Source organism: Odocoileus virginianus, chromosome 2, assembly GCF_023699985.2.
Source record: "Odocoileus virginianus isolate 20LAN1187 ecotype Illinois chromosome 2, Ovbor_1.2, whole genome shotgun sequence".
Lineage (NCBI taxonomy): Eukaryota > Metazoa > Chordata > Mammalia > Artiodactyla > Cervidae > Odocoileus > Odocoileus virginianus.
In genome coordinates this window covers 33,719,919-33,864,097 of record NC_069675.1, presented here as the reverse complement: position 1 = coordinate 33,864,097, position 144,179 = coordinate 33,719,919, and the positions used below count along the sequence as shown (strand labels likewise).

The 144,179-nt window shown below is 37.8% G+C and overlaps 1 pseudogene; it reads left to right on the top strand.

Annotated features, from left to right (window-relative positions):
* The first annotated feature begins 52,592 nt into the window (after window positions 1-52,592).
* LOC110141919 (transcription initiation factor TFIID subunit 9-like) lies at window positions 52,593-53,673 on the top strand (annotated as a pseudogene).
* Window positions 53,674-144,179: the final 90,506 nt, after the last annotated feature.

The following is a 144,179-nucleotide window of genomic DNA, read 5'->3' as shown; positions in this document are numbered from 1 at the left end:
TGCTTAGACTTAAAAAAATAGCAAATTAATACATTTTTTGATCTCCTTGAAAAAGGGAATCCTCTATAACTATGAAGTAGCTATTAAAGAAATGCCGATGATTTGGGTTTGGTGAATGTAAATCTTAGTTCATGAATTGAGGGGTAGAAGATCTGGATTCATGGGTGAAACCCTGTCTTTTCCATCAGAGCTGTCCAGCCTCAGGTTTAAAAGCCCAAATCGTAACATTTGAGAAAAACTACAAACAGCAGAAATTGTTAGTTTTTCATTTTTTTTTTTAACCCTGAAACTGAAAATAATCAAAATGACACTAACACAGTTCTGTTTATCAATAGCAATATCCCTGGGAGTCACAGAAATACCACCTTTGGATATCTGACAGGGATAAATAACTTCCAAATTTTCTAACTCTAGCATGTTAAAAAAAAAAAAAAAAAAAGCAAAACTACACAAAAGCAAACTACACAAAAGATTTGAGGCTATAGAGAATGTTAACATACACGTAGTACAAAATCCAGCCCAACTTCTTCAAAATGCCTCAATAACCTTCCATTGTGTTTGACACTTTGGACTCCAATTACCGCTTCACATCTGCAGAGGATAAGTGTCCATTTACTTGAAAGGTATGCTCCTTTACATTGCCCACATAATGCTATCCTTTCAGCGTGCTATAGGATGGCTCGCTGAAAATAGCTTTAAGGAAAAAAAAAAAAAAGAGAAATTTTCTTTCATTTTCCCACCTTGCAGTTAGCTATTAGACTAAGGAGGAAGATTCCAGCTTCATCTTAGCCATTTACTGTTATCAAAACTGTAGAGTTACAGCCCTCTGTTGCTGGAGTGGGAATGATCATTATAATAGAAAATCCAAATATGATCCCATGGCTCCTCTAGAAAAGATACCCTTCACTTCCTGGACTGAACTATCCCATGCTACTCATTTATCTTATATCTTTCTATATTTCACAATCAAAGAACCTCCATGTACTTAAGTAGAGTTAAATTAAGCATCTTCCCAAGACATTTGAGACTTTCAACACAACCTGTATACATGTGACAAAATGAGCATGAAGACCTCATTAGTAGCATCTGTCTAAGTCCTGTTCAAGACCAATTAGGACATCCAACAGCAGTAATGTGCTCCACTTGAAAAGATTTCTTGAAAGACATAGAACTTAAGAAACAGCTCTAATAGAGACCTTCATGTAACTTCTCTAATTGTAAATATAACCAACAAATATTGGCTTGTATACATACATACATATATATATATATATATATATATATAATAAGTGATAAGGCCAATATACCTCTGTCTTCATGTCATCACCCTGAGAAGAGCTGAAACAGCTACCTTTTAAAATAACACAATTAAGCTCTTTCACAGACACAAATTGGGTCTTTTGAGAAGGGCTAACAGAAACAAAATCACTGCAGAGAAAAATGTGAACGTGGTTCTCAGGACACATCTGTCATTTATGGCAGCCCCAAATCTTCTAATATCCCTGCCCCATTCTGGTGCTTTTCCAATATCATGAAGCTAGCCTTCCCTTGGTAGAAGCACTAAATGAGCATTCCAAGGCTTCCTTAACATGAGGGGTAGACATTTGACCAGCTTTCATCAAGCAGACTCATTTTCAGGAAAATAAAGTCAAAAATAAACAGTTTGTGACTAAAGAGTTCTGGCAAACAGGGCCTCATGAAATTGTTGGGTTTGCTGAACCATCTATAGGAAAGGGTTAGGTTCTGATTCCTGTGTTTATAGATTCAACTAACTACTGGAAAGAAGCAAGGATGTTTCTACTGAAACAGTTTTGTGGTAGGATAGGCATTTCTCCTGCTTTAAGATACATAGCATCTAAGCTTGGTATCTGGTTCTCATAGATATTCTGTAAAATATCAAATTCCTTATAATAAATCTATTTTATACTCTATCTAGAATAAATTATCTTGTCTGAAACAAAACGCTGACTGATAAATTGTTTGGTTTAGAAAAGGTTAATGTGTGTCTAGGATTCCTGGATGAAAAGCCCAGACTAACCTTTAGATGTACCTGGCTAATTGAAGCAGCTCTGCCTATAGAGGTCATTTACTATTTCAGAACCTATGGGTTTGACAAAGCAGTTTTGCTGTTGTCAATCTTATTTTGATGTCTGTTTGAATTCCCAATTGTGAGGAGGCATTTCCTCATCATAAAATAGTATATTAACATAAATATGTTTAAAAATTATAATGTGATTTTGCATAGACCAACTCAGTTTCCCCAGAAGTGTACTACCTTTAGATAATTTGACTACTATTATTTTATGTTCAAAGATTTTCAAAGAATTCATTTCTACAGTGATTTTACTATACTTCTGAAGTTCCTATATCCTGAGTCTATGAGAGTAGTTCCTGAGGATTTAATTTCTAACACCACACTACCACAAAAGGAGATTAGGAGTATTTCAAGTGATAGTCCTATCAGTAGCCCTAAATGCTTAAAAGGAAAAAAAAAATCTTTGGGGAAACACCAGACATGCCCAGATTACCTGCTATACTGTTACACTGCTTCTGATACTCTATGAACTGCTATTTATTATGTTGAATGTTTATTGTCTGCTATGCAAGTACTGAAGAGGGTATGGCAACCCATTCCAGTATTCCTGCCTGAAGAATCCCATGGAGAGAGGAGGCTGGCAGCTACAGTCCATAGGGTTACACAGAGCTGGACATGACTGAAGTGGCTTAGCATGCACATATAGAAGTGCTATGAGGGCAAGAGTCTTCATTTTATTTAGTGATGTAGCCTAAGCCCCTAGAACAATATTGGTATAACTTTGAATTAATATTTATTCAACGAAACAAGTTGGCTACATTTAGCCTCCAAATAAGGGGAGAGACACTCTCTCTGTGACTTACTTCCACTTCATAATTCTCCATATGGTAAGTCTTATTCATCACTGATCTCTGGTATATATTTTAGGGACAGTGCTGAGTCTTCTCCTTTTCTTACCAAATAAACTTTGACTTCCTAAAGGATGAAAATGGTAGTTAATATGAACCATCTTTTTAAATATTTATTTTCATTTTTTTCTTGTATCCCCCCAAATTTAATTCAATTTAACATGGGAAAAGCATAATAAAAAAGGAAATAAATATCCATAATTGACAAGAATTTTTGGATATTTTATCCTTTTAATGGAAGTTTAAATTGGAAACTTTTTCCTGCCTAGTATAGCTAAGTTTTTCTATCTAGTCGGATATACTATAAATATAGATTGGTTTATTTTGCAGCCTGTCAAGGCAAAATGTGGCAGAGACAAGAGAACTAGATTTGATTTTAAGCACAGAAATTCTTCCAACTTCTGGTAAAATATTACTTTTAAAAATGTGAACATCATAAACTTAAAAAAAAAAGTTAGTGTCCCATATCATGCACCTGTATATGCATTAGCTTATTAAGTGCTTACAACAACCCATAAGAATGGATATGATAAGTCACACTTTTAGAGATACAAATGGTACTCTACTCTTTACTTTTACATTGCTTTTTAACACATGCTCTGCAAAGTAAGATGTATTTTATTTACTCCAAATTTGAAGCAACTTTATCATATAAGACAGGTTGGACTTGTGATCATATAGAAAGTCCATAGGGAATTTCACTGGCAGCTGGCTTCATCAGGGCAAGCAAAGTAAAAGGGCCAGAGAGAATCCTAGCAAGACAAATTTCAGACTTTTGCAACCTCATTTTGTGACATTCTATTACTTTTACAATATTTTATACATTAGATGCAATCATGAAGCCCAGCCCACAATCAAGAGAAGATTACACAGTATGACTACCAAGAGGTGGGAGTTATTGGGTCTTGGAAAGACTTGTCAAGTAGTATTTCAGATGTGGGTTTCTATTTTCACAGACCTGCCTCAACTTTCTTCCTCTAAAGGGATAATTTAAGAGGTGATCACAAACCTGAGACTTCCCGTCACAGGTCCTATTAGATCTTCATGATACGGCACCAATATGACCTGTTGCTCATATTCACTCTGGTTCTGGTTGCTACACATCTTCCTGATTTCATAGTTATTGTGAGTAGATGGACTTTTGTGTGCTCCACTCTCTATCTGCCTCAGGTCACTTCTCATCCTCCAGTCACAACAAAGGTGCATGTTCTACCATCCACTGAGGGTTTTTTGTATGCCATGTGCTTAGGAGGTATTACTTAATTAAATACCTACAACCTCATGAACAGTATGAAAAGACAAAAAGATATGACACTGAAAGATGACTTCCCAAGTTGGAAGGTGCCCAATTACCCTACTGAAGAAGAGCAGAGAAACAGCTCCAGAAGGAATGAAGAGGCTGAGGCAAAGTGGAAACACCCAGGTGTGGATATGTCTGGCAGTAAAAGTAACATCTGAGGTTGTAAAGAACAATATTGCATAGGAACCTGAAGTGTAAGACTCAAGAATTAAGGTAAATTGGAAGTGATCAAACAGGAGATGGCAAGCGTGAACATCAACATCTTGGGATCTGTGAACTAAAATGGAGCAGAACGGGCAAATTTAATTCAGATGACCATTATATCAACTACTATGGGCAATAATCCCTTAGAATAAATGGAGTAGTCCAAAATGCAGTACTTGGGTGCAGTCTCAAAAACAACAGAATGATCTCTGTTCATTTCCAAGGCAAAATATTTAATATCACAGCAATCCAAGTATATGCCACAACCACTATGCTGAAGAGCTGAAGTTGAATGGTTCTATGAAGACCTACAAGAACGTCTAGAACTAATACCAAAAAAGGATGTCATTTTCACCATAGGGGATGGAATGCAAAAGTGGGAAGTCAAGAGATACCTGGAATAACAGGCAAATTTAGCCTTGGAGTACAAAATGAAACAGGGCAAAGGCTAACAAAGTTTTGCCAAGAGAATGCACTAGTCATAGCAAACACCCTCTTGCAATAACACAAGAGATGACTCTACATATGGACACCACCAGATGGTCAATACCAAAATCAGACTGATTATATTCTTTGCAGCCTAAGATGGAGAAGCTTTATACAGTCAGCAAAATCAAATTCCGGAGCTGATTGTGGCTCAGATCATGAACCCCTTATTGCAAAATTCAGTCTTAAACTGAAGAAAGTAGGGGAAATCACTAGACCATTTAGGTATGACCTAAATGAAATCCCTTATGATTATACAGTGGAAGTGATAAATAGATTCAAGGGATTAAATCTTATAGACAGAGTGCCTGAAGAACTATGGACGGAGGTTCGTAACATTGTACAGGAGGTGGTGATCAAACCCATCCCCAAGAAAAAGATGCAAAAAGGCAAAATGGTTGTCTGAGGTGGCTTTATCTGAGAAAAGCAGAGAAGCAAAAGGCAAAGGAGAAAAGGAATGATATACCCATCTGAATGCAGAGTACCAAAGAATAATAAGGAGATATAAAAAAAAGCTTCCTAAGTGATTCAGTGCAAAGAAATAGAGGAAAACAAGAGAATGGGAAAGGCTAGAGCTCTCTTCTAGAAAATTAGAGATACCAAGATAACATTTCATGCAAAGATGGACACAATAAAGAACAGAAACATTATGGACCTAACAGAAGGAGAAGATATTAATAAAAGGTGGCATGGATACACAGGAGAACTATACAAAAGATCTTAATGACCCAGATAACCACGATTGTGTGAACACTCACTCAGAGCCAGATATCCTGGAGTGCAAAGTCAAGTGGGCCTTAAAAGCATCAGTACAAACAAAGCTAGTGGAGGTGATGGATTCCAGATGAGCTATTTCAAATCCTAAAAGATGATGCTATTTTAAAGTGCTGCACTCAATATGCCAGCAAATTGGAAAAACTCAGTAGTGGCCACAGGACTAGAAAAGGGCGGTTTTCAACCCAATCCCTAAGAAAGGCAATGCCAGAAAATGTTCAAACTACTGCACAATTGCACTCATCTCACACGCTAGCAAAGTAATGCTCAAAATTCTTCAATCTAGGCTTCAACAGTACGTGAACCAAAAGCTTCCAAGATGTTCAAGCTTGATTTAGAAAAGGCAGAGGAACCAGAGATCAAATTGCAAGCATCTACTGGATCATAGAAAAGGCAAGAGAATTCCAGAAAAACCTACTTCTTCATTGACTATGCTAAAGCATTTGACTGTGTGGATCATAATAAATGGTAGAAAATTCTTCAAAAGATGGAAATATCAGACCACATTACCTGCCTCCTGATAAACCTGTATGCAGGTCAAAAAGCAAGAGTTAGAACAAGACATGGGACAATAGACTGGTTCAAAATTGGGAAAGGAGTATCTCAAGGCCGTATATTGTCATACTGCTTATTTAACTTATATGCAGAGTACATCACGAGAAATGCTGGGTTAGATGAAACACAAGCCAGAATCAAGACTGCCAAGAAAAATATCCATAACGTCAGATATACAGATGACACCACCCTTATGGCAGTAAGTGAAGAGGAACTAAAGAGCCTCTTGATGAAACTGAAAGAGGAGGGTGGAAAAGCTGGCTTAAAACTCAACATTCAATAAACCAAGATCATGGCATCAGAGCTAATCACTTCATGGCAAATAGATGGGGAAATGATGTAACAGTGACAGACTTTATTTTCTTGAGCTCAAAAATCACTGCAGATGGTGACTACAGTCATGAAATTAAAAGACACTTGCTCCTTGGAAGAAAAGCTATGACAAACCTAGACAGCATATTAAAGAGCAGAGACATTACTTTGCCAACAAAGGTCCATATAGTCCAAGCTATGGTTTTTCCAATAGTCATGTTTGAGTCATGTTTGGATGTGAGAGTTGGACCATAAAGAAGGCTGAGAGCCCAAGAACTGATGCTTTTGAACTGTGGTGTTGGAGAAGACTCTTGAGAATCCCTTGGACTACAGGGAGATCAAGACAGTCAATCCTAAAGGACATCAATCTTGAATATTCATTGGAAAGACTGATACTGAAGCTGAAGCTCCAATACTTTGGCTACCTGATGCAAAGAACTGACTCATTAGAAAAGATTCTGATGCTGGGAAAGATTGAAGGCAGGAGGAAAAGGGGATGATAGTGGATGAGAAGGTTGGATGCATCCTTTATTCAATGGACATGAGTTTGAGCAAACTCTGGGTGATAGTGAAACAGGGAGGCCTGGCTTGCTACAGTCCATAGGGTGTCAAAGCATCAGACATACTGAGTGACTGAACAACAATACCTACAACCACTGATAGGATAGGGATCACTTCAATTTTATAGGTAAGAAAACTAAGGCTTATAAATGGTATATATCAACATCATGAAGCTAATGAGGGATAGTTAGGGAATTTGAGAATGTCATGGACACACTGCTATAGTCAAAATGGACAACCAACGAGGACCTATTGTATAGCACATAGAACTCTACTCAATGTTATGTATCAGCCTGGGTGGGAGTGGGTTTTGGAGAAGAATGGATACATGTACATTTATGACTGAGTTCCTTTGCTCTTCATCTGAAACTACCACAACATTGTTTATTGGGTATACCCCAATACAAAATAAAAAGTTAATAATTCAAACAAAATAAGGTTAGGTATATGTCAACATCATGTAGCTAATGAGTGAAAAACTTGGATTCAATCACAGATCTTCTGAAACACAGAACTCAGGTCTATAACCTCTGCTTTCTTCCCCTAAATCTCATCCTTGATATAATTTTATATGCTGTTATTACATCTTACATACTGGCAAATAGGACTCACTTCTCTGTATTAAAAACAATTTCACTTATTAATAATGTCATGTGCTTATAATTAACTTTAATGGTAGTGATAACTGCACAGAGCTTAGAGTAAGCCTCTATTTCTGACCCTTTGTGTTATATTAGGTTTTATAAAAGTCATCACTTACAAATGACACAGAGGGGAAAATGACACAGAGGGGATAAATAATTTGCCCATTTTCACACAGTTATTATGAAGTAAACAGCTGTGCCTCACTTTAATTCACTTGCTCTTTGCACTGTTATGTGCTGTGTTTTGATCATGTTTCCTTCTTGTCTGTGAAATGTCAGTATGATTAAATGACATATGATAACTCTGGCAACTTCAACTTGCCACCTTCCAATCTGCCCTTTTGCCAAGCATTCACGTATTTGTACTTATGGTGTGGAACATAATCCATGCCAACTTCTCTCCTTGGGGCTGATGTGACCTCAGTGCCTAATACAGCCTTCATCTGTTCCATTTCACCCAATATTCTCGAATCAAAAACCTCTTTCTTCAGTTATTACTGGCTGACCCCAGTCCCCCGGCACAACCCACCCAGCATAAGCAAGGATTTTCAGTTGCCCACAAAGTCAGGGTTTGAAATACATTTCCATTACTGTCCCTCCCCCCTACACTCCACCACAGCATCACCAACTCCCTGCTTGTCAGACACCTTCTTCTTATCTGTAAGATGTGAGTATCATGGGGAGAGGGCAAAACCTCTTCATTCTACTTAGCCCTCTGGAGGCCCAGTTCCCAGTCATTAAAAACCTCAACTTCATCTATTGAATCTATTAGGCATAAGGCACTGTGGGAGTCTTGAGAGAACACCTCACATTGACTCATTTGCTCCCCAGGCAGCCAGAGAACCAGGACAAAGTTATATTTTGTCATGGCATTTATTGAACCTGATTCTGTCCTTGGTTTGCAGAAGAATATCATTTATGGTTAAGAATACCCCAAAGTTGCCATTTATCTTACCCTTTCTCTAAAAACTGTCATTGTTTCTGCTTGAGCTTTGTGGAATTGTTACCCTCTTTAAAAATTATTCTCTATCTCATCTTTTTATTCCCTTGTCCACTTTCTACCTACTATTCACTGGTTGAAACCATACCCAGCACAATCAGGGCATCTAAAGCACCCAGTCAATACTGGGCATTTCAAAGGAAATGCCTTTTCCTTCAGTTACCAGTACAAGCTCGAAAGTCAGATTTATTGTCCTCTTATTTCTCTGGTCTCCAAACATGTAGCTTCATATTTTAATAACATTGACTGTATCTGTTCAGGTTAAAGCTTGTGTGGGTAGTTCTTTGTTGTTGTTGTTTTTAAAAGAACAGCTATTTTTTAAAAAGCTGCAGCCCAGCATTGCTATTCCCAGGACCATAAGCAGAGAATATATACTTTTCTCATGTTAAAGGGTTCAATTTACCTCTGTAAAGGAGACTACAATGTAGTCATCATTTTTATTTAGCAAATCAAACTGCAATGTCTTTCTTAGGGGCAGCGTTGTATAATTTGAGAGGAGGAGAAGTTTTGGTCTCTTGCAAGGGATAATCTGCTCCCATCACTACCACTTAATTTTACTGAGTTTACCAACTGGATTTGTTTCATTTCCTCTTGATTTATTGTCTTCTCATTGAGAAATGACACTAATGAGTACAGATCAATACAGTCTCCTAGACAGAAGGGCACATAAGCTAAAATTGCCTGGGCTTCTGGAATGGAATCTCCTGGTCTCTGCTGGGGGCCATGTGCAAGTTGAATAGCTTGTCTGAGCCTCAGCTGGGTCACATAAAAGGGAATAACAGTACTTTCTTCACATTGTTGTTGTGAGGATTAAATGAACTAAATTAAATAAAGTGTTAAGTACAATCCCTACCACAAGTAAGTGCCCCAAATATGTGACAGCTCTTGCTAAGGAGAAAGAGAGGGCCAGTGGGCATCTCCTTATTCCCTTAAAATCTCTAGCTGGGGTGGATTATATTCTCTGGGGAAATACTGACAGCCTCCCAGTCTGTACTGGCCTATGTATCCCGTATCAGCAAAGGTTAATCAAGGCCTGTGTCCCTCCAGGCCTGCACTGTGAATCAAGGAGTTGATCATGGGAGCTGCAAGCAGGTACCCCCTCCTAGTTTTCATCAGGGAAAAGGAACACCTCCCCAGTATGTTCTAATCTTATCTAATCTTATCAAATCATTCTAACTGTTTATATCATTGCCTTTCTTCCAGCAGAATAACAGGAAAATGCAGCATTTTAAATAACTCTAGGAGTAGGCATGCCTAACCTCTTGATCAAACCCAGACACATACGATTCTCTATCTAGTAAAGTGTGCTGGCTGGGCTTCATGAACTCATTTGCACTGAGGCCTATATATTCCCTTGACATCCAGAGGCGATCATTACCTGCTAAGATCCCATCTGAAAACAGCCCAAGAAACAGGAGCTATAGGTCACCAGGGGCTTCTTGAACTGAAATGAGAGACAGCAGGACAGAATGAAAAGCACTGAGCCAGGGCTCAGCTTTACCATTAATCACCTGCATGACCTTGACCAGTCATAAGGCTCCGACCTTCCACTCACTTTAGCTGTAACATGAGAGAACTGGATGAGATCAGCATTTTTCACAGTGTGTTTCATGGAATATCAGCCCAAGGGGATGGGCCATGAAAAGAGAGCTCTGTGATTAATTTAGTTTGGAAATGCTACATATCAAGTAAGTTTGGAAAAGCTGTTTTGGGAAATCTATGATGTTTATCAGGGCACAGTTTTTTAAGGTGTTTAAGCTTGTTTCAGCCAGCGTCTTGACCACTGTTTCCGTTTGTTTTTCCTCCTATGTGCTATTGTTAAATTCCCCATACCGGGTACCCATAGACAATTCTGTGAGAGACATAGTCATCTATAGAGTACCATTTAATCATGACTCCAAGCTAGTCTCTGCTTTATGAGATTTCTGATTTAAACTAATCTCCAGGCAAAAAGACAGGCCACAGAGGCAGGCACAGTCGGTGCTCTGGCATTCCTTTATACCTGCTCGAAAGCTCTTTGGAACCATTTCTGAAAGTTCAGGCTGAAGGAATTTTTCAATAGGAGCAGACCCACCGGCACAGAGCAAGCCAGAAGTGGCGGAGTTAATACACCTGGAATCAACTCAGGACAAATGACAGAAAGGGATTTAGTGGATAAATGCTCCAGCTTCATCATCCTCAGGTGAGATAACTATGTTCCACACTGACTCCCAGAATACCCCAGTAGGATTAAATTTGAGTTGTCCTCAGCAGGAACTTTGTGGTTAAAGAAAGATGTCATCTTAGGTTGCTTCACTTATCCCCCCTCACTGGGACCCTGTGATTACCTTCCAAGTGAACTATTGTATTAGAATCCTTGTCAGAATATATGCTACTGGGAAAACCCAAGGTAAGTCAACCACCCTCCATACTGAATGATGGCCCTAGTTTGTAGCACTCCACTAGTAAAAGTATGCAAAACAAGTCTTCAGGAGACTGAAATTGTAAACTAAGTTCAAAAATTGTGTTCTGGAAGCAACTAATACAATGAGCAGTACACCAAATAGAAGTTAGTAATTAGAAAAGATCCCAGGCAGATTTTTAAGCATCCTATTATTTTGACGGTTCCCAAGAGAGAATGCAACAGGGTCCATGGGACTACAGTGCACTTGTTTGACATTTCTCCTTCTCATAAGGGTATATAGATATTGGAGAGAGGGTTGTTGGAATGAATTACAAGGGAAGCTTTAGTTATATAGGGCATTCTAACAAGAGCTGAAATTAAAAAGATTAGGAAGTAATAAAACAAAAATGAGAATGACAACTGTCCCAATATTTTCAAACATATTTAACCTCATTGAAGAAAAGCTTTAAAATCAATCCTATCCCATTGATGTTAAAATAATTTAATATCATGAAGAATTGTTCTTATATATGAATAATTATCATAAGTAATTATGTATCAATAATTCTCTGTAAGATAGAAGGCACATAATAGTTTCCTGGGTCATTAAAGATTACTTGGCCATTAAGGTAACAATATTGAAACACAGTATCAGAGTGGAAAAGGTCTAACCAAACCTTCCAGAGGAGGACCTAACTTTTCCAAAGCACCCTCAGAGAACATCTGTAGTGATGACTGTTTTACCATTTCACTAAAACAACCCATTTCCTTGCTGAGTGGCTGCTTCTTCATATTGAGCTAAAATCTGACTCTCTCTACCTGTTGGTTCTTATTTTACCCTATATTTAGAAATACAATTTGCCTTCTCTTATTTGACAGCTCTCCTTTATATAGGAAAAATCATTTTTCTATTTTAATCATCAGCTGCAAATTATAATTATAGAGCTAGGAAGTTTAGCTCTATTTTTATAATGAAAATACTATTCCTCCTTTCTCCTCAATGGTACTATTTCATGGATGTTGTCTATTGTAACCATGACTGATGATATTATCATTCTAAAATTATATAGTGACTTGCAACTAACTTTAAAAAATTCTGAGTAATGGCAAAGATATTTTACAACTTCACTTAGTGACAGAGTCTTGAGCCCAACTTGCGATGGTGGTCTAACTTATCTCTAATTACCTAATTTGATGCTTTAAAACTTGAGATTTTGAATACCACTAAGATCTTCATAGAAATTGAACCTGCAGAGATTTAACCAGGCATTTTAAACAGATGAGCTGACACTCTACAAGTTGGATACTTAATTATGAATTTGATCCTTTAAGCTCTATCATATTAGGATATTTTGGAATCAAATTCCTGTTTGATAGTGTGGTGCCTCCATGATAGATGATAGCCTGTATTACTGCCAGCAGGGTAATGGAAAGCTTACAAAACTGGCGGGGAAGTTACAGGAGGAGTCAAAGTTTCTGAATGATGAATTTGAGTCAATGTTATATGATGGGAACAAATAGAACTTAAAGATAGACATTGAGTTATAATATATACCCTTCAAATATATGTGATCTTGTTGGGGGGGGGCGGAAATGTGTGTGTCTGTTTCCAGATCTATAAAATAAAAATAATTTAAAATTTTGTCCTCATTATTGCAAAGTGATTTTTAATGTTTAAATCAAATGCTTCTATTAAAAACTTGCATTATGAAGTACCATGCAAATATATATTGTTTTTTTAATTTAAGCCTTTACTATTCTATGCCTCCATATGATTTGTCTTTCCTTAAAGAGAGAAAACTAATCTGATCCTAGACAAGAACTGTTTATATATCTGAAAATCATTAGTTTTATATTATCAAAATTTGAATCTCTTCTATCATCTGTCCTGACCAATATCATTCACCAATCTGTGTTCACAGCAGCACCCTAGTGTGGTGCGGCTGGACTTGGAGATCAGGATGCATTATGGTACCTTAAGGGCAAAACTGCAAGTGGATTAAAGAGACAGGGTTTCCTCTTGGGCTCATAATGTCTAAGAGTGCCTTAAGGAGAAATTAAAAATGAAGAGCTCTAGACTCCTTGCTGAACAATTAAATTTGGTAACATATAAAATAATACTGACTTCTCTATCTGCTCATGTTTTATTTGACAGTAAAATACCACGTAAGTCACCTTGCTCTAATATCTTCAAGTAACTCTATTTGTACTGAGCCCAACAAACTAATCATGTGTGTAGGGAGCCAACAGATTACAGTCACCAAAACTTGTTTCAAAAATGATATTTTAAGGTGGACAAAGTAAAGGCTAGGATCTTGAACATTTTTCCTTGGTAGGTTTGGAATTTTGTCTGGGCAGCTGTTTTTTGTTGTTTTTTTTTTAAGTCCTCTATATGATCCTAATGAACATAAAAGTTTAAGAATCCTTGCTTTGGGTTAGCTACCACTGTTTGTTTTGTTTCATTTTTATAGCCAAGTCTACTTATCCCTGTGATTCAGATGCTTTACAACAAACTCTTCACTGCTTCTCTTTATGAACTAAAAGAGCAAGTTTTTGCAGAGTTGAGATAGGCCACATTTCATCTGCCCTTTTAAACTCTATTAAATGAGAACAGACCATAGCACAGGGACAGACATGCTATAACAATGGTGTAGAAAGTGAGAAAAAAGCTCTTAATGATAGAAATTTCAACATATTTGATACTAAAAATCAAAAGGGAGAAAGCTAACTACTAAAGGAGGTAGAGTAAAATGGAGCCTAGACAGCATCAAGAGTAAGATTCACTCAGTGAGAGAGACAGCCGGGCTGCTAAGACCACAGAGATCATAGACATTCATAAGTGTAAGGTACTAAGGTAGGCTGGAGTGAGAATTGAAAGTGAAGACAGGACTGCTATTAATTTCAGTTCAGTTTAGTTCAGTCACTCAGTCATGTCCGACTCTTTGCAACCCCATGAATCACAGCACACCAGGCTTCCCTGTCCATCACCAACTCCCGGAGTCTACCCAAACTCAAGCCCATCGAGTTGGTGATGCCATCCAGCCTTTTCATCCTCTGTTGCCCCCTTTTCTTCCTGCACCCAATCCTTCCCAGCATTAGAGTCTTTTCCAGTGAGTCAGCTCTTCGCATGAGGTGGCCAAAATACTGGAGTTTCAGCTTCAGCATCTGTCCTTCCAATGAACACCCAGGACTGATCTCCTTTAGGATGGACTGGTTGGATCTCCTTGCAGTCCAAGGGACTCTCAAGAGTCTTCTCCAATACCACAGTTCAAAAGCATCAATTCTTCGGCGCTCAGCTTTATTCACCGTCCAACTCTCACATCCATACTATGACTACTGGAAAAACCAGTAGTTGACTAGATGGACCTTTGTTGGCAAAGCAGTGTCTCTGCTTTTTAATACGCTATCCAGGTTGGTCATTACTTTCCTTCCAAGGAATTTAAACATAGTTAAAGAGTTCAATCCTCCAGACATGATTTCTCACAGGTGTTTTCTCCCAAGGCAAAAACAAAAACCACAACAAAAAGTGAAACACAAAAAACCCTCTAATAAATGTAAATCAGTCCTATAGAGATAAGACAGACCATAACCTAGCATTATAAGATTCCCCCAATCATGAATAAATAGCCTTTTGCCTCTAGGTGTGTGTTTACATATGCTGTCATATCAGTTGTGTCCTACTCTGAGTAAACCTGTAGCCTGCAGCCTACTAGGCTGTTCTGTCCATGGGATTCTCCAGGCAAGAATACTGAAGTGGGTTGCCATGGCCTCTCCAGAGGGTCTTCCCTACCCAGGGATCAAGCCCACATCTCTTATGTCTCCTGCGTCAGCAGATGGGTTCTTTATCACTAGTGCCCCCTGCAAAGCCTTTTGCCTATACACTGTGAGGCAAACCCATCAATGTATAAGCCCTGCAAATGCATACAGATCCTCCAGTCAGCTTCTTTTTTGTCTCCTTCCTAAATGCAAACAGATAACAAGTATCCCACAATGTATGATAAAAGCCCACACATTAAAAAAGATTGAAGATGAATAAACAAGAAAACATGATGCATAAAATGGAGATAGATCAAGGAATATAGAGGACTTAAGCATTAAAATATTCAGTGCAAAGCAGAGTGAGCCAAGGATACATTTTATCTGTATATTAAGATCATGGTGCCATGTGAAATAAACAACAGGAAAACACAAACTGTTTCTGAGAAAGTAAAGACAAGTACCAGTGGACAAATCCATCAGAACTGAAAATAAATTCAAGATAATTAGCTAAAGAGTATGGGGAAGGAGATTTCAATAAAGGCATAGAGAAGCACTCTAAGAGTTACAACTTTTAGTGGGCATTCCAGAAAAGGAGTTCAGAGAAATAGGGAAAATTGCATCACAGAAATTATGAAGGAGAGCATTCTTCTCCAGGTTCGATTACACCAAGTGTCAAAACAATTAATAAATATACTTACATGTGCAACTATTATTAAATTTCAGGATATCCAAGAGTTGATTCTCTTACTCTTGGAGGTAGAGAAGTATAAAGGCTGGGAGGTAATTTCTCAAAAATAGAAAATTAAAATGGAGGCAGTAATACTGCATGCTAGAAAACAACGGGACTATTTATTCAAAGTATAAGGGAAAATTTTTTTCAAGCTAGAATTCTCAAGTCAGTGAAATCCTTACTCAGCTGTAGTGTTATGAGATTGCAGAGTCAATGGACTCAGTGTGGAAGATGAGGGAGGGAAGGCCCAGGGGAAAGTTGCACAGCAGAGCTAGAGAGGAACAAAGCCAGACTGAAGCAGGAAGCTTGATGGTCCTGGGACAGAGGCTCCAGAATAAACAGAGAGGGAAGACTCAACAAAATACCAGATATAATAGAGTGCATGAGGGAAACAACTGAAGATGAAAGAAAAATACAGAAAAAGAAAACAAAAAGTTGTACAAAAAAAGAAAAGGGATTCCTGGCATAAGACTTACCTCTAAAGTGGACCACTTACATAGTAATTGTAATGTAGAAAAAATAGTATTCTAATTATTGTCTATCAGTTTAATTAAACAAGGATATAATTTTACCAGAACACAAAGGAGAATATATAAGAGCTTGTGTAAAAAGCTGAAACTAATGTGTGTTATCATGGTAAGAAGCCAAGAGATCTTGTCTAAAACCATTAAGAAGTACTGTAAAAAGACACATACTGTATTGAGGGGTAAGAAGGGACTCCCTATAGTAAATGCTGAAGAATTTTAAATAATTGCATCTGGAGAGGAAATCTGGAAAAGCTTAGAAAAGGCAACTTTTCATAAAAACTTCAATAATTATTAATTTATTTTAACCATGGGAATTTTAGCCACAGTTTGAAGAGAACACTTTGAAATTATTAAGTGCTTATGACAACTCTGAAAGAGTGGAGGTGGTAAAGGCTTCCAAAAACTACTGCAGGCATTGGAGGGAGGAATAGCTTCTTGGTATTAACACATGACAGATTTTAAGCATTATTCAGATATTATTTCCAAAAAAAAAAAAAATTAGATATGTTTGCTTCAGTTCTGTGATACAAAAACTTGTGTGTTTTTTAATGAAGTTTTATCTTACTCTTTCCCTTTTAACTTACATTTATAAAGGATTTCAGATTTACAGAAAAGTCACAAAAATAGTGCAGAGTTTCAAAATACACTTCACTCAGCTTCTCTTACTGTTAATATATTATGTAACCACCAACACAAGGACACTAACTAAGGCTGATTGACTAAATCTAACCTACAAATCTTATTTGAATCTCAGCAGTTCTTCCACTAGTAGCTCTTTTTCTGTTTCAGCATCCACCCAATTTCCCACATTCTGTTTAGTTGTCATAGCTCCGTGGTCTTTGCTTCTGTCTGGCAGTTCCTCAATCTTCCTTTGTGTTTTATGATCCTAATGCTATTGGAGAGCCAGCTACTCTGCAGAATGCCCCTCAAATTGGATTTGTCTGATGTATTCTCACAACCAGATTAAGGTGATGCATTTTTGGCAAGAATATTACAAAAGTTATATGTACCCTTGTCACTTTATCATATTGGAAGGAATATCATGTCCAAGGATTTCCTTACTTGGTTAGAATGGTGTCTGCTAGACTTTTCACAGTAAAATGGAATGATTATTCTTTATGTAATTCTTATTCTTTATGTAATTACATCCTTTATGTAATTCATTCTTTATGTAATTCACAGTGATGGGTCCTTAGTCTTTCTAACTAAAGTTTTATCTAAGTCATTAAATGTTCAATACATACAAAATGCTATTTAACTGTTATTATTTGAAGCTTTAAAACTTTTCCTTAAACCATATTCATTTCTTCATTCAATAAGCATCTTTTTAATTATTTAGGACATGCTCCATAAAACCCTATGTTCAGGCTGGTGGTTATTTATGTTGTTGACTATGATCTTATTCAGACTAATACAAATTTGACTCTACCCTGCATAATATCTATAAACAGGAATTGTTATCCTAAACAGGTCTTTTGGCATTGCCTATGATATGGAGCTATAGTGGAGTTTCTCCCTTCTTAGCAGTGACTGTTGTGGGGTGGGGTTGTTGGTGGTGGGCAGTGTTGGGGGGGGTGTGCCTTCTGAATGAGTTCCACATTATGAAATCTATACACAATGGAGCAGATCAGAGATACACAAAGTCTCTTTAGACAGAACATTCTCAGATCAGCCTTCCTTGACTGTAAATTGATTGAATGCATTAACAAACTTAAAGAATGTGTTCCATCCAAATGGGATGAGTCAGGCAATGAAACACAGAAGAGTCAATCTGCAAACATGAGCAGCATTTCCCCACACAGGGTCCACAGGAGAGTTTCCATCCCCTCCAGAACAACTACATCCAGGCCTACTGTAATCAGACCTCCAAGTGCTGCAACCAGAGCCTCTTGTTTTGAGCCCAGCAGACAAAGCACGAGTTTAAGACACCAACACAGCAAAGTCATTAAAAAAAATTATGTTTTTTGTAAATTAGTTTTGAAAGAATATAATATTTGAGATTTTGATGAAACTATAGAAGTATTTATCATGGGGAAAGTCAAAACTTTGTTAGACTTTGCACATTTTTTTTGTGGCTTTATAGTGTTTATTTTTTGAATAACATAACAGAAATGGGGAGGCACACTAAAATGTTTATGACCTCAAAAGATCTTAATCTTGCCCTGTTCTGATCCTGTGCCCACCAAGCAATCTCAATGTTATAATTTAGCTTCAGTGTAGGAGTTGTTACATGGTTTCCTGGAAGAGAAAGTTGATATTAGCATTCCAGTCATGTAAGAGCTATTTTTCTCATTGTAAATCAATAAATAGGCATTCTGGTTTTATGCATTGGTCTGTGAGCTTGTTTAATTTGAGTCTGCCCCTGAGATTCGAGGTACTCTCAGTGAATGACAACATCAGGTCTCCAGGTCTGTCAATCTAAAACCCAGAGTTGGGTCAATGTAACCAAATGCAAACAAAAGGAAACCTTTTGTGAAAGTGTCCTCTAGTTCCTCCTGGAGACAACTTTTTAATTACATTTTTTATTTTTAAAAATCCATCCATGTTTGAGGATTAACTCTTTAGAATAAAAGCTCTTTATCAAGAAAGCACCATATGTTCGTGTTCAATGAAATAAAAAAAAAAAATATTAATGGCCAGCAAGAAAAACAAAGTTCATTCCAAGTCTATACCTGCATGGATGGAAAAGTCTTAACTAACCTCTTAGGAGCAAGCTTAATTAGGAAAATAGACTTAGTAATAAACAGCATAATGATGGAAGTTAAGAGGCAAAGAGAATCATTCCCTGAATACCAGTATGTGGTGGTTTAACTGGACTTGATAATTGCTTGTTCTTCTTCTAAAGAGTAAAATCTAGAGAAATAAGACAACAATACATGCAAAACTCTAGGGCAGAGATACTTCCAAATCTATGATGAAATATATGCTGGGGGAGCTACTTTCAATAAAAGACATCTCTCAAGAAGAACACAGATGTAGAGTCAAGTTTTTAAAAGAAAGGTCAATCAAGAAAGATGGTCTGGGAGATTCAGAAAATGATACTGGGCCAACTGGCAACAGTGAGATGTGATTTCATCTCTCTAGGCTTTATTTTCTTGATCTATAAACTTAGAGGTTTATTTAAAAGTCCTAGAATTCTACTATCAAAGGAGTTCTCAGATAAGTAGGGGTTCAGAGAAGAAAGGAAAGTGTGGGCTGGGATAGTTAGACACAGCTTTAAGGGTTAGAGTCCTTAAGAATAGGTAGAGTAAAATTGGGGGAAATCAGGAAGACAGAAAAGCTTTCATGAGAACTCAGGAAAATAATTTTTCTTCTTTTAAAGGAAAACTGCAATAGCTTATTAGATATCCTATATCTACCTTGATGCAAGTGTTCTTTTCAATACCCTTTTAAAAATAAACATATATTTACCATGAGAACAGACCCTGATGCTGGGGAAGACTAAAGGCAAAGGGGGAGGGGGGCAGTAGAAGATGAGATGGTTGTATAGCATCACTGACTCCATGGACATGAGTTTGAGCAAACTCCAGGAGATAGGGGAGGACAGAGGAGCCTGGGGTGCTGCGGTCCATGGCATTGCAAAGAGTCAGACACCACTGAGTGACTGAACAACAGCAAATATCTAGTATCTATTTCTCAAAACCAGACAGGTCATCAGCATCCCTCTGTGAAGTTTCTCTAGCCTCCTGCCCACTGTTTCCCTGACTTCTCCTGCCCCTGCAGTTCAACACTGCTCACTCTGCCTTGATCCCAAGATGTTCCCTCTTGCATTCACGAGCTCATCTTCTGTGCTCCACACGACTCTCTACTTCACCCCGCTTCTCTGGCAAACACCTTCCAAATCATCCTCAAGGGCCCAGCAGAGCACACCTCCTCTGTGAAGGCTTCTCCTTCCTGCCCCACCTCCTTTGAAAAACTGATGACTTCTTTCTTTGGCCATCACGTCTGGTGCACATAGTGAACGCTGGGTTATGCTGCACCTTGGTTGCTTGCTTATGTGACAGCCTCCCTGTGCATTCTCTTAGGTGTGATATGTTTCATTTGGCATTGTCACCTCAGTAGCTAGCAAAATAGGCAGTATATAATAGATGCTCACTGAGGTAAACACACACTCACCAGTGAAAATGTTGGGTAAGTTAAGTAAACTTGAGGTGACCTTACTCATCTCCCTCTTTATTGCCTTAAAAAATTAGACCCCTTGACTCATGTAGAGAATAGATTAGAGACAAAGTATCACTATTCTCTTCTTGCCATACTTAACTGTCCTGGTACTATGAGTGTTTGCCTTCAAAAAAAAGGTTTCAATAATAGATTGTTAACTAGGCATAAATGAAAGCCAAAAGAAAGACATTTTATGAATCATTGCCATCTTAAGCTTCTATCCTAGTATTTTTTCCTAAGGGCTCTCAGTCACTAATGACTTGGGGGGAAAAAAAAACCTGCAAAAAGAAAGTTATCAGATCTATCAATTGTGCTTACCACTAAAGCTATTGTCACTTTTCCCTGAAAATGTTAAATAAAGGCCAAGTCAGATTATAATTTAGCTAACATTTTTTTTTTCTTTTCAGAATAAGGAAAATAAAGATGCCAAGTGGAGTAGAAAGTATTGCTTTTTTCCTTCTCTAATGGACTGATGACTGCCTGGGAGGGACTAGAGCTTTTTGGAATCCACAACTTTCTCACTGCCCAGGACACATCAGGCTTGGTGCTGTTCCTGCCATTTGAAGATAGTGAACCATCATCCTTTGTCACAAATAAGAACTTACTTAATTAATAGTAAAGCTAGCAATCTTAAGCAAGAAAAACTGCTTACTAACATTTCACACCATTAAAACATACCCAACTGGCTTCATTTTTGTTCTTTTGTTACATTCTTGCTATTTTTCTAGGGCTCTTTCCTGATGCTTAATTCAGTAAGAGTTTCTTCTTTTGATTACCCTCATCATGCTCTTCCTTATTTTGTTTACATTCTTTTAAATTACACTTTCCCAAACCTTGTAAAGTCCACTGAACACACAGGGTGTTCTAAACATTTGACTAAGGAATATTTTAGTCTCCTTTCTCTGGGTTTTCTATCCAGTGATCTTAAAACTACCCTGAAAATAGTATTTTTAAATTGTTCTACACAGACCTTGCTTCAAACTAAAAAAAAAAAAAAAAAAAGTATAACTTCAGTATTCAGATATTACAATGAAATTCTTTCTTATCTAATTTAAAACTATTTTCATATTTCATTTAAAGAGTACTGACACATTTTATCAGGGCCTCTCACTTCAATTTTAAACAAAAACAATCTGGTGGGGGGGGGGGAGGAAAAAAGGAAAAAGTAGTTACATAAGGAAACAAAAAAGAAGAAATAGGTACATAAGAGCTTAAATGCTTTAAATTGCCAACTTTTGGTACTATATTATGTCTTTTTTTTTTTTCACATGATCCAGAAAGGTTCATTGAGACCATTTTTAAAGTGCTAGATGAGCAATGTACTGGAGTGCTTCTGGAATACCAGCAGAACTGAGATTGAATCTCCATTCACTATTTCCTTAGAAGACTCTCTAGGGTTTGGTTTCTTATCAAAGGTAAAGTGCAAAATTTGAACACAGGTGGTCAGGGATTAACTCACGGCCCTAACATGCACTGACTTCTTTCTATACTTCAAGTTCATACTCTATACAATGGAGATTATAACTGTATCTATGCCATAAGGTTGTTGTGAAATGAGATAATACATTTATAGGACTTAGGGCTTGGCACATGATGAACATGTTATAAGCTCATCATGCTAATCACACTATTATTATCTGTATAAAGATTATATTAATTATTATCACATGCAATTGTCATATGGCATAAATTAAATTACTACTATTTTTGTGATGATTTGCAGTTTGAGCATTTTTCACATGTCCAGAGATATATTTAACATGTTCATATCCTTCACAAATAAAGTTTTGTGTTAATATATGCATTAAAAAATAGCTGTTTCAGCCCTTATAAAGAATCATCTATAAAAACCTGTGCACTATAAAAAGAAAATAAATGATATTATTTAAATAAATGCTGGAGACAGCATGGAGAAAAGGGAACCTAGCTGCTGGGAATGTACTGGGTTGGCTAAAAAGTTCATTCAAGTTTTTCCATAACAGCTTACAGAAAATCCCGAATGAAATTTCCAACATCCTGATAAATTGATATAGCCATTATGGAGAACAGTATGGAGGTTTCTTAAAAAGCTAAAGATAGAACTACCATATGACCCAGCAATCCCACTACTGGGCATATATCCAGAGAAAACCATTAGTGAAAAGACACATGCACCCCAATGTTCACTGAAGCCCTATTTACAATAGCCAGGACATGGAGGCAATGCAAACGTCCATCAACAGAAGAATAGATAAAGACGACATAGTACATGCATACAACGGAATATTACTCAGTCATAAAAGGGATGAAATTGGGTCATTTGCAGAGATGTGGATAGACCTAGAGACTCATACAGAGTAAAGTGAGTCAGAAAGAGAAAAGCATATCATTATATTAATGCAAATATGTAGAATATAGAAAAGTAGTAAAGACTATATTGTTTGCAAAGCAGAAATAGAGACACAGACTTAAAGCACAAACATATGTATACCAAGCTGGGAAGCTGGGATGGAATGAATTGGGAAATTGGGATTGCCATATATACACTTTTATGTATAAAATAGATCACTAATGAGAACCTACTGTATAACACATGGAACTCTACTCAGTGCTCTATGGTGACCTAATGGGAAGAAATCCAAAAAAGAGGGGATGTATGTGTACCTATGGCTGACTCACCTTGCTGTGCATGAGAAACTGACACAACAGTGTAATGCAACTATACTCCCATTAAAAAAAAAAAAAAAAAGGATAGGGTACATATGCACCATGGAATACTACTCAGCTATAAAAAAGAATGAAATAATGCCATTTGCAGCAACATGGATGCAACCAGAGATTATTATACTAAGTGAAGTAAGTCTGAAAGAGAAAGACAAATACCACTTTATCAGTTATGATATCACTTATATGTGGGATCTAAAATATGACACAAATGAGCCTATCTGTAAAACAGAAACAAACTCACAGACATAGAGAACAGACTTGCGGTTACCAAAGGGGAGGGCAGGTTAGGAGAGGGAGAGGGATGGACTGGGAGCTTGGGGTTGGTCTGGTCACGTCAGTTCAGCTGAGTTGCTCAGTCGTGTTTGACTTCTTTGCAACACGCCAGGCTTCCCTGTCCATCACCAACAGCCAGAGCTTGCTCAAACTCATGTCCATCAAGTTGGTGATGCCATCCAACCATCTCATCTTCTGTCTTCCCTTTCTCTCCTGCCTTCAGTCTTTTCCAGCATCAGGATCTTTTCCAATGAGTCAGTTCTTCACATCAGGTGGCCAGAGTATTGGAGTTTCAACTTCAGTATCAGTCCTTCTAATGAATATTCAGGACTGATATCCTTTACGATTGACTGGTTGGATCTCCTTGCAGTCCAAGGGACTCTCAAGAGTCTTTTCCAACATCACAGTTCAAAAGCATCAGTTCTTTGGCACTCAGCTTTCTTTATAGTCCAACGCTCACATCCATACATGACTACTGGAAAAACCGTAGCTTTGACTAGATGGACCTTTGTCAGCAAAGTAATGTCTTTGCTTTTAATATACTGTCTAGGCTGGTCACAGTTTTTATTCCAAGGAGCTAGCGTCTTTAAATTTCATGGCTGCAGTCACCATCTGCTGTGATTTTGGAGCCCTCCAAAAATATAGTCTCTCACTGTTTCCATTGTTTCCCCATCTATTTGCCATGAAGTGATGGGACTGGATGCCATGATCTTAGTTTTCTGAATGTTGATTTTTAAGCCAGGTTTTCACTCTCCTCTTTTACTTTCATTAAGAGGCTCTTTAGTTCTTCTTTGCTTTCTGCCATAAGGGTGGTGTCATCTGTGTATCTAAGGTTATTGATATTTTTCCTGGCAGTCTTGATTCCAGCCTGTGTGTCATCCAGCCTGGCATTTCATATGATGCACTCTACACATAGGTCAAAGAAGCAGCGTGACAACATACATACTTAACATACTCCTTTCCCAATTTGGAAAGGTCTGTCTAGTCAAAGCTATGGTTTTTCCAGTAGTCATATATGGATGCAAGAGTTGTACTATAAAGAAAGCTGAGTACCAAAGAATTGATGCTTTTGAACTGTGGTGTTGGAGAAGAGTCTTGAGAGTCCCTTGGACTGAAAGGAGTACATCAAGGCTGTATGTTGTCACCCTGCTTGTTTGACTTATATGCAGAATACATCATGGGAAATGCCAGGCTGGATGAAGCACAGGCTGGAATCAAGATTGGGTTGGTAGATACAAACTATTACATTTAGAATGGATAAACAACAAGGTCCTAATATATAGCACAAGAAACTATTAGTATATTCAATATCCTATGATAAATCATAATGGGAAAGAATATTTTAAAAAGAATGTATTAAGAAAAAGAAGATAAATAATATTGTTTAAAATATATTGCAAAATAATCAGGCTCCTCTATCCATGGGATTCCCCAGGCAAGAAAACTGGAGTGGGCTGCCATGCTCTCTTCCAGGGGATCTTCCCAACCCAGGGATCAAACCTACATCTCCAGCATTGCAGGCAGATTCTTTACCATCTGAGCCACCAGGGAAGCCCAATCATGATAATATGTAACATTTATTGCATAGTGTCTATGTATATACAACATGGTAAGTGCTCTATTTGCATTTCCACATCTAAGCATCAAACAAACCTGAGAAAGGTATGTGAATTAAATTCAATTAAATTAGAAAGCTACATGAATAGCTCAAGATTATGTATATGTAGTCCGTTAGCTATAGATAAGGCTTTGAACCCAGGCATTCTGACTCTAATTCTTATATTACAAATAACTGATTCACTCTTCAGAGGCCATATGGTACCTTTAAGACAAATCAGATAAATAACTAAAACTGTGTGGTAGAATGATAATTACTTACCATTGAATCAATCATTGCTACCTCTTGTTTCTGTTATCTTTGGTTTTCAGGCTAACTTTAAGATAATATTCTTTGTGCTTAATTTTAGGTAGTTCTAAATGATGATATAATGAGGTATGAACTTCTTTTTTTAAAAATTTTGATTAGAAATCTTTGGACCTCATTAAGCCATGGGTTGCTGTTTTTCACTTTTTTTTTCTAGAAAATTTTCAGCCATGGTGACGTTAAGTAATACCTCTATCCTATACCCCTGAGCAGCAAAGTTCTAGGTAACTTCTGATCTACCTTTTTTGTACACTAATTCATTTTTCTGCAGTTTTTAATTTGGTGTTAAACACACCTATTGAGCTCCTAATGTGGGTTAGTTTTTGTTTTAGTTTCAGAATTTCTACTTGGTTACTTTTCAAGCCTACTATTTTACTTTTTATAATTTCCTGCAGATATTTAATAAATGCATGTCTTTCATTTCTTAAAAGATAATAAATTTGTTGTTAATATTTGTTCAGTTATTCCAATCTGTTTATCTTTTATCTGCTGCTTTACTTTTTTGTTTGCTTATTTCTGTATATGCTCAGTAATGTTTGCATTCTAAAACGTATTTGTAGAAACAACTTGAGGCTTAAATAACAACTTCGTTCTAACTGAGAAGATTGTTATTTACTTCTGTAATCTCTCTGGGGCCCCCTACCAGTCTGAGAACATTTTCCAGATCATCCAGAGTACAAGCATCTTGGCTGCAAGTTCACCTAAGACAAGATTTATTTCCGGTTCAAGTTTTCCCTGACAGTAGAGACATTCAGAAACTTGGTATATCAGATGAACTCTCCACCTGGGTGAGACACTGTGTTTTAAGTTTTGTCCTGTTAGTCTCATAAGACCACCATAATGAAAGGTGATTTTCTTAGCCTTTTGTTTTCAAATAAGAAAATGTCCTTAGGAAAAAGTTCACATTTAAGATTTGACCCTACATTTCTGATTTCCCATTTATTCCAGCATTTTGGCCTGATAATTCCTTGCTTTAAACAACAACAAATAAACACCTCTTTGGTGCATTTTAAGTTTGTCCCGAATAGAACAGTTGCTCTAAATTTCCTAGCCTGCAATTAGTAGAAGCAGATGTTTCAGCTCCATACACTTATCGATTATTATATTTATTTTGAAGTTCAAAGTTGTCTTTCCCTTGGACTGATATCACATATTCCTTAAATAAACATCAATTACTGGTACTAACACCCACCCCAAGCAACTTATTAGAAATCACGGTGAGAATCCAGCTCTTGGCTTTGCAGTCTGAAGTAGCAAACACCTATCAAACATTTCAGTGTCTTGGCCCTTTTCTAGCTGTACTGTTCCCAGGAAGCTCCAGTAACCCCTCCAAACTGGACATCTAAGGAGAGGTAGCCACTTTTAGGAGAAAGGAGATAGAGGTCACATGGTCTTTAAAATACCTTGGATGAATACTAACACTTTAGGTTAACAGATAAGAATAATCGGTGTGACTATATGTATCAGGCCATTTCCTGGTTCCCAGTGGCACTGACTCTGGATTAAGATGATCTGATCTCTATCTCAGTGTACTGTTTAGATGTTTTCCTCACTTCTCATCAACATGTTTCTTATATCTTAGGCTAAAGGAGAGTTATTATTAATCACAGAAATTTTGATATCAAAGAGTAATTTTTATGGTAAACCTAGCAAACACCAGTTTTTGGCTCTGCCAGTCCCTGGAACACAAGAACACTAGAAGTTTATTTTCATTTGCTTATCTCACCAAAATGTTAGCCATTTCATCAGGAGTCCATCTCCTATCAGTCAACTTAATTCCCACTGGCATGGTTTTAAAAGAACGTTTATTTATTTTTTTTGTCTACCAACTTACTAAGACTTTTATTAATCCATGCTTTCCCAGGCCTATTGCTTGATTTGCTTTTTAAATGAAGCAGAAAACATAGGGTTGCTACCTCCATCTTCGTTCTAATGATAATATGTCTTTTAAAATTTCATTTAGGAACTGTTCATATTTACAGAAACTTACATATGACATTATATAATTAACAGTGCTATCATCAGTTATCTGTTGATGAGCCCCAAATTGTATGCGTACCAAGCCAAAAGGAAGAATTCAGTATTTGAGAAGTTTTAAGAGTAATAGAAAAGGATTCATTAATTAGTCAAAAACACACTTTTAACCTGCAAGCACACTCAATACCATTTAATAAGGATTTACTGAACCATAACTTTTGCTCAGAATGCCAGGAATGAATAAAAGTATAAAATATGACCCCTGTCTTTAAATGATAAAATGTTTTTCGTACTATTGGAAGAACAAGATATATATGAAGTAAATGAGAAGGGGTGAGAGGTGGCAGAGGTAGGGAGCCACAGGAGGGAAAACATATTGGGAAAAATACATGAAGCATGAATATATTAAAAGCTTCTGCTGGAGCAGGTGGAACAAAAGCCTGGATAAAAAGTTTTGATGTTACTAAGGACCTAAGATTGTTAGCTCTGGAAATCATTAATTGTCATCTACCATGGAGCCCTTCTTAATTTTCTGGACAAGAAAATGAAGGATGAGTAAGAGTTTATGGTCATTAGACATTTTCTCACTATGTCTAATAGAAATTAAAGAGTGAGTTTGTGTTTGGTAAATCTAGGAGGAGAAAAATGTAGAGAACACCTTAATAATCAAGTGCTTGAAATGGCCCAAAGATGTTTTCAGATCACCAGCTTACACCTCTGGATATTAAGATTTAGTAAGTCTGATAGAGTACCTGGGAATCATATAAACAAGTTTAGAAATCACTAGCTGTGAGAGAAAATAAATGCTAGTCTAAGATAATAATGGTAGAAAAGGAGAAGAAATTTATTGAAGAGTTTCCCAAGAGGAGGCTCAGTAGTCTTTGGATTCCAGACATGAAAGGCGAAAGAAAGAGATACTTTGTATCAAAGATGATTCTGAAATTGTCACCTGCTGCGATTCAATACCATTAACATTTTAAAGTTAGATTTCATAAGAATAACTGAAGGAAGAATTGAAGGAACGCAAACCATTAGTCCTTAAACATACAGAGAAAATGGTAAAGAGCAAAATTAAAGCAGAATACTAAACCCCTAACCTCCCCTGAGTTGACTTGTAATTCAATTACACTGGCAAATCAACTACATAGGAAAAAAAAAAAAAGCATATAATCAGGGAGGAATTGATCCCATTTAATTTCCCTAGATGCATAGCTCAAGAAAGCGGAAATACTTTGACATTATCAAATAGAAATTATACCTAGCATGAATTTTGGGGGAATTATTTTCTCTCTAAAGGCAGCTTTCATTTGTGTTAATCCTTAAAATGGGTCAGTCTGGAAGCAAAGAAGATAAAGAGAAAAATCAATTTCTAGTGCATGACCACAAGTCAGGACACTCAATCTTTTTTTATTAACTCCTAATGAGTGAACTACTTTTTGGAATGAAGGGGGGATGTACTAACAATCTCAATGGATTACCTCAAGCAAGTCTCTTTTTCTCCCTCTGCTTATCTCTTAACCTTGAAAGACAGGGAATTGGACTAAATAGTCTCTGAAGCTTTTCTGGTTCTAAGTAGCTTCTGCGGTATCAGCTGAATGGTTGATGTTCTTAAATTACCAAATATACTATTTAAATTAGAATTAAAGAAATGTGAGAGGTTCATAAAAAGCCAAGGAAAAAGGGTAATAGGATAATATATATTAAAATTATGATCCAATTCTTTACTTTTTATGAATTAATATTTATTAATTATTATTGGAAAAGAGGGAAAGGATGTTATTATCATCACTTTTTTTTAAAAGTGGGAAAGTTCAGCATTTGTCATTATTATTTTTTTATTGCCACTATGTAAATTGCATTAACACAAACAAACATTCAATTTCTTTAGGGATTCCCCAGATGTAAATTAAAGTTTTCCTATAGGATAGCCAGCTTATCATTTATTATAGCCATTAAAATAAGTAAATTTATTTTTGAGAGGGAGAAAGACAAAAATAATAATTAACATATCATTCTAGTTTAATTTATTAATTATTTATTTAATAATATTTTAAATATTATTTAAATATATTTATATATTTATATTATAATATATAATTTATATTTATATATAATATGATATAAATATAATATATAATTTATATTTATATATAAGTTATACTATATTATAATGTTTATATTGTATATATTTAAAAATTTTAAAATTAAATTAAATTTATTAATTAAATTAATAAATTAACATTCTATTAATTTCAGTGAACTGTATAAGCACATACTTTCATGGCACATAAACATGCCTTTGTCTTGCATTGTACATTTAGTGTTTCTGTTACAGAACTAAACACAGTGGTGTCTCTACTAATAGAAAGGGATGGGAACAGATTTTCCACAGTTTCTGGTAGCTGCTGCTTCTCAGATTTACCATTTCTTTCTCATTAGTCCTCCTCAGGGTCTTCCCTTCCAATGGTCACATCTGTTTCGCTCTGACTATCCATTAGAGTGGGGTGCTTACTGCTAACTTCCTTCCTTCTCTCTTTAGGCTGCATGAACGCACCAACTATGTTTGGCCATGGGACCACTGGCTCTAGCCTTTTTGTTTGGCCATGTTGGATACCACAGAAAATATGCAGATGTATGCTATGAGTTTGCTATGTAAGCAAATTCATGGAGCATGCTATTGTTGCTTTATTTCTACATGGAGCACATTACCTTTACTTCATTTCTACAAGCTATTTGAGTTGGGCCAAAGGTGGGATTATTAAGTGGAGTTAGGCAACTACTTAAAAATATATTGTGTAGTATGGGCAGACTAATTCCCTAATTGCTAGGCTCTTCAGGCTATTTCCTAATATTGTGAAATATTAAGGGATACTGAAACTGACATCAGGGTCCTAGGAGATCAGTTGGAAAGACTCTGAGCATGGTTCTTAAGTGTTTTTCAAAGATGTACTGAGTAGTTTGGACTAAAAGATGCCCAAGGACACTGGGCTAAAAGAAAATATACATTCCTTGGACTGAAGTGAAGGGGAAAAAATGTGGTGGAGTGGCCCAGACAGATCATCAGTGCATAGCTACTCAGAGGGAAGAGGGGAAGTTTCAAGTACATTATGGACTAAAATCAACTTGCTGTTAGTATGTGGTCTCTGGGAAGAAGAGCCCTTGTAATAGAGAACTGTGTCACTAGGATTCAACAGCTAAGCTATCAGAATGCTCTTAGAAAGAACTGGTCAAGAGATGCTCACTCCTAGGAAACTGAGTAAAGAGACTGAGGTTAGGAGTTTAGGAAAGGAGGCAGGGATGGGCTGAGGCAATAGGCTTGGGCTCAGAAAGTGGAACCCCACAAAGAGTCTGACTACTATCCTCCACCCTGAAAGAACCGACTTTACATTCACACATGCCACTGACTCTCTATATTCTCTACCGCAGAACTCATTGGGAAATATTGACCTTGCTGGTATATGGAGTAGGGGACTTGAAACATTGACATGGAGTATTGTGACCTACTTGTACATACCAACAGGTCTTAGTCAAGGCGTATTGGTCATGCATATTCTATAAACAGCTTGGTCACAGTATTAAAAGCTAAAATTCTGGAGATTTTATAATGTTCTTGGTATTTTCTAAGTGTTTAACATGGATAATATAATGTAATACTTATTATTATTAGTGCTCACACTTCTGTGTAGTTGGGGTTGTTCACATTTTATAGGTAAGGACACAGAAATACAGAGATGTTAAGTAACTTGCCTGAGATCACACAGCTGCTAAAGGTAGATATGGGATATGAAACTGGACATCCTAAATCTAAGGATCATTTATAATACATTACTTCTTTGACAGTCTCGAAGTGAGAAGAGAAATGAGAATTGTTTCTATAAGATTATGACATTTGTCTATACAATTGTGTGTGTATATGTATTTATATATATACATATATGTATGTGTGCATGTGTATACATATACACACACACTCATTTTGTTTTCCAAATTCTTTTCCTCACTGCCTCTATTAGGTATGCTTTTCCAAAGTAAAATTAATGCCATGGCCTACTGCATAATGTAAAGAGCTCAAGCAACCAGTTCATTGGTGGAAAAAACAAATAGACTATTATCTGATAAGAGAATTAAAGTTGTCCATATTTATAGAGCTCCCTATTTGCCCAATGCCCATAGCTATCCCAAGACATCTAGCAGATATCTTTCATTCACAGACTGCTCTCTTAATGCCTTCTACAGGAGCTCTCAGAGCCATGCAAGATAATTGCTTCTGTTTGAAGTAGTGTCCTTCTCTTCAAATAGCAGTTAATTTAGGAAGCAGTATGCTAGACACCTTTATTACACAATACTCCTTAGTACACAGACTCCTTGGCACACTTGCTCTGGTCACTGTTGCTTTCACTGCAAAGTACAGAGTGGAGCCCAGGACTCTATGCAGCCTAAAAAATGACAGAATCTCAAAACAAAGTTCTCTGTGACACCGTTTACCCAAGGGCAAGACTCATGTCCCATTCACCATATACAGTGGATGGTGAGGCCATCTGTAGCCTTCTTCAATACTGTTGGGACTTCCCTGGTAGCTCAATTGGTAAAGAATCTGCCTGCAATGCCGGAGATCCTGTTTTGATTGCTGGATCAGAAAGTTCCCCTGGAGAAGGGATAGGCTACCCACTCCAGTATTCTTGGGCTTTCCTGGTGCCTTAGTTGGTAAAGAATTTGCCTGAACTGTGGGAGACCTGGGTTGGGAAGATTCCCTGGATGAGGGCATGGCAACCCACTACAGTATTCTTGCCTTGGGAATCCCCATGAACAGAGGAGCCTAGCGGGCTACAGTCCCTGGGGTCACAAAGAGTTGGACATGACTGAGCGACTAAGCACACAGACATCACTACTGTTGGGTAGCTAGGCTCCTCTGAACTCTTGAAGAAGAAAAAGAAGAGAAACTTCTACATTTTGCACCATATTTAAATCTTATTGACAAAAGAAATTAAGGAATGCTTAAGTAGAACAGGTAAGGGAATAAAATCAAACCATTCTACAGCTGTTACAATTCTACCTCTGTTTCTCTTAACTAGCACTAATATCTGTGTCTTGTATGAATTCTTAATTAAGGTAAATTATTGAATTAGAGCTCTATGTACCTAAAAATCTCTCACTCCATGGGCCTATAAGCTATATCTTTAATGAAAATACCGAGTTCCCTTTTTACTTCTAGAGGGAAAAATCATATTGTCAGTTTGCAGTTCAGAACTGGTTTTGCTGTTGTCTGCTGCCATATTCATGACTGGCACTGATGTATTGGAGAGAAGTTACTGAAGCCTTGTTGCAGGCACTTTTGCATCCTTAGAATGTGAACAGAATATATGAGTCAGGAAAAATCTCTTCAACACAGGATAATAAAAAGTGCAATTTAGTATTGTTTCACTTATGTTCAGGCAAGGCAATAAGACTTGTATTACCTTCCTCCAGATCCTGTGTTAACTATTCCAAGTGTGTGTGTTTTAGGCGGTGGCCTTTAGGTAAAAGGCTATTTTTGTGTTTTCTATTGAAATGAACAGCTCCAAGCAAGGGATGAAATAGATGTTTACCCCAAGGGGGGAGCTTTAAGTACAGTGGTGTTACTATAATCACTAGAAATGCAAATTGTGTACTCGAGGGACCAAAAGGCACAATTCTCAACTTCAGAGGTTTTCAAGTGAAGAAACAGTGCTGTTCATTTCCTAAGGTTTTCAGATAGTTCTATGGCAAATTTGGAGTGGCCTGTGATAGCCCCAGATCAAGAAAGATGTAAACTTGTGAATTATAACAAAGAATATGGAATATTGGTTTGATTTTTAATATAAAGTGCTTCTGTCCTGGAGGGGGAGATAGAATTCAATACTACTCATGACAATACATCCTGCATTTCTTACTAATTTCATTCACAATATTTCATAATATTTTGCTAGTGCTGTTTCCTTCTCTGTCTTTATTCTCCCTTAAAGAATTAATTTGAAGTTAATTGGTACCATGAGGCAATAGAAACCTTTTTAATGAATGTGGTTTAGATATTGCATTTATTGCATGTGGTACAAGAGATTCTATATTTGATACAGGGCATATGCAGAATGCCAGGTACTGTTCCAAGAGCCTTACAGACATTTAATTTTCACAGCCCTGCTAGGCAGATGCTATTGCATTCCCTTTTATTGATTAGAAAACTGAGGCATAGAAAAGCTAGATTACATTTCACACAGGCAGAAAATAAAAGAATGTGGATTTGCATCTACAAAAACCAGTTTCAGAGACTGTGTTTTTAACTAGGCTAGCTATGTAATCATTTAACATACACTCTGAGATAATTTTGAGAGTTGAAAGGGACCCTGCTAATAATTAAACTGGGAACATAAATGTAAATTAAGATGATTCCAAGCAAACAATGGAGAAGGAAATGGCAACCCACTCCAGTATTCTTGCCTGGATATTTCCATGGACAGAGGAGCCCGGTGAGCTATAGTCCCTGGGGTTGCAAAGAGTCGGACACGACTGAGCGACTAACACACAACAGACAAAGCAAACAATGGTATATGGTCTCCCTACTGTTAGGGGAAGTGCGTTGACTGAAGCTGCCCACCCTGGCCAGGCTCCATAGTAACCATTTGCATGGTTGCTTCACGACAGGAGGTCCTGCTAAGGGAACACAGAACTAATAAGCCTCCACCAACCAGAAGAGTTTGGGAAAGTTCAAAAGGAGACACCATACGTCCGACCACCTTCCAGAATCCATCTCTCCGGCATCCATCTTGGCTGAACAAGGCGTGCACCTCCAGGAAGGACTCTCAGTCAGAATGATTGGCTAAGGACAACCTGGAAACTAATCCCATCACCATAAAACCCGAGACTGCAAGCCATGTGACAGAGCAGTTCTCCTGGCTTCCCCTACCCTACTGCTCTGCACCCGGGTGCTCTGTCCCAATAAAGTCTCTTGGTTTGTCAGCAGATGTGTCTCCTCAGACATTTCGTTTCCGAGTGTTAGACAAGAGCCCAGTTTCGGGCCCTGGAAGGGGTTCCCTTTCCTACAACACTACTTTTAATCTCCATTCTATGCTGCCCCAAGTTTTATCCTACACTTACTATGTCATCAAACAGAAGTAGGGTAATTGTAGCCATATGGTAAATATAGGCCTTTTATCATTTATAGAAGTATTGTTCTGGGAAACAAACTCACTTAGAAGGACAATGCAGATAGTGGAGTGCAGTTTATTACACCAGCGAGCCTAAGGCAGAGTCTCCTCTTAGCCAAGGATCCTGACCAGTTTTTGTGAAAACTTTATATACCGTAAGTGTATGTGCCCAAACCCTCTTCCCCAAATTCCCTGAAATGAGTCTGAACAAAAGAAAAGACAGACACAATGAAAGTTAACCTTTGATTCATATGCCTTAAGCCTAGGTAGTTAACAGTGGACAATTATCAATAGGCCTGTGCTTATACCCCAATAAGCATAATTGAATGTATGATTCTATTTGGTTACACAGATAATGAGGGTATTCTTTTAGGTGAAGGAGAGCCCTGAGGCTCTTCCTTCCGGGGGCCTGGTTTTCCAGTTGGTATGTCATTTCCATAGATGCTGGGCTTATAGCTCCAAGTCCCCAGTCCGGCCCAAGATGGAGTCCTGCTTTTAAGACAGAACCTGTTCTGTTTCCTCCTTCAGAAGGATGATGAAGTCTTTCATCAGTAATGAATCCATTTCTCAGTTTCTACTACAATATAGAATATATGCTACTATTAAGAGTGCCGCCTTAATTATATATTTTCAAGTGTCCCCCAGCTTCTCTGTCAGAGGAAATTACCTACATCCCACATACTTAAAAAAAGAGTTACTGCTATGAGAATAAAGTCCAACTGTAAAATTCCCATGGCATAGTCACTCATCATGAAATAAAACTAATGGTGACAAGTCAAAAAAAATTAAGCAACATCAGTTTTGTTAGTTTTCTGCTATAACAATATTATTTCTAGAATACAGATCAGGCTAAATTATCAAGGTAAGATCACAATACTGTGTTTAATGAAAATACAAAATGAAAGTACATTTTAAATTTATTTCTAACTCATTGAATAGAGTTATGTGCTAAGAGACTGATGGAGTCTTTCCTAAGGACAATGAGGATTTAGCTGGAAAAATCTCATTTGCAGAGAATAACTAAATCTCAGTAGATGCCCCTGGAATTCAACTACTCAGAGTCAGAGCATTTCCCACACATGAGAAATTTTCTTTAAAGGAAAGATATGAAGCAGCCATAAGTCAAATGCAGGGTCATTATGTGCACAAATTTGTTCTTATAATAAATGGGATTAAAGACTCTGAGCTTTAAGCAAGCCACTGGAATAAATGGGCATATGAAGGAACTTTAACCAGAAGGTAGTTTCTACTTTCCGTTTACAGAAATATCTCTATAAAAGCCTGTGTATCAACAAAGGAAACTGTAAGCAAGGTGAAAAGACAGCCCTCAGATTGGGAGAAAATAATAGCAAACGAAGCAACAGACAAAGGATTAATCTCAAAAATATACAAGCAACTCCTGCAGCTTAATTCCAGAGAAATAAATGAACCAATCAAAAAATGGGCCAAAGAACTAAACAGACATTTCTCCAAAGAAGACATACAGATGGCTAACAAACACATGAAAAATGCTCAACATCACTTATCATCAGAGAAATGCAAATCAAAACCATAATGAGGTACCATTACATGCCAGTCAGGTTGGCTGCTATCCAAAAGTCTACAAGCAACAAATGCTGGAGAGGGTGTGGAGAAAAGGGAACCCTCTTACACTGTTGGTGGGAATGCAAACTAGTATAGCTGCTATGGAGAACAGTGTGGAGATTTCTTAAAAAACTGAAAATAGAACTGCCATATGACCCAGCAATCCCACTGCTGGGTATACATCCTGAGGAAACCAGATCTGAAAGAGACACGTGCACCCCAATGTTCATCGCAGCACTGTTTATAATAGCCAGGACATGGAAGCAACCTAGATGCCCATCAGCAGATGAATGGATAAGGAAGCTGTGGTACATATACACTATGGAATATTACTCAGCCATTAAAAAGAATTCATTTGAATCAGTTCTAATGAGATGGATGAAACTGGAGCCCATTATACAGAGCGAAGTAAGCCAGAAAGATAAAGACCATTACAGTATACTAACACATATATACGGACTTTAGAAAGATGGTAATGATAACCCTATATGCAAAACAGAAAAAGAGACTCAGATGTATGGAACAGACTTGTGGACTCTGGGAGAAGGCGAGGGTGGGATGTTTCAGGAGAACAGCATTGAAACATGTGTATTATCTAGGGTGAAACGGATAACCAGCTCAGGTTGGGTACATGAGACAAGTGCTCGGGCCTGGTGCACTGGGAAGACCCAGAGGGATCGGGTGGAGAGGGAGGTGGGAGGGGGGACTGGGATGGGGAATACATGTAAATCCATGGATAATTCATATCAATGTATAACAAAAACTACTGTAATGATGTAAAGTAATTAGCCTCCAACTAATAAAAATTAAAAAAAAAAAAAAAAAAAAGAAATTCTCCAGACAAACCAGAAAAAAAAAAAAAAAAAAAAAAAAGAAATTCTCCAAAAAAAAAAAAAAAAAAAAAAAAAAAGAAATAGTCATTCCAGTGATTTTGTCATTCATTGGGGGTTGGGGAGGAAAGAGAAATTTGCTATTTGCCTAAGCAATTATGTGGCACAATCATTTACTTAAAGGTTAAAATAGTGAATGTTAGAGAATATCAGCAAGAATGGTGGGGTAAAGATCTCTGAAAACCTGCTTCCCATAAAATCAATGAAAATAATAGAATTATCTAGAAATTTAGATGCCCATAAGGTGCATTAAAAAACTTTTGATAAATACTTAGGAATCTAGAAGTCCTTGCACATATGGGCTGTGTATATATATGCCCTGGAAAGACCAAGGAAGGGACTAAACTCTCAAATAGACTAACCTTGAGGCTCTGTGCAAATAGGAAGTGAAAGCTAAGGAAGCTATCACCTTCCTGCTGGAGTTTTGAAGGCATACTTGCACAGTCATACCAAACTCCTATACAGCTCTGATCTCTCTTTCCTTTATACTGCTATTGTCACAAATTACATTTTTATAAATTGTGTGTTTATCAACAGAGACTGTTACCAATTGTTATTGCTTTATGTAGTTGCCTTCTAAATCAGACAGGGGGAAAGATTATAAACAAAAAATAGATATATTGTCTTTTTTAGTGTACTTTATCATATCTTAAGTATTAATCATAGTCTTTTGAGTAATCACAAATTTTTAAAAAATACTATAGCAATGCAAAACAGAGCAGTTAAAATGATGCACTAAAATCATCTCTTTAGTACAAATCAAGGCATTAATAGAGGAGTATGAAAACAACAATTCATAACACATGTAAACAACAAATAGCAAAATGAAAGATGTTAAATCATAATTATCAATAATTAATTTAAATGGAAACAAATTAAAATGCTCCAATTAAGAGGCAGAGATTAGAAAAATGAATTAAAAATGATCTAACTGTAAATGAATAGATATATGCCAAATAAACAATAAACAGAGATTTGGAGTGGCCATGCTCATTTTGGACAATATGGGGTTTAAGAAAAAAACTGCTTGTAGAGAAAAAGAAAAATATTTTCTAATGATAAAAGTGTCACTCTATCAAGAAGACCTAACAGTAGTAAACATATATGGACCTAACACCAGAGCTTCAAAATACAAGGGGCAATATATAACAGAATTTTAAAGAAAAGAGAATACAGCACTGGTAGCTGGTAATGTTAGTATTTCATTTTCAATAATGATTAGAATACCTACCCAGAGGATCAACAACTTGAACAACACTATAACCTGACTAGACTCAATAGACATCTATACAACACTCCATACAGTAGCAAAACATATACTCTCAAATGCACATGAAACATTTTCAAAGAAGACCTTATACAATCTCATGAAACAAGTGTGAATATATTTAAAAGGACTGATGTACAAAGTATGCTCTCTGACCAAAATGTAAAAAAAAATTAGAAATCAAAAGCAAAGGGAAATGTGGACAGGTTACACATACATGAAAATTAAACATTACACTCCTAAATAACTAGTGGATCAAAGAGAAAATCACTAGGAAAATTAGAAAATATTTTGAGATGAATGAAAATAGACAACTTACCATACGTATGAAGCACAGTGAAATGATTCCTGCCCACATGGAGCTTTTCGGTAGAGACAAGCAATAGATACAATAAATTTTCCTGTAAGTAGTGTTGATAACTATTGTGTAAAATAATTCCTATCTGTGTCACAGTCTGTTTCTCATCACAGTTCAGCACACAGTCCATTCTGTTACATGGCATGTTTGGAGGAATAGAATTTTTTGGAAAGGAAAAACTAACAAGATTCTGTTAGTAAAACAAAAGCACACTGGTTCTGCATCTTTCCTCCTTCCCAGAGAGGCAAGCTGGGGCCAAGGTACCCCATCTAGCTGGATATGCTAGATGCACCTATAAGCCAGAAGAGGGATTCTTCTTTTTTCATAGGCAAGTGTGAAAAAGCATTATTTTTAGAGGAGGAATACTCAGAACACTTTGGTCCAAGACAGTCTGGCTTTTTATGTCACCTGCTTAGAGCTACTGTCTGGGAAGCTGCAACTGGCACCTGGAACCTTCTCCCAGTGCTAATCTGTATTTTCAAACAATAAGGACTTACAGTCTCCCATTTTCCATTCCTCCATGTACTAACTGAGGGAAGGAGCCCATAAAACTTTGGAAGCTGACATGGGTACAAGGTCCAGACCTGGACCCTGCTAGCTCATTGTTCAGGCAAAATTGAAAGTAATTATGTATCTCTATCCCAGACTTGGCTCAAAGGATTTTGACTATTAACTGAATCAATATTCTCAAATTCATATGCTTTTTTAGCATATTTGAAAAATACTGATTATCACATTTTAAAATTAAAAAAAAAATGTAGATGAGTAAACCATGGACTAATGAAACCTCCCTTCCGTCTTGAAATGAAGGGATTGCCCATGATGACGACCACATACTGACAGACTAAAGAGATTTCAGCCTCAGACTCTCACTCTCTCTGGAAACACTATTGTCATGGTACATTTAGCAAATGCTTTATCATAATTGAACTTCTATGGAACTACATATTATGCAAATAAATTATTATCATTTGTAGAATTACAATGGCTAGTAAATCAATTCATAATTATATGACTCTTCAAATAAATAGAATAACACTCTTTAAATTTCCCTGATGAAGAGCTAATGCATAATATGCTCAAATAACAAAGCAATAAAACAGTGAAAGGCAAAGCAACATTGTATGCTGAATCACAAAGCAACATTGTATGCTGAATTGTTTGTTTATAATATCAAAATAGTATTAAATAGTATTAAATATTAAGTAATATTAAATAGTAGTAATATATTAAATATTTAATATTTATCAAATAATATTAAAATAGTAGTAATTATCAACTGCCAGATACAATAAACTTTTGAGTAGAAATTTTGCTGATCAGATGTCATGTCTGCTGATTCATTTCATAAGTTTAGAAGCACCCAATGAGCAACTGTTTTTTAACATTTTTAATATTTTTGAAACACTTAGAAGTAAAAGGGATCTGAATATATCTAAAATATAATAGAAATGATCTGTCTTCAGGCTAGGTAAGGAAATAAAACTCCATCTCTGCAGGGTGCCTAGAAGCAATTGTAGCAGGTACTGAGCATAAAGTGAAGCCACAGTGACGGCAAATTTTGCTCTCCATCCCTTTACCTCCGAACACACCAAATATCCAGAAGAACTGCCCATCAATAGATCCAATATGCTTTTATCTTCATAATCAGTAGCTGACATCTGACTTCAGAACAGATTATTTTTTGACTCAACCATCTTAATTTCTGTCATTTTCTAATCTGGAATATTGATCTCAAGAAGCCTCCTGTATTAAGAGGAGATTGCTTAAACAAGAATGATTTTGCCAAACAAGAATGATTGATGAAGTAAAATTTTAAAAGATAAAGAGAAAACTCACCCTCTCATTGCACTTGCAAAAACACACAGGTTGGACAAAATGCTGCTAGTGGTATTCTTTTTGGCATCTGAATGGAGAAAGCCTCTCTAGAAATCGAGATAAAATCCAGTTGTGAAGACAGACATCAGATGAATCTGGGACTCTAGAGAGACAGTGAGAACAAAGCATCAGTAAGAAACCATTCCTTATTTTGTGTTTATTTTCTTGTAGAAGTCTGAGGATCCTGCCATCCAAACAATGTCTGTAATCCAAATATCCAGGGAAGCATTTGATTTATCCCAGAGGCTGCATACATTTAAAGGCCTTCACTAGGTAAGCAGCCAAGTTGGCTTATTTTATTTTATTGCTACAATAGAAACTGCATATGTACATATACACTAAGAGCCATACTCTGAAAAGCAAATGGAATGTATAATGAGATATGGCTTGACATGCTTGGTTGGCAATGTTTTCTCCATTCCATAGTAAATCACAAGAATGGCAGCAACATGCTGTCAGAATATAAAATAAATAATCATTTTCCTAAGTCCCAGGCACTTTCAACTTCTAGATGAGAATAAAAACCAATTTAGAAGCAGGTTTATTTTTGTGGAATGTAGTCACAAGAGCCCAGTTCTAACAACAGGGGTCCTGGGCTCTCTAAAATACTTATCTGTGGCCTTGGAAATTCATTTCAATCTCCAAGTTCTAAAATCTGTGAAATGTGAAGATTTGAAACCTTACCAATTCACCTGTGATGCAATGCTGTAAGCTTGAGATCAAATAATATTAAAATAGTAGTGATTATCAATTGCCAGATTCAATGAAATTGTGAGGAGAAATTTTGCTGATCAGATGTCATGTCTACTGATTCATTTCATAAGTTTAGAAGCATCCAATGAACAGCTATTTCTAGCACTTTTAATATTTGTGTAACACTTAGAAGTAAAAGGGATCTGAATATATCTAAAATATAGCAGAAACGACCTATCTTCAGGCTAGATAAGGGAATAAAACTCCATCTCTGCAGCGTGCCTAGAAGCAATTGTAGTGGGAATTAGTAGAATCCAGGAAAGTGGAAGTGGTAGGCTAGCAGGGCTGAGTAAAAACTTGGCTGGATATGTAAAATCTGGTAGATAAAAAATAACTAGCTGTGTATGCATGCATGTGTGTGTGTCTGTATATGTGTGTGTGTGCATTCTCTTCTACTGAGTGACCCTAATTGCACTGGGGCCACTATCACAGTTAGGTGAAGGAGTCCCTTAACAATTTAGGCCCCGGGGAAGCTTCAATTACAAAACTGAAGCTCAGGGTATGGGACCCAGAGTGCTTCTAAACTGCAGGAAGTCTCATGCTGACCTATTGCACTGAAAGACACTGAGAGTTTGGTATTTCTCAACACATTCCAGAAACCAAAACTGAGCTGAAGATACTCCTTGATTTTGCTAAAATTATTGAGCCCCCTCTTCCCTCTCTTTAGGGAAAAAGAAGAGAGATTCTGACAGAGAAAATCACTTGAACACAGACACAAACAAAAAATACCATACAATTGGCTTTAGTGACTCTACTTCCTATGTTAGGTTTTTGCAGAATTTACTCATTCCCTCGTTCTGTGTAAAGTCAAGGTTTGAAGCGATAACTATAAGAGGTATTTTACTAAAACCTCTGTAGGTGATTGGGCCCAAAGTTGTTTAACATAAAAACTTAAGGAAGGCATTCTCTACAGAAAAGCCAGCATGATCTTTACAAAAGCTAAACCTAAGCATATTCCTGCCATGCTGAAAATCTCCAGACTATTGCCTCCCACTTCTCTTAGAATAACAGCCTAAGTCTTTACTGCAGCCCAGATGTGCCTCCTTGCATGTAGCACATTTTCTGCCTGCCTCCTCATTTGTTTTTCGTACCCCATCTCCCCGGATCACTACACCTGAGGGCACGGATTCCTTCTGTTTCCCAGACACGCCAGGCACCTTTAAACCTTTAAGACTCTGCACTTAACTGCTTCAGCTTGAAAACCATTTCCTTTAGCTAATTCTTATCCTTCTGATCTCATGTTAAATGGCTCTTCCTCTGCCAGGCCTTTTCACTGACCTTAACTAAAGTTTTTTGCTCTGCTTGCTGCTCTGTTAGCTTTTACAGTCAATAACTAACTTATATAATATGTATTCATAAGTTTGTCCTTATCTCTCCCCCCACCAACTCCCACCAGAATGTCACCTCTGTGAGATCAGCGATCTCATCCTTTTATGTACCACTATATGGGCAATGCCTAGAACAAAGTTTTATACACAGTACAGACTCAGTTTGTTAGGTGAAGGCAGTTGCCCTAAACTGCAATGTTTTTAGTACTGAAATCAATTCAACTAGACAGCCATGCATATTACATATTACAGAATATTCGAGATAGAAAACATTTGAGAACTAGCTGCCCTTTCTTATTTTCCTAGAGATGAAATGAGACTTCCCATGGACAAAAGTTTTGACTAGGGTTGCCTACCTAAGAGTTACATAGTTACCCCAGGCCTGTAGTCCTACTACAACCATATTACGGAGGAAAATAAGTCCCCAGGAGGGAGAAAAGGAACAGGCTGAGCTGACTCCATCTTGAAAAAGAAGGAAACTCCATCTTGCACTTTCAGTGAGCTTTGGACTACATGCCCGGGGATAACATACCTATAGCCAAATTGGCCTCCCAGACTGATAAACACCAGATTCCATAACAAGATTTCCTGTCACCAAAAAGAATGTAATCATCCTCGACGTAGTCAGTCACCATTGTAATCTTTATGGCACCCATTGGTGAGGCTACAATGCAGAACCAGCTGACCCTTCTGATTATGAATCATGGCTGTAACCTGATTGTATCTCCCTTTAACACTTTCCAGGCTAGGTTGAAGGAATTTGGGGATGTGAGCTTAAGAAGTGCATTTAAAGCATATAAGGTTTTCACAAAAGTCAGTCGGGGTCCGTGGCTAAAGAGGAAACTCTGTCTCGGACCCACTGGTGTAATAAACTGCCCTTCACTATCCACACTGTCCTTCTGAGTGAGTTTGTTTCCTGGAGCCTTTGGCTGTCACATTTGGTGCATTGGCCAGGAAACTCCTCACTTTGAGGAGACAAGTCTCACTTGGGGCTACTCTGAGGCCTCACAGGTTGGATCTCTTAGATGGGAGAAGGTGCCTCGCCCTTCTGGAAAGATTCCATTCCTTAATGCCCAGATCTTTCATGTTAGTGAGTAGTGGACGGCAGCAGGGGAGTTGAGCACTCAGGTAAGGAGGTTTCCACGCAGCAGGGTGGAAGGGGGTCTGGTCAACCCCCTGGGAGGGAATGGGGAACATACTGACTATGAATGTTACAAAGGAGGTGATGTCTGTGTCCTCTTGAGGTAAATTGTGAGAGGCGATTGTGAGACGGATTTGGGGGGAAGAAACTTGGTCTTTGTGTGCTTGTATTCTGCCCTCCCTGAGGAGGTATCCCATTTGCTGTGAAATTCTTGACCCTCTCAGAACTGTCAGGCTAGAAGGAGGGGGATACATAAGTGAGTACAAACTGGTTTTTCCAGAGATAGCCTGGGATGTGGGATATTTAACCCATCTGTGTTTTCATCCACACCCGATCAAGCCCAGCAAGGCAGAATGGACTTTAAAAGTTAAGGAAGAAACAGTCATGGACCACGTGGTGTTCTGGTTTGGCCATGCTGACCAGTAGGTGAAGACACGCCAGTCCCCCTTCTCCTTCTGGGATCTGTCAGGTAAGGAAGGCTCTTCTCACCCTAATTAGGAAGGAGGCAGAATGGCAATTTAAGTGTTTCATTGAGTGGAAATATCAGAAGTACGTAAGGTACAAAGAACTTCACAGACAGAACAAAGAGTAGAAGAAGGTCTGAGAAGGTAAGCAAGATGGGAGGAAATGAATCTAAGGCAACTATATTGGAGTGCATGATGAAAAATTTTAAGAAGGGATTTGGAGGAGAATATGGGGTGAAGATGATGCCTAACCACTTCCACATACCCTGTGAGGTCAAAAGGCCCCCAAAGGGAGTAGGATAGACACCAGAGGACACCATGAACTTAAAAATAGTGGAAACAGTCTATGCAGTAATCACAGGAGAGCCAGGACACCCGGATCAATATCCGTATATTGACTCAGGGCTAGGGTTAGCTTAAGACCCTCCTCCTTGGATGAGGTTCTGTATCCAGAAGGGAAAAAGAAAAATACTAATGGCATAAAAATTGACTGATGATAAAAAAGATTCTATAGGATTTGGACGGGGATGACCTGCCCCCTCCCCCATACTGTATGATGATGCACCCATGCTCCACTGGAGCCACGCTAATGCCCTATCCAGGGCCAGGTGGCGTTCCTGCGGCAGCCGCTGCTCCTCTGCCAGCTCTCCTGGAGACGGTAGAGCCGCCATTTTGGCAGGCTCCGATCCCAGCGATGGAGGCCTTTGGTCAATGCCACCAGGATTCCACCTCAGCTGGACCTCCTACAGTGTATCCACCGCTCCCGGTGAGTACTGATGGGAAGGGGGAAGAAAACACAGGAATTGGACAGAGGCTGTGCTCCGCCAAGGAACAGGGGGAAAGAACCCCACTATAGATGCCCCTCAGAGAGCTAATACAGGACATGTTCAGGGCACATGTGGGCACTACCATCAGCCCCCTGTAGCCTATTATTACCAGCCATTTTCCTCCACGGATATATTATACTGGCAGAGACACACTCCACCATACTCTGGGGAGGCCACAATCCATGATTAGGCTAATGGAGACTCTTTTTCGAACCCACCGCCCTACGTGGGATGACATAATCCAACTACTAGTCTCCCTTTTCAGCACTGAGGGAAGACACAGGATCCTAACTGAGGCCAGAGAAGGGTTAAGAGGAATGGCTCCTGGGGGTACTACAAACCCGCAGTGGTGGGCAGAACCAGCCACCCCCGATGAGAGGCTCAATTTTGGACTATAACACAGGGGAAGGGAGAGGCCACTGGGAGAGATACCCAGTGGTTATTTACAAGGCCTCAAGAGGGGGCCTGAAAAGCTATGAATATGGCAAAACCCTCCGAAGTGATTCAAAGGGAAACCAAGTCACCCTCTGAGTTCTACGAAAGACTGTGCAAGGCCTATAGACTTTATATGCCAATAGGTCCAGAGGCCATTGGATCTCAGACGGTGATAAATGTAGCATTTGTGTCTCAAGCCTACCCTGAAAATGTCAGATGGGGGGACACCAAGTGACTCATGAATTTTTATACACCCCTGAATGCCCAGTACCTTTGTTGGGAGAGACTTGCTGTCTAAACTGGGGCCACAAGTGACCTTTCCCCCCCACAAAAGACCCACTCTTTGAGTGAGCTCAACTACCTATTTACTCTCCCTTTCGATAAACCCTCAAGATGAATGGAGGTTGCACAATCTCCCAGAAGGAAACCAGACAGGTTAAAAGTCGAGAGAGAGAGTTAATTCAACAATTCCCCGAGGTCTGGGCAGAAGACAACCCCCCCCACCCCAGGGGGTGGGGGGAGCTTGCAAAGCAACAAGTCCTAGTGGTAATAGAATTCAAACCCGGTACAATTATGTCAGTGCTCACCTTGGGCCTGCCAGACCTTGCTAAGCCATTTACTCTTCACATGACTGAAAAGGACAAGATGGCTATGGGAGTGTTGTCCCAGGATATGGGGACATGGAACAGACCCATGGCTTATCTCTCAAAACGGCTAGACAATGTTGCCACAGGGTGACTGTGATGCTTATGGGCAGTTACCTTACTGGTTCAGGAGGCTACCAACCTGACTTTGGGACAAGATTTGATCTTAAAAGTCCTGCATGAGCTCAACACTCTGCCTGCGAGGGGACCCCCATAAATGGCTGTCGACATCCCGGGTTACTCAATACCAGGGACTGTTATGTGAGAACCCCCATGTTACTATTGAGCCTTGTCAGGTTCTGAATCTGGCCACACTCCTTCCTGTGGGAGAAGGTGGGTCCTCACATGATTGCAAGGAAATCCTAGAAGAAGTTTATGCCAGCAGACCTGACTTGAGAGACCAGCCAATCCCGGACCCAGATTGGGTCCTGTACACCAATGGCACCAGCCTGGTTAGACAAGGACAACGACTGTCGGTAGTCACAGAAAAAACCATCACTGAAGCTAGCTCTCTGTCATCACACTGGCCTGCTCAGTGGGCCAAACTATATGCTCTAATCCGGGCCCTCCAGCTGTCAAAATGTAAGAAGACAAACATTTACACAGACTCCAGGTATGCTTTTGCTACTTTACACGTACATGGGACTTTAGATAAAGAGACAGGTCTTCTGACAGCCAACAGAAAGGACATTAAAAACAAAGAAGAAATCTTGACTCTATTAGATGCTGTATGGGAACCCGAAAAGGTAGCAGTGATGCACTGTCAGGGTCACCAAAAGGAAGACACCCCACAAGCACGGGGAAACCGACTAGCAGATAAAGCTGCAAAGCATGCGGCTGAGAAATTTGGGGCTGCTGGTGGAGGCTCTATCAGAACATTTGCACTCTCAAAAATGCCTGAGTTAACTTTGACTCTCCCACAGTATACCCTGGCCCAAGACCAGCTGGCTGAATCAGAAAGGGCCACCCAAAATGAAAAATGTTGGTGGGAACTTCCAGATGGCAGGTTACTTTTACCCGAGGCATTAGACCCCATACTGGTACCTCAGGTTCACCAGGCAACACCAGGCACCAGTCAATTAATGCAAGAATTAATTCGAGAATATTTCTTAATTCCACGACTTTCCTCCTTATGTAGAATGGAATCCTGGAACTGTTATGCTTATTCACAGGTCAGCGCTGCCCCTGGACATAAACAAAAACCTCCAGGAATATAGTTAAAAGGCACTCTACCCTTTAATCTTTTAGAAGTTGGACTTTACTGAGATAAAACCCTGCCGACAGTATCATTATTTACTGGTCATGGTATGTACCTTCTCAGGATGGGTGGAGGCCTTTCCCACCCAGACTGAAAAAGCAAATGAAGTGGCTCACTGTTTGCTTTGAGAAATAATTCTCAGATTCGGGTTCCCAGCTAGTATAGGTTCAGACAATGGCCCTGCCTTTGTAGCCGACTTAATTCAACAGGTATGTAAAGCTCTAAACATCAAGTGGAAATTACATATGGCATATAGGCCCCAGAGTTCTGGGATAGTGAAACGAACCAACTGGACACTTAAAGAGACATTCTCCAAGTGGAATCATAGAGACTGACTGCTCCTGGGTGGACTTGCTTCCGACGGCTCTGCTCAGACTCAGGATGACCCCATGGTCCCATGGCCATTCTCCATACAAAATTGTGTTTGGGAGGCCCCCTCCCATAATAAAACAGGTGTCAACAAATTTGTTTCAGGTAAGTGGGGATGAGATTTCACAGCAGATGGAACAACTTGGTAAGGTAATAAATCAGGTAACTAAGTTTGTACAAAAAATGGTGCTGTTCCCCCTTGGGGAACAGATTCACGAATTTGTGCCCGGAGATCAGGTGTGGGTCAAGGACTGGAAACACGACTCCTTGGCTCCACGTTGGAAGGGTCCGTATACTGTTGTTCTAACCACCCCTACGGCAGTTAAAGTTGCAGGTGTCACTCCCTGGATCCACCACACGAGGGTGAAGAGAACATACCATGCAGACCTGGAGGACGGCAAGTGGACTACACCAAAGGACTCCACTGATCCCCTTGAACCCAAGGCCATCTTAAAGAAGAAGAAGAGATGAAGCTCTACAATCAGCAGCTGCTACAAGGACTTGCTGGTATCATCTTGAGACTAACCATAGTTTCAGCACAAGGTGGGACCTGTGCAATAATTAAAGTTGAATGTTGTCTATATATTCCTGATTTATCTGGCAATATGTCAGCTGCCCTAGATGACATGAAAGGTCAGATAAAAGCTATGTCTGATGATAATCTTCCTTTTTGGACTTCTATTCTATCATGAGTAAAGGGTGATTGGTGGAAAACTATTATATTAACCATTGTTATAGTTGTTTTGTTGATTCTGTTATGTGGACCTTGTATTCTCCAATGTGTTGTTAACTTTATGTCACAGAAGCTGACTTCATTTACCCAAATACATACAAGGAAACCTAAAATGCAGTACATCCCAATGAGTGATGCTCATACTGGAAGTCGAGAACATCAAGAGGGGGGGATGAAGGAGGAAAGGAAAAGGCTGAGCTGACTCCATTTTGAAAAAGAAGGAAACTCCATCTTGCACTTTCAGTGAGCTTTGGACTATGCACCTGGTAGCAATGGAGAAAACACACCTATGGCCGAACTGGCCTCCTGGACTGATAAACACCAGATTCCATAACAAGATTTCCCGTCACCAAAAAGAATGTAACAGTCCCCTATGCAGTCAATCACCTTTGTAATCTTTATGGCACCTATTGCTCTAGGCTACAATGTATAACCAGCTGACCCTTCTGATGATGATTCATGGCTGTAACCTGACTGTATCTCCCTTTAACACTTTCCAGGTTAGGTTTAAGGAATTTGGGGATGTGGGCTTTGAGTAGTGCACATAAGGTATATAACGTTTTCACAAAAGTCGGTCGGGGTCCCTGGCTAAAGAGGAAACTCTATCTCAGACCCACTGGTGTAATGAACTGCAGGGTGAGTTTGTTTCCTGGAGCATTTGGTTATAACACCCATAGAATTCTACTGATAGGCATAAATCAATCTGGTCAGTGTGTATGTTTTGGTGGCTTAATACTAGGTATGTATGAGGGTGACACATTTTAGCCAATTTACACCTGGATGGAAAATTAGCCTTGAGCCTATTGCTTCCCAGAAATAGAAGAATGTTCCCAACTGGTATCAGCAATTAAAGACATCACACATCTTTTCTTGTGATTCTTAGAAAAATTGTTCAAGAAACAACCACAGATCACCACAGCAACTCTAAAACATCAAAACAACTAGCTTTTTAAATAGGGTGTAGGTTTCCACAGTCTTCTATAAATGTCTCTATGTTTCTTGTGTAGAACAGGGAGTATAGGTTGTGTGTGTAAAAAGCTGTAATTTGAAGTGAAGGGATAGAGGATGAAGTTGCTATCACCCAGATATAATTACAGTTGCCATAAACACTCAAAGCTGGCCATATTTACTTTCTGAGGATCTAAGATTAGAACTCAGTTAAATGACTCTTTTTTCTTAGGAATCTTTTTTTATCCTTATTGTATTTCTTTTTTCTCTTTTCTAAATTGAAGTTATACTCGATTTAGTATGTTGTGTTAGGTTCAGGTATACAGCAAAGTGTTTCAGTTATACATATAAATATATTTCCCTTATAGGTTATTATAAAATATTGAGTATTGTTCCCTGTGATATAGGGCTTCCCTGATTGGTAAAGAATTGGTAAAGTTGGTAAAGAATCCACCTGCAATGCAGGAAACCACTGTTCGATTCCTGGGTCGGGAAGATCTGCTGGAGAAGGGATAGCTACCCACTCCAGTATTCTTGGGCTTCCCTCGTGGCTCAGCTGGCAAAGGATCCGCCTGCAATGCGGGAGACCTGGGTTTGATCCCTAGGTTGGGAAGATCCCCTGGAGAAGGGAAAGGGTACCCACTCCAGTGTTCTGGCCTAGAGAATTCCATGGACTATATCATGGGGTCACAAAGAGTCAGACACAACTGAGAGATATACAGTAGGTTCTTGTTGACTATCTATTCTATTTACAGTAGTGTATATATTTTAATCCTCAAATCCTAATTTATCCCTTCCCTACATCCTTTCAGTGGGTAGCTGTAAGTTTCGGAGACGGCAATGGCAACCCACTCCAGTACTCTTGCCTGGGAAATTCCATGGATGGAGGAGCCTGGTAGGCTACAGTCCTTGGGGTCGCTAAGAGTCAGACACGACTGGGTGACTTCAATTTTACTTTTCACTTTCATGCACTGGAGAAGGAAATGGCAACCCACTGAAGTATTCTTGCCTGGAGAATCCCAGGAATGGGAGCCTGGTGGGCTGGCATCTATGGGGTCACACAGAGTTGGACACGAGTGAAGTGGCCTAGCAGCAGCAGCAGCTGTAAGTTTATTTTCTAGGTCTGTGGGTCTATTTCTAGTTTGTATGTAAGTTCATTTGTATCACATTGTTTTTAGATTCCACATATAAGTGATATCATATTTGTCTTTATCTGGTTTACTTTACTTAGTATGAGACTCTCTAGGTTCTTCTATGTTGCTACAAATGACATTATTTCATGCCTTTTTTATAGCTGAGTAATATTCCATTGAATATATATATCACATCTTCTTCATCCATTTCTTTGTGGATGGAGGTTTAGGTTGCTTCCATGCCTTGGCTATTGTATATAGTGCTATAGTGAACACTGGGGTGCATATGTCTTCTCAAATTGTGGTTTCAGGTTGTTGGATCATATGGTAGTTCTATTTCTAGTTTTTTAAGGAACTTTCAATACTGTTCTCCATAAAAGCTGTACTAATTTCCCTTCTAATCAACAGTGTAGGAGAGTCCTTTTTTCTCCACACCCTCTAGAGCATTTATTATTTGTAGACTTCTATATGATGGCCATTCTGACTGGTGTAAGGTGACACTTCACTACTGTTTTGATTTTCATTTATCTAATACTTAGTGGTGCTGAGCATTTTGCTGGGACAGATCTGAAAACAGGAAGAATGAATGGAGGTGTCCTATGCTACCTACATGTATTTAATTGCACATTATTGTAATATAGTCAAAGTAATAGATGGCACAGAAAACAACCAAACCACATTAACATTCCTGGATCAGCAATACACTGAAGTCATATAAGCTTATAATTTGCAATCTCCTCTCACTCTTTGTTTTTAGAATTTCTTTTTCTTTTTAGTACTTATTATGCTTTCAAAATACATTTCTCAGCTTACAACACTGAGAGATTTTGTTTATATTAACATTCAACAGAGAAAATACTATTATACAATCTAATATTTGGTTGAAATTAAATTTAATCACTTTCTTCATCAAAATAACTATTCACTGCATAATGAAATTCCACTAATGCCACATCAGCTGCATTATAAAAGACAAGCATAAATCACAAAATGATATCAAATTTGTGTATATTAAAATAATTTATGAGAAAACACTGGTATATTTAAAACTATTAGAATACTATTAAGTTTCTCTTTATAACCTTATTGTTTCATCAGAATGAGTTTTCTAGAGGTCAACTAAGTCACCTTTTGGCCTCTAGATAGAATTTTGAAAAATACAATGTCCATGTAAAAACTCTATAAATATCTTTGGAACCTTGGAGAGAAAACAGGGGAAAAGAACTTTACTACCTTACTCAGTTATGCTTTAGAATATTAAAGCTTCTAATATCTAACTATAGACCATCTCATTGAGGTCATGACTGTTTTGCTTGCTGATTATGTTTAGAAACTTCCAATTACTGATATCAAATCAAACTTGAGAACAGAGATATGTAGAGATCTAAGACTTAAAAAATAGGGATGGAATTACATCACATTTGAGAAATACAACTACTAAAATAATTTGTGAAAGAGGGATAAAATTCATACAGTAAAGTGATAATTAATCTAAGCAGAAAAAGCAAATAAAGTACTAATGAATTCTATGCAGTTGCTGCCAACCAACAGGTGATATTCCAGCCCATTGTTTCATATTCTATAAAACTGTCTCTACATAAATAACTATGCTCAGTGACTGTCTTTCCTACATAGCAGGGCTTTTGTGAGGAGTGATAAATTAAGAGTTTCAGTTAGCCAATGCCACAAAAGAGTCGGTCAATAGTCTTTTCTATATATATGGTATAATAACTGCACAAAGTGACATGTAATTTCACTTTTAATTGCTTTTTTTAAAAACTTGTGGACCATTTTACAACATTAAAGATAGATACAAAGTGTGAGAAATAGAAATGAATCATCCATGTCTTACACACTGTTTTTTAGAGGAAATTCAAGTCATAAAAGAATTTTATCATTGAGATCACTCAGAAAACTCAAAACAAAACTCCAAAAAAATTAAAACAAATAGATTCAAGGGATTAGATTTGATAGAGTACCTGAAGGACTATGGACAGAGGTTTGTGACAGTGTACAGGAAGCAGTGATCAAGACCATCCCCATGGAAAAGAAATGCAAAAAGGCAAAATGGTTGTCTGAGGAGCCCTTACAAATAGCTGAGAAAAGAAGAGAAGCTAGATGTTGCTTTCGAACATCCTGCTCACCGGTACACCAGGGGTTGGAAAAACTACATTAGGCAAAGAACTTGCATCAAGATCAGGACTGTGGGTGATTTAGCTCGAGAAGTTTGATCACCGGATATCATGGAGTCTGGCAAGATGGCTTCTCCCAAGAGCATGCCGAAAGATGCACAGATGATGCACAAATCCTGAAGGATATGGGGATTACAGAATATGAACCAAAAGTTATAAATCAGATGTTGGAGTTTGCCTTCCGATATGTGAACACAATTTTAGATGATGCAAAAATTTATTCAAGTCATGCTAAGAAAGCTACTGTTGATGCAGATGATGTGCGATTGGCAATCCAATGTTGTGCTGACCAGTCTTTTACCTCTCCTCCCCCAAGAGATTTTTTATTAGATATTGCAAGGCAAAGAAATCAAACCCCTTTGCCATTGATCAAGCCATACTTAGGTCCTAGATTGTCACCTGATAGGTATTGCTTGACTGCTCCAAATTATAGACTTAAGTCTTTACCAAAAAATGTGTCTACTTCTGCAGGAAGAATAACAGTTCCACGGTTAAGTGTTGGCTCAGTTACTAGCAGACCAAGTATTCCCACGCTTGGCACACCAACCCCACAAGCCGTGTCCATCTCAACTAAAGTAGGGACTCCAGTGTCCCTCGCAGGGCAAAGGTTCAGAGTACAGATGCCCACTTCACAATCTCCAGTTGTAAAAGCATCAATTCCTGCAACATCAGCAGTTCAGAATGTTCTAATTAATCCGTCATTAATTGGGTCCAAAAATATTCTTATTACTACTAACATGGTCTCATCACAAAATACTGCCAATGAAGCATCAAATGCATTGAAAAGAAAACGTGATGATGATGATGACGATGACGATGATGATGATGATGACTATGATAATTTGTAATCTAGCCTTGAAGCATGTAACATGTATCCTCGGTTTTGAATCTATTGTACTGAGATTAAACATGCATGCTAGATGTTTCCATGTTGTGATCTAGAAAAAACAGTATTTAATGAGTAAATATGCATACCAACTTTTCGATTGAGCTGTTGTGTTGAATTTTCTTTAATAGGATTAGTAATTGTTTCTCATCAGCCTTTAAGTGTAAAAAATAAAGTTGCAACTCGTGCGTTTAAAAAAAAAAAAAAGAAGAGAAGCTAAAGGCAAAGGAGAAAAGGAAAGATATACCCAACTGAATGTAGAGTTCCAAAGAACAGTAAGGAGAGATAAGAAAGCCTTCTTCAACAATCAGTGCAAAGAAGTAGAGGATAACGATAGAATGGGAAAGGCTAGAGATCTCTTCAAAAAATTAGAGCTATCAAGGTAAGATTTCAGGCAAAAATGGGCACAAAAAGGACAGAAACAGTATGAACATAACATAAATAGAAAATATTAAGAAGAGGTGGCAAGAAAGCACAGAAGAACTATACAAAACAATCGTAATTACCCAGATAACCACAATGGTGTGATCACTTACCTAGAGCAGACATCCTGGTGGGTGAAGTCAAGTAGGTCTTAGGAAGCATAACGATGAACAAAGCTAGTGTAGGTGATAGAATTCCAGCTTAACTATTTCAAATCCTAAAATATGATGCTATTAAAGTGCTGCACTCAATATGCCAACAAATTTGGAAAACACAGCAGTGGCCACAGGACTGGTCAAAGTCAGTTTTCATTCCAATCCCAAAAAAAGGCAATGTCAAAGAATGTTCAAACTACCACAGAATTGCACTCATCTCACATGCTAGCCAAGTAATGCTCAAAATTCTCTGAGCCAGGCTTCAATAGTACATGAACTGAGAACTTCCAGATGTTCAAACTGGATTTAGAAAAGGTAGAGGAACCAGAGTTCAAATTGCAACATCTGTTGGATCATCAAAAAAGGAAGAGAGTTCCCTAAAAAACATCTACTTCTGCTTTATTGACCATGCCAAAGCCTTTGACTGTGTGGATCACAATAAAATGTGGAAAATTCTTAAAGAGATGGGAACACCAGACCACCTTACATGTCTCCTGAGAAATCTGTATGCAGGTCAAGAAGCAACAGTTAGAACTAGACATGGAACAACAGACTTCCAGATTGGGAAAGGAGTAGCTCAAGGCTGTATATTATCACCCTGCTTATTTAACTTATATGCAGAGTATATTACGCAGAATGCTGGGCTAGATGAAGTACAAGCTGGAATCAAGACTGCCAGGAGAAATAGCAATAACCTCAGAATTGCAAACGAAACCACCCTTATGGCAGAAAAGGAAGCAGAACTAAAGAGCCTCTTGATGAAAGTGAAAGAGGAGAGTGAAAAAGCTGGCTTAAAACTCAACATTCAAAAAACAAAAATAATGGCATACTGTCCCATCACTTCATGGCAAATAGACGAGGAAACAGTGGAAACAGTGAGAGACTTTATCTTTTGTTGGCTCCAAAATCACTGCAGATGGTGACTGCAGCCATGAAATTAAAAGACGCTTGCTCCTTGGAAGAAAAGTTATGACCAACCTAGATAGCATATTAAGAAACAGAGACATTATTTTGCCGACAAAGGTCCGTCTAGTAAAAGCTATGGTTTTTCTAGTAGCCATGTATGGATGTGAGAGCTGAACCATAAAGAAAGTTGAGTACTGAAAAATTGATGCTTTTAACTGTGATGTTGGAGAAGACTCTTGAGAGTCCCTTGGTCTGCAAGGAGATCCAACCAATCCATCCTAAAGGAACTCAGTCCTGAATATTCATTGAAAGGACTGATGCTGGATCTGAAATTCTAATATTTTGGCCACCTGATGTGAAGAACTGACTCCTTGGAAAAGATGCTGGGAAAGATTGAGGGCAGGAGGAGAAGGGGACGACAGAGGATGAGATGGTTGGACGGCATCACCGACTCAATGGACATGAGTTTGAGCAAGCTCCAGGAGTTGGTGATGGACTGGGAAGCATGGTGTGCTGCAGATATGGGTCACAAAGAGCCAGACGCAATTGAGTGACTGAACTGAACTGGTTTCTTACTGCTACCCAAGTATAGATATAGTGGATTAAGATATTCATCTGTGATAGCTTCATTACTTAGCATTACTTTTAGGTTATGGAGGGAACCCTGAAATGCTCTCCTTCAAGGTCATTATGAACCTGGCTGACTAAGAACTAGGATCTAGCCCTTCCCTTTATAGTAAGAGTTACATGCTGACTTGCACTTCCAATTATTCACAAGATATTCTATGCTGATTCATCTTTCCACTGTAGCATAACACATTAGCCTGAGATGAACATTTGGCCGTAATGCTCTCTTAGAAGGCTGGACTAGATTTTTATACCTTAAACTTGTATCCTTTCCCACCTGCTCCACATGAAAATGATGATGATTGCATAACAGATTGAGAATAACTATCTATACTCTTCGTGGGATAAGGCATGAAAAGATGCATGTAGCCCATGGTGCTGAGGGGTTTCCCTGGTGGTACAATAGATAAGACGCTGTCTGCCCAATGCAGGGGGCTGGGGTTCATCCCTGGCCAGGGAATTAGATGCCACATTCCTCAACTAAAAGGTCTCACATGCAGCAACCAAGACACAATACAGCCAAATAACTAAATAACTAATTAAATGCATGTTACTTTACATTTTTTTTAAGAAAAGCACAATGCTGACTTTCCACTTTGTAAGTCTATTATTCAGAAAGTAGCCCACTTTCAGAGATAATATTTGAGAGAATCCAGCTAAAGCTAACATTTTTCACCTTCAGTTTAGCTGTCCAAAAGAAACGAAGAGTGCTACCTGCCTTAAGAGAGATCCTAGGAGAGCATGAAAAATGTGGTTTTTCCAAGAATCCATCACTCAGCCTCAAACACCCCAAAAACATCTGTGGAGCAATGTGGTTCCAGCAGTTGGTTGATGAACAGAGTAGAAGAAGGAAACCAATTTCACATTTCAGAGGAAAAATATTAAAGTCAAGAGCATTTATTGGTAAAAGGTCAGTTGCATAGAGCTGGATTTCTGGAACTGATTCCAGTCCTTTCTCAGTTTCTGGAAGTCCTTTACCTTCAATCCCTTGCTTTCTGTCTCAAAAAAAAAAAAGGCTTGCAATAGTCTGGTGTGAAGAATTCTAGTGTCACTAGCCCAGATTTCTACTCTTATCTTATTTTTCTTTTTATTTAAATCTCCTCCCTAAAGAAATTCATGTTGTGCCTGTAATTCAACAGGGTCTATGAAATGTTCTTTAGAATGCATATTACTTGAAGGAGGCATAAGTAGATTTAAAATGCAATAAACCCACTAGCCATCCTATTGCATGATTATATTCCCTGTGTGGTCAGTTTTATAGACATGCAACTGAAATTAACAGTGCCAAAGGAACTCATTATTTTTTCATGGATATTGATTGAAAATTATTAGTGATGATTATTTCATTTGTACCACAAAGCCTGAAATATTCCATTTCTATATGTAATTTCTGTTAAATCTAAATGCTCTGTGCCATCTTCCATTATGTGATAAAATGTAAAAATCTCCTAAAAGAAAAGGATTTTATAAAGCACTTCATAAAAATGCAGTATGTATGAAGTTAGGAGCAAAACATACTTTTCTTCCCTCAATTATGATCTTGTTTTGTTACTATCAGACCTGACATATACATGTAATTAGCTGGAAGGTCAATGTTTTATTTTTTCAAGGCCTGAAAAATTATTTTGTTTAACCAAAAGACAAACTTTATATATAATGAGACTTCAAAACATACAAAGAAAGAAGTGTTTTGTACAATATCCAAATTAGCACATGAAAAAGAAAACAATAATTTGCCAACAGAACACTTCAACCATGGTGTATTCAAGATAATTCATACTCTTGATTTTTTAATTGACAGGTTTTACAATAAAAAATGATCTGTAGATCCATGCTTTGGCATGTATTACTGGGAAAAAATGATGGTAAAAAGTGGTTCAATAACAGTCAGAAGGAGTATGGGGTGCCAGGTGGGAGACAGTGACACAGTGATATACAATATTATCACAAACCACTAACATATCCTTATTTGTACAAAGAGTGAAAAGAGTTGAGCCTGTATCAAGCAAAGTAAGAAGGGACTACATACTCATTGAAGAAAATGATCTGATAGAAACAGGCTCTCTGTAAATAACTAGGATTTATTTAATTATATGAATATGTGACTATATCATTTGGACATAAAACTGTATTGGTTTATAGCTTGTGTTTTTATCATTACCAGAATGGTAATGGTAATCTACTGTGATAAGAATAAGGATACAGAATACTTATTCTGAGAAAGGCTTATAACATTCTGAGAAAGAGGTTTGGCATAGGGTTCTGGTACAATTACTTACAAATATACTTCTGTCACTCATTTGCTACTGATTCTATCTAGGTCTCATGAATTCATAAGTATTTCACTATACCATAGCACTCTTCCCCTCCCCAGAGGAAAATCCAATCCAAGAGTTGTTGGTATAAATCTATCAGTGTGAACTAGAGACTCAGATTCTACCACTTACTAAAGCAAATGCTCCTTGGAAGTGAAGAGGTTATTAGTGTTGGCACTTCATTCCTGCACTTCTAGCTTCTACCACCTATTGCCTGTTATATATTAGAGGCCTTCATTAAGGAATTCATAGTTGATCTCAAGGAAATAAAGTTTCTTCCTGGGACTTAACATAAGCTTAACTAAAGGAGTAAATATAAAAAAAGGCAGGGAGAATAATTCATCTGTTTCCTTGTTTGACAGGAGATCACAGAACAGAATAACAGAAATTAGAAGATGCTATACTGGGACAGTCTTATGCTTATGTTTACTCTGAGATTCTCTAAGTGTTGCTTTCCAGAGAAATTATAGACCCAAACCCTGAGATGCAAAGTCACAACATCTCTCTCATGGAATTTGAAATCAAATTGCCAAATAAGCAGAGTGTCTCCACTTGAGCCTGGCTGACAATATGACAAGTAGGAAACTGCCTATATGGAAGATTCTGGTGTCTCTCCAAATGACACCTACATTGGGCTGAAATCACTGCTTCTATTATTACTGATTAAGTGACCTACAGATGTGTGGATTTTGTCTCTGGGTCTCATTTAATTCAATAACCATTAATTTTACTTCTATTATGTTCTAATACATTGTATAAAACTGTGGGGATTTCAAAGGTGAGCAGGACATAATTCCACCTTCAAATATGTCAAAATACAGTGGAAAGACACACACAAAACTACTTGTGATATGTCATTAGTTAATTAGATTAATTGTTTCAAAATGTGATCCCTAAGAATGTGAAATACTAGCTGGGATGATTCACTGACCAATGGAGGGTGGAAGGTGGGGGCAGTTTTTTAGCATCAGTAGGTGTGGTGGAAGGAATTCAAAGAGCAAACTAATTGGCAAGTCTATGGTGAAAATGCACTGCTGAGTTAATCTAACAAATTCATAGCTCTGGATATAATTTCCATGCTATTATTCTTATTGAAACTAAATTGCTGAAAGCTGTGAATAAAAAAATCCCCCAAAGTTGAACTTCTTGAGAACATTTTGGAGGGTCAGATCATGCTCTCAAAATTAAAAAAATTAAGTTTGTTCTGGGTCCTGAGGGAAAGGACTCTAAGTGATGACATAAATTAAAAAATTCTCTCCTTTTTGTCCTGCTTATGAGAGGACAAAGAGGCAAAATTTAAAGACAAAGGTGCAAAAATTAGTAGTCTCCTTCCTGAATATAATGCCCAGAGGTTTGAGAAGAGTCTATATTTGTATGAGACATATGGCAACAATCAGCATCTTAATGCAGACTAAAAAAGAACAGTATCTATACTTTTTTTAAAAAAAGAGATAAGATAGAAGATCTCTCTCTTTGATAAAGACAGATTTTTGTTGTATTTTATTCTCAGTTCAGAGGCAGAGACATGAGGCAAAATGGCAGGTTAATGAAATTTAGGTCTTTGGTTGTTAATAAAATAAGCAATAATAGGAAAAAGGAATAATTAAAATTTAAAGAAAATATATATAATGAGAGCTTATAAAATCATGCTAGTTTAATACAGTATCATTTTGTTTCAGTAGTTAATTTTAAATGTTTTAGGAGTTGCTTGGAAGATCATAGGAATTTCAGATACTTAGAAATGAACACCACTTGGGCTTTATGACCCAGCTTAAAGTGGCAGTAGGGAATACTGTATAGAAACTGTGGCAGGCCCTCAAAAGACAATCACAGGAATGACCTTGAGGACTTTAAAGTAGAGTCATACCTTCTTCAAACGATTTGCTTTCAGAAAAGCACTCTTGGCTAAGAACTGAAGTGTCACAGTGCAGGGGAGAGTTAAGACTGTCAACCCTGGAGTTAGGTTGTCTGAGTTTGAATCCTATCTTTCTCCCTCATTTAGCTGTATGGCCAGAGATGCAACAATTAAACTATGCCATGTTTCTTCTCTGAAGAATGGGGACGATAGCACCTATTTTATGTGTCACTGTGATGATTCAATAAGTTACTGTGTATAAAGTCAATAGTAAGTTGCATATTTGTGTTTCTTATTGTGGTTATACCTCAATCTTGCTGGAAACTCAATCTCTGCACTTGGGACACCAAATGATCACACAGCTTGAGCTATCTGACATGAATTGGGTGTTATCTGATCTACCAAATGCTGAAGCACGTTCAAGGTCAGCCTGTCATCAAAAAGGCTGTGGTGCATATTTGATCAGCCTCCACTGAGACCTAAAGGAGACACTAGAAAGTGTCATGAGCAGGTGGTTAATATCAGCACGCTTCCTCTTGCTTCACTGCCACTTTCTTCTCCACTCTGTATGAGAAGTACCCTAAATCCTGTGAGTTAACATTTTTGAACCTGGTTCAAAGATGGTTCTCTGTGATATTCTACATGATATTCCAGCTGAAAGAGGAGGCCTCTTTGCAACAGGTGGGTCAGGGACTTGGAAAAAGTGAAATTGATGATTTGATGAAACAGTAATCTTGAAAAGAGACTTGTGGATGAGATTCTCAGAATGGGCACAGAGCGGAAGTCTGTCTATATTCCATGGGAATGTTTATCAAAAGATAGCAGTGACAGAAGAGACTCTGAATAGTCAGGTAGATAGATGACTCACCCAGAGGATGAAGTCTGGACATTCCTGTCCTTATTCAAAGGCTCATAAACAAAGTGGTCATTATGGTAGAAATGTAGGTTACACAAGGGATCAATTAAAACAGACTTATTCACAAAATGGCTGATTTACTAATACTGCTTAGCACCCAGTCTTCCAGCAGTAGAGATCAATGTAAGGTCTGAGGTTGCGTCCCGACTCAAGGGAATCTGGTTATAATTTCATTTCTTTTTGACTCCAGTTATCAAGAAGATTTGCTCTTCCTGGACTATATACTTATTATGGTACATGTAGGCCTGCCCTGCCTGCCATGCTTCTGCCAGCAATGTTTCTGCAAGATTAGGGTGTTCAAATAGCATCCTATTTCTGACCATGGAATTGGATAGAGAAAGAAATAAGGTGATAGGTTTATACTCATGTATAGCTCTTGGCACACATTCCAGCATTCAGAAGCCATGGATATTATGACAAATGGAAATGGCATATAGAAGACCCAATCGTGGTGCCAGCTATGGAGGCACCTTACAAGGTTGAATTTGGTCCCCCAGAAGCAATATATGCTATGCATTAGGGATAAATATACATTTCATTTTGAAACTTAATATCTAGTAAATTTACCTACTAAAATAGATGTTACTAGAAAGCCTTGATTCTAAGCAAATTATTTATTTTGGCAACAATTAAAAACTTTTTCTCATATGCTATGTAACATTATCTCCCAAAGTGTATTTCATTTATCACTACCTACCTCCCCCAGGGTATGTTAGTAAATGCTCTGATGTCAAATAATTTTCAAAATTTGGGATGGGCTAGGTTAAATAGACTTCATGATTTAAATACCCTTCAGAGCTTTTAATATGGCAGTGTACCTAGTAAATTTCCAAAAGAAGTATGTAGTAGCAATATATCTCAAATTTATTTGATCATGGAACACTATTTTTTCAGAACAGCCTTTTTTTATGTTATTGTGCTACAGGGAAAAGTTCAGTGGAAAATTTGAGAAGATGCTTTAAACAATGGTATCTGGACAGGAATAATCAAGCAATTGGTGATCAGAAAACTATTGCTATTATGTTTATAAAGAAATTGCAAAAATTGTAATAATAATAGCCCTGGATAAATAGGCTTGGTGGATTTGGTATAGACATACTATTGGGCAGAATTCTTTAGCTTTAGGAAAGCCAGTTTTCTAGAGGTGACAAATCATGAACCAAAGAGTAATTATATTCCCACATTCCCAATTATGTCCACTTAACAGTATTAAAATCAAAGCAATGAGAAACATGATGCATTCTGGATTCATAGACACTTAGTTTAGAATAGTTAATAATTTCTAAGAAATTATTGAAGGTCTAGTCTCTCTTCTAGACAGGCATTGTTGTTCATTGTTCAGTTGCTAAGTCGTGTCCAATTCTTTGTGACCCCATGGAACACAGCATGCCAGGTTTCCCTGTCCTTTACTATCTCCTGGAATTTGCTCAAACTCATGTCCATTGAGTTGGTGATGCTATCTACCTATCTCATCCTCTGTCACCCTCTTCTCCTCCTGCCCTTAATCTTCCCCAGCCTCAGGATCTTTTCCAGTGAGTCAGCTCTTCACATCAGGTGGTCAAAGTATTGGAACTTCAGCTTCAACATCAGCCCTTCAATGAATATCCAGGACTGATTTCTTTCAGTATTGACTGGTTTTATCTCCTTGCAGTCCAAGGGACTTTCAAGAGTCTTCTCCAGCACCACAATTCAAAAGCATAAACTCTTCACTGCTCAGCCTTCTTTGTGATCCAGCTCTCACATCTGTGGGCTTGCCTTGTAGGTCAGCTGGTAAAGAATCCGTCTGCAGTGCAGGAGACCCAATTTGATTCCTGGTCAAGAAGATCCCTGGAGAAGGGATAGGCTACACACTCCAGTATTCTTGCTTCCCTGGTAGCTCAGCTGGTAAAGAATCAGCCTGCAATAATGGAGACCTGGGTTCAATCTCTGGGTTGGGAAGATCCCCTGGAGAAGGGAACAACTACCCACACTAGTATTCTGGCCTGGAGAATTCCATGGGGTCACAAAGAGTTGGACATGACTGAGCGAATTTCACTTCACTTCTCATGTCTGTATGAGACTACTGAAAAACCATAGCTTTGACTTTGAATTTTTGTCAAAAAAGTGATTCTCTGCTTTTTAATATGCTGTCTAGATTGGTCATAGCTTTTCTTCCAAGGAGAATGTATCTTTTAATTTTGTGGCTGCAGTCACTGTCTGCAGTGATTTTGGAGCCTAAGAAAATAAAATCTATTTCCACTTTTCCCCCATCTATTTGCCGTGAAGTGATGGGACTAGACACCATGACCTTAGTATTTTGAATGTTGAGCTTTAAGCTAGCTTTTTCACCCTAGTGAAGAAGTTCTTTAGTCAGGTGTAAGGAAGGAAAGTTATGACCAACCTAGATAGCATATCAAAAAGCAGAGACATTACTTTGCCAACAAAGGTCCGTCTAGTCGAGGCTATGGTTTCTCCAGTGGTCATGTATGGATGTGACAGTTGGACTGTGAAAAAAGCTGAGCACTGAAAAATTGATGCGTTTGAACTGTGGTGTTGGACAAGACTCTTGAGAGTCCCTTGGACTGCAAGGAGATCCAACCAGTCCATCCTCAAGGAAATCAGTCCTGGGTGTTCATTGGAAGAACTGATGCTGAAGCTGAAACTCCAGTACTTTGGCCACCTCATGCAAAGGGTTGACTCACTGGAAAAGACCCTGATGCTGGGAGGGATTGGGGGCAGGAGGAGAAGGGGGCAACAGAGGATGAGATAGCTGGATGGCATCACCAACTCGATGGACATGAGTTTGAGTAAAGTCTGGAAGTTGGTGATGGATAGGGAGGCCTGGTGTGCTGTGATACATGGGGTTGCAAAGAGTCGGACACGACTGAGCAACTGAACTGAACTGAATTACAACTAATTTTTATAATATTTTGAAAAAGTTTGGTCAAAAAGATTAGTAAAATACAGTAAAGCATGAATATTTGCAAAGTGAAAATTAATTTCTTTATGTTTTCAGAATATTTTTAAACAGGGAGATGGCATTTAGTTCTCATTATCTGGCAAGCTACCAGGTAAAGAAATGGAGCTGCTAATGTTCCACCTGTGACAGAAGATACAAAAATAACCACCATATGACCTAGTAATCCATGCCTAAGCATATATCCTGAGGAAATCAAAAGGGAAAAAGACACACGTATCCCAATGTTCATTACAGCACTATTTACAATAGCTAGAACATGGAAGCAACCTAGATGTCCATCAACAGATGAATGGATAAAAATATCATGGCACATATACACAATGGGATATTACTCAGCCATAAAAAGGAACATATTTGAGTCAGTTCTAATGAGGTGGATGAACCTAGAGCCTATTATACAGCGTGAAGTAAGTCAGAAAGAGAAAGATAAATATCATATACTAACACATATATATGGAATCTAAAAAGATGGTAACAAAGAACTTACTTGCAAGGCAGCAATGGAGAAACAGACATAGAGAACAGATTTATGGACATGGGGAGAGGGGAGGAGAGGGTGAGATGTATGGAGAGAGTAACATGGAAACTTACATTACCGTATGCAAAATAGACAGCCAACGGGAATTTGCTGTGACTCAGGGGTCTCAAATGGGCTCTGGATCAACCTAGGGGTGTGGGATGGGGGAGGGTCAAGAGGGAGGGGACACATGTATACCTATGGCTGATTCACGGTGAAGTTTGACAGAAAACAACAAAATTCTTTAAAGCAATTATCCTTCAGTTAAAAAATAAACTTTAAAAAGTAACTAATTGAACAGTCCTGCTTGATTTCTAATATTGGAGAAAACCTAGGGAAAACTGAGTGATAGGCATGAAATGTTACTTAAAACTGAACAGCCCCCATGTGCTGATGGGTCCTTTGGTTTTTGTCTTTGGAAGAAGAAAACTATCATACACTTAACAGTGCTATTTTGGAGCTAACAAAACCTGAAGCTTCTAATGTGATGCTTGTATAGCCTATTCTATGATCAAAGTATCACACACTTCATATTTTTATTTTCTCTTCTTCTCACAAGACTTTCTTTCCAAGATCTGTCAGTACTACTATGAGTTAAATTTTGTATTTGAGATTAAGTTTCTCCAAGTAGACATAAGCATAAACCTTTGAACTGGAAATCATGTCATTTAAAATAGGCTGCAAGTTACTAGAAATAGCTATTTTACACACTAGTGGTGTTCTTGTGCCACTACTTCAAGATTTTGACCACTTTACCAAGGTTCACTTGTTAATGGTCAACCATTATTGATCATGTTCAGCCAAAATTGATCAATTTGTTGGTCAACAAGTAGAATATGGTGAAAGAGGAAACAGCTTCTAAAGCCTAGCTTTGTATATTACATTATAGAAAACTGTGTGACCACCTCTATTTAAGGCATTGTAGTAGGCCAAACTGGGCTCCCCTGATGGCTCAGTGGTAAAGAATCTGACTGCAATGCAGGAGACCTGGGTTCAATCCGTGGATTGGGAAGATACCCTGGAGGAGGGCATGGCAACCCACTCTAGTATTCTTGCCTGGAGAATTCTACAGACAGAGGAGTCTGGAGGGCTATAGTCCATAGGGTCCTGCAGATCAGATATGGCTGGAGCAACTATGCCACAGCAGCAGCAGTAAGCCAAGCAAGGAATGCTAACTAGGAGGAGGGAAAAGATAGCTTTTTTAGCCAGGCTAAATTCACCATCTTGTAAAATGGCCTTCATTCTCTCTGATTCATATGCATACAATTGTTGATATAGTTTGTTATAGTTGAGAATCTTAATTTATCAATGGGCCTAAAGTTGTGTTTGTTTGTTTGTTTGTTTTTGTTTGTTTTGGTAGAGTCCTCTAAGATTGCTATTTCTTGTAGAGACTATGACATAAAAAATAATATTCTCTTGGTCAAGGTCACTGGAAACCAAAAAAAAATGTACATACACAGATGTTTTTCTACATTCATGGTAAAAAATTGTTAAAACTTGAAATATATGAAAATATCAAAGATTAGCAGAATTTCTTGACTAAAATATTCAGCCATCTCAATAATAAGGATATACCATAATACCTTGGAGAAGGAAATGGCAACTCACTCTAGTACTCTTGCCTGGAGAATCCCTTGGACAGAGGAACCTGGTGGGCTACAGTTCTTGGGGTCTTAGTGTTGGACATGACTGAGTGATTGACACACACACATAATTCCTATTAATTCCTAGCTAGAATAAGTTTTCAAAGCATGTTAGTTTTTGATAGCATTAATAAGAATAGTAATTGTTGATGTTTACTAAGTTTTTGCTTTCAGTCTCAATGATAGCCATTGTTTCTAAGTAATTTTATTTATTCTTACAACATAATGTTGTCTATATGATAACCAAAACTTGGACAGACTACATACCTTATTGAAAGTAAATATGATAAAACAAATCTACAAAATAATGGCGTTAGGATGAAAACTTAAAACAGTCCCCATACATTAGTCTTTGAATGATCCTATTATTTCACTGAAAAAGCACTGTATTGGTATCTCTCTGATGGCGCTTGCAGCAAGTATACATCCAAATAAACCTATCTATGCATAAGTCTTATCCTATGCGGCATATCAAAAATGTCTTATATGAAATTAGGGGAAAAAATTCTTTCTAGTTTCTGTCACATATCTGCAAAGTATCCTTTTCTGTAGATGATATTCAAATGATGAGTATAATTCCATGAATATTCCAAAAAGACTATAAAATAATACAATTTTTCAGTCAGTTAAAAATGGAGACTAGAAAAAAGTTATAGAAGAAAGCCATCACCATTTCCTTCCCTTTCCCTCCTACTTACCTTGAAAATTTGGACCTCATTCACTTATTAACTATGATTGTAAATAACAATGAAATCAAATAATGGAGGGGAGAGAGGGAAAATAAGTAAATGATGCAATAAAAGTTTAACACTTTGACTTATACTGTTTCTGTACTCTCATTTAATATTTATTTCTGCACCCTCATAAATCATAGCAAAAGAGGTAAAAATTCTTTCTTCTCCTCTGTGTTGCACAGTTTTTTATGTTCTATACTAACACACTTTATCAGAGTCACTTGTTTACTTTTCTGCCTTTTCACTGGACTCTCAGGTCTTTCAGAGGTCTTTATGTCCTCAATACAAAACAATTAGTGAATTAATACATGAATGGATTAATCAATGAATGAATGGAATTTTCTTTACTAGGTTCTAAGAATATGAAAATGGCTAAAATATAAGCTCAGCTCTTAAAGATTTTATACTCTATTGTATGGGACATGTATAAAATATCATTACTGAAATATAACTGTAAAAATAGAGCTATGCAAAGAGAAGCACAGAAAAGGTTCACCTAGTGAGGAATCAGTTCAGTTTAATCACTCAGTCATGTCTGATTCTTTGCAATACCATGGACTGCAGCACGCCAGGCTTCCCTGTCTATCACCAACTCCTGGAGCTTGCTCAAACTCATGTCCACCGAGTTGGTGATGCTATCTAACCATCTCAACCTCTGTCGTCCCCTTCTCCTGCTTTCAATCTTTTCCAGCATCAGCGTCTTTTCCAAGGAGTCAGTTCTTTGCATCAGATGGCCAAAGTGTTGGAGGTTCAGCTTCAGCATCCGTCCTTCCGATGAATAGTCAGGACTGATTTTCTTTAGCATTGACTTGTTTGATCTCCTTGCAGTCCAAAGGACTCTCAAGAGTCTTCTCTAACGCCACAGTTCAGAAGCATCAGTTCTTTGGTTCTCAGCATTCTTTATGGCCCAACTCTCACATCCATACATGAATACTGGTAAAAACCATAGCTTTGACTAGACGGACCTTTGTCAGCAAAGTAATGTCTCTGCTTTTTTAATATGCTATCCAGGTTGGTATATTTTAATTTCATGGCTGCAGTCAACATCTGCAGTGATTTCAGAGCCCCCCCAAAATAAAGTCTCTCACTGTTTCCATATCTATTTGTCGTGAAGTGACGGGACCAGATGCTATTATCTTTGTGTTTTGATGTTGAGTTTTAAGTCAACTTTTTCACTCTCCTCTTTCACTTTCAACAAGAGGCTCTTCAGTTCTTTGCTTTCTGCCATAAGGGAGCTGTCATTTGCGCATCTGAGGTTATTGATACCTCTCCCAGCTATCTTGATTTCAGTTTGTGCTTTGCATGATGTACTCTGCATAGAAGTTAAATAAGCACAGAGACAATATACAGCCTTGAGGTACTCCTTTTCCAATTTGGAATCAGTATGTTGTTCTATGTCCGGGTCTAACTGTTGCATCTTGACCTGCATACAGATTTCTCAGGAGGCAGGTAGGTCTGGTGGTCTAGTATTCCCATCTCTTGAAGAATTTTCCACAGTTTTTTGTGATCTACACAGTCAAAGGCTTTGGTGTACCCAATAAAGCAGAAATAGGTTTTTTCTGGTATTCTCTTGCTTTTCTGATGATCCAGTGGAGGTTGACAATTTGATCTCTGGTTCCCCCAGGAATGCAAGGATTCTTTAATATCCACAAATCAATCAATGTAATACACCACATTAACAAATTGAAAGATAAAAACCATATGATTATCTCAATAGATGCAGAAAAAGCCTTTGACAAAATTCAACATCCATTTATGATTAAAACTCTCCAGAAAGCAGGAATAGATGGTTCCTCTGCCTTTTCTAAACCCAACTTGAACATCTGGAAGTTCATGATTCAAATACTATTAAGGCCTGGCTTGGAGAATTTTGAGGATTGCTTGGCTAGTGTGTGAGATGAGTGCAATTGTGTGGTAGTTTGAACAGTAATCCTTATAAGGTCTTTGTGGGGAAGAGTCTGGGGAAAAGTCCTTTAGACAATTACCTGAGTGGGTCTTTGACAGATAAAGGGGAGAATAAGGGCAAAAAAATACACTAATTAAAGGAGAAAACACGAGCAAAGGCATAAATATGAGAAATTATTTGTTGAATGACTAACAAATAGCTTACATTTAATGCAACATAAGGTAATGAGATGTTTAGGGATGAGATTGGAGAGGTGGATCAGATCAAGCTCTTGATCATGAGGTTTAGGGGATGGGAAACCACTGAAAGGATTTAAGCTTGGCAGAGATATGATCAGACATGTGTCTAAGCAGAACAAAATTAAGCAAGGGATAAAAAATGTATTTTACTTATTCAGGTAAGAATTATAGAGGGCTTATACTAGGGTAGATGAAGGAAACAAGAGGGGAAAAGCCTTATAAATGTACAGTTCCTTCTCCTTTATAACCCACAGCCTTCTCTTATTTTCTATTAATAAAGCTTAGCCTATTATATTAGAGTCAAACACATTTAACTAGAAATGTGTTAAACTTGAAATCAGTGCGGTGTGAGAGGTGTGCAAATGGGAAAAATCAAGAATATACCTCGATACTCCAGCTTGGATACTTGGGAAGATAGTGATGTTGAGACATAACAAAAAGAAAGATTTATAGATATGGTCAAAGGGTAGGAATAACAAAGCTAGTGGCAGTGATGGAATTCCAGTTGAGCTATTTCAAATCCTAAAAGATGATGGTGTGAAAGTGCTGCACTCAATATGCCAGCAGATTTGGAAAACTCAGCAGTGGCCACTGGACTGGAAAAGGTTAGTTTTCATTCCATTCCAAAAGAAACAAAGCCAAAGAATGTTCAAACTACCACACAATTGTACTCATCTCATACACTAGCCAAGTAATGCTCAAAATTCTCTAAGCAAGGCTTAAACGGTGCATGAACTATGAAATTCCAGATGTTCAGGCTGGGTTTAGAAAAGGCAGAGGAACCAGAGATCGATTTGCCAACATCCATTGGATCATTGAAAAAGCAAGAGAGTTCCAGAAAAACATCTACTTTACTGATTATGCCAAATCTTTGGCTGTATAGATCACAACAAACTGTGGGAAATTCTTCAAGAGATGGGAATACCGGGCCACCTTACCTGTCTCCTGAGAAATCTGTATGCAGCTCAAGATGCAAGAGTTAGAATCGTACATGGAACAACGGACTGGTTCCAAATTGGGAAAGCAGTACATCAAGGCTGTATATTGTCACCCAGCTTATTTAACTTTATGCAGGGAACATCTTGTGAAATTCCAGGCTGGATGAAGCACAAGCTGAAATCAAGATTGCCAGGAGAAATATCAATAACCTCAGATACACAGATGACACCACCCTTATGGCAAAAAGGGAAGCAGAACTAAAGAGCCTCTTGATGAAAATGAAAGAGGAGAGTGAAAAAGCTGGCTTAAGACTCAACATTCAAAAACAAAGATCATGGCAGCTGGTCCCATCACCTCATGGCAAATAGATGATGAAACAATGGAAACAGTGAGAGACTATTTTGGGGGGCTCCAAAATCACAGCAGATGGTGACTGCAGCCATGAAATTAAAAGATGCTTGCTCCTTGGAAGAAAAGCTATGACCAACCTAGACAGCATATTTAAAAGCAGAGACATTTCTTTGCCGACAAAGGTCTGTCTAGTCAAAGCTATCATTTTTACCAGTAGTCATGTATGGATGTGAGAGTGAGACCATAAGGAATGCTGAGCACCAAAGAATTAATGCTTTTGAACTGTGGTGTAGGAGAAGAGTCTTGAGAGTCCCTTGGACTGCAAGGAGATCCAACCAGTCAATCCTAAAGTAAATCAGTCCTGAATATACACTGGAGGGACTGATGTTTAAGCTGAAACTCAAGTACTTCGGCCACCTGATGCAAAGAACTGACTCACTGGAAAGGATCCTGATGCTGGGAAGGATTGAGAGCAGGAGGAAGGGAGACAACAGAGGTTGAGATGGTTGGATGGCATCACCAACTTGATGGACTTGAGTTTGAGCAAGGTCTTGGAGTTGGTGATGGACAGGGATGCCTGGCATGCTGCAGTCCATGGGGTCGCAGAGTGGGGCATGACTGAGTGACTGAACTGACCTGAAGAATGAGATAGTGCTTATATATTCATTTCTAGACATGTCAAATTTGAGGTTCTGTGATATGTCTAGGTAGAGAGGTTTCACAGGTAGTTGATTTTGAAGCTGAGTACAAACGTGAGTTGTAACTAAGATTTCTATATTTAAAATCAAGGTATTTGCAGTGACTGGATATTGAAGTTACAGCATGTGAAAAAATACAGGAGTCTAGAACAAGAAAATAAGTAGTCTGAGGAGACAGCCGGAGCAATAGCTCTAGTTAGTGGTGAACACAAGCAGAGTTCATGAGGAAGATGCACATGGTTAAGACATGGTAAGTAAAGATGGGCAAGCCATACACAGTTAAGACCTAGTGTGGTAAGGTACAATCTAATCAGAAGAGTTTGATATTAAGGACTGACTGCAATAGAAAATTTTAGGATTGAAGAGTGACAAATAGTGTCAACTTAATAGAATTCCAATAAAGACATTAAAAAAAAGAAAGAAAAAAAAACCCCTGAATTTGTCAGGTTGGGAGCCACTAGTGGCCTTCCCAAAAGCAGTTTCAGTAGAAAGTGGAGGAAAGGGCCAGGTTGTCATGATAAGGGAGAGAATCTCTAGGAGACTCTCACTGTACTCTAGGACAACAAAGCCTCAAAAATTCTGCTTATGTTTATTCATTTACTTTTACCCTAGCCTTTCATGCTTCCTAATTCACAAAATTCTTTTTTCAAGCAACATGAATTAATGTAAAAATGCCATCTGTTTTCATTAGAATACACTTAAAGCAAGACAGATTTAGAAGCTATACATATTTAACTGTAAACTTAAAATAATGTACTGAAAGAAATAATGTGGAGAGATCAATGGAGATTTTGTAATAAAGTATCATTTCAAAAAATTCTGAAGTAACTATTTTAAAATTTCCTTACTTTTTATGAGAACACTGGTGAGCCCTGATACTTACCTTGGCTGTATATAGAAAATATATGGTGAAAAGAAGAATAAAGCTATATTGCTTTGGGGGATTTTTAGAGTTGCTTATCTAGTTTGAACAGAAACTAAATAATGTCTAAGTATATTGTTCTGAGAAGGAAGGCAGTGAAACTGCTGATGTAAGACGAGCAAAAAAATTGATCTATCATTCATACACCCCTGTAATGTGTCAGAAATAACTATCTTCTTTCCTACAAAATGTGTTACTGGATTGGAAAATATGATACCATCAAATAGCCCAGTACCAATGTATCTAGTCCATTACGGGGTATTGTGGGACTTCTCATGCTAAAGTGGCTGGCTTAGTTCAGTTCAGTTGTTCAGTTGTGTCCAAATCTTTGCAACCCCATGGACTACCACATGCCAGGCCTCCCTGTCCATCACCAACTCCCAGAGTTTACTCAAACTTATGTCCACTGAGTCAGTGATGCCATCCAACCATCTCATCCTCTGTCATGCCCTTCTCTTCCTGCCCCAAATCTTTCCCAGCATCAGGGTCTTTTCAAGTCAGTCAGTTCTTTGCATCAGGTGGCCAAAATATTGGAGTTTCAGCTTCAGTGTCAGTCCTACCAATGAATACTCAGAACTGGTTTCCTTTAGGATGGACAGTCTCCTTACTGTCCAAGGGACTCTCAAGAGTCTTCTCTAGCATCACAGTTCAAAAGCATCAATTCTTCGGCACTCAACTTTCTTTATAGTCCTACTCTCACATTCATACATGACTACTGGAAAAACCATAGTTTTGACTAGATGGACCTTTGTTGGTAAAGTAATGTCTCTGCTTTTTAATATGCTATCTAGGTTGGTCAGAACTTTTCTTCCAAGCAGCAAGCGTCTTTTAATTTCATGGCTGCAGTCACCATCTGCAGTGATTTTGGAGCTCCCCAAAATAAAGTCTGTCACTGTTTCCACTGTTTCCCCATCTCTTTGCCATGAAATGATGGGACCAGATGCCATGATCTTAGTTTTCTGAATGCTGAGTTGTTGAGTTTTAAGCCAACTTTTTCACACTCCTCTTTCACCTTCGTTAAGAAGCTTTTTAGTTCTTCTTCACTTTCTGTCATAAGTGTGGTGTCATCTGAATATCTGAGGTTATTGATATTTCTCTCGGCAATCTTGATTACAGCTTGTGCTTCATCCAGTCCAGCATTTCTCATGATTTACTCTGCATGTAAGTTAATTAAGCAGGGTCACAACATACAGCCTTGATGTACTCCTTTCCCGATTTGGAATCAGTCTGTTGGTTCTCCCCCCCTCCCACCTCCCTCTCAACCCAACCCCTCCGGGTCTTCCCAGTGCACCAGGCCCGAGCACTTGTCTCATGCACCCAACCTAGGGTGATCTGTTTCACCCTAGATAATATACATGTTTCAATGCTGTTCTCTTGAAACATCCCACCCTCACCTTCTCCCAGAGTCCACAAGTCTGTTCTATACATCTGAGTCTCTTTTTCTGTTTTGCATATAGGGTTATCGTTACCATCTTTCTAAAGTCCATATATATGTGTTAGTATACTGTAATGGTCTTTATCTTTCTGGCTTACTTCGCTCTGTATAATGGGCTCCAGTTTCATCCATCTCATTAGAACTGATTCAAATGAATTCTTTTTAATGGCTGAGTAATATTCCATGGTGTATATGTACCACAGCTTCCTCATGTCCATTTCTAACTATTGCTTCCTGACCTGCATACAGATTTCTCAAGAGGCAGGTCATGTGGTCTGGTATTCCCATCTCTTGAAGAATTTTCCACAGCTTGATGTGGTCCACATAGTCAAAGGCTTTGGCATAGTCAATAAAGTAGAAATAGATGTTTTTCTGGAACTCTCTTGCTTTTTCAATGATCCAATGGATGTTGGCAAATTGATCTCTGGTTCCTCTGCCTTTTCTAAATCCAGCTTGAACATCTGGAATTTCATGGTTCATGTACTGCTGAAGCCTGGCTTGGGAAATTTTGAGTGTTACTTTGCTGCTGTGTGAGATCAGTGTAATTGTGAGGTAGTTTGAACATTCTTTGACATTGCCTTTCTTTGGGACTGGAATGAAAACTGACCTTTTCCTGTGGGCACTGCTGAGTGTTCCAAATTTGCTGGTATATTGAATGCAGCACTTTCACAGCATCATCTTTTAGGATTTGAAATAGCTCAACTGGAATTCCATCACCTCCACTAGCCTTGTTCATAGTGATTCTTCCTAAGGCCTACTTGACTTCACATTTCAGGATGTCTAGCTCTAGGTGAATAATCACACCATCGTGATTATCTGGGTCATGAAGATCTTTTCTGTATAGTTCTTCTGTGTTTTCTTCCACCTCTTCTTATTATCTTCTGGTTCTCTTAGGTCCATACCATTTCTGTCCTTTATTGTGTCCATCTTTGCATGAAATGTTCCTTGGTATCTCTGATTTTCTTGAAGAGATCTCTAGTCTTTCCCACTCTATTATTTACCTCTATTTCTTTGCACTGATCATTGAAGAAGGTTTTTTTATCTCTCCTTGCTATTCTTTGGAACTCAGCATTCAATTGGGTATATCTTTCCTTTTCTCCTTTGCCTTTTGCTTCTCTTCTATTCACAGCTATTTGTAAGGGCTCCTCAGACAACCATTTTGCCTTTTTGCATTTCTTTTCCTTGGCAATAGTCTTGATCACTGCCTCCTGTACAATGTCACAAACCTCAGTCCATAGTTCTTCAGGCACTCTGTCTATCAGATCTAATCCCTTGAATCTATTTCTCACTTCCACTGTATAATCATAAGGGATTTGATTTAGGTCATACCTGAATGGTCTAGTGATTTTCCCTGCTTTGTTCAATTTAAGTCTGAATTTGGCAATAGCGATTTCATGATCTGTGCCACAGTCAGCTCCTGGTCTTCTTTTTGCTGATTGTATAGAGCTTCTCCATCTTCGGCTGCAAAGAATATAATCAATATGACTTCGGTATTGACCATCTGGTGATGTCCATGTGTAGAGTCTTCTCTTGTGTTGTTGGAAGAGGGTGTTTGCTATGACCAGTGTGTTCTCTTGGAAAAACTCTATTAGCCTTTGCCCTGCTTCATTCTGTACTCCAAGGCCAAATTTGCCTGTTACTCCAGGTGTTTCTTGACTTCCTACTTTTGCATTCCGTTCCCTTTTGATGAAAAGGACATCTTTTTGGGGTGTTAGTTCTAGAAGGTCTTGTAAATCTTCATAGAACCGTTCAGCTTCTTCAGCGTTACTGGTTGGGACATAGACTTGGATTATTTAGATATTGAATGGTTTGCCTTGGAAATCAACAGAGGTCATTCTGTCATTTTTAAGATTGCATTCAAGTACTGCATTTTGGGCTCTTTTGTTGACTATGATGGCTTCTCCATTTCTTCTAAGGGATTCTTGCCCACAGTAGTTTATATAATAGTCATCTGAGTTAAATTCACATGTTTCAGTCCATTTTAGTTTGCTGATTCCTAAAATATTGATGTTAACTCTTGTCATCTCCTGTTTGACCACTTCCAATTTGCCTTGGTTCATGGACCTAACATTCCAGGTTCCTATGCAGTACTGCTCTTTACAGCATCGGACTTTACTTCCATCACCAGTCACATCCACAACTGGGTGTTGCTTTTGCTTTGGCTCCATCTCTTTCTTCTTTCTGAAGTTATTTCTCCACTGATCTCCAGTAGCATATTGGCCACCTACTGACCTGGAGAGTTCATCTTTTAGTGTCCTATATTTTTGCCTTTTCATACTGTTCATGGGGTTCTCAAGGCAAGAATACTGAAGTGGTTTGCCATTCCCTTCTCCAGTGGACCATGTTTTGTCAGAACTCTGCACCATAACCCATCTGTCTTGGGTGGCGCTATACAGCATGGCTCATAGTTTCATTCAGTTAGACAAGGCTGTGGTCCATATGATCAGATTGGATGGCTTAGAGGTGCCTTTTAATATCACAATACATTAGCATATAGAAGAAGTTACTGACATTTAAAAAAAATTCTCTCTGTTTTCAATTGTGAATATTTTTATATGTATGTTTGTATGTGGCAAAGGTGAAGTCATTTTTGTTTTTATTCTTTGGAAGCAATATAATTTGCTTAGGAGTGAGTGTGAAGATATAACAGACCAGACCAAAATCACTGATAACAGAAATGCCTATGTCCCAATGAATTCATCATCAAATGAGATGTTTTTAAGGTATATACATATTACAAATTCTCCCTATGGAATAGGGAAGGACAAATCTGACTCTATATTAGATCTATTCCTTTAACTTTTGTGCACTATGGCCTGTTCTTAGTCATGCTGGTCCTGCACCTTTACAAGAGAATGTTGCCAATAGATTGAAATACACAGGATAGCCTATTGTCAGGGTTCTGATTTTAGAGTCCACTCATATAGAGATAAAATTTTATAGAACAGAGAACAATGTTTGTTTTGTTGGAGGTTTACAGTGACATTATGACCTAACTGACATGGATACCTGCAGGAACAAAGGATTTTAACACCAAGAAGTTTGCAACAACGAAACATGCCCCTCTCTCAGCTTGCCTTTAAGAGTGCTTTGCTGAAACCATTAGGAAGGTTCAGGGGTTCCTTTTGAGCATAAGTCACCAGTCTTCTTGTGGCCCTGCAACAAACCTTTCTCTGTTTCAAACTCCTACATTTTGGTATTGTTTGGCCTCACTATGTGTCAGGCACAAGAACTTGCATTCACTAACACCTGTACCACCACTGCCCATTTTATATCAAGAAACATTGTATTTAAATAATTTTCTATCAGTAGCTCCTGGATGAAACTGAAAAACTTGTGGACAAAGGATGAGCCATTGTCTTCACTCAAATGCATGTTCTGTTCTCTGTGCACCGGTTGAACCCTTCTTCACTCACTGGCTCAGTTAAGACCAGAAAACATTAATTAAAATATCAGATAACCAGTGAGACACAACATCACTGGAGTGGAGAGAGAAATGAGATTTTTAGTAATTATGTAAATTATGTTAATTTCTTTACATAAGACTGCTATATAGTTCCTCCATAAAAAGCAAGAATGAGAAGCAATTGAAAATTAGTAACATACATCTATAAACATCTACCGATCATTGGATCTATGCAAATCATTCACTAGGTGCTATCAGGAATAAAGGAACAACGTGATGATCCTCATCATCAACAACCATGAAGTAAATCAATGCATGAATGCACGGATGTGCATCTTGGAGTAAACTAAAAAAACGCATTTTCTCTAAAACTCCATACACAGCAAATATGACTCAAAAACATTTAAACTCTCATATTTTTTCCTTTCTGAAGTAGTTAGCTCATAACAATAACTGATGTCAAAATTTTCTAAGTCAGTAATACCATTCAATCATAATGAAATAAAGGGCACTGGCAAAACAAGCAAAAATGAATTTACCTTAATGAAAATGGAAAAAAAAAAGTATTTTCTTAATGGTAATAGCAAAGAAAATGATGATGGTGATAAAAAAGTCATCATTTCTTAAGTACTTATTATCTGCCAGGCAGGAGACTTAGTGATTTATAAATCTTAACTCATTTAAGCCTGCAAAGAACTATTTAAGACAGAAGAAGCCTCATTTTACTAATAAGGAAAGCAAAGATAACAAAAATGAAGAAACTAATCTAAAGCCACATATTGAAAAATAGGAAATCTTGGACCCAAACCTACATTCTTAAATGCTACACAATGCAATATATACCTATGCATGCTGTTCTATATGTAAAAAAAAAAAAATACAAACAACATATTTACACTGAATTTTATAGTGAGAGATCTTCCTACTGACCATCAGTCATATTCATCAGTAACGGTAAATCAAATTACTTGTTGCAACATTGCATTTCCCAAAGGCAGGCAAACCAATATATCCTACTGCCCAAGCTCTTTTTAAAATTCAGTGTTGATTCCCTTTGACTGAGGAGTGGACCCTGTATTTCTTCTCCTTAAATATGGCCAGGTCTGTAACTATGGCACAAGTGAACATATGTTACTTCTGAGACAAGTGATAAAACCTTATTTAGTTTCCACCTGGTTTTCATGAGATTTTCACTCTTAGAACTCAGCCACTATGCTGTGGAGAAGTCAGGATGCCACACGGAAAGGCCATGTGCAGATGGCTAGGCTACAGTGCCAACGAAGGTGGAAGGAACAAGTCTGCAGGTGATTCCATTCTCCCAGATCTGAGCTGCTCCCAATGATGTCTTGTAGAGATGAAACACACTATGCCCACTGAGATCTGTTCAAATTTTAAGTCTCTGATCAAAATAAATGTCATTGATTTTAAGGCATTTAATTTTGGGTTAGTATGTTACACGGCTTCCCAGGTAGCTCAGTGGGTAAAGGATCTGCCCACAATGAGATGAAGCAGACATGGATCTGATCCCTGGGTTGGAAAGATCTCCTGGAGGAGGTCAGGGCAACCCACTTCAGTACTCTTGCCTGGAGAATCCCATGGACAGAGGAGCCTGGCGGGCTACGGTCTGTGGGGTCGCAAAGAGTCAGTCACAGTTGAAGTGAGTTAGCACACATGTTACACAGCAGTATATAACCATAACATCTGTCTAACTTCACAGTATTGTATGTCCTAAATGAGATAATACATACAAAAATATATTGTGAGCAGCATGATTTTTATTGTTTTTGTTTGTTATAACTCTTACTACTGAAAATATGGTCCACTGAAAAGCAGTATCAGCGTCACCTGGGAGAATGCAGAATCTGAGGCTCCACCCTAGATCTACTGAATCAGAATCTGTACTTTAATAGGATCCCCAAGAGATTCCTATGCATATTAAAGTCTGAGAAGCAATAGTTTAGACCATAGAACAGGTACAAGATTACATAGGATATGCCAGTGATCCAGCTTATGTATGGGTTAGCCTAAGAGAATAGATGTCCTGTGGATAGACACTAGCTCCTCATTTACTATAGATAGAAATGTTGAACCAGTAAGAAATCCTCTGCATTTTCATGGGGAATGTCACGAGGAATAAAAAACCTTCAAAAGCTCTGTCTCTTTCAAGATGAGTGGAGGCTGACAGAGGCGACCCAGCATGATCTGACAGATGGTGTATGTCAGATGGATGAGTGGAAAAGAAGAAAAAGAGCCTTTCAAAGTATCTGATTGTAGTTTTAGCTAAAAGCTGCCTTTAAGCCAATTTTCCAGAGTCCTGTATCTTCCAAATGTTTTGGATCAAGGGCTCACTATTCCAGAATTTTGCAGGTTATTTGGCTAGCTGGATTGCCAATTACCTGCATGGGTAAAAGTGAGCATCCCTGCCTGTGCTTTTACCTAATTAAAATGACTGGTTTGAGAAATAAATATAAGCCATTAATATGGCACTATGAGATCAGAGCATCTGCAAGTTTAATTTAACCTCAATGTGTTAAATTAAACTCCAAAATTTTCAATCAGATCTTAATTTCTATCTGTTTTGTCCTTACCCTAAATCTTACCCTATATGCTTTTCCTTGAAAAAAAATATGAATATATAAGTATTTTATCATCACTGAGATAATCTAATCATTATTTAAAAGACAACAGAAAAATAACTAGGACTCTAAAACACAGCAGATGCTTTTGAAAGTGGGAGAGAAGACAAATTCACACATTTTTTTCTTAAAATGAAAACACAGTAATTTAAGTACACACACACACACAATGTAATACTACTCAGCCATAAAAATGTTACATTTTGCCATTCAAAAATGGATGAACCTAGAAGGTATCATGCTTAGTGAGATAAGTCAGACAGAGAAAACCAAATACAGTATGTTATCACTTATATGTGGAATCTAAAAATAAATATAACAGAAATAATAGGAGTGATCTTTATCTACACTGTTAAACATGGTAACCATTATCCACATGTGGCTTACTGAGTACTCAAAATGTGGCTATTATAACTAAGAAACTGAATTTGGGTGTTTATTATAATTTATTTAATTTAGACTTTTCTCTGAAGAACAGAAACATGAGGACCTGAGATTTAGGTTTTAGAAAACCCATCCTCCAACTAAGATTTCTACACATTTTCATACACAAAGCACCCTGTTTCTACCTGCAAAGATGCCAGAATAAAAAAGAAAGGAAGGTAGTAGAATGGCTAGAGGCCAATAAGCTGAGTCTGAGGGAACATATTAGAGTCCTGAACCCTGCTCCCTCGTTTGAAAAATGACTTTGGAGTAAATAAGTTCTAACGCACTTTCCAGTGGTAAAATTATATGATTTTTTAGGGAGATCTTGATTAGCTTATACCTGTACCATTTCTTTTCCTTATCTTCTCTCTAGCAACATCTTGAGATTCCTTCTAACATCACCAAATTCACAAACCATTTCCAATTGGCAATTTCATCTTCCCCACCTCATAAGCCAATTAGGAATATTTCTCCTGTGTTTAACATTTTCCACTTTAAAAGAGTCAGGTAACATACTCATCCAGCTTCTGAGAAATGGCAAAGGAATTAATTCAAAGCATGACTTGTTCTTCCTATTCTCTTGTCCTTTCAGAGTCATGAATCACAGTTATTTGGACTTGGTATTTATACTTGCTTTGCCTTAGGATGTTCCATTTTTTTTTTTTTTTTACAATGGTCTATTCCACAGCTTCTCTAAGAAATATGTTCTATGCCCAAGGCAGCTCTCTTTTTTCTTACTTCACATTAAATGTAAAAGGGAAATAGTGATATAAAATCCTCCATTTCCTGATAACGTCTCTTTAATTCTCCACTCTTCAGCTCTACTAGGGCTACTCTTCTTTCATGTACGTTTCAAATACATTTCCTCAGCAAGAATCGGGTCTGAATGACATATATTTCTTTTCCCACCCTTAATTATCCTTTTAACTTGTTTCTGTTCACTCTCAATCCATCTCTTTCCCTATCAGCCTTCTTAGATTAAAAATAAAACAGTTATTCATCAATTTCAATCACATCATTTTAGTTTCCCATGCTTTTCTGCTAACATACAGATTGAACACAATTTAAAAAAAAATTTTTTCATCACTTCCATTTGAAGAAATGTGCTTGGAGGTTTAAAGTAATTTTGAAGGTGTTTCACTTTTCGAAAACAGATTTCCTACAAAGTATCAAATCCTATCAAACATATTTAGGGCATTAACTTTCTGAAAGTCAATATCAGTATGTTTTGCACCATTCTTATTTTTTAAAATATTGGTATTTAAAAGCAGGAAATAGATTAAAAAATAAATAAACCCAAGATTCCACTGTAATGCTTCTGACAGTTAAGGGGCACTATTACCAAACCAAACTTGGGTCACTCCCAATGTGCAGCAAAGCAAATTCACTCACACTGAGTGCTGGTGAAGGGAAGTATGGGATTTATTTTCAGGGCACTAAGCAAGGAGTATGGGCAGGCAGTTCATGATTAAAACAAACAAGCAAGCAAACTCCCCAACGGCTTTCAAGGAAGGTTTTTAAAGGCAGCATTTGGGAGTGCGGGCTGCAGGGTGCCAGGGTGCATAACTTTCTTCTGATTGACTGGTAGTGAGACAACAGGATCATTTTCAGGAATCTTAAGCATCTAATTTCTGTTTCTGATCCATCTGAGATCTAGTGTTAGTGCTAGCATGCCATTATCATCTTCCATCTGAGTGGAGGTGGGGAATGGTTTTAGTTCCTAAGGAACAACTCAAAGATCTGTGTCAGACTGTTGTATATTCCTTGAAGAGGAACTAAGACTCGCTTTCTTGCTGAGCTATTGTCATTACTTTTATTGTTGAATTGTGTTTCCTTTGTTTCTGCATGCCTTCACTTGCCATAGTCTGACTGCTTGTGCCTGCTCTTTGGAACTTGGTTGGGAAACACCTAGAGGAATAAAAAGTTTTTATACAAACAAGAAACAGGGGATATGGAGGGGCTTTTGTACCCAGAAGTGCCCCACAGGGTCTTGGTCAGTTTCGGCCCCTCCTTTTCCCTTATATTCCTCAATCCTGAGGGATCAGGGGCAGGACAAGAAAGGAAATAAATTTTGGATACAAAGTTTAACCATAAATTTAGCAAGAGAACTCAGAGGGACTCTTTCAACAGTATAAGCATGCCTAAATTTAATCCTTAGAGTTTCAAAAGATCCAAACGGCCTTAATATTTCACCAGTCTGGAAGAATTTGGGGAGAAATGGATGAGTTTCAGAGGTTTCCAGATCAACCTGGCCCTAGAAAGGATTTTCAGGAAAAGTCCAAATTAACATAGAGCCCAAAGGAAATCAACCCTGAATATTCATTGGAAGAACTGATGCTGAAGATGAAGCTCCAATATTTTGGCCACCTGATTTGAAGAGTTGACTCATTGGAAAAGACCCTCATGCTGGGAAAGATTGAAGGCAGGAGGAGAGTGGATGACAGAGGATGAGATGGTTGGATGGCATCACCGATTCAATGGACCTGAGTTTGAGCAAATCTGGGAGATAGTGAAGGACAGGGAAGCCTGGCATACTGCAGTTCATGGGGTCACAAAGAGTCAGGTGTGATTTAGCCACTGAACAATGACAACAACAAGACTCTTGCACTCAACCTACAGCTGATTGAAGAAACCGTTATCTCTATTGATTCAAAGTGTTAGGGAATCATTGACTGAAACTGCTGCCATGCCCAGGCATGAGTTGCATGAGTTATCTCACAACAAGAGCTGCTAATAAGGAAACTAACTGGGAGAACTCAGGAGGGGCCAAAAGGAAGGAGGAACCATCAGTCCATATCTTCTGCCAACCTCCCAGAATCCTTCTCTCTGGACTCCATCTTGGCTGAGAGATATGCACATCACCAAGAAGAATCCCGAGTCAGACCAAATATGGGCCAAGCAAGATAACTGACCAGAGACAACCTAGATACCAACCCCGTTATCTTAAAACTTGAGACTGAGCCACACGGCAGAGCAGTTTTCCTGGGTTCCCTTACCTTGCTTCTCTCCACCCAAGCACCCCTTTCCAATAAAGTCTTTTACTTTGTCAGCACATGTGTCTCCTCAGACAGTTCATTTTTCTCAGTGTTAAACAAGAGCCCATGCCTGGACCCTGGAAGGGGTCCCCTTCTTCAACAAACTTGGTTCTAGAGGGAATAAGACAGAGGGGGCAACTCTGCCCCAGCCTCCAGCTCTCTCAATATGTCTTACTATAGTTCCCTTTCACTTTATGAGAAGTTCAGCCCAAAATGCTAGGAAACTTGGAATTCCTATCAACTATAAGTCTGAATAATCAATAGCTATGTTTCTATGCCCCCCTCCCCCATCTCAGCCTGACAAGAATTCTAGCTCTTTCAGTAATTTTCTTCATTCTCATTTATCAAGTTCTCTCTCATGCTTTTTGAATAATTAAGAAAACTGTGTGACCTTGTTTGCCCTCTGAGTTCATCACAAAAATGTTTCCTTTTCGGTAGCTGACTCTTGCAGCATTGGAATATGAAAAACCTGTCTCTAGTGAGGGCAGCTATTTTTATTGTTTTCCTTCTGAACCGGCTCTGCTTTGTCAGCCAAAATATTGCATCCTTTTCATTTTGCCCTTTCAATACTGTTTCTCAAATGGTATCATCTGTGTCTTCTCCATCCTTCAGGCACAGCCTGAGGGGCAGCTGGCCTTTCCCCGCTGCATTTGACCTAAAGAAACTGGCTGCCACCACCTCACTCAACAAAGGCTTCTGAATCCATGTTCCAGATGTGGCTGCCTACTCTTTTTAGAGTTCCTCAGAACCAACTACCCCAGGCATCATCAACCTGTTTCACCAATCACCTCACAGGGGCCAAGCTTCCTTCATCATCCATTATTCCCCAAACTCTCATCACATCCTGCTTTTGATGTCCCCTGATGGGAGCCATCCCTTGTGCTATCCCCTTTCAGTCCTAAACCTTTTATCTGGATCTCCAGAATTCGTGTTCTCTGATTAGTAGGTCTAAGTATATTTTCAAGATTTTTCCTGAATTTATTGTTTATCATCAACCTTTGACAGTGTACGGGTTCAGAACAAGCCTCCTCAAAATGTGTCACTTTTGAGTGAGGATTATTTTCAGCTAAAGGTAATGGAGACTCTGAAGGCTCAAAAGAAACTATTGCCCCTCCCTTAACTACCTAAAAGAATTTAAATTGGGATTTCTTTTTCTAGAAAAGAGTTATTCCCAGAGATAAATTTTACCCAAATGGCCCCATCTATATGGCAGAGCAAACATCTAACAACCTAATACCTACTGTTCTTATTGTCCTATGAATGACTCTTCTGTCCTTGGAAGCCCTAGACCCCTATCTTATTTTGTAGCTCTGGATGGAATACAGACCTCATTTTATCTTTCTGTCTTTGAACCTCTCATGTATGTGGGGTTTCCCATAAATATGAAACTACATGTTATTTTCTCCTATTAATCTATAACTTTTAGACCAACCAGAGGAAACTAGAAAAGGTAGAGGAATGTTTTCTTCCTCCTTGACAACAGAAGTCTGTTTTAACTATTGGAAAACATTTCCCCTTTGACTAGGTGAAGCTGGTTTTCCTTCCAAGGTTGGCAAGGCTTTCTCCTTTCTCCCTATTTGATATTTATTATTATTTCTGTCTCTTGCCAAATCTGCTGTGAAACATGGGGCTCACAGTCACAGACTCACAGAGAATAATTACTAATGTTCAAATCCCATCTCTAACCCTGCGCTCTTCCACAAGTATTTTACCTCAATTTCCCTCAACTTCCTCATTTATAAAATGACAAAAGCTCCTTATTCAAAAGAATGTTAAAATCTTGTAACACAATGATGAAATAAATAAATGTGAAAATTAATTGATTTAAATTGATTTAATTGATTTAAAGTAAATCAGATTCACTTTTATTACTGAATTAAGGGTTCTGAGAAAGCCTGAAATTAAATAAAACCAGCTTTTTTTATTCATCCCTTCAAATGTATTTAACTCAAAACATCTCTTTTTAAAAAATGTACCTCTTTTATATTTTCCTGAAATTTCCATTGCTAAGAACTTAATTTGGGAAATCCTGATCTTGAGTTTTAAACAAAAACAAAAGCCCAAGAAAGGTGAAATGACTTCAGAATATTATAATGATGAATGCAGACAAATCCTAAATAGAATCCAATTCTCCTGATACTTAGGATGCTAAAATTTGATCCATAAAAAGGAACTATAAAAGTGTTTGTAAGAGTTAAATGAGAGTTCTTTTTAAAATAGTCAAAGCTACACAAATGCTATTTCATATTTTCTTCTAATAAAGAAATTATTGAATACTACTTGCTTTCTTTTGTTAGGGCTTTTTTTGGAGAACCAGTGATTGAAACCTCCTGCCCTGCCCAGGCACCATAGAAACCACTTGCGTATGTTATGTTAAACAGGAGGTCCTGGTAAGGAATGCAGAACTAACAAGCTACCACAACCAGAAAAATTTGGAAAAGGTCAAAAGGAAAGAAAAGACTCCAGTCCATATGTCCTACCAACCTCCCAGAATCCTTCTCACTGGAATCCATCTTGTCTGAGTGATGTGTGTACCACCAGGAAGGACCCTGAATCAGAGTGATTGGCCAGAAACAACTCTAAAAATTACCCAGTTACCATAAAACTCAAGGCTGTGAGCCACATGGCAGAGCAGTTCTCCTATGTTTCACTAATCTGCAGCTTTCTGCCTGGGTGCCCCTTCCCAATAAACTCTTGCTTTGTCCGCACATGTGTCTCTTCAGACAATGCATTTCTGAGTATTAGACAAAAGCCTACTCTCGGGCCCTGGAAATGAGTCCCCTCTCTTGCAACAGTAATTCTTTCTGTTTTATCTTTTAATTGACTAATTTTCATAGTCATTTTATATACAGTGTGCTGTTATATATTTATGTGTTTTGTATGTAGTGGTAAAATAAAAATTCATATTCTAAGGTAAATCAAGGAAAACTTTAAAAAATATGACTATACTACTCAAAGCAATCTATACATTCAATGCAGTCCTTATCTGATTACCAATGGCATTTTTTCACAGAACTAGAATATAACATTTTACAATTTGTGTGGAAACACAAAAGATCCTGAATAGCCAAAGCAATCTTGGGAAAGAAAAAACAGAGCTGGAAGAATCAGGCTCCTTGACTTCTGACTATGCTACAAAGCTACAGTAATAAAAACAATATTATACCGGCACAAAAACAGAAATATAGACCAATGGAATTAGATAAAAACCTCAAAGATAAACCCCCCCCCACACACAGTCATTAATCTATGACAAAGGAGGCAAGAATATACAACGGAGGAAAAAAACCTCTTCAAAAACTGGTACTGGGAAAATTGGACAGCTACATGTAAAAATATACAATTAGAACACTTCCTAACACCATACAAAAGATAAACTTAAAATGGCTTAAAGACTTGGGTGTAAGGCCAGACACTATAAAACTCTTAGAGGAAAACATAAGCAAAACACTCTTTGATATAAATCACAGCAGGATCTTTTTTGATCCAACTCCTAGAGTAATGAAAATAAAAACAAAAATAAACAAATGGCACGAAATTAAACTTAAAAGCTTTTGCACAGCAAAGGAAGCAATAAACTAGACAAAGAGACAACCCTCAGAAAGGGAGAAACTATTTGCAAATGAAGCAACTGACAAAGGATTAATCTCTAAACTATATAGGAATCTCATACAGTTCAATTAAAAAAAAAAAAAAAAAACCAAACAACCTAAGCAAAGAGAGAGGAAACTGAAATAGACATTTCTCCAAAGAAGACATTCAGATGGCCAACAGATGCATGAAAAGATGCTCAACATCACTAATTATTAGAGAAATGCAAATCAAAACTAATGAGGTATCACTTCACACCTGTCAGAATGGCCATAAAAAATCTACAAACAATAAACATTAGAGAGAGTGTGTCGGAAAGGGAACCATCTTGCACTGTTGTTGGGAATGTAAATTGATAGAGCTGCTATGGAGAACAGCATGGAGGTTCCTTAAGAAACAAAAAATAGAACTTCCATATGACCCAGCAATCCCACTCCTGGGCATACACCCAGAGAAAATTATATTTCAAAAATTCACATGCAAGACAATGTTCACTGTACCACTATTTACAATAATTAGGACATGAGTGTCTGTGCCCAGGCGCTCAGTTGTATCCAACTCTTTGCAACCCTATGTACTGGAGAAGTTAGGACATGGAAGCAACCTAAACGTCTGACAGGTGAATGGGTAAAGAAGTAGTGTGTATATATATATATATATATATATATGTATGTATGTATGTGTGTGTGTATATATATATACACACACAATGGAACATTATTTAGTCATTAAAAGGAACAAAATTGGGTCATTGGTAATGATGTGGATAGACCTAGAATTTGTCATTCAGAGTGAAGTAAGTGAGAGAGAGAAAAGTGTTATAAGACATATATGTAAAATCTAAAAAACAAGGTATAGATGATCATGTTTACAAAACAAATAGAGACACAGACAAAGAGAACAAACAGATGGACACCAAGGGAGAAAAATGGGGCTGGGGTGAATTTGGAGATTGGGATTGATTTATATACATTATCGATACTATGTATTAAATAGATAACTAATGAGAACCTTCTGTATAGCTCGGGGAACTCTACTTGGTGCTCAGTGGTGAACTAAATGAGCAGGTAATCCCCAAAAGAGGGAATATATGCATTCACAGAGCTGAGTCACTTTGCTGTAAAGTAGAAACTAATGCAACATTGTAAAGCAGATATACTCCAATAAAAAGTAATTGCAAAAAACTGAAAAAATAAAAAATTTTCTCTTTTGGTCTCTTCCCCGTCTACTGTGCATTACATAGTTGCATTACGTATCAGCCAAATCTCCCCACTGACAGAAACACCTGGTCAGCCATGATCAATATTTTCCTAGTACAAGGTCCGTCTAGTCAAGGCTATGGTTTTTCCAATAGTCATGTATGGATGTGAGAGTTGGACTATAAAGAAAGCTGAGCACAGAAGAATTGATGCTTTTGAACTGTGGTGTTGGGAGAAGACTCTTGAGAGTCCCTTGGACTGCAAGGAGATCCAACCTGTCCATCCTAAAGGAGATCAGTCCTGGGTGTTCATTGGAGGGATTGATGTTGAAGCTGAAACTCCAATACTTAGGCCACCTGATGTGTAGAGCTGACTCATTTGAAAAGACCCTGATGCTGGGAAAGATTGAGGGCAGGAGGAGAAGGGGAAGACAGAGGATGAGATGGTTGGATGGTATCACCGACACAATGGACATGGGTTTGGGTGAACTCTGGGAGTTGGTGATGAACAGGGAGGAATGGCATGCTACAGTTCATGGGGTTGCAAAGAGTTGGGCATGACTGAGCGACTGAACTGAACTGAATCAAAAAGATAACTCCATCCTTTCTGATCTTGTAAGGGGCCATAGTGAACCACCATTTTGTATTTACAGATCCGGATTGTGCTAACTATGTCATTTAATGTACAGCCCTTTGTCTCAAAAACTATTTAACTGTGTTTGATCTCTAATGGACAGAACAGTTCTTGGAGTTTTCTGAAATGCTGTTCCTGGGTTATAACTTTCACTTTGGCTCAAATAAAATTTTCCTTTTCTTCCTTAGATCAACTGATTAATTTTATGTTGACAATAGTAAATGGACAGATCTTATGTATGCAGGTGCAGGAAATCTGGGTTCCTTCCCTGGGCTGGGAAGAACTCCTGGAGAAGGGAATGGCAACCCAGTCCAGTACTGCTGCCTGGAGAATTCCACAGACAGAGAAGCCTGGTGGGCTATAGATCATGTGGTGGCAAAGGGTCAGATATGCCTGACTAATACACACACATTTATGTGTGTGTGTGTGAGTAAATGCACACATATTAATGAAATTTTTAAAAATGTATACACCTGTGAATATAACCCACATTCCTATCAGAATATTGAACATGTTAATGACTTACACCACTTCCCAGTCAATTGCTCCAACGCCAGGGAAGCAATGACTTTTTTTATTTTGATTCTTTTTACTAAAAGTTTGTTTTAACTCTTCTAGAACTCCACATGGATGGAATTACATAGTATATACTCTTATGTTCAGCTTCTCTCAATTAGGAGAACATTACAAAATCAATCCATTGTTTTGATACTGATATGATGTCAGTACTTTATTCCATTTTATTGCTAAGCAGTACTGTGTTGTATTGAGAAATGGAATATTTTCTGCCATATCAGTAAATAAGGATGTCACAAGCATCAGCTATTGCAGCCCTCCAATATAAGCCAGTGAGCCCTGAAGAAACTCAGGAAGGAAAATAATACCTGCCATCTAGCAGCCATCAGACTGCAGTCACTCCCTAAGGTGAGCCCCAAGGAAACCCAGGATGGGAAAATACAGGATACTGGCTCCAGATAGCTGAGTTGCATACAAAAGCAATGATTTCAGTAAGGCCAGATTTTTGCATCTTCCTATACATATAAAAGTGCTAAATTCCTTTACTTGCGATATCTAGTTTTATTTAATTAACAGAAGGAAATGGCAGCCCATTCCAATATTCTCGCCTGGGAAATCCCATGGACAGAGGAGCCTGGTGGGCTACAGTCCATGGGGTTGCAAAACTCAAATATGACTTAGCCACTAAACCACCACCACCAATCTTTTGATGGTCCTTGTTGCCTTTCTTTAAAAAAAAAAAAAAAAAAGCCCTTATTGCAAAACTGCTATAAATTCTAGCTCCCTCCTCACCACCTTGGAGCAGTTTCTCAGAGTTTTCTGAAATGCTATCTCCCAGGCTGCAGTCCTCATTTGGCCCCAAATAAAACTTAACTCACGATTTTCATGCTGTGCTTTTTTTTGTTTGTTTTCTTTTTTAAGTCAACAGTGTGAATATACTACAATATGCTTATCTATTCTGGTGTTGATTGTCTTTTGGATTTTCCTAGTCTGAAGTTTCTTGGTCTTTAGTTGGCAATCTGGAGACCCAGTGGAGCAATGATACAGGTCTGAGTCTGAACTAGGAGGCCTTATGTGGTAAGTTCCAGTCTAAGTCTGAGTCTGAAGACAGAAGACTTATGACCCAGCTGAAAGACAGGCAAAAACAGACAGTTCTCTCTTACTTTTGTTCTAGCCCATCCTTCAGTAGACTGTATGAGGGACATCTACATTAGGAAGAGCTATCTCTTTACTTAGTTTAACAATGAAATGCACATCTCATCCAAAACCAGCCTTACATATACACCTAGGATAATGTCGTTTCTTGGCAGCTCATGGCCCAGTCAAGTTGACATAAAAAATATCATCACACCTAATTTGGGGTTATTATAAATAAAAAATGCTTGAATAAGTGTTTTTGTGAATATGTGCTTCCATTTTTACCTACTAAATTTTAACAGTGGAATGTCTGGGTTGCCTTTTTAATTTTTAACTATTCTAGTGGGTATATACTGCTACTTATTGTAATTCTAATTTTCATTTCATTAAATTTTATTTCCCTAATGACAAAAACTGCTGAGTACTTATTCATATGTAAATTAGCCATTCAAATATGTTCCTTTATGAAGTATTTCTTTCAACCTTTACTTATTTTTCACTGTATTATTCCTTTATTATTGTTAAGTTTCAGGAATTTTTTAATATACACTGTATACAAAACCTTTTGAAAGATATATGTTTTGCAAATATATTCTACTCTGTGTCTTTCATTTTCATTTTTAAATAATATTCTTTTGATGGACATACACTTCTAATTCTAATGCATTCTAATTTTCAGTTTTCTTCTGTGGTTACTGCTTTCTGAATTGTGCTTAAAAATTTTCCCAATTAAAGGGAAATTTGACTAGATGGAAAAAATTTAGTACCTTACTATACATATTTTAGAAAGATTCCCTTTACATGAAATCACTCAAAGGTTGAAAATAAGTGGATGAAAACATTACCTCATGCAAAGAAATAAAAAAAATAAAGTGGTCCATTTTCAAGGGTGGCTGGCTTTGAGTGGAAATTACTACCAACCAAACTTGTATGCAGGTCAAGAAGCAATAGTTAGAACCGGACATAGAACAACAGACTGGTTCCAAATAGGGAAAGGAGTACGTCAAGGCTGTATATTGTCACCCTGCTTATTTAACTTACATGCAGAGTACATCATGTGAAATGCCAGGCTGGATGAAGCAGAAGTTGGAATCAAGACTGCCAGGAGAAATAATCAATAACCTCAGATACACAGATGACACCACCCTTATGGCAGAAAGAGAAGAGGAGCTAAAGATTCTCTTGATGAAAGTGAAAGAGGAGAGTGTAAAAGTTGGCTTAAAACTCAACATTCAAAAAACTAAAATCATGGCATCCGGTCCCATCACTTCAAGGCAAATAGATGGGGAAACAATGGAAACAGTGACAGACTTTATTTCTTGGGCTCCAAAATCACTGCAGATGTTGACTGCAGCCATGAAATTAAAAGACACTTGCTCCTTGGAAGAAAAGCTTTGACAAACCTAGGTAGCTTATCAGAGACATTACTTTGCCAACAAAGGTCCATCTAGTCAAAGCTATGGTTTTATCAGTAGTCATGTCAGAGTTGGACTATAAAGAAAGCTGAGCACTGAAGAATTAATGCTTTTGAACTGTGGTGTTGGAGAAGACTCTTGAGCGTCCCTTGGACTGCAAGGAGATCCAACCAGTCCATCCTAAAGAAGATCAGTCCTGGGTGTTCATTGGAAGGACTGATGTTAAAGCTGAAACTCTAAAACTTTGGCCACCTGATGCGAAGAGCTGACTCATTTGAAAAGACCCTGATGCTGGGAAAGATTGAGGGCAGGAGGAGAAGGGGACAACAGAGGATGAGATGATAGGATGGCATCACCGACTCGATGGACATGGGTTTGGGTGGACTCCAGGAGTTGGTGATGGACAGGGAGGCCTGGTGTGCTGTGGTTCATGGGGTCGTAAAGAGTCGGACACGACTGAGAGAATGAAGTGAACTGAATTCATTGGACAGACTGATGCTGAAGCTGAAACTCTAATACTTTGGCTACCTGACATGAAGAAGTGACTTTTTGGAAAAGACTCTGATGCTGGGAAATATTGAAGGCAGGAGTTGGGGACGACAGAGAATGAGATAGTTGGATGGCATCACTGACTTGATGGACATGAGTTTGAACAAGCTCTGGGAGTTGGTGATGGACAGGGAAGCCTGGCATGCTATAGTCCATGGGGTTGCAAAGAGTCAGACATGACTGAGTAACTGACTGAACTGAACTTAAACTTGTGCCTAACAGCTTACTGATGTAGTAACCAGAAGGATTACAAAACTGGAAAGTCCAGGCAAACAAAGTGAGGGTAGGATGCCTAGGGTTTCAGGCAGGCTCATTCTATTGGTGAATTCAAAATATAAGAAAGGGAAAAGGTGTGTAGGAAAGAAGGAATAAGATGTCAGAGAGGGGTCAGCCCATGAAGAGGGAGAGAATAAGCCTAGGCTACATCTGGGAAGATTGTTCACCCCATAGTACTCAGTCAATGAGGAACTCGGAGAGGGACTTGCATGCTAGGAGATAAATAGCTTGTTGTAACCACCCTGGGTGTGCCTGCCCACCATACATCTGACCTTGACAAGACTGTCATTAAAGCCTTCCTTCCTGCTGCACCTCCTGTCTTCAAACCCTTTCTTTGGGTTTGGGCTGGAGGGCTTTATTTCCCACAAGATTAGGCATAAAGTCAAAGTATTATATTTACATAAAATGAACAATCTTCAAGATACTGCATATTACCAGAAATAAAGATGGACATTTTATAATAGCAAAATAAATAGTAGATTTATCAGGAAGGCATAAAAAGAATAAACACATGCTGTACCTAGTAACTCTGTTAAACCCACAAGTTAACAAGTATGGATGAATATTTTTCCAATATTTATCATATAACTGACAGGACAGCAAGACCAAAACTCATCAAAGAAAAGTGACTATCAATCACCCTGACCTATGTGCTAAGTCACTTCAGTTTTGTCTAACTCTTTGTGACCCTAAGGACTGTAGCCCAACAGGCTCCTCTGTCCATGGGATTCTCTAGGCAAGAACACTGGAGGGGGTTGCCATGCCCTCCTCCAGGGGATCTTCCTGACCCAGGGATCGAACCTGAGTCCTTTTGGTCTCCTACATTGGCAGGCAGATTCTTTACCGCTAGCACCACCTAACTGACATCTATGTACCACAATATTCTGAACAGCAGAACATAGATTCTTTTTTTTGTAAATTAATTTATTTTAATTGGAGGATAATTACTTTATGATATTGTAGTGGTTTTAAGCACATGGAACATGACCAAGATATATCACATTCTGACCGTAAAACAAGTCGCAATAAGTTCCACAATGTTGGAGTAATATACAGTGTGGCCTTTAACCATGAAATGAAAGTGGATATCTAGAAAAGTCTCACACATTTGGAAAATAAGCAATACCTTTAATAAAGCATATCAATAATGAGATTAGAGAATATTTAAAACTAGATACTGAGTACCTAGGGCTTCCCAGGTGGCACTAGTGGTAAAGAACCCACCTACAATGCAGGAGATGAGGATTTGATCATTGGATTGAAAAGATCCTCTGGAGGAGGGCAAGACAACCCACTCCAGTATTCTTTCCCTGGACAATCCCTATGGATAGAGGAGGCTGGTGGGCTATAATCCATAGGGTTGCAAAGAGTTGGACATGACTGGAGTGACTGAGCCTGCACACACTAAGAACCTAATATACCCAGTTTGCAAGAGCATGCATAGCAATACTTAACAGAGATATTTATATGTTCTCTGGTGTCTTCAAAATAGTGGTTTCTAAATATTTTCCCGAGTTTATAGGGGAAGTTATTAAAAGTAATTTGCCACTATTAAAAGTAAAATCATCACTTTTTCTTTTAACAAACTAGTATTTGTAGTAAAAAATGGAACCCTCAATACTTTTACATTTTTGAAGAAGCTGATCATTAGTTATATTTCTTTTCTCCTGACTTGAAATTTATTGTAGTAAAATAGACATAACCAGCATCGCCAATGAACAAAACTGCTGTATTCTCTATCAGTGAGGCTAGAATGTCCTAGAGGACTCCTATGCTATTGCTATTGATTCAGCAAAGTTTTGTACTCCAAAGAGCATTGAATCCTTGGAATTACACTTTCATTGGTTTTTATTTTCATGAAGCTTCCTTTCTATTGTCAGAAGATTTAGCCACAACATATGTGATTGAGACTTCGGAATCTAAATACATGCCAAGTTTTCTTTAAAATATCCAAATCGTCCAGTTATTTATTCCTCTTTGTTAACATCTTCTTGATGTCCTTTATTTAAAAAGATACACTATTGAATTTTTTATTTATATCACAACTCTTTGAAAACTGATTATCAATGAGATGGATCAAATTTTCCAGAGCCTCTGGAAAAAGAATTACTGGTTAGTAATTGTGTTAAATGGTTTCAAATGCTGGACCTGATTGTTTCCAATACTTCCCTGCAATGGTTTCCTCTCCATTATCATTCAGCTCTGGAAACTTAGACATTTTTGTTGCCTCATTCTATGAATCGTTAATATCTGGCTATGTGGACTAGAAAACTGTGAAATATCACATGTTTATCAGCTGCTTCCCTGTATATCCTTCTGCCCTCTACATGTAGGTCAGTTATTCTCTCGCACACTGTGATGTGCAACCAGAAGCCAGTACTCCCTTGGATGCAGTATTACTTTGATGGTGCTCCATAACAAAATACCACAGATTCAGTTCAGTTCAGTCGTTCCGTTGTGTCCGACTCTTTGAGACCCCATGAACTGCAGCACACCAGGCCTCCCTGTCCATCACTAACTCCCGGAGTTCACCCAAACCCATGTCCATCAAGTCGGTGATGCCATCCAAACATCTCATCCTCTGTCGTCACCTTCTCCTCCTGCCCTCAATCTTTCCCAGCATCAGGGTCTTTTCAAATGAGTCAGCTCTTCACATCAGGTGGCCAAAGTACTGGAGTTTCAGCTTCAACATCAGTCCTTGCAATGAATACCGAAGGGACTGATCTCCTTTAGGATGGACTGGTTGGATCTCCTTGCAGTCCAAGGGACTCTCAAGAGTCTTCTCCAACACCACAGTTCAAAAGCATCAATTCTTTGGCACTCAGCTTTCTTCACAGTCCAACTCTCACATCCATACATGACCACTGGAAAAACCACGGCCTTGACTAGACGGACCTTTGTTGGCAAAGTAATGCCTCGGCTTTTTAATATGCTGTCAAGGTTGGTCATAACTTTCCTTCCACGGGGTAAGCGTCTTTTAATTTCATGGCTGCAGTCACCATCTGCAGTGATTTTGGAGCCCCCCAAAATAAAGTCTGACTCTGTTTCCCTATTTCCCATGAAGTGATGGGACCAGATGCTATGGTCTTAGTTTTCTGAATGTTGAGCTTTAAGCCAACCTTTTCACTCTCCTTTCACTTTCATCAAGAGGCTTTTTAGTTCCTCTTCACTTTCTGCCATAAGGGTGGTGTTATCTGCATATCTGAGGTTGTTGATATTTCTCCAGACAATCTTGATTACAGCTTGTGCTTCTTCCAGCCCAGCGTTTCTCATGATGTACTCTGCATATAAGTTAAATAAGCAGGGTGACAATATACAGCCTTGACGTACTCCTTTCCTGATTTGGAATCAGTCTATTGTTCCATGTCCAGTTCTAACTGTTGCTTCCTGACCTGCATACAGGTTTCTCAAGAGGCAGGTCAGGTGGTCTGATATTCCTATCTCTTTCAGAATTTTCCACAGTTTATTGTGATCCACACAGTCAAAGGCTTTGGCATAGATTGGGTGGCATAAACAACAGAAATTTATTTCCTTAAAGATCTAGAAGCCAGAAATCCAACATCAAGGTGGTGGCAGGTTTAGTTTCTTCTGAGGCCTCACTCCTTGGCTCACAGGCAATTTCTTGCTGTGTCTTTGTTGTTTCTGTTTAGTTGCTAAGTTGTGTCCGACTGTTTGCGACCTCATGAACTGCAGCACGCAAAGCTTCCTTGTCCTTTGCTATTACTCCAGTTCATGTCCACTGAGTAAGAGATGCTATCTAACCATCTTATCCTCTGCTGCCCTTTTCTTCTTTGGCCTTCAATCTTTCTCAACATCAAGGTCTCTTCCAATGAGTCGGCTGTTTGCATTAGGTGGCTGAAGTTTTGGAGCTTCAGCTTCAGCATCAGTCTTTCCAATAAATATTCAGGGTTATTTCCTTTAGGATTGACTGGTTTGATTTCTTTCCAGTCCAAGGGAATCTCAAGTCTTCTCCAGCATCACAGTTCAAAAGCATCAATTCTTCAGTGTCCAGCCTTCTTTATGGTCCAACTCTCACATCTGTACATGACTACTGGAAAACCATAGCTTTGACTATATGCACTTTTGTCAGCAAAGTGATGTCTTTGCTTTTGAATATACTGTCTAGGTTTGTCATAACTTCCCTTCCAAGGAAAAAAGAATCTGTTTCATGACTGCAGTCACCATCAGCAGTGATTTTGGAACCCAAGAAAATGAATTCACTGCTTCTATTTCCCCCCTTATATTTACCATAAAGTGATGGGACTGGATACCATGACCTTAGTTTTTTGAATGTTAAGCCAGCTTTTTCACTCTCCTCTTTCACCCTCATCAAAAGACTCTTTAGTTTCTCTTCACTTTCTGCCATTAGAAAGTGGTATCATCTGCATATCTGAGGTTGCTGATATTTTTCCTGGCAATCTTGATTCCACGTGACCTTTGGTTTGGCATGTGTGTGTCCCTAGCCCTACTGTCTTTTGGTGTCCAGATTTCTTCTTTTTATAAAGACACCAATCAGATTGAGTTAGGACCCTCCCTAAAGGTTTCATTTTAACCTGATCTCCTTTTAACTTGATAACTTGATCTCCAAATACAGTCTCATTCTGAGATACTGGGTCCTAGGGCTTTAACATATGAATTCATGGGTGGGACACAGTTTACCTCATAACAGATACCATCTAACCCAGGGGTCCCCAACCTCTGGGCTCCAGACTGGTACCTCTTGCCAGACCAGTGGTAGTGTCAGATTAGAAATAAAGTGCACAATAAATGTAATACACTTGAATCATCCCAACACCATCCCCCCCATCCCAGTCCCTGGAAAAACTGTTTTCCAAGGAACTGGTCTCTTGTGCCGAAAAGGTTAGGGACCACTGATCTAACTCAACTAAAATATCAAGTCCCTTTTTTTAGCCTTATTCCTCAGAGTAACCTTGTGTCAAGTCAAGAATGAGGAAACTTGTGAAGGGAGGAGGCGCGGTCAGAAAGCAGAAAATAGCAGCAGACCTTAACTATGACTGCATATAAGAATCACATTTATGTTGTTTTTACTTTCTTGTTTAATAGAAGAAGACAAATGTCCAGGTTCCCATTGTTTAGATGTATAAGAGCCAGTGTGTATTTAGTGGTTCTATGTCTTTGTGGTAGATGTTTATCTTTTCTTTTCCTGTGTGTGTGTGTGTGTGTGAGAGAGACCTAGAAGTTGAGTCTCATTCTTACATTTGCAGAGTTTCTCACCATGTGAATCTTTAGAAAAAGGCAAAGCCTGCCTTTAACAACAGATGTTGAAGATGCCAGATGCTCATTTATTTATTTTCTTTGCCTCAAAGGCATAAGCACTTGACCTGGGATGTATTACCTCTGGACTTAGAACTGAGAGTAACGCAACAGGAGGATGCACAGCGGGGAGCACATTTTGATGCAGGTGACAGTAGCATCAGTAGCAGGAACAAGGAGTTTCCAGGGGCAGCAGTGGCAGCTTCTAGCACCAAGCATCAACATATGGCAGCCTTGCAAGCTGCATCCAGGGTTTCCCAGCAGTCATATGCACACTGACCTGGGATAGTGGCATAATTTTGCTGGCAGTCCTCTATGCTGCATACCTTCCTACTCCCTCCTATTCTCCAGGCCAGGCTCAGCCACCTTTCTGGCAATTCTTTCAGTAAGTATCCTTGCCTTCTTAAGTCAGCCAGAGTAAGTTTCTGTAGCTTAAAAATGTGTGTAGGTAGGAAGAGAGAAGAAAGACAGCATTCTAAGGTCCTTCAATTGAGTCTTTAAAACACTTTAATAGTTAAAATGCTCACATAAAACAAGTCCAGGCTTTTTCACTCCTTTTTGTAGCTCAAACCTGACCTAGCTTGTGTCTAACAGGACCCTTAAAATTAGCTATTCAGAATAGGGTACATGTACTTCTCAGAATACACAAAAGTATTTTCAAGATATATGTGAGAATAGATAGCTTTAAGATAATTCATTATCTACGCTCTGTGTGTATATTCTCACACAATACACATTTATATGTTTGTGTATATTACACACGTATATATAATATACATATATATAAAATGCATAATATATGAACATTTAATGCAGGAAAATTTCACAAAAGTGAGTTATCTTAACCACAAATGGTTACCACTGTTACATCTTTCCATTCATTTCTCCTCCATTACAATTCTTTTTGTGTCAATTGTATTTGGAGTGGCACCAGATGTTTTTGTAATTGAGTTATGGGAGAGTTGAATAAATGATGGCCATACATTTGGATTATGTTGAACAGGATATATTTATGTGATCTGTGGTCACTATCTTATAAAGTTATTACTAGTCATCACAGTGTAGTTTTCACAGGTTGTTTCTAGGAATGTCACATACTGGGTCAACTCATTTGGCATTGTGACAGAGAGCCAGAGATCATTCTAGGATATGAAGGAATCCTATAGTGTCTGGCCACAAAAGCGTGTGGTTATTGGAGCAGAAAAAAGGTTTAAAATTTATGAACCCAGGAGCTTGCCTTCTCTGGAGAACTTTTCTAATCATCTGATATGTGAAACTCTAAGGGGAAACTCCACCCAGTATTCCTCATCCACACCCTGTCAAAACAGAAATTCTCTTCTGTCAAGTATATACTTTTAATGCAATGCAGGTAATTATAATGCCCCACAGGCTTTTTTTTTTTTTTTTGATAGCACATGCAAATAGAATGTCAGAATTCATGCTTTTGTAAGTCACAAACCTGTAACAGCACTAAAAGTACTAAATGGGTCTGCATGATGTAATGTATAAAAGCAACTTGAGGTTTTTCCCAAAATTTGCTAATTAATCTAAAAATTTCAGTTTCTTAATGAGTTGTGAGGTTAAAAGAAATTCTTCAATACTACCAAAATTGTTTTGATTAATCCTTTTAGAGAGAACAGTGAGCTACTTCTATATTCTAAAATTATTACAAAGTTGTAATATGAAAAGGAGATCAAAGAGTTACCAGGAAAAATTGCAGGGAAAAATAAAAAGGTGCCAGACAGTTCAGAAATAAAATTATTCTGATGATTTTGGGGGGTTTTGTAATATCTGGTACTCCTCGCTTTTATTCTGAAGTTGTATTGAAGAATAATTGAAGCATGAAGTACTCACATAAATGTAGTCATAGGAAGTGTTATCAATTTTGAAATAGTATTGATCTATAAAATAATGAGCTATATAAAACCTTAAAAGATGATGCTGTTAAAGTGCTGCACTTAGTATGCCAACAAATTTGGAAAACTCAGCAGTGGCCACTGGATTGCAACAAGTCAGTTATTGTTCCAATTCCAAAGAAAGGCAGTGCCAAAGAACGTTCAAACTACTGCATAATTACACTCATTTCACAGGCTAGCAAAATAATGCTCTAAATTCTCCAGTGTAGGCTTCAACAGTATGTGAACTGAGAACTTCCAGAGGTTCAAGCTGGATTAAGGAAAGGCAGAGAAGTGAAATGAAAGTTACTCAGTCATGTCCAAATCTTAGCAACCCCATCGACTGTAGCCTGGCAGGCTCTTCTGTCAATGGAATTCTCCAGGCAACAAAACTGCAGTGGGTTGCCCTTCCCTTCTTCAGGGGATCTTCATGACCCAGGGATCAAACCTAGGTTTCCTGCATTGCAGGCAGATTCTTTACTGTCTGAGCTGACAAGGAAGTCAAAAGGCAGAGAAACCAGAGATCAAATTGCCAACATTCACTGGATCACAGAAAAAGCAAGAGAATTCCAGAAAAGACTTCTGCTTCATTGACTACACTAAAGCCTTTGACTGTGTGGATCACAACAAACTGTGTGGAAAGTTCTTCAAGAGATGGGAATACCAGACCACCTTACCTGACTCCTGAGAAACCTGTATAGAAGTCAAGAAACAATTGTTACAACCGGACATGGAACAATGAACTGGCTCCAAATTGGGAAAGGAGTACGTCAAGGCTGTATATTGTCACCTGCTTATTTAACTTATATGCAGAGTACATCATGCAAAATGCCAGCTGGATGAAGCACAAGCTGGAATCAAGATTGCTGGGAGAAATACCAATAACCTCAGATATGCAGATAACACCACCCTTTATGGTAGACCGAAGAGGAACTAAAGAGCCTCTTGATGAAGGTGAAAGATGAGAGTGAAAAAGCTGGTTTAAAGCTCAATATTCAAAAAACTAAGATCATGGCATCTGGTCCCATCACATCATGGTAAACAGATGGGGAAAAAATGGAAACAGTGAGAGACTATATTTTCTTGGGCTCCAAAATCACTGCAGATGGTGACTGCAGCCATGAAATTAAAAGACCTTTGCTCCTTAGAAGAAAAGCTATGACAAACCTAGACAGACTATTAAAAAGCAGAGACATTGCCGACAAAGGTCCATCTGACTAGATGTATATGTATATTTTTCCAGTAGTCATGTGTGCATGTAAGAGTTGGACCATAAAGAAGCCTGAACCCTGAAGAATTGATGCTTTTGAACTGTGATGTTGGAGAAGACTCTTGAGAGTCCCTTGGACTGGAAAGAGATCAAACTAGTCAATCCTAAAGGAAAGCAATCCTGAATATTCTTTGGAAGGACTGATGCTGAATCTGATGTTCCAATACTTTGGCCACCTGATGCGAAGAGCTGACTCATTAGAAAAGACCCTGATCCTGGGAAAGATTGAAGGCAGGAGAAGGGGATGAGAGAGAATGACATGGCTGGGTGGCATCATGGACTCAGTGGACATGAATTTGAGTAGGCTCTGGGTGATGATGAAGGACAGGAAGGTCTGGCATGCTACAATCCATGGCATCACAAAGTCTCAGACATGAATGAGCTATTGTGCAACAATAAAATAATAACCAAAATCAAGATAAATAATATTTTCATCATGCCCCCAGTTTTCTTCATGGTTCTTTGTAATCCATTGTTTCCTCTACTCTCAACCTTAAGCAACCAGTAATGTACTTTTTGACACTGAAGATTAGTTTGCATTTTCTAGAATTTTATATAAACATAACCACATAATATGTATATTTTGCCTAGTTATTTTCACCTAGCATAATGATTTTGAGTATGTATATTGTTGCATGAATCAATTGTTTTTTTATTGTTGCTGAGTAGTATTCCATTTTTTGAGTAGGCCGCTTTTTTTTCTTTAATGATTCTCTTGCTGATGAACATTTGTATTTCAGTTTTGGTCCATTACAAATAAATCTTCTATATGTATGTTTATGTGCTCAGATGCTCAGTTGTGTCTGATTCTTCGCATCTCTTTGGACTATAGCCTGCTAGCTCCTCTGTTCAAGGGATTTTCTTGGCAAGAAACTAGAGTGGGGTGCCATTCACATCTCTTACATCTCCTGCATTGGCGGGTGGATTCTTTACCACTAGTGCCACCTGGGAAGCTCCAAGTCTTCTATGGACTTTGTATATATATTAAGTCTTTGGGTGGATATGTGTTTTCTACTTCTATATAAAATGGCTAGATCATATGGAGGATATGTTTGACTTTTTAAGAAACTGTCAAATTTTTGCAGTTCCAGTGCCATTTTGCATTCCTACCAGCAGTGTGTATGAATATTAGTCACACTACATCTCCATCAACACGATATAACCAATTTTCTGATACTTTTAGCCAATGTAATCACTATGTAGTAGTATCTCATCATGGTTTTCACTTAAATTTTCCTCATGAGTAATGAAATTGAGCCAGCTAGGATCTTTTGCACATTTTAAAAAGTTGAGCTATTTTTATTCTAATTATTGAGTTGTTATGTTTCTTTTATGCATTCTAAATGCAAGTTTGTTTGACAAAAGAAGTGCAATTATTTTCTCCCAGTCTGTGGGACACTTGCTACATGCTTTAACGGGAATGCTCTCCTCTGGGAACTAGGATCTTTAAATCAACAGAGCCGATAGCTGCTCCTAATCTGAGGAAGAGGTGCTATTGGATCAGGAATGGATACACGGGAATCTGAGCGATTTGCTTATGTAGCTTGCTTGTTATATCTTGCCCATGTTTGGTCCCAAATGTCCCGCTTTCATCTTATAATGGAATTTGCCTGGATGTGATTAGCCTTATGGATAGGTAGTTCTGAGAGAACTCAACTTATGATGGACAGCTGTGGCTGCATGACCTGGAGCACTGGAGTCAGACATTTCATCTATACCAGTAGGATAATTCTCCTTTATAGATGGCACGAAGTCTATGTTGTGATTCTCCCATTGGAGCTTGCCATAAACTCATTATGGCCTCTTTTCTCATCGCTAATATTATAAATATATTTTTTAGTATTTTAATGTAGCTTAATTTTCATTTCTCTTTGTTTGTTTAAGTTTGAGAATACTTGCATATGAATGCCATAAATAGTATATTCTTTTGTGGATCTTTTGGCCCAAGCAGCCAGATTATTGTATCACAGCTTAGTCATCCAGTTTAAAATGATGCCACTCTCCAAGAAGCTTGGTAAGAATTACTGCAACTTCTTGAGTGCAGCAAAGACAACAGCAACAAATGGAAAAAAGAAAGAATGGCAACCTCTTCTTCAAAATGGCTCAATTTAAAAGTATATATTCATTCATTTACAATCCTCATTATTTATGGATTCCATATTTGAAAATTTGACAATTTGCTAAAATTTTACTTATAGTTTTAAAATCTATACTTGGGGCATTTCTGTGATTATTTTTGAGCATGTGCAGATTGGCGAAAAATGTGTTGCCTGATGCAAATTTCCCAGCTGAGGTCCAGTAAGGCAATGGCCTGCCTTCTTGTCTCAATATGAGAGCTCTTATATTGTAAACAAGTGCAGAATGATATATGGTAAGGCAAGACTCTGAGTCAAAGATAGCATCAAGGGGATTAGCAAAGAGAGGCACATTTAACCAACATGATAGCAAAATACTATATAGAGGCTTTAAAATGATGCTTGCATTTTACTTTGGTCTTTGTTTACTGTGTTTACCAATCTATATCTTCTTAGCCCTTGATTTCTTTTCTTTTTCCTGTCATGAAAGTAGGCGGAATTCATAGCCATTTGCAAGTTGCCCAGAACAACAAGAATTTATCAAAATGAAAACTTGGCAAATAGCCCAAGAGCTTCCCTCGAACTATGAAACATCCAAACCTGTGGGGGTTAGAAACTAAACTCTTGATCTAAACACTTGTAGGTCTTTGTAGTTCTCTTCAAGTAATACATTGATACGTAGCCTTAGGCACGGATATTACCAGGTCCGAAAACACTCACACGCACACACAGAGCTATCAGCCATCCTAAGTACTTTCCAGCTTGTATGTCAATCCCTTCCGTGTCTCCAGACCACCAAGGCAAGTCTAACACTTAGAACTCACTCCAAATAACAACCAACCACCATAAGAATAGAGCAGGTGCCAGGATCCAAATTAAGTATAAATTCCTCAATATCACCCAGAAGAATTTTTAAACAGTTTCTATTTTCATAAAAAACAACAAACAAACAAAAAAACTGGCATGTACAACCGGTGCCAAATGCAGAGAAGAGTTAAGTTTGCTAAATGAGGAAGAGAATACCTCTATATACGCATAATTTAAAAGCCTGGAATTAAGAGCACCACTATTCAATTTTTTTTAGAAAGGATTGCTCAAACTAGATGATATTGCTCACAAAGATAGCAGGAGAGGTTTCTGTTGTCTTTTTCCACTGCCTGGCCTGCTTCCTGCCTAAGAGCAGTATATTACTTTGACCATTTACTTTGTATATATTAATAAGTTGCTTTTTAAATCATGATTGAAATGTAAATCAAAGCACTTTCACACTGGATTTGAATTTAGGAAGCCTGGTATGTGTCTCTCCCTTTTCCTACACCTTATATTTAGTTGAATAATTTTCAAGACACTTCCTCCCTGGGAAGTGAAGCAAAATAAGGAAACTAGTTTTTCTTCCAAGGTACTTTGAATAAGAGGTCTAAGAGTGGGCAAGAGGTGTATGATAAAGGATTTTTTTTTTCCTTTTCCCATAGATTATAAAGGAATGAAAATTATGGAAAAATCCAAACATTTTCACTACCAAAGTCTCAAGAATAGTAGCTACAATACTTTTATTTTTTGTAGCTTAGGTATAATAGATAAAAAAGATTGTGGCAATCTCCAAATGTCACTCCCCCTCTCTATATCCACATTAAGGTACCCCATGTTATTCAATTATCCACTGACTGTGTGCTCCAGTGGACACTAAAATCCTCTTTAAAAATCATAATGTCATTCCTTTTTCTTGTGATTGTTACACACAAAACATTAAAATTTAGTCATGAGACATTGGCAAAGTCTTCTGGGTGGTCTGAGGAATTTTATTTACTCTTTAAAGAGATCCAAAGAAAAGATGGCCTCTCTTCCCACTTTGCACATAGCTGTGTGATGCTGAAAGCCTTGGAACTGTGCACACATTTTATGACTAGGAGGAGACACTAGTAAGAGCTTTTAATAATTTTAGTATGGAATATCCTAAATAACATGTAGGTTAAGTAACATATACCCACATTATATGTAATTTAGTAAACTAAAGATTGAAAACCAGCTTTTTTCTGACTCTATATCATTTGTCTACTTTAATAACATAATTACTTCTCACCCCATGAGAAGTAATTCATGGTATGAAATAGCTGATTATTGAGAAAAGGGAAAATGCTGATATTAATTTTCTTACCAACATGAAAGCAAAATTCTGTTAGTTTTAAAAGTTAAATGTTTCTATTTATGTGGTTACTATGTAGGATATATTTGTTTTGCTCAATATTCACTATAGATAATGATGATACTAAATTATAATTAGTTATAAAAGGTTTTAAGATTTTCATTCAGCATTTACCTTCGATGTCAAATTTTAGGTCCTCGGTGCTTCTTTATAATTGTTTCTATTTCACAATTATAAGTAGTCTTAAAATCTCTCTGCCTTTAAATACAAACATCAGCATTAACATCACCAACATCAGTTTCCTATATCCTTTCATATTCTCCCTTCCTAGATGAGTTCAGTGAAAAATGAAAAGTCTTGGGAAAATTCCTTTGGCATTTAACTTCCTTCATATATGGTCCAATTTATATCTAACAATACCTTCTCCTTCAATCTATCTCTAGTCTCCTTTCTCCTTTAAGACATGGTTGGCATCATATCCCACTGCTAAGCATCTCTCTAAGCTTGGTTGTTGCCTGGTATTCTGTCACAGATCACCTTCTCCACACACACTTTCCTGACTCTTTCAGCCTAGTAGGCGGTGTTTCTTATCGTTCTGAGTGTAATGCTGCATGTCTGAGGATTTTGTGTATTCCCAGAGCCTAAGCACATTTAGGCAAGCACTATTTAAAATGTTCCTTATTATGTCTCATAACTTTGTTAATGTTTATTACATACTCGATGGAATGCACATATCTGTGTCTGTGTGTGTATACATACATATATATGTATTTATATGTATATTCCAGATATGAAATAAAATCCATTATAAATACTATGCAGTACTTATGTGAGTGCTCAGTTGTGTTCAACTCATTGTGACCACATGGACAGTAGCCCACCAGCCTTTTCTTCCTTCTGTCCATGGAATTTTCCAGGCAAGAATACTGGAGTGGGTTGCCATTTCCTATGCCAGGGGGTCTTCCTGATGCAGGGATCGAACCTGCATCTCTTGTATCTCCTGCATTGGCAGACAGAGTCTTTACCACTGCACCACTGGGGAATCTCATAGTACTTATACAATATATAATATGCCAATAACTATATTGTTATACAAGTTTTGATTAAAAGTATTTAATCCTCACAATGACCAGTATAGGAAAGGTAATTTTGCTATCTCCATTTTGATAAGGAAATTTCTAAATTACCCAAACTACACAATAAGGAATTGGTGGAATTGGAAGGCAGGCCATCTGACTTCAGAACCCATGAAGCTTACTATACTGTGCTTCCTTCATGGGAATATGCATCAGCCACAGTTATGACTCAAGCCACACTCATCCCAGATAGTTCATATTGCACGCCTCACTTAGAACCTACATTATTTAGAAAGGAATATACATCTAAAAATTACTGAGCATTGTAGAAAAGATGACTAATTGCCATCAAAATGTTTATTCCAGACTTCCCTGGTGGCACAGTGGATAAAAATCCAGCAGCCAATGCAGGGGACCCGGGTTCGATTCCTGGTCAGGGAAGATTCCACATGCTGCAGAGCAGCTAAGCCCTGTGCATCATAATTCCTGAGCCAGCACGCTACAGCCCAGGAAGCTGCAACTACTGGTCCCATGTGCATCAACTCCTGAAGTCTGTGCTCCATAGGGCCTGTGATCCACAAGAGAAGCCACCACAGTGAGAAGCCCGGCACCACAATGAATGGTAGCCCCACTCTCGCTGCAAATCGACAAGGCCCTCGTGCATCAATGAAGACCTAACACAGCCAAAAATAAAATAAAAAATAAAATTATTTTTTTAAAATGTATATTCCTTCTTCCTAAATACACATATATTCCTGAGAGGGAGCTATCTAGCAGGGACTATATTTCCTAGGTTCTCTGCAACTTATATCCAGGTGTAGCCATGTTTCCAGTTCTCATCAATGGACTGTGAGCAAAATTGATTTGTATCAGTTTAGGGGCAAACATTTTTAAGAAATTCATAGTCTTGCTTGTCCTGTGTTTTGTCTTCTACCAGCTAGATGTGGGAGAGTATAAGGCTCATTAGGTAAAAAAGTGGAAGTTAAAGTGTTAGTTAGTCCTGGCTAACTCTTTGCGACCCCATAGATTGTTGACTACCAGGCTCCTCTGCCCATGGAATTCTCCAGCCAAGAATACTGGAGTGGGTTGCCCTTCTCCAGGGGATTTTCCTGACCCAGGGGACCAAACACGGTCCTGCATTACAGGCAGATTCTTTACTGTCTGAGTGACCAGGGAAGTTCAAACCAAAAAGGATGATGGTTTTTTTAATGGGTCCTTCATAGAGGGAAATCATGAACCCCTGGGAATATTCACATCTGACTATTAAGTAAGCACCAGATAGTCATCGACAAAGATTAAGTCTTTATTCAATTTTAAAGTCTGTTACAATAGCCAGACTAATGTAGGCAACTAAAGTAGGCAGGTATTAGAGGTCAGAAATGACACACATTTTCTTAGATGGCTTATAGTATATTCTGAAAGGCAAGTATTTCTATCTCTGTAAATACTATGGTATACCTGAAAGTGATTAATTTGTTGGAGAGTGCCTGGCTCTGCACCATGTTATTACAACCTGGTGTCTATCACTTGCATCTTGTTTTTGAGCGTAAGCACCACACACCCAGTATTTCTTCGCTGAACTATAGTCACACTACTTTGAACAAGAGAAGTTCTTAACAGACATCTATCCCCTCACTTCTTCCTGGCTAACAAAAGCATGATTGTATTGGTGCAACCCAGGCGATGGATTACACTTTACCTAAACAAGTTAGGACAATAGATTTCTCAGTGCCCACACTCTGTTACTGTCCACATAACAGAGGTCATTTAGAGAGATTTTGAGAAAGATTTCTTCCTTTGTGAAGGGAACAGAAGCAGGCAATTCCCCCTTTTCTGCTTAAATATGGATAGAATGATAGAAACTTCCCCACTCATTTTGTAACCATGTAAAATAAGCCATGATCGTTACAGAGAGGGATAAATGAACTTCAGTAATAACTCACCTCTCAAAAACTTTTTCTATATTAAAAAAATCCCTAGATGTGGATGCCATAGTATGTTAGCTTTTCTGTTATTTAGAGCTGAAAGTTATTCTAATCAAGGAAACTGTCATTCAGAAAACTTTTAGTGTAACATTTATCAAAATATACCAACATCCCATAAGATATATTATAGTTTTTATGACACTCTAAATGACTCTATCAATATTGAATTTTTTTTTAACTTTCCTATTTGTATCTACCATAAAGTCATTATTTTTCTTTAGCATATCTTCTTGGCAGAAGTTTGGTTTGTTAAATATGTATTCATTTTATTCATGGCTTTTGCATAATGACACATTAGAGAAAAACAGAAGAATAGAGAAATTTGCAAGGTAGGAAGTGCCAAATACTTTAATATCTGGTATTTGAAATATTGAATCAGACAAGTTAAAGAATTCAAAAGGGGCAAAAGAAGTTGGACAGCTGCATGTAAATAGATGAAGTAAAAACACACCCTCACACTATGCACAAAAATAAACTTGAAATGGCTTAAATACTTAAATATAAGACCAGACACCACAAAATTACTAGAGGAGAACATAGGCAAAACATTCTTACCAATCAGTCTCCTGATTGGTAATCTCACCCCTTTCACCTTAGGGGTGAAATAAATTAAAACAAAATAAACAAATGGGATCTAATCAAACTTACAAGCTTTTGCACAGCAAAGGAAACCATAAACAAAATGAAAAGACAGCCTATAGGAGAAAATATTTGCAAATGAAGCAATCAATGAGGGCTTAATTTTAAAAATATACAAACAACTCATACAAACTCAATAACAAAAAAATCCAGTAGACAAATGAGCAGAAAATCTAAACAGACATTTCTCCAAAGAAGACATATGGACGGCCAGTAGGTACGTGAAAAGATGGTCAATTGCTAATTAGAGAGATGCAAATCAAAACTACACTGTGTTACCACATCATACTAGTCAGAATGGCTATCATCAGAAAGTTTGTAAATAACAAATGCTGGAGAGAGTGTGGAGAAAAGAGAACCCTCCAATTCTTTTGGTGGGAATGTAAGCTGGTACTGCCACTATGGAAAACAGTTTGGAGATTCCCCAGAAAACTAAAATAGAATTACCATGTCATCCAAAAACTCCACTTCTGGGCATATATCCAGACAAACTGTAACTCAAAAGGATACATGCACTCCTGTGTTCATGGAAGAATTATTCACAAAGGTCAAGATATGGAAACAACCTAAATCTCCATCAACAGATGAATGAATAAAGAAAATGTGGTACATATACACAGTGGAATACTATTTAGTCATAAAAAGAACACAATAATGCCATTTATAGCAACATGGATATTACTAGAGATTATCATACTAAGTGAAGAAAGAGAAACACAAACACTACAATGATATCACTTATGTGTAAAATCTAAAATATACAGATTAACCTATCTACAAAGCAGAAACAGACTCACACATAGAGAACAGACTTGTATGGTTGCCAAGGCCCGGGGTGGGGGTTGGGTGGATTAGGAGCTTGGGGATAGTAGGTGCAAGCTATTACATATAGACTGGATGGACAACAAGGTCTACTGTATAGCACAGAAAACTATATTCAATGTCTTGGGCTAAACCATAACAGAAAATAATGTTAAAAAGTATGTGTGTGTGTGTGTATGTGTGTGCGTGCACATGTGTAACTGAGTCACTTTGCTGTACAATGCAAATTAATACAACATTGTAAATTAATATACTTAAGTTTTTTAAAAGATCAATAGAGATCCCTTTACTATTAATTAGCTTTTTTCCTAAGTCTGGCTGCCTTATCTATAGATGGTACTAATGACAGTATGTAGCTCACTGAGTTTCCAATCCCACGCCCAGTGTCATGAATATTGACAGCCTTCAATAAATGAAAACTGTTTTCATAATTATTAAAATTATCTAGTAATAATAGTGGTTCTGAAATGTCAAGATATCTTTTGTAAAAACACTGCTAAGAATCACTGAAGTGATTTAGGAGGATAACTATATTCCCTTACTTAGAGTGAAAGCTGTACAGTAACTTTAAAATTAGGCATGAGATGAATTCATTTACTTGGCTTTTAACTTCAAAACTCCCTTAAATTTAAAACTATCTCTAAACTTCAGTACTTTTATTGAAGTATTTAGTCTCTTTAGACAAAAACTACATGCATCTTACTACACTGAGCCAGTCATGTGAATGTTAAGCAACTTTCCTTCTACTATCTCCCCAAAGTTATTTTGAAGTATATTGCCAAAAATGTTGCTAGAAATTTCAGTGTAGGTAAGTTGACAACTTTCAAAAGAGGTTAGTCTATAGAGAATATTTGTCCTTTGTATAAACTACTTTTAATTACAGGCTTTATCCTGCTAGGTTAAGGGTTATTCTAATCTCTAAGGAGTATGAGAAAATTCATATGGCTCTAGTTTTCTTTTAAATTACTCTTCCCTGCTTTTAAAATAATAGAATAAAGTCAATCCTTTAAATGGATAAGATGTCAGGTTGGAACTCGATAAAATACTTTCAACTGTTGGAAACAGACTCTGTCAAGTCATTTGATCTTTGCATCTTCTGTAGATTATTTTATAGTTTATTTTAATTTCAAGAATTACTTTGAATGCCTTGCTTCCAAATGAGGTCATTTTGTAACTCCAAGTTTTTTGCGAGGCAACTTTGCATCACTTAGATAATAGGTTACTAAATGTAACAGGAAAACCGATTCAAAATTGTCTGCATAAGAAGTGTGCTGGGCATTTAGAAATCTAGCTCCAAGACCAGATGCTGTCACTAAACTCACCGTCTGGCATGTGGGAACCCTTCTTTCTTCTCTTCATGATAATTTCCTCAAATATGAAAGCAAAGGAACTGAACTAGAACTCTATAGATTCAACTTCTTTCAGTTCTGGAACTCTATGTTGCATACTTATTATGATCAGGGCTCTCATATAATAATATAGATAATATGAAACATTTTTACAATCCTTAAGAAAAAATAAAATGTCTCCATAGAAAACCTGACAAAGATCGTGGATATGCAATTTACAGAAGAGGAAACACATGACAAATACTCAGCCTCATTAGTAGAGAAAGCAAATAAATAGCAATAAGATAGATTCTTACCCATCAGATTGAAAACAATTTAAAATTTTGACACTGTTAACTTTTAGTGATACTGCAAGCACAGACATCTCTCACACATCACTGCTGAGAGAACCTGTTGGCTTAGCTACTTTGGAGATTTTGGAAATAGCTTTCTAAAATTAAACTACACATCGTACAACTCCTAGACATTCTATTTAACTATATTTTTACCAGAAAAAAAAAATACTTTCCCAATTCATAAGGAGACTTAGTCAAGAGTACTCTTGAATTACATTACCTGTAATGAAGACACTTTTCTGGAAAAAAACTGATGCTTGTTAATAGAAAAATCATGTACTAAGTTGTACTCTACCTATACTATGGAATACTATGTAGAGAAGAATGAGGTAGGTACACTGCTAATCTGTACAAATATGACAGTTCTAATGTTCATTTAACACAAAGAACAATACAAATAGCATGGTAGTATGTGCACTGTCTGTGTGTGTGTATACATTTCAAAAGATTTGAATATTAAAGAGTATTTTTCTGAATATGAAGACCCTCTGGGGAAACAGTGAAGTGATAGATATTCATGGTAAAAGAGCCTTCTCTCTAGTGCCTATAATTTTTGCAATTATAATGTGATCATAATTAATTATGAAATTAAAAATTATTGAAAAGAGAGGATTTAATTCTTTCATATTACATTGAATTTCATCGAAAATTGTCAATATCAATTTTTTCTAAAAAACGTTGACTATAGATTTACGGCTATAATTCAAATTCTCAATTCTATTCTATTGATCTATACATCTCTCTTTATAACAGTACAACACTGTCTTGATTACCAGATGTTAGTAATTCTCATATACCTACTATACAGCCTTTCAACTTTCTTTTTATATTGCACATACATATTTTTCTAAAGCATTATGATTAAATGGTTTTTCCCTTAGTGTAAAGAAACAAAGAAACAACAAACTTATACTACTTCATAGAACTACTTTCTCAGCAGACATAGGGACCATGCTGGTGTATGAAAATTTTAACAGTGTTATGTTTGTGTCTCCCTAATTTAGTGTATGTGCTGCCGAAGTGAGCACTGTGTCTCCCTAATTTTATGTACTAGTTAAACAGAAATTTCAAAAGATTGTCCAGAAGTATCAATCAACCTTGCTATCTCTTGTTAGTTATTTGAATTTTTTTTCTCTCTCTCCCCAACCCCTGTCTTATTCTCTTTTTAGTAGCTGGTCTCTTTATTATTTTTTCCTAAATTATGTATATAGAAATACCTCAATGTATCATTTAGTAAATATTCATCCATAAAATAATGACAACCGTAAGACACACGTATAAAACACTATAACATTTATAAAGCATTTCACAGTTTATCCGTATTATGTGTAGGCAGCTGTCGTTATAGCTATTTTACATATGGCAAAACTGAGGATGATTGCAAAAGCAATTTGAATGACTTCAAACAAGAAGTATGTGACAAAGAACTCAAAAATAAGTTCTTGATTCCAATTCTATCTTTTTATTGTGGACTTATTAATGGGATAATAAATATGAAAGTAATTAGCAAACTGTAAACACCATAGAAATTTTTAGGTGGTCTTTATTGTTATTAACTTGATTATTGTTATACAGAAGAAAATTAATGTATAATACCAAACACATTCCTCTATAAAAAATTATCTATATTGAAAGTTCTCCTGAAGCAGGATTTAGGAGATACCTATAATGAGACTGCTTCATTAGACAGCTAAGTGAGATAAAGGGAACAGGAGCTAAAAACCTTTAATTCCTGGATTATATATGAATTAGGATGTAATAACCACATTAGAAAGAATGCCATCTGGGCTAATTGTTGCCTCAAGCTATTTGGATGGAGCCAATGTTTCAAACTATCACACTATAGAATACAAAATATAACCTACAGAACAGGACACTTTATGCAGTGGTACAAAAACTACCAGAAAAACTAACAAATGTTTCCCTAAAGCTTAAAAATACTTTTCATTTCTATCATACAAAGTCCATACAAAACGAGTCCCACTGCTATCTATCCAGGTGAAAGCAAAGCGAAAGTCGCTCAGTCACATCTGACTCTTTGCTCCACCATGGACTCCAGCCTGCCAGGCTTCTCTATCCCCGGGGATTCTCCAGACAAGATACTGGAGTGGGTAGCCGTTCGCTTCACCAGGGGATCTTCTCAATGCAGGGATCAAACGCAGGTCTCCCTCATTGCAGGTGGAGTCTTAACCATCTCAGCTACCAGGAAACCCCTTTAAAAATTCTCTTGCCAGTGTTCCACGTGACCCAAGAAAGTCAGTCTGTCATTATTCAGTTCCCTCTTGTGCTTTTATCAATTTATTGCCGCTCAGCTTCTAATCCAGTTTTCATTGCCTGCTCTATAAACACTTCTCCTTGGGCCCTATAAATATTTCTCTGAACACTTTCGATGTTCACTGTATTTTTTTATTTGTAAGAAGGAAAGATTAAACCTACCTCATAGGATTACTATTATAATAAAATCTGTGGAAAGTGATCTTAGTGTACTGAGCATATTTAGTTCCCCACAATGTTAGCTTACATTCTTTCTCCATCTTATCTAACTCTTACCTACATAGATTCAGGTAAAGTTCATCATGCATATTAAAGTTTAAAATAAAATTCCATGCTCATGAAAGCCAAATAAATTATATTGTTCATGATTAAATTAAAGCATATTTACTACCATAAGAATACGCTCAATAATATGCATTGAATGACATCTTCCATATCATTCAAGATGTCAGTGATTATTCTTGTCTGTTATGGTTTAATATTAAGTGTATTAGTCATTTGGTTTTCCCTTGAGGTCTAGTAACAACACTTATTTTGTATCCTTATAATACCAGGCACAATTTGAGGAAAAAGTAAACATCAAAAATTGCACATTGATGAAGTGTTAAGTGATATTTCACAATTTCTAACAAGTTTATCATTTTAAATGTTAGATTTATCACAAAACTTAACTAAGCTTCTCTCTTTTCTAGATATGAGGTATACTTTTTGTTCTCTAAATGTTGAGCTACAGTACAATTTTATTTTCTAAATTAACTTATTGTGCCTCTTCCTGAACTTCTGACATTAACTGTCAGTCACTGTCAGAAGACCTGTCTCTAGGGATGAACCAGTCTTGAAGCTAAGGAGAAATGTGAGCTGCACTGAACAGGGTATTATGTCTCACTACTTCCACAAGTAGTTTAAAAAAAAAAAAAGAATCCTTTCAATGGGTTCACCCTTCATGAGAAGGAGGATTTCCCTGAAAAAAAACAAAAAAAAAACAGTGTTTCTGAACAGGCAAACCCATCCAGCACTTCAATTTTCAGATGGGTGACCATGTGAATGTGCATAGTCATTCATTATGAAGAAAACAAGTTCTCTTGACATTTGCAATAGAGCAGTGAATAGCAAAGCACAACTCCAGATCTAAACTTCTCATGAGTAGCAAAAGTAACCAAGAAGTTTTCAAGGATGACATTAAGAGAAAACACACACACACACACACACACAGAGATCTTGGGAAAATGCCACTTACAGACTATACAAAATTCAATTACACATAGCCTTAATGATAGGGATTTATTTTGCCTTTGAATTTTTTTTTATTCCTACTAAAATATACACATTGTGAGACAATATCAACACAAAACAACAGCAAGTCAAAAATGAAAGTTACCATGAAATATTCCCATGAATGGCACAGATTTTTAAATTGCCATTGAAATCCCAAAATTGATAAACTATGTATTAAACAGGTCTTTTTTTTTCTTTCTTTTAGCCAAGCAAGGGAACACAAGGTAGAAATAAGTTTTAGTCTTCAAGTATAGATTAATGATAGCAAAGGGAGTAAGAGACGGGGGCTAGACATTCTGCTAAAGTACACATGTCATAGTCCCTCTTTGTTCTCTTCTTTTTGGACATTACACAATTGATTTCCATTCCCTACTGAAATGCTGATGCTAATTAGACACTGTGGTAATTCCATTTGAATTCCGTGTCTAAAGCCAGCCATAGGCACCTACTGTACTAGAAAAAATAAATCATTACACCACTTAATTTTGGTTTGAGAATTGCACAATCCTCATTGTGCTGAAAATCAGACAAAATTTTGGTTACATCTAGACTGCTTGAGCTAAACGAAACCATGGTGTTCAGCTTCTCTGAAGAGAAACTAGGAATCTCCTAGTTATTCCATTTTGAGTAAAATGAAGGTACGGTGAATAGTTAGCCAGAAGCAGGGAGATGGATTACAGTCTTCAGTTGATGAGAATGAAATTAGGCTAGTCTCCATCTGAGAACTTGGACCCCCAATTGGGTAAGAGGTTGAGGGGCAGTCATAGAAGGCGAGATGCTCAGTTTGCTTATGCATCTTGAGAAGCTGTCTTATACTTTATCTCACATCTCTTGTTATTGAGGAGTTGCCCCTTGCTGTGAATTTCCTTTTGTAAAGTGGAGGTACTTCTTCTCATTTGCAATGGGCCAAAAGAGAGAGTTCAATTATCTAATGACAGATGAACTAGTGCAGAAAATTGGGACTCCATCACACTTTCTCTGTACATGTACATGGATGATCATTAGTTTAATTCTCTCCTAATACATGTAAAGGGTAATCTGAAGCATGGCATGCCCTCATAGGATAATGTGGAGAGATAAAATAAGGCTCTCGTGGAGAGAAAATAGAATTTCCTAGCTTTAGAAAAGTGTCAGTACTTAGTTTAATATACTGTTTTAAACATCACACTAAGGTATTAATAGTACTGAGTTCTCTAAACATTTTGCATTCAGCTTCCAGTGGCAGCCCACTCCAGTATTCTGGCCTAGAAAATCCCATGGACGGAGGAGCCTGGTAGACTATAGTCCATGGGGTCACAAAGAGTTGGACACACTGAGCAACTTCACTTTCTTTCTTTCTTTCTTTCCAACAATTGATCTGCCTTCCTGATGTCTTGTCAAGTCTCCTTAAAGACCTGGCATTGACATTAAGTTATGCTGGGGACTTGATTTACCCTTGGCTTACCATTCCTGTGGCCAGTTGCCATGGCATCCTACACCACATAGGATGTGTGCTGCTTTTTATAGGATACAAGTGCAGACCATGACAAAGCTAGGAAGGAAAATGAGAACTGGCGTGAAGAATACAGAAGTGTAGCAAAGGAAAAAGTGCATAAAAGAAAAAGAAGAAAATTAAGAAATTTACAGCTACTAAAGGGCAAACTGAGGTAGGGATAAATTAGGAGTTTGGGATTAATATAACACTATAATATATAAAAGAGGTAACTAACAAGGACCTACTGCACAGCACAGGCAACTATATCCAATATTTTGTAGCAACCTAAAAGGGAAAAGAACCTGAATCACTGTGCTATACACCTGAAGCTAATACAACATTGTAAATCAATGATATTTTAAAAAAAGGTTAGTATATAACAGCAAGAAAAAATACTGTAATTTGGATGAGAATAATTTAGATTATACCACAGTCTTTCTGCTTATTACTTTTTTAGGGAACTTAAAAAAATCATGTAATCTTAATTTCTTCACATATTCAGTTCAGTTCAGTCACTCAGTCATGTCTGACTCTTTGCGACCCCATGAACTATAGCACACAAGGCCTCCCTGTCCATCACCAACTCCCAGAGTTTACCCAAATTCATGTCCATCGAGTCGATGATGCCATCCAACCATCTCATCCTCTGTTGTCCCCTTCTCCTCCTGCCCTCTTTTCCAGTATCAGGGTCTTTTCCAGTGAGTCAGCTCTTCGCATCAGGTGGTCAAAGTATTGGAGTTTCAGCTTCAACATCAGTCCTTCCAAACAACCAGGACTGATCTCCTTTGGGATGGACTGGTTGGATCTCCCTGCAGTCCAAGGAACTTCAAGAGTCTTCTCCAACACCACAGTTCAGAAGCATCAATTCTTCAGCACTCAGCTTTCCTTATAGTCCAACTCTCACATCCATACATGACCACTGGAAAAACCATAGCCTTGACTAGATGGACCTTTGTTGGCAAAGTAATGTCTCTGCTTTTTAATATGCTGTCTAGGTTGGTCATAACTTTCCTTCCAAGGAACGAGTGTCTTTTAGTTTCATGGCTGCAATCACCATTTGCAGTGATTTTGGAGCCCAGAAAAATAAAGTCACCCACTGTTTCCATTGTTTCCCCATCTCTCTGCCATGATATGCAGAGATAATAATATCTGCCTGACTGACTTTCTAGGATTGCAGGAAGAATCAAATGTGGCAAAGTGGAAAAGGGACCTAGGTCCCTTATAAAGCACCATAAACATACACAGTCTAAGTTTAAATCTTTATCACATTCAAGCTCTCTATTCTGAGGTTGGGACTGGATTCCAGTTCCACAGCAATGGGTCTGAAATAATGCTAATAAATAAATTCATACATAAATATACAAATAAAAATATGTGAATGTGTAAATGAGGAGGAGGCAATTTTAGCAAAACTTCCTATGAGTATGCGGCACTATAGAGGGAGTTTGAGAAGAAGATATATATACATATACATATATGTATATATAAAACCCTAGAAGTCAAGCCATCATGAACCCCTTGCTTGAAGAGACTTATCTCAAGAAGTGAGTCTGAAGAATTCTGATTCCCTTTGTTGTTCAGTCAGCCAGTGTGTCTGACTCTCTGTGACCCCATGGACTGCAGCACACCAGGCCCCTCTGTCCCTCCCCATTTCCCAAACTTTGCCCAAGTTCATGTCCATTGCATCAGTGATGCCATCCAGCCATCTCATCCTCTGAGGCCCTTTTTCTCTTTCTGCCCTCAATCTTTCCTAGCATCAGGGACTTTTCCAATGAGTCATCTGTTTGCATCAGATGACCAAAATACTGGAGTTTCCGCTTCAGTATCAGTCCTTCCAATGAGTATTCAGGATTGATTGCCCTTAAGATTGACTTTGAAGGAGATATAAACTTAGGGCCAGTGGTAGAATTTTTTTAGTTTACCATTTTTTTTCAAATTAAATTAGTTGATTAACAATGTTGTATTAGTTTCAGGTGTATAACAAAGTGATTCATTTATACAAGTATTTATTCTTTTAAATTCTTTTCAGACTTAGGTTATTACAAAATATTGAGCAGAGTTCCCTATGCTATACAGTAGGACCTTGGTGTATTTTAAATACAGCAGTATGTACATATCAATTCCAAACCCCAAATCTACTCTTCCCCCTACCTCACCCTTTTCCACTGATAACCATGTTTGTTTTCTACGTCTGCATGTTTCTGTTTTGTAAATATATTCATTTGTAATTTTTTTCTTAGATTTCACATAAAAGTGACATTGTATGATACTTGTCTTTGTCTGACTTATTTCACTCAGTATGATAACCTCTAGGTCCATTCATGTTACTGCAAATGACATTATTTCACTCTATTTTACAACTGAGTAATATTCCATTGTGTATATGTACCCTTCTTCTGTTAGTGGACATTATGTTGCTTCCATGTCTTCCAGTCCCTTTGGGTCGTCTCTGCAGACCCAAACCAAGTCCTCTCCCCCAGATCTGTTCACTTAAGTGAAAGTTTTAGCATCCAGCTGCTGTGCACCCCAGCAGGTGTGTATTTTGGTTTTGGAAGTGCAGTGAGTTGGCAAAGATGCTTTGCGCTAGTCTCTCTCTGTCTTGCCCAATGCAAGCTGGCTGCTGCACTCTCCTCTGGGCCTCTGTTTCCCTAACTGTTTAAGCTGATTTCCCAGCCACTGAAGGAGGCTCTCAGGGTAAGGGAAGGAGGAGCCTTTCCCTTGCACAGCTCCTTCCCAGGCCCACAGGTCCCATCCTGATTTCTTTTATTTTCCTTTCATCCCACGCAGTTACATGGTGATTTTTCTTGCAGCTTTGGTTCCTTGACACCATCTGCCAGCATTCCGGGGGTATTCTGTGAGAACTGTTCCACATGTAGATACGTTTTTTATATATTTGTGAGAGGAGGTGAACTCCATTTCCTTCTATTCTGCCATCTTGATCTCCCCAGTGGCCGAATTGAGTATGGAGATGAGCATTTCAAAAATATTTAGAAAGTGAATAACTTTAAGCAGGTATGTGCCCATCCATCTGGTCCTATCTTACTATTTTCTAGCTTCTCATATTTATTATGTATGCCTTAATTCAGAAAATCATCAAGTTTTTTGAATTCTGGTTAGAGAAACATAACAAACCACTGTATTCTACAAATGAGAATACAGTATTCTACAAATGAGAGAATTCTCATTCTCTCTTCGAATGAGCCTAGTTTGAAGTACAATTGACCCTTTGTATCCACAGGTTCTGTGGGTAGATTTTGGCAGTTTTTCATTAGTATAGAGGTGACTGTCCCTGCCTGTCATGAGGGAGACTGGGATTAAATTCCCCAGTGGGGAGGCATGGAAATATTTGGGCTTCCCAGGTGGTGCTAGTGGTAAATGAAGGAGATGTAAGAACTTGGGTTCAATCCCTGTTAGGAAGATCCCCTGGAAGAGGGCACAGCAGTCTTGCCTGGAGAATCCCATGGACAGAGGAGCCTGGTGGGTTACAGTCCATGGCGCTGCAAAGAGTCAGACATGACTGAAGTGACTTAGCATGCAGGCCTGGAAGCAGAACCCATGGGTATGGAGGCTGACTGTACTAAGGCATTTTATATAAGAGGCGTCAGCATCTAGAAATCTTGATACTGCAGGGTCCTGGAACCAATCTCCCTGTGGATACTTTGGCATGACTGTAATGGGATAGTTGCTTTTATGTTTGATTGAAAAAAGGTGAGAAGGTCTCACAGCACATTTTCTCAGCTGTCTGCTGCCACCTTGAATATCATGTCCACTCTCCCCTCTCTCTTCAGTTTAAGGGTTGTCATAGAGAAAATGAAGCTCCCTCCATTTGGTGCAGGAGACTGTGAGAGGATAGAAGGAGCTTAGAGTAAGGTGGCATTACAAAAGGAAAGAACCGTCCACCAAGAACCAATTCTGTCTCCCTCACAGTCTCTTCCCAACCCTACTTCTAATCTTGTTCAGAGGGGAAGAATCTGAGAGAGAACCTGATGGGCTCTATCCCAAGATTATAGGGGAGAGACACAATTGTCTACATATCCCCCAACCCCTTCTACAGAATCTTCTATTTCAAGTTCTGCCTTGTGCTTAATATCATGAAATTATGAGGCTTCTCAGAGCACACTTATCTTTATACTCTCTAAATTGGAGAATAATTTTAAGAGTAAAATACAGTAAAAACTCTAGTATTTCACTTTGATTTGAAACAACTCTAGCATAAATAAAGATACGCCTCTAAATATATGAAGTTCTGAAATTTTTAAACTCTAGATATTTTCCTCACCAGTTTGACAGAGGCTGCACTTCATATTTAGACTCTTTTTCAGGACATAGAATCACTTTAAAGTAAATAGCATTTTCAAATTCATTTACATGACTTTCAAAATAATTTCATTAATGACATTAAACTCCTTTTCCATGCCTTCATTTTCTTTATCCAGTAATTAGTTCTCTGGTGTTAACATGCTTTTATGTTTTGAATCCATTATTATGTAGAGGAGTTTATTTCAAATTGCTATTTTCTCATTACCTTATCTCATTTTACTTATTAGTATACAATTATATATGTGCTATGTGCTTGAAAATCATAAAATTGCATTTGTAAACAAATATTTCAATCCCAGTTTTTCACGAGGTCATTCTGAATTTCTAGGAAATAAACATCAAGCATATAATTTAACCTTAGCATAAAATTTACTACATTTTTACTGCATTTTTTTAAAAGAAATATCACATATTTTAGCAATGCATTTACCGTTTAAGGTCACTGAAAAATCCTCTGGGCAATTTTTTCCCTCATTGTATTGGGGCCAATATCTGAGCAATAAACTTCTCGCTGGTCCCTAAACACTAAGAGTGAGACAACTCCATGGCTTTGTATAACCTGTTTGATGGGCCTGAAATGCTATTCCCCACTTTTGTCTCTTTTCTAGAAAGCTCATTTTCTTTCCTCTAATGCCAGCTCAGGGAGGCCTGGCATGCTGCAGTCCATGGGGTCGCAAATAGTCGGACAGAACTGAGCAACTGAACTGAACTGAATGCCAGCTCAAATTCACCTTTCCTGTGAAGCCTTTCCCAACTCTCTGAGAACAAGTTAACTGTCAGCACTTTTGTCACATTTATCTCCTCTTTATTAGAGTACTCTGTATAGTACCTTATAATTAATTTCCTTCTGTCTGTCTGCCAAATAAACCATGAACTCTTTAAGGAAATCACAGGCTTGCATTCATCTTTTTTAATTGAGGTATAGTTGATGTACAAAATTATTTAAGTCTCAGTTGTACAACATAGTTATTCACAATTTTTAAAGTCTATATTTCATTTATAGCTACTATAAATATTGGCTATATTCCCTGTGTTTTATTATGTATCCTCCTAGCTTATTTTATATATAGTACTATAAATTTCTATCTTGTCCCTCTGTCTTCCCTCTCTCCAGTGGTAACCACTAGTTTGTTCTCTGTATGAATTTGTTGCTATTTTGTCATATTCACTAGTTTTATTTTTTCAGGTCAGTTGCTCAGTCATGTCCAATGCTTTGTGACCCCATGGACTGCAGCATGCCAGGGCTCACTGTCCATCACCAACTCCCGGAGTTTACTCAAACTCATGTCCATCGAGTTGGTGATGCCATCCAACCATCTCATTCCCTGCCATCCCCTTCTCCTCCCACCTTCAATCATTCCCAGCATCAGGGTCTTTTCAAATGAATCAGTTCTTTGCAACAGGTGGCCAAAGTATTGAAGTTTCAGCTTCATCATCAGTCCTTCTAAAGAATATTCAGGACTGATCTCCTTTAGGATGGACTGATTGGATCTCCTTGCTGTCCAAGGGACTCTCAAAAGTCTTCTCCAATACCACAGTTGAAAAGCATCAATTCTTCGGTGCTCAGCTTTCTTTATAGTCCAACTCTCACATCCATACATGACCACTGGAAAAACCACAGCTTTGACTACATGGACTTTTGTTGGCAAAGTAGCGTCTCTGCCTTTTAATATGCTGTCTAGGTTGGTCATAGTTTTTCTTCTAAGGAGCAAGCATCTTTTAATTTCATGGCTGCAGTCACCATCTGCAGTGTTAAGTGATATCATATAGTATTTGTCTTTTTCTGTCTGACTTACTTCACTTAGCCTAATAGCCTCCAAGCCCATCCATGTTACTGCAAATGGTGAAATTGCTTTCTTTCTTTTTTATGATGGGGTAATGTTTCATTGTATATATATATATATATACACACACACACACACACACACACACACACATCATAGCTTCTTTGTCTATTCATATGTTGATAGACATTTATGTTGCTTCCATATTTTTGTAACTGTAAATAATGGTTCTACGAACACTGGGTTACATAAATCTTCTGGCATTAGTGTTTAATCCAAGAGAAACATCAGAACTAAATTATAGGGACTATGAATTCAGATCAAATTCTTAGAAAACCCTAATAGAACTAATAGCTTTAAAGTATAGGGAAAATGAAGTGATTTTATTTTGCACGAAGATTTTTGGACTCTGAAAACTTTCAAAAGTAATGAGATGTTTACATAAGTGCTACAATGGGTAGTTTTCCAGAAGATACTTCCAATGTCACCTCAATCATGATAGCATTTGACAAAAGAATTTTAATATTTGAAAGAATAGAAACTGGAGGTCAAAAGAGAAATATCTAGGGGAAAATTGCTGCATATGATTATTCTCAAAATGGTTATGCTTAGGAAGAAAAACTTTTAAAGAGATATACAAGGGATGCAGGAAATAAAGTGCTTGTGCTTAGAAGACAAATATGCTAGGAACCAAAGAGAATATGGGAAATCCTTGAGTGGTCAACCACAGATGCTAAAACTCCATTTGTCAGCAATCTAAGGAAAAAATAAACCTCGGGTTTCTAATAATTAGGTGGAAATCAGCAGAGATTCTAGCTTTTGAATCACCAATATTTCATAAAATGATCTAATGCTTTCCTTTGGAGAATTACTTTTGGTCAAGAATGACAAAACTGTTTGGCCAGGCTGAGCACCCTTGTATTCTAGGCAGATGGCAGACATTATTATACTCACATATGTGTACTTTCTCTCTCTTCCTTTCATGCACATACCCATATACAAACCACTTTAGTTTCCTGTCTCTTGCTATTGATGCTGTTTCCTTTGACTAATCCCTCATTTTTAAGTCAAAGTTAATATGACATTGAAGTTCCAAAAGTCACTGTAGAGATAAAAACACATACACAGCTGAGCTGTCAGATTTCAAGACAGCAATCTTTTACACTGTTCAGTGAAATGACGTTTGCTTGTCTTTCTCCTTTTTTCTCCTAGAACTGATTGCTGAAAAGTTTTGACTAGTTCTAGGGAATCATATAATTGAATATCCACCGTTCATACATTCAGCTGATAACCTATTCAGTCCTTTGGAAATCTTGACTTATCCATCATTCTCTTATTCTGGCTGCGTACTCACAATTCAATTATCAAACTACATCTCATATTTGAATTAAGAAATTCAGTAATTCATTTCTTGGTCACAACTCTACAGAGACATAATACACACCACATCACAAAAGACCATTGACTTTTAATTGAGGACCCCCAATTTTCCTTAGATTTGTATAAATTTAATATTCAAAATTATTTGGAAAGCATAAATCACTGACATAAGAAGTTGCCCCTAAAAGAAACTTCAGCACAAATTAAAGATGATTAAAGCACTTAGAATAAAGAATGATTCCAGTGGCAAATTTAAGATTGTTGGATAGATTGTTTTATATAATAAACAATGAATTTGGAACCCACAATTAAATATTTAACTGCTGTCTAAAAATACTTGACATAAAAATATTCTTTTTTAAAAAGAATGAATTTTAAGCATAAAACAACAGGCAGTAAAATGTCTAAAGCAATAGAACAACAAGATGAAAATAAATCCTATATTCAAGAGGTCAGTTTCTTCACTTAAGCTTTTAATGTGGTTTAACTTGAAAAATGCTTTGGTGAAAATATACCTCCCTGATTAGGTATCTTGACTGGAAGAAGAAGATAAATAGGAACCATGATTGAATAGCAACTGGGAGACAGCAATAAGGCTAAGACTCCTGCATGTATCTCCAGACACATATTCCATTGTATATCCTCCCATATTATACTCAGGACATCTTACGCTGACTGTGGTTCACTGAACATACTACGCTACTTCATTACTTCATGATTTCCACATACTAGTTTATCAGTATACCTTCCCTGTGTCTGATTGGTTAGCATCTCTTTAACACAGATCAGTCTTCACATTTTGCATCAACCTTTCTCAGGATTCTTAGGCATTTACTCACTCCTTCTGCTGAGGTAATTCTCACATTACACTATGCTTTGTTTCTTTGCCCATCTCTTCTTCTAGACTATGATATCCTTGATAGCAGATTCCAAGTCTCTTCAGTTATCTATCACTAGACACATTTAGTGAGATATATCAAAATAACAGTACACAGGAGAGTATCTGGGTTGGCTTTCATTTACATGTGACACCTCAGATTACCCAGGATCTAACCTCAAGACTAGTGACTCTCTCTAGCCTTTGAAAATTGCACGTGTTTATATCAAGCAAATAAAACATTCCCACTTTTGGCTGGTAATTTTTATATCCTATATAATGGAGTCATGTGGTATACAAATACACAACAAAATTAATGATGAGTCACACCTTCCTGTTTAACAGGCTGATTGCAAGAGGACTGGTTTTATGCCAGGCTTTCTCTAGGTCCTTCACATACAAGACCTCATTTTGTCTTTATAATTTCCTTGTTCATTTATTTGCTGATGAATGCCAAATTTCCCTCTGATCCTGCCACTGTCCTAGGGGCATAGGTACAAGATATATCATATCCTTTCCATCATGACATTTATGTTCATGTGGACCAGGCATAATTTAAACAAGTACACATATTTTTAAGGTGCATTAAGAAAACAAAGTGCAGTAGGGAGATAATCACTGAGAGGTACTTTTTTTGTATGATACAGTCAGGAAAGGCTTTTCAAATGAGATGACATTTTAAGACCCAAATCATGGGAAAGGGCTGGGTAGAAGAAGATGTTGGTGAAAAGTATGCCAGGCTGAGGGAACAAGTGTAATGGCCCTGAAGAGGGCATGAGATCCCTCTGTTCAAAAAATAGCAAAGAGCACAGTAAGTAAGAAAATGACACAGGAGAGTTAGGTAGAAGCTAGATCATAGGGGATCTTGTAGATAATTACATGGTGCTTTATAAGACACAATTTCTATTTCTCAAAGTCTACTCAGGCTCAGTCACTTCAGTTCAGTCGCTCAGTCATGTCCGACTCTTTGTGACCCCATGAATCGCAGCACGCAAGGCCTCCTTGTCCATCACTAACTCCTGGAGTTTACTCAAACTCATGTTCATCAAGTCAGTGATGCCATCCAGCCATCTCATCCTCTGTCATCCCCTTCACCTCCTGCCCCCAATACCTCCCAGCATCAGGGTCTTTTCAAATGAGTCAACTCTTCACATGAGGTGGCCAAAGTATTGGAGTTTCAGCTTCAGTATCTGTCCTTCCAATGAACACCCAGGACTGATCTCCTTTAGGATGGACTGGTTGGATCTCCTTGCAGTCCAAGGGACTCTCAAGAGTCTTCTCCAACACCACAGTTCAAAAGCATCAATTCTTTGGTGCTCAGCTTTCTTCACAGTCCAACTCTCACATCCATACATGACCACTGGAAAAACCTAGCCTTGACTAGATGGACTTTTGTTGGCAAAGTAATGTCTCTGCTTCTACTCAGGCTAACAGAGTGGAAATTGGCCTTTATGGGAACAAGGGTGGAGGCAGGAAAATGATAAAGGTACTGCATAAAACTAGCAAGAGATGATGAAGGCAGTCATGTGAAAGTGAAAGTGAAACTGTTAGTCGCTCAGTCATGTCAAACTCTTTGTGACCCCGTGAATGTATGTAGCATACCAGGCTCTTTTGACCAAGGAATTCTCCAGGCAAGAATACTGGCTAACCAGCAAGAGATGATGAAGGCAGTGACAGGTATAAGTAACAGGATGAAGATGCTTGGAAGACGTAGAGTTGACCTGCTATTTGGTTGGACATGTGGGGTGATGTAAAAATTTCTAGGGAAAATAAAAGATGACTCCTCTAAGTTTTTGGTCTGAGAAGTTTGGTAAAAGGCAGTATCATAAATTAAAATAAAAACAGGAGAAAAAGAAAGGTTGAGGAGGAGGGTCAAAAACAGAGTAGCAAGATGTTGAATGTGTGATCTGTGTTAAAACCACCAACAATTATTAGTAGAGACAGTGGTAGAAACAATTGCTCATATTTAAGGAACAGCCTGGCTCAGTGGAAGGAATCTGCCTGCAACACAGGAGACAAGGGAGATGAGGGTTTGATCCTTAGGTTGGGAAGATCCCTGGAGAAGGAAATGGCAATCCACTTCAGTATTCTTGCCTGGGAAATCCCACGGAAGGAAGAGGCTGGTGGGCTACAGTACATGAAGTCACAAGAGCTGAACATGATTGAACGACTAAACCACCACCACCAAGGAAATAGCAGGTTATGAGCAGTGGTCATAACATTACCAAGGAAATAGCAGATTATGAGCAGTGGTCAGCCATGAGAAGAACTGATTCATTGGAAAACACCCTAATGCTGGGAAAGGTTGAAGGCAGGAGGAGAAGGGGATAATAGAGGATGAGACAGTTGGATAGCATCACCAACTCAATGGACATGAGTTTGAGCAAGCTCCAGGAGTTGGTAATGGACAGGGAAGACTGGCATGCTACAGTCCATTGGGGTCACCAAGCATTGGACACGACTGAGTGACTGAACTGAACTGAGCAGTGGTTAGTGATGACAGCTATAATAAGGAAGGCTAGTGGAAACCAGAGTACAGTGTTATAAAACTACTTTGCTGACCTGATTAATTTTGTCTCAAAATAGGGGGAAACAAAACTATGAAAACATTTGAGTTAAACCTATAAGAGATCCTGATATTGAAGTAGGTGGGTCTTTTTTAAATTCTCTATACATATAGTGTATAAGTCAAAACACATCTTGGAAAACCTTCAATGTGTTGGCCTCCCTAAAGCTACTTCAAAGGGTCAGTTTATTTTAATATAAGTATCTTCAGATAGTGGGTAAAGTGGGACACTTGGAACAAGACTAAGATAAGCAAGTGAAAAGAGATTGGCCTAGGTCAATTCTGTCTGAATTTCCATTTAATCCTCAAGCCAACACAATCCTAAGAATATCTTTTTGGGCTAATAAAAAAAAGATCAGCTATGTGAAAGATGGATGCTATTGTTTCAGATTTTATGAAAATAATGCCAGTTCTCCTAGACAAAATGTGCTTTGAAGCTCTGAACTAAGTATCAATCATACCAATTCAATCTTCATCATACTGTATATATGTAATAGCTGTGGGTATTAAAATAAGGTGTGGCTGGGATATGCCTGGGATATGGTTTATGCCTGTTTGCTTTAATTTGTATTAACAATGCCCTGTTTTGCTTTCAAAATTTTTCTTGTTTGGATGATAAAGTACGTGGTCACACTCATTAAAAATGATATGTGGATTACCTAACCAATTAAGGCAAATAAGTGTATATTAAAAATGCAAAATCAAGTGCAACACCACAGAGAATTTAATATGCTCCTTCTGAACATGTACTTACCACCCAAATAGGAGGAGGAAGCTGGAGTATGTAAGCTTGTTTCTTTCTCAGGGATGAAGTAAATTTCCATCTGCACCATCTATCTATATGCTTGGTTTGTGGCAGGCAGTGCATATTCGTTGCTACAGTGCACATCAGAGAGATCTGGATTTAGATACAAACTTGGCACTCTATGGCTTTGTGACACTGGGTAACTCACTTAGCCTTTCTAAGGCTTACTTCTCATCTGCACATTGGGGATGATTGGATGTTCCTTATAAAGTTGCTAAGTGTTAGAATTCCATAAATAAGAGATGATACTATTACAATAATCATTATCACCATCACCATTACTCTCTTGATTATCATATTATCCTCCCCAAGATCCCTAGGCAATGTTTCCTCATTAGCTCCTCTTCTTTCTAAACCGACTATTTCCCCTTCATACTTGCTCTATCATTACTTCCAACCTAAATACAAAACAGAATAAGCCGAGTAAAACTATAAAACCCAACCCAATGGACATTAGTCAAACTCTACCTCAAGCAGAACTTTAGATGTGGTTTTCTCTTATTCTTCCTCAGGTTTCACCCAATGCAATTTGGTTTCTACCCATCCCACTGCTTTGAAACATTACTCCAGAGTAAGCAAAGACTAAAAATTGTGAAAGTGAATCACTCACCCTCAGTTTAACCTTATTTGACAACCTTCAATATTTGACCTTACTGACCAGAGCCTTTTGTTTCAAACTCCCTTAGAATTTTGTGAATCCAAATTATCTCCCTATATTTCTGGTCTTTAGCTCTTGATCTAAATTGTGAGATGTATACATTCACTTTTATGTTCTATAAATACCTGATCCCCGTTGGATTTAAAGCCAAGCTCACCTTCACAGGCCTTTTCTTTCTCCATTACCTTCTATTTAGTTAATACAGTTTGAAAAGCACCCAAATCATCCTTCATTCCTCTTTTCACACAGGTATCTACAGCCTGTTAAGTCCCAGAAAATTTTCTTCTTAGATATGCCTCAAACCCATCACTTCCTCTTCATTTTTACTATGATTTCCACATGTCAAAATCTATTTCTCACTTGGACTGTTACATACAATTTCCTAATCTATATCCCTGTCTCCAGCTCTTCTCCCACTTTGTACATTCTCATTATTGACACAGCAATATATATACAATGAACATTTAAACATGCATACTAAAAACTTAAAATTCTCTGAAATTTTTCACAACACGTACAAGCTGAACTTCAAATTACTTGGCATGACCTACAAAAACAGCTGCTACTGCTTATAGGGCACTTTTGTGTAAATTAGACAAGGTTGACCTTCCTCAAATTAAACACATAAAAAAACCCATGTTTCTATTGCACCGCCTGGTCAATCATATGCTATGACTCTTAGAAATCAATGTGAACCACTGCTAAGCAAATCACTTCCTCAGCTGGGCCAGAACCGTGGCTGGGGAACTTTCCATGAATGTACATAAATGTTTCCACAACACTGGCCTGTTTCCCCATACCCTGGATAGCAAACTTCATATGACCCTGTGACCCTACCACTTCAGGACTCTCCCTATATCTTGTCCTACAGATGAGCTGGCCAAGTCATCTGGCCAGTCAGCTGGCCACCCCATTTGGGTGGGGACATTAGCCCTCCAAGAGTGACAGTGGGTAAAAGAAACCATAGTGGATGGTCATAGTGGGATTAAGAAAAGACAGCAGCATGCACCTATGTATCCCAGTATGTGATCCTTGCATGCTTTTTCTGAGCTTCTGTATTACTAGCCTCTACTGTTCACAGATAGCATATGTTCACTGCATAATTATGTCCCTTTAAACATGATATCTTCATACAATCATCCATCACAGCCTTACAGAGTGATTCTAAGATTTCCATGTCAGGGCTCTAACTATCTGTCTATCCATTGTTCATATCACTTGCTGCCTTGAAATGTATATGCTAGTATCACTGAGCTGCCTAATGCCATAATTTAACTGTCCCGTGCCTTCACTCTTGCTTCTCCTTCTCTTTGTTGGTTCCTCACTCCTTCCTTTTATGTGCTTAAATTCTTAATTATTTTTAGGATTAAGCTGAAGAATCATTTATAAATTCTTTTCTGAAACGCATACACACACTCACATACTTGACAGGGCAGACCAACCTTTCAGTTCTCTCTCCTACATTTCATGGCACCTTGTTTATACTTCTGCATGATGCTTATTAATTTAAAATTATCTGTTCATGTATGCCTCCCCAAACTGGATAGTTCAAGTGTCTTAGATATTTTTATATTCTAGGACTTAGCATTTTTTTGACAACAGAGGAGGTGTTGAGTAATAATTTGATTATACCAACTAAATAGGCAGTAGGAAATGGTACTTCAAGTCTAGTTATTTTGTAAAATGAGCTCAGTTGATGAGTACTGAGTAACAAACGGTTAATTCCAGTATTTTCAAGGCCCCACTGAGGACTGGATATGTGTTTTTCTCTTTCTTGTAAACATTTGAAAAATAGAAGTCAAGCATGTGTAGAAAAAGTGCACAAATCTTAATTTGTGCATCTTGATGAATTACCAAAGATAAACATACCCACATTCTATGCTCCCAAATAAGGATATAGAATATTATCAGCATTAGAGTAGCCTACACCATGCCCACTACCTGTCTTTTCTGCCAAGGGTAAACATTCTTTTTCTATCACAGGATTAATTTGCCTGATTTTGAATTTTATCTACTGCAATATTATTGTATATGTAATTTTATGCATGGCTTCCTTCACTCAAAATTTTATTTATGAGATTTAGTCAGGTTGTGTTAAATCATTCTCATTGCCCTAGAGAATCTCAGCATATGATTATGCCACAATGTATTTATCCATTCTACTCTTGATGGACATTTTGATTTTTACCAATATTTGATGACTGTAGTAGCACTGCTATGCCTGTTCTTGTACATGCCATTTGGTAAATATATGTAGCTCATTTTGGTGAGTGTATTTCAAGCATTGCTGGATTAGAGTATATACATGTTGAGCTTTAGGTGATGTTGCCAACAATTTCCAACTCCTACCAGCAATATATGTGAGACAGTCTCTCCATATACTCACCAGCAGTTTACAGTGTCAGCTAATTTTTAAAAACAGACTTTTAAAGAACAGTTTATGGTCACAACAAAATTGAAAAGAAAATAAAATGTTTCTATATAGTCCTTGCCTCCACATGTTTACATAAGGCAGTCACAGAAAGAAAAATACTGCATGACTCCACTTGTATGAAGTACCAAACATAGTCCAACTCATAGAATGTTTACATTATCACCTAAGTCTATATAGTTAATATTAGAGTTAATTCTTGGTGTTGTACATCCTAATTTTTTAATAGGCTATTTTTAGAGCTGTTTTAGGTTCACAGAAAAATTGAACAGAGGGTACTGAGATTACCCATTTTATCCCCACCTCATACAAATACTCTCCCTCATTATCAAAATCCTGCACTAGACATAGCAAAGGAAACATTTTAAAGAGTGAAAATACAAACTGTGGCATGGAAAAAAATATTCAAAACCATATATCTGATAACAGGTTACTGTCCAAAATGGATGAGGAAACCCTATAACTCAGAAGTGGAAAAAAAAGAAAACACTCAATTAAAAATGGGCAAAGAACTTGAATAGCCATGTCTCCAAAGAAGACATACAAATAGACAAGAGGTTTATGAAAAGATGCTCAACATCACTAATCAGAGAAATGTAAATCAATTCTGCAATGAGATCATTGTTAGGCTGGATAATCATTAAAAACCAACAAAAGATAATGGTTGTCAGCCAGAACATGGACAAACTGGAACCCTTATACACTGGTGGGAATGTAAAATGGGGCAGCCACTATGGAAAACAGTATGGAGATTTCTCAAAAAATTAAAAATAGAACTATCATGAAGTGAAAGTGAAACTCACTCAGTCATGTCCAACTCTTTGCCACCCCATGGACTAACAGTCCATGGAATTCTCCAGGCCAGAATACTGGAGTGGGTAGTCTTTCCCTTCTCCAGGGAATCTTACCAATCCAGGGATCGAACCCAGGCCTCCTGCATTGCAGGAAGATTCTTTACCAGCTGAGCCACAAAGGAAACCCATGGAATCCAGCAATTCTACTTCTTGGTATTTATCCACAAAACTTAAAATCAGGATCTTAAAGATATGTTCATTGCAGTACTGCAGCATTAGTCACAACAGCCAAGATGTGGGAACAACTTAAAGGTCTATCAACAGATGAACAGATTTTTAAAATGTGCTATATTCATACAATGGACTATTGTTCAGCCTTTAAAAAAAAGAAAGAAAATTCTGCTATTTACAATAAGGATCAAAAAAAAAAAAAACACCAACCTGTGTGAACCTTGAGGACATTATTCTCAGTGAAATAAACCAGTCACAGAAGGAAAAATATCACATGATTCTACTTTTATGATTCATCTAACATAGTCAAACTCATAGAAGCAGAGTGTAGAATGGTGATTGCCAGGGGTTGAAGAAATGAGATGCTGTTGAATTAATATAGAGTTTCAGTTTTACAAGATGAATAATTTCTAGAGATCTGCTGAATAACATCCTGCCTATAGCTAACAATACTGTATTACATACAAACATTTAAGAGGGTAGATCTCATGTTAAATGCTTTTATAGCAGTAGTATTAATAGTAGTAGTAATATCATTTCCTACCAGGGTAGTACATTTGTAAAAAATTGATGTCAGTTTTATTCATTTTGGTATGCATGTTTCTCATTGTTTAATTTTAATTGTTCTGTGTCAGTTTTATGTATTTATCAGTCACTTGGGTATCCTCTTCTGTGAGACCTCTTTAAGTCTTCCTCCAACTGTTTAATGGATGATTATTTTTTCTGAATTGAGTTTTAGAAATGATATGCATAATCTGGATAGGAGTCTTTTTTGGATTGATCCATTGGAAATATTTTTTCTAACTTCCACATATTTATCCTGTAACCCAAACATCTGGATTATCTGTGGGATATTTCTGTTATCTTTTTGTTTGCTTATTTTTGTTTTCATTTTCTGTATCACTTAGTCCTGCTTTCTGTCATGGCTAATAATTCTTTATTGACTACTCTATACTACATATAAAATTATAGTAACACTGGATGGTGTTATCTGCCTTTGGGAAAGGTTTACTTTTCTTTTGAACAGCAGATAGAAGATGAGCACACCACTTTGACTCCATAAATGCTGGTCTTTTTCTGCTTTGCTTTTTTTCTCCTATGGCATAACCCTTCTGCAGTTTTAATTGAATGCCTGAGGTGTGTGTCAGGGCTCTCTCTCCCTTGCAGGCCCTATGCTCCAATTCTTGTCTCCTCATCCCCACGAGACTGCTAAATTCTCTGCTTCCATGTTTAGTCTCTTAGCAGTTGCTGTCTGCATGGCTTCTCACCATCTCATCCCAAGCAGGTATAATTTGGGAGTATGCCATTGCCTTGAGAAGACACTTAATGAGGAATTCAGGTTGACTTCTCACTTGTTTCATTTTCTCCAGGACCTTGTCTTCTTAAATCTTGGCTATCTAGTAGCCCTGAGCTCGCTTTTCATCTCCCCAGTTTGGTGAAACAGCTGCAATTTCTAGCCCCTTACATTCTGTTCTGTCTCTACGGCCCATGATGCAAATAAGCAAATACTCAAGGGTAAATAAGAGAAAATGTAGATCTCTCCTCATTAGGTACCAGGTTCCTTCATGTGCAAGTCATCTTCATGATCTTCAAGAAGGTAAGTTTTACCTAATGTTTGTACACATTAAAGGTATTGGAAGTAAAAAAATAAATGCAAAGGGCTTGATGGATTTAAAATGAAAGACATAAGTGAAATACTTCTATCTTGTATGTCCTTTCCCTTAACTCAAGTTGACTAATTTCTCTCTATTCTTTAAGACTCAAATGTCCCTCCTTCCATGATTTCTTTTCAGATCCCACTAGTCAATGTAGAACAGTTTGTCTCTACATTATTTATTTGTGAAAATAAGTGTGATTTTTCTGGGCTTTGCACTTTAGAGGGCCTATTTCTAGTCCTTTCTTCATTAGGTACAAGTTTCCGGTCTTGTGTCTGTGTCCCTCCAAAGGGGAACCAACTCCTCATCCTCCAAATCACGCACTGGGGACCCTAGCCTACAAAACTGCCTGCCCAAACAGCCCCAAAATCACTCCAGGATTTGTGTGTGCCTTTGATCTGGATCCATGCCAGTGAATAGGTAGAAATGGCCAGCAGAGTATGCACCAATGGGCTCAACATGTGGCCAGTGGTTGGCTGCTGGTAGGTAGAGCTACATACAGATTAAATGCAGGAACACTTGGCTAAATTTGAATTTCAGATAAACAAGAAAATATCATGTGGGACATTTGTACTAAAATATATTTTTTGCATATTTAAAATTCATATTTAATTGGGCGTTGGGTATTTAAATTTGCTAAACCAGGAAGCTCTCCTGGGTATAAATGTCAACAAAGATGGTTTTGTAGGATAAGGTGTTTATCATGGGCATCTGAGGCCCCTCACATTACAGGGTAGAGACAAAAATGGAAAGAGAAGTAGATTATGAGCCAGTGGCCAAGACTGGAGTCAGGGGCCTGGTACAGGTTATATCCTTGAGTGGCCACATTCTGGTATAAAACAGCGTCATAATATTCTAACTATGGATCTAATCTTCCAGGCTGTTTTGGATCTATGCCTGTCCAGATAAGAGGCTAGACTATATTCTAATTTATACATTTTAAGCATGTAGAGTCTAGACATATGGTATGTGGGCCTGCATTTGTACTTCTGCCTAGACATTGCAGATACTGGAGGCAGTGCTATTGTCTCTGCTATAGGACTTAATCCACATTTACTTTTCTGTTAGTTAATCTGCATATTCAGTTCAGTTTCCCTTACAAAGTCAAACAAAACACGAATAAGCTTCAGGTAGAAACTGATATTCTTCTTTCTATTTACCAAGATTTTTTTAGGAAGGAAAAGTAGCTGAGCACACCTATCAGGTGTTAATGGCTCAGATGCAAAGGTGAGAGTGTAAAACAGACCCTAGAAAAATATTATAGGCCAGCTTTATGTCTCACTTAGCTCATCTGTAAAATCAGAATAATATATATGGCCCCTTCATCCATTATCCAAAAGATTAAATGAGTTAATATATGTTAATGATGAGAAAGTTACTCAGGACATATTTAGCAGGGAACAAATTTTAGTTGGGGCTTCCCTGCTGGCTCAGACGGTAGAGAATCTGACTGCAGTGCTAGAGATCTGGGTTTGATCTTGGAAAGATCCCCTGGAGAAGGGAATGGCTACCCACTCCAGTATTTTTGACTGAGAATTCCATGTTATTTTTTAGTTTGTAGTCTTGAGGAATAATGAAAACTTCTTACTAGGATATCCTGACCAATCCTACAGCAGCTAGTGTCAAAGATATTAATTCAAATCTGTTCCTGTACTTTTTTTCCTGCGTCTTTTTCTGGGAAAACCCTGGAATTCCTTATCTGTGACTCTTAAAATGACTGTTCTATGTTTAAAAAGACCTCAAAAACATTTTTGGGGGGGTCTAGAGAAAGAACTGCCTGAAAGCAAGTAAGAGGCACAAAATCTCCCAGTAAGAGAAGTCAAGGAAATTTGAAAAGTTTGCGTCTCAATAATAAAGCTGAGGAAAGCAACAAGGGAGTTTGAAAATAGAAAATATGCCTGCTTTATAGAAAACCTACTTGTTACCCCAGGCTGTGTTCTTGCTTATAATAGCTGAATATGGATATCGTAAATGGACTTCTTTGTACTTTGACAACAGCAGATTTCCAAATAGATAAAGCACTTATTTAAAGAGAAAAATGGAAATTACTCTTTAATAGCTCCTTCAAAATGCTGATAAAAATCACTGGATGACTGAGTCCTGCCAAGGTCTGAGCCTCCTCACTTGACTGGTGTCTAGAGGAACTCAAGTCTTGTTCTTATCTAGTTTTCTGTCAGTCAGGAGGGACCTTTGACCCTGGCAACTGTCTGCCAAATTCCCTGAGGCTGTAACTTTTTTGTGGATTCCAGTTATTCTGAGAACACCATCCATGGAGAATTTTCCTTTTCTAAAGGCTGACACCCTCCTCCTGCCCAGCACCAAGGTTAGATGTCAAGCAATGAAAATGGATAAAAGAGTGTAAACAATGTCTTTGCCCTCAAGGACCTGATGGTCTAATTGAAGATACAAAATATTTATACCTGAAAACAATTTAAACTAAAAGTATGAGGTTCAGTGACAGAAATAACATAGAAAGTAATAACAATGATAGTAACACAAAGTCTAACATTTGAGTATTTATCACATGGCAACTATTTTATGCACAACAAAGGAGGGTGTATTAGCTTCCTAGGGTTGCTGTAACAAAGGAGGAAATTAGGTGGCTAAAGATGATACTTATTAACCCCCACGTGGTGGCTCAGATGGTAAAGAATCTGCTGCAATGCAGGAGACCTGGGTTCGATTCCTGGTTCAGGAAGATCCCCTGGAGGAGAAAGTGGCAACCTACTGCAGTATTCTTGCCTGGAGAATACCATGGACAGAGGAGCTGGGTGGGCTACAGTCCATGGGGTCGCAAATAGTTAGACATGACCGAGTGACTAACAGGGCCCTGACATTTCTAAAGGCCTAAGGGGAGAGTCATACCTCATCTCTTCCTAGCTTCTGATGGCTCCCACATTTCTTGGAATTTCTTGAGGCAAAATTGCATCATTGCAAACTCTACCTTTGCCATCACATGGCCTTCTTCCCTCTGTTTGTGTCCTCTCCTTTTCTTATTAGGACACCAGTCACAGTCCTTGTGTTGAAGGCCCACCCTAATCCAGTATGACGTCATCTTAACTAATTACCACCTGTGAAGATCTTATTGGCAAATAGGGCCATATTCTAAGGTTCCAGGTAGACATGAATTTCACAGGGATACTACTCAGCCCACTACAGAGGGTTACACTGAGTCTAACTGGGACAAAGATCATGGAGATATTTTCATAGAGATGTGGGCCCTGGAAGATGAGTGGCTTTAGGCAGAGAAGAGTTAGGACATCCATTCATCAAGGACTTATTGTGCAAATACTCTGTGCCAGGAGCCCATGGAGATTCAACAACCAGTATGTATTAGTATTTATTAGACTTGGCTTCAAAGAAATGAAAAAGGGCACATCTACAGAAGTTAAATAAGATTGAATTTTTTTTTTTTCCTAAGTAAGGTCCAAGGATCAGCTTAGGAGAGTTTTTGTGGCACCACAGATCCATCAGAGACCCACACACCTATATCTTGGGACTGTTATACCCAAAGCTGACTCCTGTATTTCATATTCTAAGTCACCTTACAGTCCAGGATGGCTGACTGATCTTCATAATCATCTTATAGGAGGAGACAGACAGAATAGGCCCCATCTTGAAAGCAGGACTCCATCTTGGGCAGGACCATGGACTTTGAGCTATGTGCCCAGTATCTATGGAAACGACATACCAACTAGAAAACCAGGCCCCCAGAAGGAAGAGCCCAGGGCTTGTACCTAGACTCTCCTCCACCTAAAAGAATACCCTAATTATCTGTGTAACTGAATAGAATCATACATTCGATTATGCTTATTGGGGTATGACCACAGGACTCTTGATAATTGTCCACTGTTAACTACCTAGGCCTGAGGCATATGAATCATGGGTTAACTTTGACTGTATCTTTCTTTTCCTTTGTTCAGACTAGTTTCAGGGAATTTGAGGAGGTGGGTTTGGGCAAGTACACTTAGGGTATATAAGGTTTTCACAAAAACTGGTTGGGGTCCTTGGCGAAGAGGAGACTCTGCCTTGGGCCTGCCAGTGTAATAAATTGCACTCCACTATCTGCATTGTCCTTCTGAGTGAGTTTGTTTCTCAGAATGCATGGCTACAACATTCTTTGTACTTCAGACCAGAAGCAGAAAGAGTGGGAGATAGACAAGGGTCACTTTTCCTAGCTAAGTCGATTTTCTTAGAAGGTTTTCTCATAGTATTTCCCCTTTATAGCTTGATCACATGGTCAAACTTAATGCAAACAAAGCTGGACCAACTGAATTCCTGAAAAAAAAAAAAAAAAATCAGGGTTCTATTATCAGGAAGAAGAGGACAGTGAATATGGGAACTCTGTTTCTCAGTCCCCAACTCAAGGAGCTCCCAGTCCATTTGGGGATGATGCTAAGTCAATGGATGGATTAATTTCATTTTGCTACTGTAACACATTGCCATAAACTTAAAACACAAATGTATTATGTTACAGTTCTAGAGAAGAGAAGTTCAAAATGGGTCCCACTGGGCTAAAACAAAGATTTTCACAAAGCTGCATCCCTTCTGCAGGCTCTGGAGGATAATACATTTTATTGCCATTTCAGCTAATAGAAGCTACCTGTGCTCCTTGGCTCCTGTACCCTCCTTCCATCTTTGAAACCAGAAAAGTTGCATCTCTGACTCTTATGTAGTCACATCTCCCTTTGACTTTAAACTCAAAAAAGCTGAAAAAGATTCTCCTCTTTGCATGATTCATGTGAGACCATATATTGACTCCATCTGGATAATCCAGGCTTACCTTCCCATCTCAAAGTTCTTAACATAATCATATCAGCTAAGTGCCCTTTGTTATGTAAGATAACATACAGATTCCAGGAATTGGGACATGGATGTATTTGAGGAGGGCCATTATTTAACCTACTACAATAGACAGAATGTCATATTATAGTTATAACAATAAGGCAAGCACAATAAAATAAGAACAGGCTGATATATTAAAAACAAACAAACAAAAAAACACCCTAGCTTCATCAATGAACATGATTTGTTAGGGGAAGAAATGCTCCATGTGTAAAATAGATGCTACCTACGCTGCTGCTGCTGCTAAGTCGCTTCAGTCGTGTCCAACCGTGTGTGACCCCATAGTTGGCAGCCTATAAGTAGAAATTTATACTTGAGAGAAGGAAAAGGGAAAATCAAGAGCTCTTAAATATCAAGCCTGCCATAAAACATTAATTTGTATACAATGGAAAAGTATAGATAATTCTTGATTGAAAGCATGATTTGACAAAACTGGTAATTTAGAAAGATCAATCGATTAAGTGAGTAGGGAACAGAACAGTTAACAGGTTAAGGAGCTACTACAGAAATTCATGTTTAGATGAGAGTTTTTTAATTAGGCTAGAGATGGAGAAAAAAGGAGGGAATTTTGAAGGACATAATGAGTTTAAAAAAAGTGAATGCAAGTAAAAATTGAGGTTTTAAATATGAATGAGTGACAAGGGAGAATGGCAAAGAGTTCACAATGTAGAGAAAACAACGTAATATATAAAGTAAATATTTTCTTTAAAATTAATCCTCATCTACTAAGTTTTACATGAAAGGACTCTCCGATATACTTACATATTTTTTAAAGTATTTTTTTTTTTTTTTTTGCATCTAAATCCAATACTTTGGCCACCTGATACAAAGAGCTGACTCATTGGAAAAGACCCTGATGCTGGAAAAGATTGAAGGCAAAAGGAGAAGGGTCAGCAAAGGCTGTAATGGTTAGAAAGCATCACTGATTCAATGGAAGTGAATTTAAGCAAACTCTGAGAGACAGTGGATGACAGAGAAGCCTGGTGTGCTGCAGTCCATGGGGTCACAGAGAGTCAGACAGGACTTAGTGACTGAACAACAACAATGGCTAATAGTTAAAATATCTTGCATTTTTGGTGAATTAGTTAGGCTTAGTTGGCTCACAGACCGGGCTCAACTCCATTTTTTCCTAAAGGTGAGCATCCCCACTGACAAAAAATATATGTATCAAAGTTCTGTCAGTAGACCTAGTCCTTGAGCGCGCTGAAACCCTCACTAGGTCACATGGAAAAGATCCACGTAAAGCAAGAAATGATGCTAAATCTGGCCCATAAGATAAAACAATGCTTGAGTAGAATAACTCAAGTGACTAAGCCACCATTGTTAAAATAATTTATCTTATTGGCTATAGTATATTCTTAAAAATTAAATGCTTCAAGGGAGCATTCATGTAAGGAACAAAGTTATTTGATAAACCCTTGAGAAAAATTATGTATATTAAATTGCACTTTGTAAAATCTATAAATTATCTGTTATGCTTTCAGGAAGAATGTTGGTATAATCAAATTTTCAATCGTTTCAAGTTAGTATTTTCAGGATCATCGTTAAAACACACTCTGCTGGAAACTGTCAGACTTTTAAAGTCCGTATAGGTTCCAGAAACAATAGAAACATTTAAGGGAACTGTGGAAGGAAATTGTAGGAAGGACCAGAAGGAACTGAGATGTCTTTCCTCCTAAAGGAGGGAGTGGAATACCTGAAATAGTTAAAATCACCCAGACTTTGCAAACAGTTGAGCAGGAATTGGAACGGAACTAAAATCCACTTATATAGGTAGAAGCCATAAGCCAGAGGAATTTGAGCTACTACTTTCAATAAGTCATTTCTGTTCTTAAACTAATTTGTTATGAGAAAAATAAATATTTGTACACATATACAAATAAGTAAACAATAAATGGCAGCAATAGTTTGAATTGTGTCTCTAGATCATGGTATTTATGATCTTTTGAAAGTACGAGCCAAGTCTTAACCACTCACCAAGTAAGTCGAGTTTCTTTCATATTTTAAAATAATGACTCTAAGGTCGTATATTTCTGCTTCAGATATCAGTTTATCTTTAGAAGCATAAACTTGGGAAAATTATTAAACTTCTCTAATCCTCAGTGTCCTTATTTTCATAATGAATAAAATAAGAATATGTTCCTCATGGACATTTTGTAAGAATTTAAAGAGGTAATCCATGTAAAAGCACTGAGTAGAAGCTTGAAACATAGTACTCAACAAACAGTAAAAATTATGACATAAAAATTTAAGACAAAGTGTTCTGAAAACAAAAAAAGTAACACCATCCCCCTCAATAAAGAGAGAGATAAGGAGAAATCAAAAATAGGAACAAAGTCATTTCTATTTTCATATTGATGTATTATTTTATTCAACTCAAATCCACCATTCCCCTAGCCAGCAGCTCTCAGCAGTCTAACAATTCACCACCAAACTGACAGCTGGGAGACTGCAGATTCGGAGTTCCATGAAAAATACTTTTGCTGTCAGTATAAATGAATATTTACCAGCTGATGTCTGTTGCAGCCCTTTGGCAGGGGCCATACAGGGGTAAATATTGGTTTTACCTTTGAAAACTAGAGGCTGTAATTATAAACCAGGAGTTCACATACCTTCAATGAGTAGATTAATTAATTATAAAACCTCATTAAAAGCCAAGCTCCCCATTAGCTTAAATAGTGATCATACAAACTCTTGATATATTAGAGTTGAGAAATTCTACCAGGATTTCTTGAAAGTTACAGTGAAGTGACTACCAGCTGAGGACATTATCCACATGACACTTTTATGTTAGAAAATTTGCCAGTGGTCAAGAAGAGGAGAATGAAAATTTTGTTCTTATGATCGATTCAATATCCTCTCAGTGTTGGGAACCACAGAATCGCATCACAATAAATCACTTTCACTTTCACCAAATCATTAGAAAAACAGGTACATTATGATGAATAAATACCTCTGGGAAATAGTGAGGGACAGGGAGGCCTAGCCTGCTGCAGTCCATGGGCTTGCAAAGAGTCAGACATGACTTAGCGACTGATCAACAACAACATGATCAATGAGTTATTTTAAATGAGGTCAAGGTCCTTTATCTTTGGTCAAGTAAAGAAAGACTTTTGTTTCAAAGACTCCAAATCCATGATATAAAGAGATCCAGGAGTCCAATGAGGTGACAAGTAATAGGATTCACTATGGAGAGGGATGAACTGAGAGCTGGCAAGAAATTCAAAGAATTATGCAATCCAGTTCCCTGCCTTCAAGTAGGAAACTGTCAAAGACTTGTCCAATTTGGGAGAAACTCTAGCATGGTTTTATAGGGTTTCTCATTCTGTCTGCTCTAGATAAATAAACTGTGGTCGATAATGGAGACTGCTATCTTCAAGACCCAGAACAAAAATGGAAAGGTAAGAACTAGAAATAGGATGAAGAATGAAGGGCTCTCATACTCTCCTATGGAAAGAATCTTGAAGGTAAACCACTGAGATGCTTTTACTGATTCAGATAAAGAATTATTAAAAACAGACAAAAAACAAGTCTATGATCTTTCCTTGCTCCACCAGCATTCAACCACATCTTTTTACAATTTCTATCCTAATACCCTCTTTGGTTAGTTGACCATACCTCCCTGTAATCTAGAAATCATCCTTGTTTACACCAGTTGTTCTGGAGTAAATAAACAATGCCCTTTTTACTCTCAGATGTTTACTTATGTCAATAATAAACTATAAGATAATGCTACTTTTAGGAGACATTACTGTTATAGTCTTTATGAAAGGGAAACTTCTAGTCCCAGTGCCCTCTTGAGGCCTCCTTCTAAGTCTAAAACAGGGGTAGACATGACATACAAGCATAATGGATCAAATACTCCAAGAACTTTGAATCTTGAGTGAGTGACGCAAATTGATCAGATGATACAACTGATCAGATTCGTCAGTGTGGAGGGGCATAAAATCATATTGGCACTGAGCTATGGCCTTGACAGTAATTTTGGCAGCCTGCCTTTTGAGTTCACTGTGCTACTGCCCTGCTGTTCACATCTGGTCATTCAGTTATCATTATGGGGAGACTCCGAGTTATTTTAAAATATCCCTCTGCTTATTTGGCTTAAAATGATTTCTGTTGCTTACATAATAGAATCTATAGTTGCAGTCTGCTAGAGGAAGCCAAGAAAGAAGTAGACTAAACACTGGTAGCCAAGCAAGCAGAGAATATATGCAGTGTTCTATTCTCACAGCACTGACATTTAATTGCAGGCCAACAGTTAAGGACACACATAATAGGGAATTTTTATATTATATTATGGGAAAAAGGAGCTCTGAAAGGAAGAAGAGAAGGAAGGAGAAAAAGAAAAAAAGCAAGATTGAAAGGCAGAATGGGGTTAGGATAAAATTATACTTGGGTGGTCTGCGTGGTCCTCATTGGGTCATTATTGCATCTGTAAGTATGAATATGACATGGCAGTTCCCTCAAAGTAATGAAATCTAAATACCATCATATATACTTCAGTCTGAGAAATGTTTACAGTAGCACCATTAATTTGTGCTTATTTAAAAATATTTTACAGGCTCTTAAGATCAGCTATCTTATGGATTTAATCAATACATGAATATTTATGAAGATGGATATACCTGTCATGGACTGAATGTTTGTGTCCATCCTCACCCACATTCTCATATTGCAATTCTAAACCCCCAGTGTGATAGTATTATGAGGTGGGACCTTTGGAAGTTAATTATGCCATGAAGATAGAAACCTCATGGATAATATTAATGACCTTATGAGAAGGACTGTGGACAGCTCTCTAACCCTCTCTCCAACAAGTAAGAATACAACTGAGAAATGGCCATTTGTACCCCAGAAGAGAGCTTTCACTAGAATTCCACTGTACTAGCACCTTTACCTTGGACTTCCAGACTCCAGAACTATGAGAAAAAAGTGTCTGTCATTTACAGGCCACTCAGTCCATGGGATTCTATTATATCAGTCTAAGTTGATTACAACAATACTTAAACTGGAGCAACACCTCGTGTTTTCATTCTCCATTACATATCACTTATCTCAATTATATATTGATAATGATTCATGGGCAGGGGATCATGAACAAAAGTTATGTAGGGGAACCTCTCAGAAGAAAATTGTTTCCACTTTGAATTTAACAGTTAGAATAGTTTATTTTTACAGATTTATGGAATTATAATTGATATATAATGACCTAGGCATATTTAAGATGTACAATTGTTTAAGTTATTGACATATAAGTGTGCTACTATTAGCAAAATCAAGATAATTAACTTATCTATAATTCCCCAAAGTTTCCAAGTATTCCTTTGTCATCTGTCTTCCCTCCATTCCACTTTCTCCCATCCCTAGGAAATCACTGGTCTTCTGTCTCTGTAGTTTGCATTTTCTAGAATTTTGTTTAAATGGAATTATGTAGTATGTACTCTCATATTCAGAAAAGCCTCCTTGAAGTAAAACAGACAAACAGTAAACCAATCACATCTAAAGTGCTATCTATACTATTTTTTCCCAGTTTCTTTCACTCAGTATAATTATTTTGAGAGCCACCCATATTGATGCATGAATCTATAACTTGTTCTGATTTATTGTTGATTATTATTTCATTATATGGATATACAAAATTTTGTTTACACTTTCTCTTATTTATTGACATTTCTACTGTTTCCAGTTTGTGGTTATTGAAGATACTATCAATATTTGTATACAAGTATTTGTATGGATAGATACTTTCATAGATACCAACAGGTGCATTAGCTGTATTATATTTTAGTGTATTATTGACTTTTGAAGAAATTGCAACAAGTAGTTGCATTAGTCTACTTTCCCATCAGCAGTGTATAAGAGATCCAGTTCCTTCATATTTTTGCCAACACTTGGTAGGTTCAGTCTAAATAATTTTTCCCCATGTTTTTGTGTATAACAACGTTGTATAAACTCAAGGTATGTAGCTTGGTGATTTGATGCACTTACATATTTCAAAATGATTACTATCATAGCATTAGCTAACACCTCCATCTTGTCATGTAATTACCATTTATTTTTTCCCTGTGGTGAAAACATTTAAGATATTTCTCAATAACTTTCCAGTATATAATATATAATT